The sequence below is a fragment of the Nyctibius grandis genome, chromosome 23 (assembly GCF_013368605.1).
Source record: "Nyctibius grandis isolate bNycGra1 chromosome 23, bNycGra1.pri, whole genome shotgun sequence".
NCBI lineage: Eukaryota > Metazoa > Chordata > Aves > Nyctibiiformes > Nyctibiidae > Nyctibius > Nyctibius grandis.
This window is the reverse complement of record NC_090680.1, coordinates 4,380,066-4,520,229: the sequence shown is the minus strand read 5'-3', so window position 1 is coordinate 4,520,229 and position 140,164 is coordinate 4,380,066. Positions and strand designations below refer to the sequence as shown.

General features: G+C 45.3%; 5 protein-coding genes across 14 annotated transcripts; 4 read left to right on the top strand and 1 right to left on the bottom strand.

The window, feature by feature from the left end:
• Positions 1-5,218: 5,218 nt before the first annotated feature.
• On the top strand, positions 5,219-18,085 carry LOC137673034 (phospholipase A2-like). The gene is made up of 4 exons (XM_068417518.1): positions 5,219-5,261; positions 8,461-8,626; positions 14,196-14,302; positions 17,922-18,085. Exons 1-4 carry the CDS (start codon positions 5,219-5,221, stop codon positions 18,083-18,085), a joined length of 480 nt encoding a protein of 159 aa, XP_068273619.1.
• Positions 18,086-31,791: 13,706 nt separating this feature from the next.
• Positions 31,792-88,160, top strand: GRAMD1C (GRAM domain containing 1C). 10 transcript variants are annotated; one of them, XR_011049685.1, is made up of 18 exons: positions 31,792-31,886; positions 33,448-33,576; positions 50,945-51,029; positions 53,887-53,990; positions 55,710-55,805; positions 56,514-56,594; positions 62,989-63,107; positions 64,253-64,373; positions 70,099-70,261; positions 77,912-78,058; positions 78,849-78,967; positions 80,145-80,287; positions 82,160-82,263; positions 82,971-83,150; positions 84,687-84,703; positions 85,250-85,360; positions 86,270-86,375; positions 87,949-88,034. XR_011049685.1 is itself a non-coding variant. In XM_068417501.1 (18 exons), the coding sequence occupies exons 1-18, from the start codon at positions 31,812-31,814 to the stop codon at positions 88,024-88,026; spliced, it is 2,016 nt and encodes a 671-aa protein (XP_068273602.1). In that variant the 5' UTR covers positions 31,792-31,811; the 3' UTR covers positions 88,027-88,160. The 10 variants fall into 10 exon arrangements, 9 of the variants coding, with proteins under 9 accessions (XP_068273602.1, XP_068273601.1, XP_068273606.1 ...); XM_068417501.1 differs by having other exon boundaries at positions 77,915-78,058; positions 84,687-84,744; positions 87,949-88,160; XM_068417500.1 differs by having other exon boundaries at positions 84,687-84,744; positions 87,949-88,160.
• Positions 88,161-89,449: 1,289 nt separating this feature from the next.
• On the top strand, positions 89,450-93,857 carry ZDHHC23 (zinc finger DHHC-type palmitoyltransferase 23). The gene is made up of 4 exons (XM_068417473.1): positions 89,450-89,556; positions 89,803-90,504; positions 91,208-91,375; positions 92,208-93,857. Exons 1-4 carry the CDS (start codon positions 89,450-89,452, stop codon positions 92,473-92,475), a joined length of 1,245 nt encoding a protein of 414 aa, XP_068273574.1. The 3' UTR covers positions 92,476-93,857.
• Positions 93,858-101,460: 7,603 nt separating this feature from the next.
• On the bottom strand, positions 101,461-120,442 carry CCDC191 (coiled-coil domain containing 191). The gene is made up of 17 exons (XM_068417444.1): positions 120,302-120,442; positions 119,328-119,366; positions 118,347-118,476; positions 116,978-117,109; positions 115,787-115,965; positions 115,060-115,280; positions 114,109-114,265; positions 113,285-113,475; positions 112,425-112,674; positions 110,748-111,193; positions 110,106-110,200; positions 108,419-108,501; positions 106,900-107,001; positions 105,590-105,733; positions 104,242-104,394; positions 103,717-103,871; positions 101,461-102,210 (listed from the first exon to the last, which is right to left on the bottom strand). Exons 1-17 carry the CDS (start codon positions 120,368-120,370, stop codon positions 101,883-101,885), a joined length of 2,874 nt encoding a protein of 957 aa, XP_068273545.1. The 5' UTR covers positions 120,371-120,442; the 3' UTR covers positions 101,461-101,882.
• A 122-nt stretch (positions 120,443-120,564) lies between these two features.
• Positions 120,565-134,666, top strand: QTRT2 (queuine tRNA-ribosyltransferase accessory subunit 2). The gene is made up of 8 exons (XM_068417450.1): positions 120,565-120,789; positions 121,467-121,522; positions 123,780-123,856; positions 126,607-126,816; positions 127,739-127,938; positions 130,558-130,709; positions 132,283-132,400; positions 133,391-134,666. The coding sequence occupies exons 1-8, from the start codon at positions 120,593-120,595 to the stop codon at positions 133,650-133,652; spliced, it is 1,272 nt and encodes a 423-aa protein (XP_068273551.1). The 5' UTR covers positions 120,565-120,592; the 3' UTR covers positions 133,653-134,666.
• Positions 134,667-140,164: the final 5,498 nt, after the last annotated feature.

Below are 140,164 nucleotides of genomic sequence, written 5' to 3'. Positions count from 1 at the left end.
AAGGTGGAATAAGAATTTTATGTGCTCCTGATCTGTATTACGCCTTCCCCACCCAGGCCGTCTCTTCCTCTGTCTCCCAGGAGGAGCCATGAACACACCTCTGTTTGCATTACTTTTACAACCACAAACCAAAAATGTAGTTTTGCTCTGTTGAGGACTGTCCGTGAATTGAAACAACAGACTTCAAAACACTGGCATGTCATAACAAGTATTTCAATGGGCTTCAGGCTCTGGTATCATCTTGGTATCATTGGTATGAACTGGTATCATGGATCTTCCAGCTTTGTCTCTGACAGAGGTTCCTGTTAAATGGACACAGATATTTATGTTAACTCGGAGGCATTTCAGGAACTAGTCTTGAATTTCAGAGTGTATGTTCATCTCTGTGTGTGTCTGTTCCCTGGGCCTCCTGTCCAATGAAGCCCCCCAGCCTCTTGGTGGATCTCATAAACTAAGCAGCCTGAGGTGGTGTCAATATTGAAATGATGCCTTTATTCAGTCTGTTCCTGGTTTAGATTTATTTTAGTTCTGGTAATATATCCTCTCTTTTAAGTGGGAAGTGTCACCGGGGCTCTAAAACAAGAGCCAACTCTCTAAAGATGCTCAGCTGATAAGGTATGCCTGTTTTCACAGAGAGCAGGAGGACAACGAGGGGACACCTGCACCCCATCTCCATTCCATGGGTTGTGTCTCCTCTGCCTGTGCCTTGGGGAAGGGCTATGTGATGGGATGCACCTCTAGGTTTCGTGTGTTATGAATGGATCTTGACAGGTAACCGCTCCTCACGAGGGCCGGAGGCAGCCGTGAGGAGGGAAAGGAGCCTGCCAGGGTGGTGTAGCTCTTCCCTAGCACGTGGCCCACAATGTTTACCCCACATCCAGCAATGCTAATAAGAAATAAGCTACTGCTCCCTCAGCACCTCACATCACCCCCACGTTGTCAACAATCCATCATTTCCTTTATCCCCAACACAGGACTCATGTCAGCTCTGCCCGCCTGCCTTCCAGCAGCATTATACGTGTAGACCATGAGGTCCACTCATTCATGGGAGGAGGGCGACCAAGTGTGCAGAAGGGGCATGTTTTGTGTGGAAATGGCTTTTGAGGGGAAGGCCCACACAGTCAGCTCAGGAGACAGCACCTTCTGAGACCGTATTGGGAGAAAACTGCCACAGCGAATGCCTGAGAGGTGGCCTTGCTTCTTCATCACCTGAGGGGGGTGTGTGTGTGACTGACGATAGACAAAAGCAGGCCCTGACTTTGAGAAGGTGCTGCAGGCTGGAGCCATCCAGCTTCACTATTCAGAAATGCCACCATCAAGATGAGACCTGGTGCACAGCAGCAGTGAAGCGCAAGGAGTGTATACTGGACACCCTCAAACCAGTAGCCACTTTTAAAACTTTTCTTTTGGGTCTGAGTTAAAAACTGGAAATAATAATAATGTTGTCTTTCCTCATCAAAGTGTGACTAGGCTGTATCATCACTAAAGCACGCACAGACGTTCCATACAAGACGATATTAAATAAGACTGTTTACTTAGCGTGTTGTTATATTAACTCTGTTGCTTCTGTAACTGGTTATGTCACCACAAATCATGTGTCAGTCTTAGGTAGGGTTTTTTTTTCCCCTGAACAGGTAATGTGGAGTTTGTTTCCCTTTAGAACTGATTTTCTCCTCTAGCTCCCATGACCCAAGCTGTCATTCTGTATCCTTGCATCTCTTTAGTCCTCCCATAAACCAGTCTTTGCGGGGGCAGTTCCTTTAGGGAACCTCTAAAGCCTGTAGCATTGCAGGAAAGCTTCCGCTGCCCCTCGTGGGAAAAAACCTTGGCCTGGGCAGCAAATGCATTGTTGAATCTGCTGGTGCTGACCAGAGACCTCTTCTTGGGGTTGGTGGTGACATCCACAGAGATGAGTGGTTATTTCATTTGAGGAAGAACAGCCTTTATGGGATGAAGGATGGCCAGGCTTCTACAAGAACATCTGACATCTTGAACCTCATTGGGTAATTGTCATTAAAAAATGTGGAGTCCTTATAAATTCTTCTCCCCTTCAGCTGAAAACTTTTCACTAATAGTGTCTTTCAACAATAAGGAGCTGTCCTGGTTTCATGGGGATAAAATTTATAGAATCACTTTTCTGTTACATTTTTCAGTTTGTGGCCAGCCATGGTGATCAGGGCCATTAGCAGTGAAAGCCAGGGCAGCTGCCCCAGGCTGGCCCACAGGTGTGTTCTGTAACATAAACTTCAGGTTGACTATAAAAGGGAAAGCTGCTGGGGAAGGAGGGGTTTTTTGTTTTGTCCTCCTTCTCATTCTTGATTGCTGTCCCTGGAGCAACTTGCCACCACTCTGTGGGCTAAGTATAATTTCTGTTTTGTATTACCATTGATATTGGCTTCCTTACTTTATTAAATCTGTTTAAATTTTAACCCACGAGTCTTCCTCCTTTTCCCAATTCCCTTTCTCGGTTGGGGAAGGGACATTGGGTGATAGAACAACTGCTTATTGTCTAGCCCCGGGTGTGGGCTAAATGAAGACAGGAGCCCAAGAGCACGAGGTGGTATCATCCCTGAGGGCCAGCTGCTTTGGTGGTGCAAATCAAGGGAATTCTGTTTTCAACAGAGCTAGTTTACATGAAGAAATAGCCCTCCAACAGTAAGGACTGATTGCTCCATGCAAGTGACCCAAGTCTCAAGGTAAGTTTATTCCCCATGTAGTTTTGGACAGCCAGTGTCTGTGTAGCTGAGTTTGCTGAGATGATACCCAACACCCTCGTGTTGCCACCTCTTGCTACTAGTGAGTAGAGCTCAAGCAGGTAACATGCAAAATGCATCTGAAGGGGTGGGATCAGGGAATTCATTTTGTGGTGCACTTGCCATAATATAGACCACGATTAGCACTTAATACAATTTAGTAAATATGGTGATTAACTTCGGCAACAGTAATCAGTAATTGCACAGATAAGTAACAAACTTGGCCGGTCAGCAGTGTGAAACAATTATAAAGAAACAATACATTAATTTGGCTTTCCATTTTAAGGTTGGATTTGGGCATCCCTTCCTAATATTTTGCAGAAGTCTTCTTCCAATGTTACAGATACCTTTGGCTATCAAAGGGGTCTGTATTTCTTTATTTTGTATTTGTTGCTGAACTGAGGACAGAAACCTCATCTATTATTTGGGGGACAGGGGGCTGTGAGAAAGGGAAGAACAGAGTTAAACTGTGGCCTGAAAATTTATTATGCCTTTTTTATCAGGTTTGTAATTCAGGAAGGCTTTGAAAGAACAAGATTAAACGTAGGTTTTCAAACCAAAATGAGTTTGATAAATCCAAGTCATAGAGTAGGCACTTTGGGCACTCAAAGGTGTTTCCCTGGGCTTGGGGACCCCGGGAATCCCTGAAAGCATCTACAGAGGCTCCTCACACCTCCCCCTTGGTCCCCACTTAAGAACAGTACCCGCCAGGTATCTGTCAGGGATGGAGCTTGCTGTAATGGGGTGTCTGGGTCAGCCAGGCCCCACGCGGTGCTTTAAAGCCTGACGTCTTTCCGCTTCCCATTTGAGGACCTGCATCCACAGAGCCCTCGCAGCGCACCCACCCCCAGCATCCTCCTTCGGCAAACTTCTAATGGTTAAATATTAGCCAGCAACAGCTCACATACATAGGATTTGGCGTTATTATTTGAGTAAATATATAATTACTGAAGGGAGTTTCCGAGGGAGGAGGTGTAAGCTGCACCGCTCCTCCTGGGCCCCTCTGATGCTGCAGAGGAGCAGGGGCAGGGAGCAGCTGGGTGAGGGATGTGCTCACCTCGCCCTCACAGGGGCAGTGATGGGCAGGGGATTTGGGGCTCACAGTTGTCATGAGATTTACCCAATTCTGCTGTCTTGTTTGCCCTGTATCAAAGGCACCCGATATACACTGTGTCTTGCAAACTTGCTCGGCAAAGAGTGCCAGATGCTGCAGTGGGGCTGGTCTCAGCAGAAGGCAGCCCCGTAAATTACTTGCTGATGACCTTTGATTTGAGTGCCAGTATGTAGGAAGCAAATATTTAAAACCACGCCATTAAGAAGGGAGGCTTTACCACGGGGAACTTGGGCAAGGGGTGTTGCTGAGAGAGTCCTGGGCTGTGCAGGGGCAAGCAGCCTTCATCCCTTCCTCTCCCAGCAGAGCAGCCAGCCCTACCCACCCTGCCAAGGGAGAGGCAGATGCTTAGACCCCAACAAGGCGGATGGCTGCTGTACCAAGCAAGGCAGGAATTTTAAAGCCCTGGGTGAAGCTGTTTCAACCCCAAAGGCAAAATAACCGTGGCCATCCCTCCTGCTCACATGCCTGCTGCCCCGCACAAGCGGAGGCTGTGTGATGGGGAGGCTGTGTGATGGGGAGGCCACCTTGCCAATCCAGCTGCCCGGTGAGACCAGAGCACGGCTGGCCCCGGAGGACTGTCCCCAACCACTGGTCTGTTGCTGTGGCTGGGACTCACATACTGACAAAAAGAAATCAATTGGTCCTGGTCAGGTGCAGCAACAGGCCAAGAGGGCATTTTTCCCTCGGGAGTGGCACAGAATTAGCTCTGTTGGTCAGTTTATAATTAGGTACTTGTGCCTAACAGTATTCTTTCTGTTGGATTTTTATAGTTTTGTCTCTTCTTTTTTAAATATGAAAAATAATCAGTCTTAAAATAAAATAATTTTTAAAAAATACCCTGGAAAGAGTGATCTATAAAAAGAGAAAATCCTTGCCAGGGGGATGCCACAGCAGCGAGCCGAAGCCGCAGAGAGCCCTGTTGCAGGCTTCCCTTTTCCGCAGCTACTCAGAGGTTAACCAGGGTCTGTAAGCAAACAGCTTAAAGAAGGAGCCCGGCTGAGTGCCTGGGTGTGTGGGGCTGTCCCAGGACCGCCAGCCTGATGCCCTTCCAGCAGCCCCTCCCTCCCAAAGGTAATGCTGGGCAAACAGAGCCAGCCTTCGTCCTCTCCCTGGGCAGCAAGGAGCCCGGTGCCGGGACAGACTGGACCCAGGCTGAGGCTCAGGGACATCACAGCAGAGGGTGTTTCACTTCATACGGGCACTGAGCCATGGATATATAAACCCTGGAGCAGCAGCCCAGGAGGATTGTTAAGCACACCCGTACTTGGGCTCGCCTGGCAGCGCGGTGAGGTGCTGCCGGCCGTCCTGGTGCCTGAACCCCGGCGTACAGGAGCAGGGGAGCGACCTGCCCATGGGCTCCCGCCAGCTGCTGATGCTGATGCTGCTTCAGGCAGGTGAGTACCACCTCCCCGGCAGGGTTCTCAGTCCCTCTCCCTCCCCCTGGTCCCAGGACAGCCTCTCCCCTTGCCATCAGCTTTGCCTGCTTCACGGCAGGCACCTCGGTGTGGTTCGGCCAAGTGGAAAAAGAAAGTGCTGCTCGTCTCTTTTGAGCTCATGGTGAGGGGCTGTGTAAGCGGGCTGCCTGCCTGCTTCTCCTCCCTGGCAGTTTGCATGGCTGGGGCTCTAGAAACATGGGTCATTTTCTTTTGGGATAGTTTTCTGCTATAAATTTGTTGGTGTCTGTGTTTCTTCATAGAAATACCCTCTTTTTATACCAGTGACCACAGAGTAAGCAGTTTTCAATCCATCCGAATATAAAATAATTTTTAAAAAGCCTGTTAAAAAAAGCCATAAATGTCTGCTAATATAAAGCCCCTACACACAGAGGCAACATAACACTAAATTGGCAGGTCTGAGGTTATACCTGCAGTATAATTTGAAAATAAAACCCAAAATGTTGCCTTAATCTGCAGCAAAGGCTGCACGTTTAAGCATGAAATGGAAAGTGTAAGTTGTCATATCCACCTCCGCTCACCTCCCCGGAGGTATGTTCTCTGCTAAGGTGCCCCGTTAGTAGTATAGCTAATGACTAGACATGCTCCTAATCGGACATGTGGCTAAATGCAGGCTGCTGTGGAGACTCAAACTTTTTCAAGGCTTTCCCAGCTGCGTTGGCTTGGCTGCCCAGCATAGAAAAAGCAATTTCAGTTCTTGGTCAAGTTATTAGCTGTGCACCTGAATATTAACATGTACTTTGAGGCTGACCTCTCAGCTGCAGCGACCTGCTGTCGGCTCAAAACCCAGCCAGCTTTCAAAGGACGAAACAGGAACATCAGAGGCCGCTTGGATGCCCACATTATTTCAGCTCTCGCAGAGCACACAGCCCTAAGCACCATCTTTTGGACTCAGTTTCCTTTGGGGCTTTCTCTCCGCTTTCAGAGCAGCTCTGCACTGTAATTACAGTTCCTTGATCCTCAGAGATATCCCCAAAAGAAGAATGGCCTTTCTTCTGGGTGAGGTGCAGTTACTTACATCAGCCTCAGCTGTTTTCAGCCAGAGGCCAACAGACCAAGTCCAGAGGTCCTGGCTAAGAGGTCAGCAAAACACAGCTGAAAAAAATACAAGCTGCTCATCAGGAGGCTTGAGTGCCTACAAAGAAGTTTTTGTGTCCATTGGAACATTTTTGGGGTCTGCAAACAGAAGCAGGTTGAAAAAGCGTGATTTTTAACCCGAAATCCAGAGCAGCTCACTGCGTGCCATTTCCCCTGGGGTGCCTGAGAGCTGATCCCACTTCTAACTCCAGAGCCCCGCTGTTTAGACATGGGAAATAGGTTGTGTCTTTAGTCTCAAATAACACCCGTTCAATGTGTTTTAACATGAAACCTGAACACTCAAGTACTGTTTAGGTGAGCAGCGTAGTTACTTTTTCTGGAATGTGCATTTAATCCCCGAGGAATGCCCCGGGAAGCATAAGGAGGCTGTGTGAAACCCCACGGCGGGGTGGCCCGAGGTGCTGATCGTCGGGGCAAAAGTGGTGGAGGGCAGCGCTCGTCCCTGCTGGGGGCTCGGACTGCAGAGAGGGAGCAAAGCCCTGCCTTGTCCTCCATGGGGAGAGACCCTCCTTGTCCTTGCTGGGGGTTTGGATCAGGCTGGGAGGGCAAGGCAGCTGAGGAGATGCAGGGAGAGGCCCAAGCAAGGGGATTAGAGGCTGGGTTTTAAAAGGAAAGCAACTGTTTTAATAATAGAATTGAGTCCTTGGGTGGTTTAGGGGATTAATTGGTCCATGTTTGTACAGTACTTTGAAGAGGTCAAGTGTGCTGCAATAGCTGGGGGCACATGGTAAAGCAATGTGGTGGGTTCCCACCTCCCAGGTGCCACCTCCCCCTCCGTCCAAGCGTGCCACAAAGTCCCCCCGTTTAGGCAGGCTTTTCTTTTTGGAGCGGCTGTGCGCGGGTGGGACGAGTGGATGGGGTAGGCAGTGGGTCTGAGGGGTTTGATGCTACTGGTGAGCAGCTTGGCCACGCACGACGGAGCAGTGCAAAGCGCGCTTGGTCCTTCCCAGTAAACCCAGGCAATAAGTACTCCTATCTGTCACTACACGATAAGCATCAACGTTTGCAGCTGAGCATCGCAGTGGTTTGAGTATTAGGGGTAGGGTACTCTTGGTTTCCGCAACAGTTACTGCGAGGTAGTCTGTGGTTTCTAAAAAAGTTGCAAATTAACATGTGCAATCACAACGCTGTTCTGAAAGGCTTGTAACACAAAAAACTCCAGACCGGTTTGGGTGGCCGTCCGCACACTTCAGCTGATGCAGAGCTCCTTTTTTTTAATTTTCTAAATTAATGCAGCTAACCTGGTGTTGTGACTTAAACGGGACGTAATAATGGGAGTGGAGGTAAATGTTGCCAGCACTTCCAAATGCTCAAAAGAAAGCCGATATACGTCCATCTCGGCCAACGTAGGCACTCTGTCCTTGACCAAGTGTACCTGAAGGGCTCTGGGACTTGTAGCTATCCTGGTGAGCAAATTAATAGTACTGCCAGCTCTTTGCCATTTGGAGAATGGGTTAAAATATCCTGAATAGTAGGGGAAACCTGGATAATATAAGACATCTTGGGCACCATAGAAACCTCTCTTTTTTTTCCTGTAGAGCCCAGGTTAGGTCTGGTTGTGTGCTCGTCCTCTGCTGCTTTTTGTCCCACTTGGGACCACAGCACAGCTAGTAAGCTTTCCCAGGTTTGGGAGTTCTGGGGTGCAGTGAAGCCCAGCTGGCTCTGCGTCATGCTGGCACAGGCCCTGCAGAGTTTAACAGCTGGGCCTCTGTGATGTGCAAAACCGGGCACGGGGCTCTCAGATATAATAGAGCTGCAATCACACACTCGAGCACCAGAGCTAGTAAGTCTTGCTTGAACTGAGCTCCCTCTGCAGAAGTACCCTGCTTGGGTATTTCTGCATCCATCTCCTGGATAGCCCAGCCCTCAGGTAATGCCTCTTCAGCGTCCCCTTTGCAGGGTGAAAGTCATGGCTAATCAGATTGTCAAGGCTGCAGCCAACCAACTAGTCAAGACCAAAAAAATCTCCCTTTAAGGATTTTAAGAAAATCAGCGTCAGGCATGTTTAATCCTTGTGTGAAGCCACATCCTCTCTTTGCAGTTTGGAAAGGTGCTCTGGGAAAATCCCATTCACTGCACACCCGAGGAATCATCGAATTGGCAGGAGCTATATCATGTGGCACAGGACGGTCTCCCATGGCATATATTGGCTACGGATGCTACTGTGGACTGGGAGGACAAGGCTGGCCTAAAGATAAAACAGACTGGTAAGAAGAACCTCAGCTATGGTCCAGAAGCAGTGCAGATCTCCCCACTCTTCTCTGTTTGTACTACTGTGACTCCATGGACTCATTGCTGCCTTGTGGAGAGGGAACTTAGTGTAAAAGAGCACTGGGCAATTGTGAGTGAGGACCCACGTGTCACTTGGGGTTTGAATGAGGGTTTCACCACCTTCTGGATGAGAGCAGAGCTCTTGGGACCTGGTATTCTGTGGGGTGGAGGACAAAGGAGGAACCAGGGTCTGGTTTCCTGAAATAGCTGCATGTTTATTCATAGAGAGCAAGCCCTACCTGAAAAAAGGGGAGTGAGCAAGGTATTTGGAGAGTTATTTCACCCAGGTCTTGAAAATGGCAGTGATGGGAATATCACTGTTTGTCCTCTGGAAGAAATCCAGATCACTGCAAGGAGCAATCAAACTGGTTGCCTTCATTGCCTGTCAGTTCAGACTGAATCAAGGAAAAACAACAACAGGGTAGAGCATGGTGTCATTTCCCCTGTTTGTGAGTGGGGAAGATGCTGTGCTTGTTATTCCCGAGGCTAAAAGCAATGAGTCTAGGAGGTGTTGCAATCAAAGGTTTCTTTCTTGTACTTTGCGATTAGCATACATGTAAATCTTGAGCGTGGTGGACTCTTGTGTGCTCTGAGCCTGTTAATTGCAATCTTGTCTGGTTTTAAACCTCAAAGAGCACACCAGTCTGTTTATCTACAGCCAACAGACCAGGTGTTACCAACAAGCAAGTGCTGCTTTGAGCAAGGATGAAAGCAGCGTGCAGCTCACTGGGAAGGAAACTGAGTTTTCCAGAGACCCAGCTGGTGGAGACATTTCACGTTGCTACAAACCCAAACTTTACTGAATTGGCAGGACAGAAAAAGGAAAAAAAGGAAGAAAAGATGACAGGGTTAAAGGCCAACTCCTCTGTGGGCATAAAAGAGCAAGTGTCCCCTAAAACTAGTGGAGATATCTTCACTAACGCAGCGAGAATTTCACTCCTAAAGCCCTCTCTTCATATCCCTGATTTGTACCTAGGAAACATTTCACCTATGAAACAGTTCATATGGGACTTACAAATAATGAGTAACTGCCTACAAGGCGTCATAGCTTCCAGGTGTAGATATTCCTTTTAATTTCCAGTAAAATCTCTTGACCTGCTTATCACCACGTACAGCAGTGTCTATAAACATGTTTATTATTTTTGTTAGCTCTTTACCAACTCCCATAATCAAGCCTTTAAAGTAAAACATTACTTCAGTAATTTGGAGTACTACTTTTACCGAAGAGCTGAGTGGAGTCATGTAAAAGCTGTTTTCCATAGGTGCTGGGTGACCCCCAAGTTTAGGTGACTCTGGGAGATGTGAGTGGTCAGCACTCCTGAAAAACAGGCAGAGAGAGTAAAATATGACCACATGCTCATCAGCTGGTGTTTCTGCTGCCATTTGATTTCCATGGCATGTGGATTTTATCCTAATGGCAGAAAATGAGACTCTGCAACTGGAAATGCCTCAAAATACCAGATAATTTGTAAAAAGGAAGCTTGATCCTTTAAGTGCATTCATTATTATTCCTTAGCTACAAATGCTTGGCTGCAAAAAAAACCAAAAAAAAAACCAAACAGAAATGTTTTTAGTTAGGTTCTTAGCTAGGAAGAATCAGCAATGCCTCACTAGATTTAGCCCTAAAAATTCCCATTTTATGTTTGCTAGAGGAATATTCTGATATCTGTTACTGAGAACTACTGCAAAAATCAGTGTGGCTGAGTACCCCGTGCCTGTCAAAGTGACCACACTATTTTCCAAATTTGCCATTCTAAAAAAGAAGTGGAGTGGCAAAACTACTGGCCGTGAGTGACAAACACTGTTTGAAATTACTCACGCCCTTGACACTTCTAGGTTTGTTACTGAGACCCTTACAAAAGGAGTAATTTTCTTGTGAGTAATTCAATCTGTCTAGACAGAGCTAGAGTGCTTCTAAGCACCTCTCTTTCTTGGGAAAAGAAAAAAAACCTCGAGTGGGTAATCCTTTTGTGAGGTTTATTTCACACACTGACTTTGATGTGGCGTTGTCAGTAATTACCTTTTCCCTTTGGTTCCACTCTCACAGTCCCATCACTTCAAGACATAATGGCATCTCTTCTGCATCAAGTCAATAGATTTGTTTCTCCATCCCGTTTCTGTTCCCCTGGATTGCTGCAGCACCCACGTTGTAAAGCAGGACCTAAAGGTGCTCAGCATCTCCCTGAAAACACCCAACGCCATGAAAGGCAGGATGGCATCTATGGCTCATCCAAGTCCTGGCAGACTCATAGGGAAGAGTAAGATTTTCCCTCCGTTGCTGAGTTAAAGCAAAACAAAAGGACACACAGCAGTGACGGTGCTGTTAACGTGACAAACACAACGTGATAAATTCTTACCTTAATGGCATTTGCTCAATGGCAGGGGTCTGGCCACCTGATCCCTGTGGGCCAGCCAGAGCTGTCTGTAGCCATTAGGGCTGTTTAGTAGCCCAGACATGACGAATAGGTTGCTTACTGAGTAGATGACATGGTTGTATTTGGTTTTTGTACCTCTTGACCAGTGCTCTGCCCTACTGTTGGCTGACTGTTTGCATTGGTCTAACCGACCGTTAGCAGGTGATTAAAAGCTTAACACCATGCTCTCACCAGGGGCAGGAAAGAGCATTCCCAGACAGAATGAGCCCATGGAAGGTGGCAAAGGACAATGATAGGTTTCCTCACTCTTCATTCCCTGGCAGTTCTTTCAGAGCATCTGAAAGAGATGTTTGTAAAATATGACCCAAAGTCTTCTTGCTTTGTGCTGGTGTAAGCCACATGTTACCCCTCTGCAGTTACGGGTATCATCAGGAGGAGACGGTGTAAGTGGAAGCAGAACTGTGCCCCAAATCTTGTGGTCCTGCAGAATTTAAGCAATCCTCCTGATTTTGCCAAGCCAGCTAAGGAGCAGCGAGTTCTCACAGCTAGCTAGCACACCTCTCTAGTGTGTTTTGGTTGTCCTTGCCTGATTCGCAGACCATCTTTCACCCCCCCCAAGATCTTTTCTCACTTTTCTCCTACCTTTTTTTCTGTTTGTTCCCTCTGGCTCTGCATGAAGAGCAATTTCATTCCTTTGGCCCACAGGTTCCTAACTCCTCCCTTTGTCCATCTACCTCTGCGTTGTTCCTCCTCCCCACAGCCTTCCATCACTGACATCAACTTTACTGATTTGACTACTGATTCACTCTTCAGACCTCACAAACCCTACGATTTCCACAGCTGGCACTCCACCTCAGCTCAGCCTGATTCCTGGCTCTCCACTGTGGCCTCTTGTGCTCTGTGTCCCATATACGAGACACCCATGATGGGACTGCTCTGCCATATACCTCCCTGAGGATGGATGAGGCTGTGCTACAGCTTCAGGTATGTTAGCCAGGGTGCCCTGGGCTACACCAGCTCCTCCAGATCACACGTGCCCCAGTTGTAGCTCCGTGCTGTAGTCCATCCCTGTCATATCATACGGCACATTACATAGGGACTCCTATGTTGGAGAAAGCTGATATTTTCACACTTTTCACAAGGCTGCAAATTCTTTGCCCTTTCACTTCTAACCTCTTCAGGACAAGCCCAGGAGTGAGGTGTTACCAGACCAACAAAGATCTGACCCACAGCCTGTTACTGCCGTCATGTCCAACAGAATTGGTCCCATGGTCTGAATAAGCTCTTGCTGTAACTCCTCATGGAAAAACTTCGAGATACATATATCCCATAGGGCTTAGTCCCATTCTGAAGTCCTTTGAGGAACTGGCACAGAGGGCAATACTAGTCTGCTACTACTACCTTACATTTCTATGTTTCACAATGCAACGAGTAGTCTGGTTGTAATCATCACACAGGTTTCATCTCGCAAACCAAGAAAAGAACAGCATTTAGTTTACAGGCTCATGTGTGGGATGAAATTGCTACTTTAACTACTCAATCGGGAGCTCAGTCAGTAGGGAAAGCACACTGGACTAAATCCAGCCTGCTTGTAATCACAGGGATTGTGTGAAGGCTGAATTTGATCTGGCTGGTCTGATTCTGTTGTCTCTTTCACATAATTCACCTGATCTAGTTCCAGTGATTAGAATTGGCATCAGTGGTGAATCTTCTTCTTTGCACTTCAAAAGTTGTTTTTTTTTTTCCTGGGCTTTATCACCTCACAGAGCCCACCATCCCTCATATCCCTAAACCAAGTTCTAAAAGGGCAAAATCCTCCCGCAGTAGAGGGTGATGAAGTTCATGATGTTCCTGAGCTCTTGTGTAAGGTACTGGCAGCTCCTGATGGATCCCCAAAGAAGCCCCGCTTCCTGCACAAGGGACCTTTATCCTTCTTGCAGGGTTGTACCACTTTCCCAGAGGGACATAATGATGGATCCCAGACTTTTATTGGCTTGTCAGGTACACTGGCCTCAGATCTTGAAGATAACAGTCAAGATCTTCGACTGGATTTGGTAATCCATGGGCAGCCAGCACAGCCATGCTCCCTTTTGGCCAGCTCATCAACCTCCTGAACAGGTTCACATCTAGGACTCAAAAGCTTATCTGAAAGCTCTCTGCTCTTCATTTACCCCTAAGATCAGCCTGTCTTGATGCTTCCCAGTTAGTAGAGTTGTTTCTCTGTAGAGTCCCAGTGATCTTGCAGGGACAGCTTCTGGAAATGCAGGGGACCGCTCCTCTCTGCCTCTAGCCTCTGACATCACATCCTTGCTGAAAAAGCCTTTGTTATTTGGCAGAGGACCTCCCTAAGTGTTAAATCTTTTCTCACTGTATTTTGAGTCTCTAAACTACCAGAATAAAATTCAAGTGGGGTCAAGTTCTCTATAAATTCTGAAGTAATTGACAGTGGGAATTATCTCATTGAGTAGTTTGTAGGACAGATGTCATCAGCTGAGCTAGTCACCCTCCGCTCCCTCTATGGTCAATGAAAGCACTTGCACTTTCAAGTGCAATGTTTTTCACCTATGTTAGATCTCTGTAGTATGATAATATGAACTGTGCCCCAGGCATGCACGAAGGGAGCATAGATCAATGCCTTAGATGTAGATGTCTGTTAACCGATACGAATTCCACCATTGAGGCTGATGAGTTTGTAGCCTCAGAAACTGGATGGGCCAAAGAGCACAGGACAGGTCCACTGCTTGGTGATGCTGAGGAAGGCAAAAAACATCCCAACTGCAAATTCTGGGATGGGTCTAAGCCTAAGCTGGTGAGCCACGACCACACACCTCGTCATAGGAATGCTTCAGCTTCCTTCCAGTGAGATGACCATGTATTGACCTCACCTGCCTTTCTGAGGGCAAAAGCTGGGAGGAAGGAGCACAGTGGCCACGGGAGCAAATATGGGATTAATGATCTCCTGAGCCATGTGAACTTTCACAGGGATGCCAGTATGCTTGGTTCATCATTACTGACAGGTTGAGGCAAACATTGTTGTCGTGAGCAGTGTGTGACTGGAGCACTCCTGGGGTACGTGCAAACATGCAGGATGCAGAAGGATGCCCAAACTCCACCTTATATTCTCTCCCAGGTGCTGCCACAGACACGACTGCTGCTACGACAAGGCAGAGAAGGAAGGCTGCAGCCCCAAAGCACAGAGCTACCAGTGGGTGTGTGAGCAGAACGCGGTGCGGTGCGGTAAGGAAATGCTCGCTTGCGTTGGGTTTGTGTCGCTCCCTTCTCTGTAGGCACTAGGCTGACTGAAAAGCTTTGTGGGCCTCAGAGGTAAGTCTGTGTGTGCTGAGTTGGTTTCAAAGCTGCTTTAGGCAACGTCCATTCTCTTCCAAGCTCTCTGCCCATCCCTTGCCTGAATCGCTAGGCTTGCCAAGAGTCTCCAGGGGGGGCGGAGGAAGGCTGGAGCCCCAGCGCCACCCGTCCCAGGTCACCTGGGTCTTCCCCAGGCTGAAGAGCAGGAGTGGGGGCCATGGAGTCGACAAACCATCTCAGTTTGGCAAGGTTGCAGATGCCTCTCTGGAGGCTCTCTGTCCACCCGCATTAAGCATGCCTGCTCCTCACCGACACCTTCCCAAAGCTCTTCAACCACAGAGGTGGTTCTCCCATGGCAGTTTTGGCCCTCCCTCCAGGAGGATTATTCACTGTTTTACTTACCACTATGTACTGCTAGAGAAGAGACATGCTATTACACATGTCTGTAAGACAGGTTAAATAGGGTGCCAGCCTGCATCTTTGCCTCTTATGGGACTCCAGCCTAAAGCCCTGGGGCTCCAGGGGGGATTTTGAAGCTTGCAGAATTGAATGCCCTCAAGTGCCACAGGCATACAGGGAGTGTAGGCTGTGCTCAGCTCTACAGCTGGTACCCAGTCAGGAAGGTCTTGAATTGCACAGTCACAGCCCATCAGTGTCTTGCACCAGTTTGTTTTGACGTACACCAGATGACTTGACTCTTAGAATTTCTCGCTTCTATTTCTAAGTCTCAAAAAAGTCCCTGATGGTAAATTCCATTGTAGAACACTTCAAAAGTTTGAAAAGAAGCATGTGAGAGTAAAACTTGCCCCCATACCATCAGAACTACTTGCTTGAACGTTAGAAGACTATTTCTACCTTGTCAGAAGACCATATTCTACTGGTTCAATCCTCAGCCTCTCCAGCAGCTGAAAATGAGCAAAGCATCTGCAGTTGCTCTTTTCCAAGTGCCAGAACAACCTATTAAATACAAAGTGCTGGCTACAGAATGCATTGCTTTAAGGAATAACTGCTCCCCTTCCCGCTGACCCGTATTTCCATAGCTGGCTGAGGTTTTCTGCTAGCTATTTTGATAGGAAAAAAAAATCCTCTTTCTTTTTGCTGTGAAGGAACAATCCTAGTTGTGGATATGACACGTATCATCGAGTCCATGAGACATGTGCAATATATGTCCCATAAAAGTGCACTGGGCTGCAGTTCCAACCTGGCTAACAAGCATTCGTTAAACAAATGCCATTAGTTCCTTAACTGATGTCCAGACCAGACCTGAGAAGCATCCATCAAGTGTTCTCCACAAGCCCTCAGCAGGCTTCACTTCCCCTGACATCCCCCCTGGGGAGGAACAATAGAAATGGGTTTTAAAGGCAAATTTCCTACCCCAGGCTACAGCACAGCAGGTTTTACCAAGGTGTGAAGGTATAATGTCTGAGCCCATTCAAACAAAAAGGGGGAAGAATTTAATTTCCAGGCATGCTTGCTGGGCCTGGGGTAATGATGCCCAGAAACATCAGAAGCAGATCTGCTTGCACTGTCCCTTCTATGCAAGAGGAAATAAATGCCTGTTGCCTGGCACTGAATCACAAACACAGATTTTTTCAGGGAAATTAAATAGAAACTCATTTTACCTGGGACTCCTCCTCCTCCCCACCTTTTGCTACTGTTACACAGTTTTCTTTGTGGAATGAAGAAAAATGGGCAAAACCATATTTTTCAGTTCAGATATTCCATCATATGTAGGCAAATTCCATCCAATAAATATCTGGAATATAGAAAAGGCTGTAAGCTGTGGGGGCTGGTCAAAAAAATCATTCTGCTCTAACAAAAATTACTGCCAAGCCAGACTCTTGTACTCACATCAGACGGACAGTGGTTGGCACAGCACAGGAAGAACTCAAGGAGCAGAGGGCAAGGAGAAAATCAGGCAGGACTGGTAGCTGAGAAAAAAAAATGGACTTAGCAGTAGAGTCCTCATCAGTGGGACCCTTGAAACATTTTTCTACTGGTAAACAAGTGATTCTTTTCAGAAAAGCTTAAGAAATATGGGCTCTTCTTATTTATCAAATACAGAGTTGATCCAGCAAAGTCCAGTGAAATCTGGAAGGATTCCTGTACTCACTGCAGTTGGTTTTGGAGCAAAGCCCATGTGCACTGGCATAAAGTTACACTTTAAACTTTGTCTAGTGCAGGATTCGGTGGGTGTTAGATAATCTGTAGTAGCAGCCTCGAATAAACAAGGCACTGTGCTTTGAAATAATGTTAGTCCAATGGCCACATTATAGCCAGATAGATGGGATGAGGTTCATTAACCCCAAATCAGTCATTTGTAATGTAGCTACCTGAGCTCGTTGCTTTGATGTACCTTATGGTCCTTACCTAGTCATGTAGTCACATAATTGCATTATAAATAGTTCCATACATATGATTTTGATCAGCTTTGTTAGCTGCTGACTCAAAAAATCAGGTACCTGGCCCTGCTGTGGAGTTCCTTGGCTCCTCTGCTGTGATCAGAGAGATGTAAAAGCAACTCATGGAGCATGAGTGAAGGATGCCCAGTGGGTGCTCCTATCCCCTCAGGTTTCTGAATGTCCCTCTGGGAGACTCGTCCTTTCAAAGCAGCATTTTTCTTTTTAAATCGGTCTGATTTGCAGAGGGAGGAGTTAAAAGGGAAGTTGACTGACTGAGGAAAGACGGAATATTTTTAGCTCAGGCTAAACTAAAATGATTTTCATTTTTAGCTTCAGCTGCTGAACTAAACCACCATTTTTCAAGAAAGATGTTGAGGTGTTGGAGCGAGTCCAGAGGAGGGCGACCAAGCTGGTGAAGGGTCTGGAGGGTCTGACCTACGAGGAACGGCTGAGGGAGCTGGGGGTGTTTAGCCTGGAGAAGAGGAGGCTCAGAGGTGACCTTAGTGCAGTCTACAACTACCTGAAGGGAGGTTGTAGTGGAGTGGGAGTCGGCCTCTTCTCCCGGGCAACTAGCGATAGGACAAGAGGACACAGCCTCAAGCTTCGCCAGGGGAGGTTCAGGTTGGACATTAGGAAGAATTTCTTTTCAGAAAGGTTTATTAGACATTGGAAGGGGCTGCCCGGGGAGGTGGTGGAGTCACCATCTCTGGAGGTGTTTAAGAAAAGACTGGACATGGCACTTAGTGCCGTGGTCTAGTTGACATTGTGGTGTCAGGGCAATGGTTGGACTCGATGATCCCAGAGGTCTCTTCCAACCTGGTTGATTCTGTGATTCTGTGATTCTCACACAGCTCTAGAAGCAGGGAGTACTCTGTGCTGGGCAATTTTTTATAAGTATTGTCAATTTACATTTAGCTGCTACTTTCTGATGCTCTTTGTCACAGTTAAGGTCAGACCTGTTGACAGAGACAGGACAGGGGAGGGTCAGATCCACACGCAACACAACGTGTTGGTCCTTCTCCCTTCCTGCTCCCACAGCCTCTGTTCCCCAAGAACTGCTTTTTTAGGGAATTGTTCACTCTTAAAGCTGTTCGTCACCTTCATCCGATACAGAATCTCTCATCTTCCGCTCACATTTTCTTTTGCAGATAACCTGACAGACCAGTGTGAAAAAATGGTGTGCCTGTGTGACCAAGAAGCAGCCAAGTGTTGGGGAGAAGCCCCGTTCAACCCACACTTCATCCTTTGGCCAGACTTTTTGTGTGGACAGACTCACCCCACGTGCCATTTCAGATATGGAGGGGCAGAATAGTCTTTTGGGGACCTTTCTTCTAACCCTTTGAATCTGAAGGTGCTGGAATAAAATTTTACCTCTTTTACCAGAGCTAACAATGGTGTGAGAGAATTTCTATCATGCCAGAGTTTATGGGGAGGAGAGACAGGGTAAAATATATGCTGAAGTAAGGGTAATATCCTGCTCTGATCGCTGCCTTTGCAGAAACTGAGGATTCAATCTGCAAGTGCAGGGAGAACACATCACCCATCATCAAATGTCTTTTTTGGCCTTTCACATTGCCTGACCTTCAGCTCCCATACATTTGCACGTGACCTGGAAAATACGTAGGGACTTCTGTTGAGCTGGTTTGTAAAAACAAAAAAATAAATCTGTGAAAAGATACACTGGCCTTTAAAGACCCAAGGTGTGCCAGTCTGGATCCACTTAATTTTCCTGGACCTGCAGGAGGAGTGGGGACATCAAAAGGGCAGATGCTTCCTTATTTGTGCTCAGAGGAGTTCTGCTTCCTACCAAAAAGAAAACCAGAGTCTGGCCCGGGGAAGGGCTCTATCCTTTCTTGGGGGGAGAGTGTGTGTGTTTCTTACCTTATGTAGCCAGCTGTCTTACCCCTCATATTCCTGCCTCACAGCACCGGGGATGCTTCTGAGGCATGTTCAAAGGTAAGCAGAGTTACACCACCGGGCTATTGTCGTTGCAAGGCTGGCAAGGGTTTCTGGCTTTGACTAGTAGGCACAGCCATACTTTGCAAAAGAACATATTCCTCACCTGCCACACACACTTCAGAGCTGATATGCTGCTCTCGTATACAGATATTGGCACGTCCCCCAGACACTGACCACCTGGGAATCAGTTATGGTCATGTCAGGAAACTGTGTCTGTGGATAACATCAGTCATGTCAAGCAAATCTTTCATAGCTCCTTTTTTTTTTTTTATGAGGTTATTCGAAGCTTATATTGAAACACTAAGTTTTCTTCTGGCAAAAGTAAATCAAAATCCCGTTCGTTCAGCCAGGGGTAGCTATGTTCAAGCGGGCCGCCTTTGCCTCTTCATTACAAGCCTGTAGGCTGGAGCATGCCAAGAGGACAAGAGCCTCTACACTGAGAGATGCAAACAGATGGGAGCCACGGTTGCTCCCCAGAAGCAACACACTCGATTTCCTCCGGTAGGTGTTAGCAGCTGGGGAGCTGCAGGGCCTGGGTAGATCAGGCTCTTTCTGTCTCTTCGGAAGCATGGCTGACAAACTTGGAGTACCACCTTTAAAGAAGTAATGGCAGGGAAAGACCTAAGGTACCTCATCAGAGTCTAGAGTCAGAGATACGTGGACAAACTAAGTGGGGTTTTGGCAGGTGATAATACAACTTTCTTTAAAAAAGGCTGTTTTGCTCCTCACTGCAGGAGGATGCTGAATATGCCACCGTGGCTGTCAAAGCTGCAGGAGTCTTATTGCAGTCTACAACTACCTGAAGGGAGGTTGTAGTGAAGTGGGAGTCGGCCTCTTCTCCCAGGCAACTAGCGATAGGACAAGAGGACACAGCCTCAAGCTTCACCAGGGGAGGTTCAGGTTGGACATTAGGAAGAATTTCTTCTCAGAAAGGGTCATTAGACATTGGAAGGGGCTGCCCAGGGAGGTGGTGGAGTCACCATCTCTGGATGTGTTTAAGAAAAGATTGGACATGGCACTTAGTGCCATGGTCTAGTTGACATGGTGGTGTCAGGGCAACGATTGGACTCGATGATCCCAGAAATCTCTTCCAACCTGGCTGATTCTGTGATTCTGTGAAAAAGAAACAGACTAAGAAAAATAAAAATGCCAAAGACAACATGTACCGAGGTGAAAGCTTTTATTCCATCTAGAGCTCCATTTTTGGCTTACAGGGCATCAGAAGTTGTTCCACCTGTAGGCTTTGTGTCTTCCAGTGACTCCTGTGATGCTGCACCTCAAGCTACACCGGGCAGGAAGGAAAGGAGAGAAAGAGCGAGTGAGCGACACAGAGTTAGTACAGCACAATGTAAACACTTCCAAGGCTTTCTGGCAAGTAAAGAGATGGTGAATTCTGTTCATGCAGAGGATTTGCAAAGGGGTGCGGGTGTGCTGCTCAGCAAGAGCTGGCAGACCCCCCCCGGTAAGGGAGGCAGAGCTCCCGGCCGTGTCCCTGTCCCCGGCAGGCTGGCCATCAGGTGGCGGCAGCGCTCCAGTGAAGGGCAGGAGCAGCTCTTCCTTCATCCCTTCCGGGAGGGGATTTTTTTCAGCAGGCCGAGAAGATTTTTGAGTGCCGGGAGAAGAGGTGCAAGTCACACGGCTCCCCTCTGAAAGCAAAAAGTCAGCTAAGCTCGGTCTGAAACGCAGACCACGGCTTGGGTTGCACAAAAGAAAGATGTTGATGTGTTGGAGCGAGTCCAGAGGAGGGTGACCAAGCTGGTGAAGGGTCTGGAGGGTCTGACCTACGAGGAACGGCTGAGGGAGCTGGGGGTGTTTAGCCTGGAGAAGAGGAGGCTCAGAGGTGACCTTAGTGCAGTCTACAACTACCTGAAGGGAGGTTGTAGTGCAGTGGGAGTCGGCCTCTTCTCCCAGGCAACTAGCAATAGGACAAGAGGACACAGCCTCATGCTTCGCCAGGGGAGGTTCAGGTTGGACATTAGGAAGAATTTCTTTTCAGAAAGGGTCATTAGACATTGGAATGGGCTGCCCAGGGAGGTGGTGGAGTCACCATCTCTGGAGGTGTTTAAGAAAAGCCTGGACATGGCACTTAGTGCCATGGTCTAGTTGCCATGGTGGTGTCAGGGCAACGGTTGGACTCGATGATCGCAGAGGTCTCTTCCAGCCTGGTTGATTCTGTGATTCTGTGAAAATGGGAACTAGGCTGGTTTCAAAATCCAGCCTTCAGTGCCAGTCTAATGAGACCAGCTGAGGTGAGCTTTCAGGTATGTGAGCCTCTTCTCAGGTCATTTCTTTGGCTCATGTGTGATGAAAACGTCTAGTTTTACCAACCTACTCAGATTATCTAATAAAATATATCACTGGGCTTTACAAACCATGCCTCAAATATACACTTAGGCCATCACAGGCTTTCTGTACGTGAGTATTACAAGAATATGGATGTAAGCATGTAGTTGGTGGGAGGAAGAACCGTCCTTCAGCACAAACCTAAAAGAACTGAAGGAGACCCAGGACTTCATTAAAAGTAGAAGCAGCATCTCATTGAACAACTCTTTGCTGAAAGTGACAATTAAAGAAGATCCTATTGTTTTGTTCATAGGTAACTTCTGGATGTGTTTAAGAAAAGACTGGACATGGCACTTAGTGCCATGGTCTAGTTGACATGGTGGTGTCAGGGCAACGGTTGGACTCGATGATCCCAGAGGGCTCTTCCAACCTGGTTGATTCTGTGATTCTGTGAACTCATTAGGCCATGCATGAAGCTCTACTCAACATAAACAAAGGACTATTTGAAAAAGAGATGGAATACAGACCCAGCCCTGTTAGAGTTTCATCCACACTGCTCATTTCCTGAACCAGATGCCTTGTCTGACCAGAGGTAAGTAAATGGCTAATTCCTCCTTAAGTTAAAAAAAAAAGGTACCTTTGGAAATAGGTGTTTTGGTTCATCTTGCTACCAAGGGATTCCAGATTTTGGTTTGTGTTCCTTACCTTAGTGAGAGCCTTGTCTCATGCAGAGGATGCACCTCCTCAGCTGTGGGGTTAAAACAATGATCAGAACCACTACGCCGCCGATACCAGCCGCCACAACCCCAACGATGGTTCCAATGGATTCTTCTATACCAAACAAGCCTGGGGGAGAGGGGAAGGTAGAGTAACTAAGATGTCATCCAGGCAAGTATATTCAATGCAGCCAACACAGTTTCTGCAGCGGCTGCAGAGGAAGCTACTTACTATGATATCGATCATGCAGATGTCTTGTCTGACATGAAATCATGGGCTTCTACATGGGAGAGCATGTATTGCACTACGGAGCTATTGATTTTTTTCATTCCTTTGTAGGAAGCTGCTACGATTTCTGGGGTTTAGGGATAGGACAACCCCGTCTCCCTAGCAATCTCCCTTAACAGCTGGATGCTATTGGGATGGCAAAAGATGTTGCTGCCTGCATTAATGGGACTTATGCCTGTATGCTTTATTTTCAAATGGCAAAAAATACTTTGACAATTTTGAGAAAGTCATCAGCCTCCCTGTCTACCTCCAAAGAAGACAACACCAGAGGGCAGGCAGAGCTCCACTGAAGCACTTCCTTTTATTTGTGGCTCTTTGGGACTGTTGCATGGCAGAGATGGGATAATCCCATTTTCTTTGAGATAAGAGCACGTTGGCATTCTAGCTTTTTAATTTGTCAGGACTGAAGGATGATACAGGAAGAGCCTTTGATCAGGTGAGCACAGTAGGATGGACTGTAACAAGGGTTATGGGATGCAGCATGGAGAGCATCTGTCCTGTAGCTGGAGTGTGCCAGAGTAGGAGTGTCTCTTTAGAGAGAGAGAACTGGCTGGGCAATGGCGCAAGACTGATCTGATCAGATTTTAAGTGACTGCCTCATGCTCGTGGTAGTCATTTTGCCATGTGACTCACCCAGGAAGGGTAATAAAGGAATTATTAAAGCGCCTTCCAGTGTTATCTACAATTACAGTACGATCAGGCATTCATTACATATCTCTATATGGTTGTATTTAAGCTTCGCTAAAGAATTTGAACAATTTTGCTACCATATTCACACACAGATTTCCAAGCACCATGTTACCCGTTCGCAGGAGTAGCTGCTACTCTGTGCTGCCCAGCCAAATGGATGGACCTCCAGCAGCTCACCAGTAAACCAGCTGTAGGGCATCAGTAAAAACCCACCTCCCTCCTCCCCCATCCAGGGAGGTATCCTGTAGCTTATATCCATTTGTGGGGCTGCTCATTTCATCAGGGAAGTGAGGGCAGTGAAGGTGCTGTAGAACCATCACTTACCTTACTCCAAAATATACGTCATTTGCTTCCTGTAATGGACAAGTTAACCGAGCCAGCTAATTTCTCCTCTTAATTTTAGATAAGTTGTTGAACAGTCTGTATTTGTGTCATGTAACATTACTTTATGAATTATATTTCTTGTATTCTCTTGTCTCTTTTACTCAGGCATAGTGCAGAAATTATATATTTAATCTCAGGAACACGGAAAGACAATTACAGTGCCCAGGGTGCAGACATTGCAAGAGGAACCTGTGCTACTGAGACTATGAGATCAAGGCGACGGGAGACCTCATCAGACACATGACCAAGCCCTTGCAGGGGGGCATGGTTTTTTTTGCCTTGTTAGTGCTACGGTTTAAATTGAGTAGTTCTCTAAAAATTAGTAAGGTAAGAGCTCAGGCTCAAATGCGCAGAGGGTCAGTGAATCTCGGTGAGTTAGAAGCTTTGGTAATGAATAAGGGGGAAATAGCTCTTGCATAATTTACTCTTGACACAGAAGGTGCTATTTTTTGTTAATTAGATAATAAGATAAAAAACTTACTGATGTGTGGTTGGGACTGGAATGTGTTTAGCTTATATAAAAAGGAAAGTTGCTTTGACACTTCCAGCTGATAAAGGTAAAGCAAGTTATCTCCTTACTTAATATGCCTAATGTCTATTTGTGAGGCTAAGAAAACAGCATGGCACTTTTAATGCTACTTTGGTTTTAATGTGAATGAAGTTAAGCAGAAATGATATAATGTGATCCTCATGTTTATTGTGGGATTACTTATGTCATCCAGAGTTAAGGAATGAATATGCAAGTTAGTGAGTTGGAGAGAAATAATGTCAAAAACAAAGAAGTTTGGAGCTGTCCCTTGAGATGGTATCTTGACACCTGTCACTCATGGGGGTTCTGCCAAACAGAGCTGTGAATACAAGAGAACTTGTCTAACTGTTTCATTCTTGGCACTGACTTTGATTTTAGTGATAAAATTATTCCTTCTTTTTTTGGTTGTAAATGCCCCTCCTTATAATAATCCCTGTGTGATTTTTTATAGAGGCAAGCCAATCAAAATTAGCTGTCTAACAAAACCAATAAGAAATGCTATGGAGCAATTACACTCAGTGACACCAGGCCCTATCTGCTAGAGGCCAAACAGGCCAACTTCCCTCCTTCTGCAAGCATGTAGACCAGCTTTGGAGGAGAAAGAGAAAAGAAGTAAATAACATTAAATATTACCGAGAGCCTTCCTGATCCTGAGCTTTGTGCCATCTCCTGTCACCACCTTCCCATCCGGAAGTGTAACCTCACAGAAATAAATACCGTGGTCACTGATTGTCACGTTGAGGATCATCAGGGAGGCATCCCCTTGCGACAAGTCTCCATTCATGAAGACCCTGGAGTTATTTGGCAAGACGGTCACATTGTTTTCTAGCAGGTCCATCTGCCCCTTTTCATCTTCTTTGTACCACTTCACCATCAGGTCAGTCAGGGAGGGACGTCGTGGACGGTTAAAGTGGCAATTTAAGACCACAGTTTCACCCTCTTTGGCTTTTTCCTTGGCTGGTGTTTGAGTCACCAAAAGGTGCCACGGCTCAGGTGTTGTCAACAATGAAGGCTGTGCTCTTATGTGAGTTACAGTTGCATTCTCCTTGCTTGCACTTCCACCACTAACACCAACATCTGTACCAGGAAAGAGAAGGAAGAGGTGGGTTGAGGATGCTAGGATGATAAACTTTCTGGCTGCTCCTGACCTGTGACCAGTGCAAAGAATGGCCCTGGAATTAAGACTTGAGGATAGTCACTAGTATGATGATAGGGATTTTTTTTCTGATAGATTTTTCTGATAGATTTTCTGATGATTTATCTGTACAGATAGGTCTTTTCCTGATCCTCAGTTCCTTTCTACTGCCATACTAGAGGAAGACTAATGTCATTGTCCATAGGCTTTGGGTGAAATTTAGAGTTCATTCAGCCACATTTCCACCCTTTCTTCCCACCCCAAAAAGTCTCAGGGCCTCATGTTCCTGCCTCAGCTGCTTTTGAGGCAAAGCAAAATATATACGTACACTTACACACAGGCAGCTCTGTTCTGACAAGTACAGCAAATACGTGTGCATCCTAATGCAACTGCCTGCATCTCAAAACACAACGTGAGCTTCTCAGAAGTTTTGGCATGCACTTCCAGTTTCAGGATTAGGAAATCTTGAGATTGTGGGCAGAATCTCCATTGCCAGAGACTGAACACCCAGCAGATGCTACCAGCAACCTCGCGGACGGCACCTTAGCATTCTGCGGGTACTGATACCGAGGGTGACATCTATTCTCTGTGAAGGGACCCACTGTCCTGCTATCTTTTGTTAGAAAAACATGGACAACATGTCTGTAGTAGAGATTTAAACCTGCCTTTTCTCACTCAGCTCGTAATCGTAGTATCAAACAGCCTTGAGCTAAGAGTAGCATGAGTAGATCTCATTTCTGGAAACAAGCCTGGGCTCAGAAGATGGGTGAAATAGTTGCTGTCTCAAAAAGAGGCAAAAACAAAGTCTTAAAAATATGCCAACAGCTGTCACCACGAAAGAGTTCAGACCAGTTTTTGGAAAAGTTTCTTCTGTTTTATTTACTTCAAGTGAAATAGTCTCCCTTCATCCTAGTCGGTGCCCTCTCAAGGACTGCAGACAGTCCTTCACCACAGTGAAGGTCTTGATTTTCCATTGTCTTGAGTCTTTCATTGTCATCCAAAGGGTGTGAAAGGCTATTGTCTGGGTCTGGTAAAGCTGCACAATGACAATAGCCTCTCTGTGCTCAGGGACAAACGTCTCAAGGCAATGGAAAGCCAAAGCCCTTGATGACTGGTATGAGAGTTACTTGAACGGCTCCTCTAGGCATGCTTGTTCACAAAATCAAAGTTGTATTCATAACTATTATTATTTATGACTTGTATGGGAGTAGCATTGACAACTTCTGTCAGAGAGCAGGGCCCTGTTGTTCCAGATGCCTTATAAAAGGATGGCGTATAGAGCTTACAGTTTAAATATCAGACAAGTTATAACTCATGGATGCAAAAATATAGAAAATATAAGCTGGCTATGAAACCACGCAACAACAAAGCATGTGAAAAACCTTCAGAGCTGCTTGGTGCTCCATGCTTTTACCTCAAAGTCAAAATTTTGGCCTTGTAACTGGAACACTGATCCATGGGAATTGGATGCCTGAGAATTAGGGAACCAAATATTACTGTAGTTCTGGATCCAGTTCCCTAAAATGAGTCCTTATTAAAGATACTGGATGAAATATTATCCTCATGTTCATACATAATCTGAGGTTCAGATTTTCCCTTTCTATCTAGATAACAGTGTATCAATGCAGCAGTCATAAAAGTTGACTTATCTTGACAAATTACTTTGACGAAGTACAAAGTATGGTTGAAATACTTGACAAAGCTGATGGTAGCTTGATATATTACAGTCTTTGTGCATCAGATATTCTGATGTGATATATTTGGTTATTTGTTAGAGTGAATTTGAGCAGTTTTGTCATGAGTACTCCTTTAAAATCTCTGTTCATTAACCATTACCTCCAGTGGATACCGCTGCTTTAGCTAGAGCAGTGTGTGCTACTGCTATCTTGTTTTCATGGAATGGCCACAGAATTTCTTCTCCACTATAGCTATTCCGGCCTTACCGTACACCCCCCTGCAACACAATTATAATTTTTATTCCTTTTAGTGATGTAAAAGGTATCATTTTTACACAGTCACGTAGCGCATAGAGAACAAAACCAAGCAGGAACAATGTGCTTTGATATTGCGTCTGTTCAAAATTAGTTTTATTTGCACCTGCTATCATGAAATAATTGGCCTTGCCATCTGTGTTATCCCACATCTTTGATTCAATATATATAATGTAACTTAGAGCTAACTAGAAAATTCAAAACGCAAGAGGAGCAGGCTGTATCGTTTCACCCCAGCTCTGTTTGGAGGTTTCACTAAGAAGGTCACAGCACAGCCTCTATTTTTCGTTCTTCCTTTTTTTTCTTTCTTTTTGTAAGGTTTCAAAACTGGAACATACTAGTTCGCTGGTATTCAAATGCACAATGCCCTTATCATATTGGCATCTGGGAGCATACCATGCCAAATGCCTTGCTGACTCTGCTTCAAAGCTCTTTTTAAGTCAATCGCTTCATTAGCAGAGCGATGTCATGTGGGTTGCAGGGCTCAGTCCTGCTGGAGAGGAATGCAAGGCTTTTCGGTGAAAGCACTTGGGCTAGACAGAGTACAGAGAAATACAGCATGGATGATCTTGTCTTGACCTGGAAAAATGATCAGATGATCTAATAGGTCATTGTCATATGAAGTCAGTAGTTCACGGCCAGTTTTCAGCCATGAGGGGAGAAAGCTCTCTGGGACTCCCTGTAATGTGACAACGCGCTCCACATTTGCCAGTACTAATAGGGCACCTACTAAGCCACCAGCCTCCCCTTTACGTAATCTGCAGGTTGATACTTTCCCATGTAAGGCCATATGGTTGGCTGTGAATGAGAAATACACAAGGCAGGCTAGAGGAGGTGGGGTGACAAAAAGAAAGAATAAAATATACCTGTGCTCTCTTCTAGTCCTGGAGCTGGACTTTGGTGCCTGGAGGAAACCCAAGCAGCCCTGCAAGCTTCTTCTGCCAGCTGCCAACAGCATTGGGGAACCAAAAATGCTGGGTGGAGGTCAGTGCAGAATTTAACCTTTCTAGTTGAGCCTCCTCTCCTTTGTTCACACTCAATAGATGGAGGAGAGGTTGAGGGCAAATAGGGTTCAATTTCCAATCCACACAAAAATCCTCTCATGCTGGAATGACCATCTTTCAGATGGTTTTGTTGACTTTAGAGCTCAACTTCACACTCAGCTAGTGCCATGAGGGTGCTAGACAAGCTGTGTCCAGCTCCCAGTCGTCTATGATTAAGTGATAAATGACTGCACATTGCTCATCTTAATTTATATGACTTTTGCCCTGGGCTGAGGTTGGCTTTCACAAATGGATATGAATAACTACCTTGTGATGATAACCGGTTGCTAATACATCAGAGAACCAAAATAGAAATGAAGCTTCTAGCAATGATGATAGACAGCCTTTCTTCTTGAAAAAGACAGGCAAACATACTCTCTCTGAACACTTCTGTTAACTAAACAGGAATGTATCTACAAAGAAAAGCATGTTTTAATGCAGTGCACACCACCAGATATAGTTTTCCTGCATCGTGAGGAAGCCCTCAGTGGAAAGTTGCTTTTTGAAAAAAAGAAGAGAACCTCTCAAGTCAAACTCTAGGCATAAGCTATATTTCTTCTAATCAAGGAAGTTGGTTTAGTACTCACTTGCCAGCAAGAAGAAGAGGAATGAAGACACTGCAGATCTATGGAGCTTCTCAATGTGCTGGCTCATAGTTGCTGAAGTATACGGTCTCACTGTCTCTCCCTCCGGTAGTATGGACAAAAAAATATGTGTGTGTTATTGCAACAGGACCTCCGCATTCTGCCCAGTGAATGTCACACTTACTAAAGTTACCACAGCTTCAAGCTTACAGTGCGCTGCCTGGATGACAGCCACATTTGAAGTGACAACAATGACTTCCCGGGGGCTGTTCTGATCTCTCCCAGAGAAGATGTTCAAAATGCTTTGAGAGCAGAGCGAAGATGATCCATTATTTTTCACTTAGGCCTTGTACAATCCAGAGCTTTGGGCTGAGTACAGTATATCCAGATATTCAAAAAGGAGACATCTCTTCTGCTGAACCCCTCCCGAGTGGAGGTGAGAAGGGAAAGAGCACTGGCTGCGTATTCTGAGCAGCTGGACTCCTGTCATCCTAATACAATACGAAAGGAAGTTACAGGAATTCAGTATCTCTGTGGTTATATGCACATGGTGTTTATGGGTAAAATGTATTCCTCAAAGTATTTTTTCTCAGTGCAGAACAAATCCTTATTCACCAAAAGTGGATTACTTAAACACCATTTAAGTAAAGCTCATCTGTGCCACCAGGTGGAGAGGAAAACTGCTGAAATGGGTGGCCTGTCAGCAAAACTAGCAGGTGTGCTCCGGAACAGAAAGACTGGGTTTATGGATAGGTACATACACAGCACTGCTTTGGGGGAAGAGCTCAAGCAGCCCCAAACCCTCACCTGTACCATCCAGTCCTGCCAGCTGTGCTACTGCTGTGCAAAGCACGTGCCACTCTCCCTAGCTGGCCGATTCCTTTTCCTGCAGCTATGGGATTATGGCACACCTTTCCAGAAGCCTGTGGGTTTTATCTAATGATTTTGCTTATCTTTAGGACTCTTCAGATAATGGAATTGTACTCGAGTATCCAGTAAAGACTCAATTCCACATCTGTTAAAACACAAAGAACAATTCAGCTGAAACAGGCATGAGTATTTCTGCTTTTCTTCATACTTGAAAGCAAAAAGGACCCCCCAAAAGCCCTCATCACACCATGAGGAAATATGTCATCATGCTACTATCATATGACTTTCTTGAATATGCTCTTGATGAATTCTGTGATCTGCATCTTTGCAGGTGGATGTTCCACAATAACTGTTCCAAGAAATTCCACATCTGACTCGCAAAACTCTGCTGACAAAATAACATCAAGAGGAGCAACCCGTTCCTTGAGTGACCACTTGTTGCTCTAGCTTTGATGTGGTGACACCTGTATCAGCGAAAGCAGGATAGGCTGGAGGGAGTACGGCTAAAGGAGCCTAAAAGGCAAATATTTCTTCTCTGAAATTGGTTGGGAGAGCGGGAAGACCTGGGATTACCAGGCAGGAATCATTCTGAAGCAAACCATATATTAAGAAGGGAACTAGGACCAAGTGCAGAGCAAGACAGCACTTCAGTAGAAAGCTGGAAGGTAGATTGTGAGGGTCTTCTGAAGGAAGTACTGCCAAAGTGTTAGTGAGCAAAACCAAAATATCTATGAAAGGAAAAAGTTAGGAGGAGTCAAAAACAATCAAGAGTTTGAGGGAATAATCAGTAAAGTCAAAGGCACCTGGCAGATCAAGAGGAACTGAGACCGAATTACTGGCTTAGAGCACTGGCTGTGACTGCATGTCGGAGAAGTGAGCGTGGGAAGATGGAGCTGGACCAAAGGCATTCCAAACAGTGTCTGATTTAAACCCAAGTATTTGGTATGTTTCTAAAAAAAACCTTCAAGTGTGTTGTGGTGGACATACTACCGTTGTTCCTGCAAATGCTGTTTATGTTTATTTCATCCTGTAATAGCAATTCTCTTGTGAATCCTCCACAAAAAGGACATGCCTGAGCAAAACTGTCATGTCAGCCAGCTTTTAACTGAGGGAATACAAAGGGGTTTTAGTGTTGCCGGCAGCTATCAGTTGAACGTGAAACTTCTCCCACTTGGATAACCCAATATGATTCAGAGAGAATCTCAACTTTTAGATGACAAAAAAAAAAAAAAAAGTAAACTGCTCCCCTGAGTATTATTGAGGAAAGCTGAAAAATCTGAGTTTCAGAGGTCGAAATCAAGAAAGCAAGCAACAAAAATGAAATAAAACATGCATTTGTTTTTACACTTCCTTGTAAACTTTGGAGTCTCACAGTTGGTGGTGTTACAGCTGTCCTGTCTGGGCTGATGGCTGGGAGGGGACATCAGCCACAGGGATGTCACCTTTGCTAATGCATCAGTGGGTAGGTATCAAAGGGCCCAGAGGTGTCCCTTCAGGGAGAGCCTCAACCCACTTTCTGGGGAAGCAGTGAGAGAAAAGGGATAGTAGGAAGCAACAGAGCTGCCATGCCAGGCTGCTCTACTCCTCCTTCCCTTGGCCATCCATCCATCCATCCATCCATCCATCCCTTTTCGTTGTCTACCAGCCAGCCACCCAGCAAGGCAGCAGTGTCTTTTAATGTCACAGGACCCTTTTTTGCTGCAAGGTGTCCTGAGGGCACAAATCTGCAAGCCATCATTGCTCCGGTTGGGTCCCCTGATTTGAGGGGCACCGCTTGGTGCTCTGTAACTCCGAGCCCAGCTTTTCAAACCCCTGGGTGCTCCCAGCTTGGGCAGAAACCACTTGGAGCAGCTCAGCAGCTTTAAAAACGAGAGCCTGTGTTTCCCGAGATGCGTCCCCCACCATTTACTTCATGTCACCCCATCCCCTGCTCGGCCTGCAGCCAGCCCGCACCGCAGCGGGGCACAGCTGTGCCTCCTGCTCCCCGCAAGCACCCGCGGGGCCGGGCGGCACAGCGGCGGGTGGGGACGCGGGGTCCGGCCCGGCCCCTCACACCGCGGCTTCTCCCGGCAGCGCCGGAGGGCCCGGGGGGCGCGGAGCTGAGGGCGGCCTTTCCTTGCCCTCTCTCCCCCTCGGTGTCCCCGCGGAGCGGCCTCTCGGCGGCATTTGCCGTTGAACCCCAACCCCCCCCGTCAGATTTAGTCAGGAACCGCTGTTGCTGCCCGGGCGCTCTTTAATCGACTGCCCGGGCTGTGCTAAGGGGAGGGCGGCGGGGCGCGGGGGCTTTCCCTCCGGAGGGAGGCAGCTAACACCGCCCCCCCGCCCCGACTCCCCGCAGCCAGGAGTTTTTCCTGCTACAGCCCTCAAACTTTCCACCGGCTCTGAGGCTTCGTGATTAACCCTCCTGGAAGCCGCTGAGGGGGTTCCTGAGCTGGCTGAGGAGCCGATCGGAGGCGCCGCGGCCCTCTCCGCCCCCTCCCGGCTTCCCCTCCTCAGGAGCCGCGGCACCGCTCGCCCTTGGCAACCGCCTCGGGTCCGCGGCCCGGCCGGCGCCTGCCCCTTTAAATGGCGGCCGCGGCCCCGCCGTGCGCCCCGCGGAGGCAGTCAGCGGGCGCCGCGCCGCCCTCGCCCCCCTCTATGGTAAGCGCCGCCGCCGCGGTCTGCGCGCTCCTCGCCGGTGGGCTCCATGCCCCCGGCCGCTGCCCCGCCGTGGCCCGCCGCCGCGCCGCCCCCCGGGCGAGTCGGCCGCCGGTGGCGGCGGGCGGCGGAGGTAGGTGCGGGGGGGGGGGCGGCAGCCCCGCTCCTTCCCCCGGGGGACCGGGCGGGCCGAGGCCGCGGGGCTGCCCCGGAGGCCCGGCTGCTGGGTGGCCCCCGCGGGCAGCGCTGGGAAGGACCGCCCGGGGGTGCGGGGCCGCCGCGGTCCGCTCCGCCGCCACCACCCGCCTCCCCGAAAGTTTTTTGGGGCGAGGCGGGCAGGGCCGGGGGGTGGCGGCGGCCCTCCGGGCCCGCGGAGCGCCGGCGCTGTGGGGCTCCCGGTGAGGAGGGGCGGCCTGCGGCCCCCGGAGGGAGGGTCTGGGCTGTCGGGGTGCCAAGAGCCGCCTGAGGAGAGACCCCGCCGCGGTGCGGGGAGGCGGCTCCGGGGCTGCTGTGGCAGCCGCTTGGCTCCGGCGAGATGGTGGGTCGGGAGCGTCACTGCCGTGGCAGTAACGGGGCTGTGCGGGGAGCCGGGCTGGCGAGCAGCAACTGGTGGGAGTTGCGGCTATTTGCGTGGGAAGCCTCGGGAGAGCAGCCCGTCTCTCACGCCACGGAGCCCGGGGCGCCTCTGCTCTGCGCCTCACCCCGCTGTCTGCTTTGGGGCGTACCCTCAGCCCGGGCCGCGGGCTTGGCTGGAGCCTGGCAGGAGCACGGGCCCGCTGGTGGGGTGTTCGCACCCCTGTCTGTAGCCATGGGCACGCGTGTGTGCCAACACCGGGTGGGTTTTGAGTCGTTCTGGGCTTGAAACCCAGCTTTGTCTCTCCTTGATGGATCATGTAGTACAGTTGGTGTTAGTTACTGGTTCGGGCCCTAGACTGGTTTTGTCCCAGTTTGTTAGGTGGGTTGGGACAAGTGTCTTTGTGTCTCAGCTTCCCTTCATAAAGCAAACCTGACCTCCCAAGTGAAGAATACTGATATTAAGTGCTTATCTTTGTAATAAGTGATATGAGTAGAGCTATTTGCCTCTGAAGTATTTATATATGACAAAATATACAATATATAGTGTAACTAATATTAACTATAAATATTTGATGTATTTGTGTTATAATAAGGTATGTTAGTCCTCTGGTAAATGCTACACCTGCATGACCTTCCTCAAGTTTTAAAAGGTTCCACAGATTCTAGAGACATGCTGCATATTATGCACCAATGTCTCATGTTGATGTTATTCTAGCTCCGTGCAGCTTCAGTGTGCAAGTTGAGGGGTTGCTGCAGAAATAAAATACTCTGATAAAAATGTAAGTAATAATTAAATATAGTATACACTGCAAAAAAATGTGAACTCAATGAAAAGACTGTCGGTGGGAAGTGTTTCTGTGCCACTCACCTTGGTGAAACTAGCATGTCAAGTTTCATTTAGTGTATAGTTGTTAAATGGATTAACCATCTTCTTATTTCACCTTTCTTCTCCGTTGTTGAATTACATACCTTGCTTCTTTGTTCACAGGAAGTTCATGAAGTGGATCATGGTCTTACTAGCCAGCTGCTTGCTGATTCAGAGGAGACTCTCAGTTTGTGCACAGAGAAAATGCAGGGTCCTGCTCAGTATAGCTGGAGTGCTGACTGGAGCTTTTGGGTAACGTGTTTTATCTTTCCTCTAACTTGTGTTTTATTTATATTTATAAATATAATATATGTATATTTTAATTTATATATGTGTGTATATGTACTAGCTTTATATCCACAGTTCTCAAGTTGCTTTGTAGTCGTGAATTAGTAAAGCGTTCTCCACCCGTGTGGTGAGGTAGGTAACTTTACCATTATCAGCTTATTAAAGTGTAAGTTGAGCCTGAGAGGGGTGAAGTTGTTTACCTGATGTCACGTATCAAGTTAGTGACAGCACTTCTGGCTTCTGTGTCCGGTCCTGTCTCCCAGTTCCTTGCGTGGTTCATTAACCCATCCAGTGTCTCTTTATGCCTTTAGAAAGACATTGTTGATGATTGTTAACAGTAAGGGCTGAATTTTGATTCTCGGTGTTCGGTAGTTTTTCTGATGTGCTTTCCTAGCGTCTGGTTTTTGTCAAGTAAACACATTTGTTTTGCACAAGAGTAAATAAGCTTCCTGTGTTTTGTGTAAAGAATGGGATTTGTGAATAAGAAGGGCAGAAAGAAGGCGTTTAATTTTGCTCCTCTCCAGGGAGATGCCCCACTAAAAATGGAGAGTGTAATAATAAATGCTGTCTTTAATATTCTTATGCTTTTGGTGGATTTTTATATATTTTTTTTTTTCAATACCACGAGAGAAGGCAAACTTACAGGTGTAGACTAAAGACTAAGAGCGTATGTTTTGCTGTCAGTTTGGTGGATGTGTTGCTGCTGTTAGATAGGGAAGGGGAACACTTGTGTATGCAGCCACAAGCAGTGTAACACCTGATCTCATGAGAGACTTAGATTCCCTTCCTCACAGCTCTGACAGTCTGACTCAGGTTCTACATCAGGTGGCCTCAGTAAATTGGCGTGCTTCAGCTTGTGCATAGGAACATCATCAGGACTACCGTGCCCTTGTCCTGATGAGGTTATCAAAGTGGTCATTGTGCTCAGCGGGTGGAAGATGAAGGAACTAGCAAAGGCCATGGGCAATCTGTGGCAGAGCTGCAAGCAGAACTGGCGGATCAGATTTTCCAACTCCTTATGTATAAATCTCGCTTGTATGTCTTTTCATCCCTCCCGTTCAAACTAAACAGGTGCCCTAATGGTCAGAACATTGATTTTTGCATCTCAGGCCCTGGCATAACCTTCCCCCAAAATGCAAGTGTACTTTTAAACTGAGCAACAGTAGTCTGGAGCCAATGGAAATGGGACAGGCTGGGTGAATCCCAGCAGGCTGTAGAACTGTGTTGCTAGAGAGCAAGTGCTTGGATTGTTCAGTATTTTCTCCGCTGTTCCTGCAGTGACAAAGACAATACAGGGCCACTCTGCTTGTGCCCAGCTGTATCTCAGTGCTTGAATCGATGGCAAATCACGCTGTGCAGACATTGTAACTGCCAGCTACGCTCTCATCAGATGGTAAATTAAATTGTGTAAACTAACTCTTGATGGTTTGTATGCAACCATTAATGCAGTTGGTAGTTTATGGGAAGAAGCCTGTTTAGGTCTTGGGATCAGTTTGTTGGACTTGTAGTTAGCAACTTAGTCTTTCCCTGATAAGCTTGGCAATCTAAAATAAAGTCTATAAGTATAGTATATGAGGAATATAACTGTGCTACTGGCTTTGCATTTTTACGTTTGAGACACATGCCAAAGGTTGTAAGTTCCTTTGAACAGAGCTTTAGGCATGTGTGGTGCAGGGTATTGTTTGTCCTCACAGTGCCTCTTTCTGCTTCCTGTAGTAACACGTACCTGTGACTTCAGGGGAATGAGATTCTTCAGTGCAGTGGTGGCTGCTAAGAGAGCGTGAGGTGTTCTCCAGTATGATTAAATGTTTGACTTTTGTCTATGATTTATACTTCAAGACCTCAGTATTTGTTTGAAGTTAGCATTTATCTGGTTTTGCAAATATGACCTTGCAGTTAAAACAAAGGAATTGTGTAAATACTCGCCTCTTGTAAGATAATGCTGTGGCTTGTAAAGTTCTAGCTGTACCGTTTGTCACTGATTAGTTTTAAAAACCTCTATCACTCTAGTTATAGGGGTCTGTGGTACTCATTTTCTCAGCCTCAAGGGGACTGAACTTAGAAGTAGCAAGAGGCAGAAGTCACAAATTCAAGGCAAAAATTAAGATGTTCTAATTAAAATGTTATGTCATTGGCATCTTTCCCTGCTCTTCTAGACAGAAAATGTGATTTAATAACTTGCATGGTTGATGATCAGCTGCTGAGTGTATAAACAAATCATTAAAACTCCCTAAATACTGAGTCACAGTAAATGTGTAGGTGATAACACGGAAGGCAGCTTGTTGCAGCGTGCAAAGCGTGTGTCACTGACATTTGGCAAAGGATGATCTTAGTGTCCTGTGATGGGCGTGGATTTGTTATGCTACTTTTAAGTCAGTAGAACTAAGGAACTGCTACAACAGCAAGGTTAACCTACAGTAGTAGCATCCAGGGATCAGCTTTGGTTGCCTGAGTTGTTTGCTTTGAGAGGCAGCCTGTTTCTGACAACTTTGGTTTGCTCCAAGGATTCGTTGCTTCTAAGTATGTAACTCTTGCTTCTCTGATGGAAACCAAATGTGGGTGTTAGAGCCTGACTGGTTTGCCTTCAATTTTTCATGGATTTGAGTGGGAGTAGGCAGTTGTGCCGTGCCTCTGGAAGTCAGGCCAGGTATCAGGAATGCTCAACGGGTGCTGTGAGCACATGTAATTAGCAGCAAGCTTGGGTTGGGAGCCTCTGGGATATAATCTCTTTCCTGACTGTGGGGAGAAGGAAGAGTAGGAGAAAAATTAGCAGGGAAGGAAGACAAGAAGAGAATCCTACAATGCATCATTTTTCCTCATCTTACTTTGGATAGCTTTACTGAAAAATTTTGAGAAAATTATTCTGTACTACTGTAAGCAATTCTTAAACTGTTAGTGCTACTAATTGCTGGTTTTAAGGTGGATGGTTTTTTGGTTTTGTGTTTTTTTTCTTGAAGACCATTCCCTGGAGGTGGACAAAGCTAGACTTTTATAACCTCACTGACGAAAGAAAAAAGCCTGCTTGCGAACTTAATCTCAGGCATTTCCCTCGATACTGGAACCTGTAAAGCTGGCATCTACTTTTGATTAAATAGTTGTAGTTTTGGCAACTGCAAATAGAAATGATGGATGTCAAAGATGCTTGGAAATTAAGTTACATCTGGAAGCCCTGTCTCAAGATTCTGAATTCGCATTTTATCCTTTTTACACTCTTCATACTGAAATATAATTAAATTTAATATCCTTGGAAGAAGAAACCTATGAAAATCTTAAGTGTTCTCCTACTGTAATGAAGAAGGTAAAGGTGAATGAGGAAGCTAATGAAAAGGATCCTTGCATCACAAGTGAAGGTGTTCTGTCTGGGGACTCTAGTTTCTATTAATAAACAGTCAAAGAAAGTTCCTATATGTCTACATTAAGAAGAATGCCTGGGGAAAAAAACAACAAAAAAGTAAGTCCTTCCCTTGCTATGAAAAGGTAGGTGGAAAGAGTTGAAATCAAATTAGCATCTCTCAGAAAATTGCTTTTGTCTGGGATGCTTGTTTAAGAATTTGGCAATGTGAGGTGCCAAGAAGGTACTGGAAAGGAAATAATAAAAGAGGCTTTAGAAAAGCCAATTTGATTGCGATGTAATGTCAGCTTAGGTCAGCGTGAAGGAATACAACAATAGAAGCAGACAAATAATACAGTGAAAAATGAAAGTAAGCCTTTTATTTTTCATAATACAAGAACAAGTGAGGTTGCACAAGACTGGAAAAGGATTTTGAATTTTGACAAACATGGATTTGGTTTCTACGAGAAAAAGCTACTCTGGGAGCGTGTGAGAATGTGTTTGCCAAGAATACAATAAACATATGACTCAAACCTGCACAGGAGGGATGCACTTATATGTTATGATTTGGAAGAAAACTTATTGAAGCACAGATACGAGTTGACATACTTTGGGGCCTAAGAGTAGTAAGGGTTAGATGAAATATCTCTTGCAGCTATGGTTGGTTGAATGCTCCTTCCGCTTTTCTCTGAAGACTCCTGTTCACTCTGGGAATGGTTTACTGGGCTCGTTAAATCGGTAGCTGTGTTTTGGCAGACTGGTATTTAAGGCCCTCTGACAGTTGCTTCATCTCCTGTGTTGTATGCTTGGTGTGTTACTCCTGAAGAAAGCTTTCCTTCTCATCTGTGCCTCCAAATGCTTGGGTTGTGAAGGAAAGACATCATGGCTTGTGACATTAGAGGAGGATTTTTAGCCTCCTTTTTATTTGCTGGTATGAAAGCAGTCTGCTAAGGAGGATGACAGCTGGATAAATGCTGTAGGTCTCCAAAGAGAATAAAAATCTTAAGCATACTTATGCTGTTTTTCTCTGAAATGCCATAACTTTAGAATAGATGGCTTTTGCTGTACTTGTAGCACTGGAATGTTGTTTGTTTACCTCTCTGGAATCTCTAGAATATGTGCCTTTTTTTTTAGCCCTGTGATAGCACTGATTATACAGAGCAAAGTTTATAAAATGGTAAGTTCTGACTAGCCCTTGAACACGGCTGATTAGGCTAAAGTGTTTTTCTCTTCTTTTCACCCTGGTAATCTCTTTATTGCTGTTGATGCAGTTTTGGACTGAGCACTGGGGTAGATCTGACTGCTGTCAAGTTTCAGCCTGTTCTGAACAAAGACTGGCAGTTGGTGTCCTGTCTAAATGAGCTTTCCCCATCTGCAGCAGTGGGAAGTTCTATATAATATGAATTGTTATTACACACACCTAAAGAATTAGTCTAGAATCTGAAGATTAAGTTTACTAGATCAGGAAGAAAGTATTTCTGATTTGTGTGATCTACTTTTTTTTTTAAGTCCCTGGGCACAAAACCATTAGAAATGCAGTATAGTTCAGAAAATCAGCATGGAGTTGGTTGAATGGTGATATCCTTTTAATGAAAGGGCAGTTCATAGCTTGTGGAATTAAAGGTTTAAAAGACTACTCTAAGAGATGGAAGTAAGCTCTTTTTTTGGTATGTGTGGTTTGGTTACAGCTTTGTTGTTCAGTATTTCTGCAGACAAGCAGTGGTGTAGCACTGTCTTTTTCAAGTCTGCTACAGGTGAGCTACTTGCATCCCTTTGGAGGGAAAGAAGACAGGTAAACAAAACTGTACAGGATGTGATTGTTTAGTGGTATGTTTAATTAAGTCATTAGCAGCAACTAGGAGTAGAAGATTCACCAGGAGATGCTTAAGGAAAAAAATAAATAATCAAAATCTGAAATCTTCTGTTGAGGTTTAGATGATATGGGACGGATACTTACCTATCCAAAAATGCAAGAGCATTCTAGACAAGCATATATGGCTTTTCTGCTAATGATTACTCTGGAAGTTACATTTTGTGTCATCTTATGTAGCAGATGGTTATGCACTAATTGAGTTATGACAAGATTCCTTGGTGGTACTGGCAGCACTTTAGAAATTACATGGAGTAAGTGTTTTTTTTTTTTATGTGGTGCTTTTTTAATTGAAGTTGCTTGCAGAGTCAGTAAAGCCTACACTTGGGATATTTGTGTATTTGTTACTGCAGCCCACTCCCTAAAGCCCCTAGGGAAATGACAGATAAAGTCATTCAGGACTTCAGCCTGCTTATACGACTTCTCAGCTTCTCCATCTGTTTTCTGCTGTGCCTACCCACCAGGACTGCAGATATCACCCCTTGTTCAGAATGAGTGAGGGTATGTGATCATGTACCATGGTGTGTGTGTAGCTTGTACTGATACACCTGTCTCCCAATAGCTGACCCTTTGCATTCCATTTTTATATAAAGTTGAAGAAAAATTATGTATGATCCGTCTTTGCTGAGAACGGTTTAGTCAAATCTGGTAGCAGCTTTTAATATAGAAGTGACTAAGAGTAAAATCTGAATTTGGTTTCTGAGGTAGAAAAGGAAGAGATCAAATTAGGTATTTCATAGGAAAAATAGTTTTGGGGCAATTGCTTGGTGAGTGCTATTTGCCATGTAATTTCAAGTGCAGTAGGGCTACTGACAGGCTTAATGAGATGACCAGTGTAATTTATACCAAAACAGTTCATGTAATTGGCTACAGTCACTACTGTGTTAATTTTGTAGTTACTGTTATAGTTTGTTTAATATGCTCCTTCAAGCTTTCACCGTAGTCCTGTTCCAAAGCATTTAGGTATCCTTCTATGAGTTGCTGAAAAGTAAATGACACAAATCAGTTATTACATCTGAAGTGCTAAGTGAAAGTGAAGTAAATCTTTTGAGAAGTAATATTTTTTCAAAATATATCTTGCTATCACTCTTACTACCAAGAGGATTGTTTCCTTCATGACCTTTTATTCTGACCAATATTTGGGAACTGTTACTAAACTTAAATACAGATCAGAGATGCCAAGAGTCCAGTTCTGGCAAAGTAAGGAGGGAAAAGTGCAGCTGAGTTATGCCATTCTTTTGCTTCTGTGTTTGGCTGCTTTTGTATGAAGTAATCTTGGTGAGACTTTGTTGTGGTTAAGGAAGACAAGAGTTCAGAAGTAGTGTCTTATAGTTACTTTATTGTATGAGGTGTGTCCCTCCCCAAATCTGGATTACTTATTAAATGGATCAAGTAAGTCTAAAGAGTGGGTTTGGCTTTGCTTTTTTTTTTTTTTTTTTAGTTAGGCAGCCTTCAGTGAAAGATCAGGTGAAGGAACAGTTGTTCTTAACAATAACATTTGCTAATTGTTTCACACACGTGCTGTAGGAAGAAACATGAGTCAGATGAAACTGCTGTTCAGAAAGGAATGTAGTTTTTACCCAAAAGGAAGTCATCTTGATTGAGCTTTTAGTTGTGATTGCATCATATTAGCTAGTACACTTATGGCTGTTGAAACCTGGACAATGGAGTTACAGGAGTCGAAATTAAACAGGGGAGTGGACAAATTGTCTGAGCTAAAGGATAACTTTGTGCTGGGAGGGTGACAAACTCGCTCCAATTACGCAATGTTAAAATAGTAACTACAGAGTTCATACAAACATGCTTGGTTTATTTGTATTGAGTTTGGTTTAGAACTTGATGTATGACAGGGTTGTTTGTTGGGTTTTTTTTGTTAAATCCTTGTGCAGTAGTGTTACAGGAAAATAGTAACCAAGAAAACTCTCCAAACCAAATGATAGTTTAGATAGCCGACATTGGTTTATTGCAGCACTGGGTGCATGGGGGATCTCTCCTCCTAGCATGCCCACCTAAGAACAAAAGCTTGCTCCTTATATACATAATTCAAGAAAAGCCCACCCATTCCAAAAAAACCCCTTACGTTATATAATGCATTAGGTAATGTCTTTACGCATGCGTACTAAATTGGGGAAGGGGTCTTGGGTGGACTCTGGGTGTCGCTGGTGGTCGCAATCCCCCTTTAATCGTGCTTCTGCGCAGGCGTGGTCGAGGCCTTCTTGTTTACAAGTACATGTGTTCTCAAGAAGAAGATATCGTTTTGAACTTATCTCTCCTCTGACACAAGAGTTTATGAATCAAGTTAATTTAGACATCACAAAGTTGTTCTCTACAGTTTTGTTTTGTCTTTTGGCCCTTTTATAATTAGCAGAGACCTTTGTTTTTCTAAGACTAAGCGTAAACAGCATGAATCATTGTTTACTAGAACCTTGTTATCAATCCCATAAACAAACTCTATCTACAAAACATGTAGTTTGCTTCAGAACCTATTGTTATTCTCTATTATTCTAGCTAAAAGGAAAATTATTGACAGGAAAGCTTGTTCTGTGTAAAGGTGACACAGAGCAGGCCTTTTAGAGCCTACTCTGAGGCCTACTCTTGCTAAACTGTTGCTAAATCTGAGGCCTACTCTTGCTAAACCATTGCTGAACTGAACCATCTGGTATCAGTAGAAGTAAATTATTAAAACAAACAAACAAAAGATTGCTTGAATGCTGAATCTTTTGAAGTCAGGAAAGTAGGTACAGATCCACAAATTCTCCCTGAAATGAAAAGGAGCTAAGCACTGAAGACTCTTGTGATCTTGGCTTGTACTAGTGTCTTGGGAGGCAGTATGAAACATGGTCTCTGGCAGAGCATTATAGGCATAATTTTACTACCAGATCCAAAGAAGTTATTGCCAGCTATAGATAGTATTGATGAGGATGCTGAGTAAATCTGAGGTTGGAGCATCTTGCCTCCTGGAAGAGCTAAAAGCACCTTAGTTTCTGGTTCAGAGTTGGGGAAGATGTTTTTCTATGGAAGTGTCCAAATCTCTCCAGCTTCTTGGTTAACCTTCTTATTTAAAATTTAAATGTTTGTTTCAAACAACCTCAGAGGTACTTGGTAGCAGTGACATAAATCATTGTATTTGAAATGGAAATTTTCAGCCTTATTGCTAATTGCAAACTTCCAGACTCAGGTGTTTAATGAGCTGAAGGGGGTGTTAGCTTATAGACAGCAAATGCATTTAAATCACTTTATGCTCATGCTACTTCTAAGGCCTGAGTCACACTGGCACCCAGGCTTTGGCAGGGCCTTTCTGAGATCACTTTGAGCCCTCTTACTGTCTTTCTGGTGGAAAGAAATCGCCAATGAATATTTTTCTATATAGATTTGCCTCCCCATATCTTGTTGCTCTTTCAGCACACAGAGATTCCCTGTGATGTATCCTAGCTTTGCTTTGGGAAGGCAGAAGAGTTGCCTTGTTTTTCTGGTGAAACCAGTTCCTGCTGTTTACACGTGTAGCTGGTCTTGACAACAGAACTGCGGGCCATCTGAAGTGCCACCACCCAGCTAGGTGCACAAAGACAGCTGCTTAATCCAGCTGTGGATGGCAAAATGACTGTAAATGTGGCCCCATAGTGTTCAATTATCTTCTTCTTTCAGGCATTCAGATTTAAATCTGATTATCCAAGTGATTAAAATGCCTTGAAATGCATTTTTCTGTTTCTTCTCTCAGCTTCCTCAGGAGGGCTGTGCTAGGAGAGGGATCTCTCCCCTGCTGTTGAGTGAGTCATTAGCTGTATCTTCAGCCAGCTGCCCAAGGGGATCTGATGTGTAGGAGGCTGAGCCTTCAGTGAGTGAGATGGATGCAGCATAGAGACACCTGCTTCTTCTGTAGCTCTGAAACCGTATGTGTGTTATGGTAGCTCCTAGGGACCCAGTCTTGCAGCTGGGGATGGGTGGGTGGTGCCATGCAGCAAAGAGGGGCTTCACAGCCCCTTGCTGTGGTGGTGGCTCATGGTCTGCGAGGTATGAAACTTGTATGCAGCCCACTGTCTTCTGTATAGTCCTCCTGGCTTCCAGAACTTCTCCCCACACAGACAGCAGTCGGAGCCTGACTTCACATAGCTCCTTTCAGAAATGGAGCAGACAGGTCCTAGATAAGACAGATGAAAAGGTACAGACAGCACAAAGAAAGCAGAATAGATGTGCTGTTCCCCTTCCAGAGCAGGCAGAGGGGTCTGAGCTGTATGCAAAGCCTTATATCCCTTGCCTCAAAGTATCTGCTCTGTGCCTACGAAGAACTGAGCTCTGGGCAGCTGGTGGAGGGGTGAGCGGTAGCGTACTCATATTGGGAGCTTGGATGTGCATGAAGTGTGCTCTGATCTCCTCCTCTCCTGCTGTGGAGCTCAGACTGAGGAGGTCTCTTAGCAAGAGTTTGAGTTATAAAGTGGAAAATGGCCAAGTCTTGTGTGAGAGTAGATTTGGATGTATGCCGAGTTACCGGGTGTAGATGTACTCTAACACCGGTGCATGGGCTGTAGAGAGGAGGAGCGCTGGGCATTGAGTGCTCCTTCCCAAGCTGGTGTTTCCCTGGTGATGATACTTTGCTGTCCCCTTTGGGACTTTTGTGAACTTGAAATGACCTATGCTATTGCAGTCTGCCTCCCAAAATCCGTTTAGATGATAGTGATTTTAGATCGGAGCTGGGCAGCTCTATGCTCCCCCCACCTCTGAAGTTTTATTTGACCACTCACTGCAGCATTTGTGTGCGTGTTCTGCAAGGCTGGTGTGTTTCAGCCTGTTTCCTAAGTTGGCATGCAAGCAGAGGCTGGCAGAACACTAGCTAGCTCTGGATGGTGTCCAGCACCGCCTCTGAGCAAGTGGGTGAGAGAAGGGGGAGCTGTAGAAGCTGCCTGAGTGTTGGCCAGGGATTTGCATGGGTTGGAACAGGCAGCAGGCAGCTAGAGGAGGAGTTATGTGTAGGGGGTGTGTGGCTTCTGACTTTATATTAGCTTAATGCCTCAGTCAGTTTTATTTCTGAAATGGAGCATATGCTTTGCTCCTCACTGTACGTGTCAAACTTGAGATTTTTGTATCCAAATCAGAGTTGTTACGAAAGTACATTGGCTTCACCATTTAAAAATGCTTTAGAACGCTTATTTGAAGGAAGAAAGTACTGAATACTATAAAGCAATTGCTTCAGAATAAGCAGGGGATATCCTCAGTCCCAACTGTTGTGTTGTTTTTTTTCCCAGGGAAAAGTCTGTAATACTACTGATCAATGGTAAGAAAGCCTCGTGTCATAAGCAGGTTGTCAGCTTGTTTCCCAAACACCTTGTTGGAGTAGCATCAGCTGAACCCTCTTTCAATGAAGTGTAATGGCTTGTGAAATTGAGACAGTTCTGGTGGGATCTTGAAGGAGAAACTTGGGAGAGGTCCACAGATGTTCTAAACTGAATGACTTTGTAACGAAGTTAAAAAAATTCTTCCTGATCTCGTCTACTGTTTTTTTTGCCCCCTCCCTGGCAGTGTTCAAGGCCAGGTTGGATGAGGCTTTGAGCAACCTGGTCTATGGGAAAGGTGTCCCTGCCCCTGGCAGTGGGGTTGGAACTAGATGATCTTTAAGGTCCCTTCCATCCCAAACCATTCTGTGATTCTAAAGAACATTAAAAAAAAAAAAACCTTTAACTGATTGTGCAACTTAAAGTTCTCCAAAGAAATACCTTTACATCTTTCAAGTTTTTAAACATTAAGTCTTTGTGTTTTCTTTCTGCTTGGGAAGGAAGCCAAATTTAAAAAATTCTTCACCAAAAAAATGATATTTTTGTTCTATTTCTAATTACATAACCTGATGTTAGCAGCATAGTTCCCAGTATTTCACATGTTGCTAAATTTTCTTGTCTGTCAAAATTGTAATTGTGACAACTTTGGTTGGGGATTTTTGAGGCTGTTTTCCAAGCCGTGCTCCAACATGATTCCATATTTGTACTTACATAGGCAAAGCTCAAGTATGAGACCTTCTTTCCAGCTCTCGGAAGGACAAGGTGGCTGGTGAGGTGCAGGAGATGACCAGGCCTTTTGTCAGCAGGATTCCAGTTCAGCCGAGCTCATGTCACACCATGGGATAACCAGTTGTGCTACAGGCCTCCCTGGTCAGTAGTTGACCAGAACTTTCAGAAAAGCAGGGTCTTACCACGTGTCAGGTCAACGATGACTTGATGAGGCTGATAACCGCAGTGGAGCTGGTGAGGAGGGCTGGGCTGTTGAGGTGCTGTCTGTGGGACACCAGTGGAGGAACAGATAAGGCAGGGGAGTGTGTGATGCAGCGCTTTTGATGTAGTAGACCCAGCTTTTAATATAAATAAGAAGAGTCTCCCTTTGGGAAGTACCTAATGCAGTCAGTTTCATGAGACTGGGTGACAAATACTTTTAAGTGGGCACCCGATATTTCAGAAGCTCTCCATAATGAAATAGTTCTGAAGAGTTTCTTCCCATATGGATTTTTGGAAGCTACTGGTGTTAGTGGTAAATAATAGTCTTAACATTTTTAGTGTGCCTGCCTGTGCATCTGTGAGAACTAGTTAATAGTAATGGTCATTTTGGGGGGGCTAGGAACTGTCTTTAGCCTTATTTATGGGATCTCATAGGATTTAAAAAAAAAAACACAAATCCCCCAAACAAACAAACAAAACCCTAGAAAACAGAGCAGCTTGAGTATTTGCTCATGGCCTGTATTTTAATGTCCCTTCCTTGAAATTTTACGTGCTGCATTTCCAACAGAATAAAGACATAGTTGTGCCAAAATTCTCACTGGCTGCCATTCTGTCTGTACACAGATGCCACTGGAGGAGAACTGCCATTGGTTTGTTTTCTGCTCAGTCACTAAGAAATGTTAAAATCTGTCTATTCTTCAGCCTCTGCAAGTACGAGGGGGAGGCTAGGCCACAGAAGGGGACATAATGATCCCAGTGCACAGCTCTGTGCCTGTCAGTGGCCCACTGGAAGAGTGCCCTGTGCTTATGAGACTCCCCTCTACAGAGAAGTTAAGGGTGAATGAAGAAGAGCATATAATGAATGTAAGTAAAATAGTCCTGGCTTCTTAAACTCTTCCCCCTCCCACTGGGGCTATGAGCTTCTTCCCATTTCCTTGAGAGCATGGGAACTTTTGGAAAAAGCAGGCTCCTAGGGAGTACAATGGCTGAGCCAACCCAAGGAACAGTTGCTTGTTTTTCTTTCTTTTTTTATTAGTTGACGTGCTTCATATGACCTATGAATTAAATAGAACTGTGTGGATCATTGGGTGTGATCAAATAGCTCCTTATTTTAAAAAAAAAAAAACAACCCAAAAGTAGACACTCTGTACACATCCAGTCCCAAAGTGCAGGGTGTACTGTATGCAGCACAGTAAGTCACCCTAAGTAAGGTGGTGTTGCTCTTCAGGTCCTGTGAGTGGTTCTTCCCCTGTGCAAGCTTAACGTTTTTGTGCTTCAAGAGAAGGCAAAGAACAGTAAGTTACTGCTAGTAAAGTTTATGAGTACTCAATAATTGAAAGTTATTTCTAACCCAAAGTTTTTCTGTGATTCTGTCAAGGAGTGGTTAGTGAAATAGATCCCTGTAACAGAGTGGACCCGGTCTGTTTGCTTGAATTGGGGTAAACAGAGAACAAGTCTGACACTTTCAAAATACATCCTTGTGCTTGTTTCCAGAAGACACAGAAAACTGTGCCCTAGAACTGTGAACAGTTAGGGGAGATTGGCAGTCTTGTGGATGTGAGCTTCCACTGTGATTCTGTGCCTAAAAGCAAATGTGAGTTGGATTTATGTGTGTTTCCAGTAACTCCTGCAATGCTACATCTAACTCTGAAGAAGCACATTGGAAATAGGAGGGGATTCAGAAGAGCCATGCGAATAAGTCTGAAAAAAATCTTTTTGCTAGTAGACTTGAGAAGCTTCATCCCTACCCCAAAAGAAGATGTGGGGTAACTTGCTCACAATCTGAAAATAATTCACAGAGTAAAGATAAGACTAACCAACAGACCACTAGAAGAGCTATCCGTAGCTAGGATGGATTTTTCCATCAGGGGTGACTTTTAATTTAAGAAGGTAAAATGTGTTTTTTCTTCCCCAAAGCGAAATTTGGTCATTACAGAATCACAGAGTCACCCAGGTTGGAAGAGACCTCTGGGATCATCGAGTCCAACCGTTGCCCTGACACCACCGTGTCAACTAGACCGTGGCACTAAGTGCCATGTCCAGGCTTTTCTTAAACACATCCAGAGATGGTGACTCCACCACCTCCCTGGGCAGCCCCTTCCAATGTCTAATAACCCTTTCTGAGAAGAAATTCTTCCTAATGTCCAACCTGAACCTCCCCTGGCGAAGCTTGAGGCTGTGTCCTCTTATCCTAGCGCTAGTTGCCCGGGAGAAGAGACCGACTCCCACTTTGCTACAACCTCCCTTCAGGTAGTTGTAGACTGCACTAAGGTCACCTCTGAGCCTCCTCTTCTCCAGGCTAAACACCCCCAGCTCCCTCAGCCGTTCCTCGTAGCTCAGACTCTCCAGACCCTTCCCCAGCTTGGTCGCCCTCCTCTGGACTCGCTCCAACACCTCAACATCTTTCTTGAAGTGCGGGGCCCAGAACTGGACACAGGATTCAAGATGGGGCCTCACCAGTGCCGAGTGTAGGATTAAAAAGTGCTTTGATCCTAACCTTACTAGTATCTCCAAATTTGTTTTCGACCATGTGTAGAAACTTCATAGGAAAGTACAGGTCAAGGTCTTCTGTCTTTAGGAAATAGCATACCAGGTGGTCTTTAAGTGGGGTGTGGATATAGTGGCATGGATTTACTTGCTTGTAGACAGAGGAGCAAAGCCATGTGTCTCATTGGCCATATTTTGATGGTTAAGTGAGGCTTCTGAGCATAAAAGGGGAGTAGGTCAGGCAGCTTGCTTATAGGCTTGTTAGGTTCTGGGACCCAAAGCACTTGAGAGTAACTGATACCAAGGCTGAAGCTCAGTGGGAGGCACATGCGCATCTCTTAAAATGAAGTGCCATCAGAGTTGTGTTACTCCAGTGGTGAGGTTCACTTACTGTGTTCTCAGCTGTTTGTATTCATAGCTGCGTGTCAAAACTATAGAATGCAGATTGTTGGGTAACAGTGGTTTTTGTGATGTCTCAAAACAAGGGGAAAACACTAACAAAACAAATGCAAAATTATTACTGTAATTAGCGAACGTTAAAAAATACGCACGCTGTGCTGCTGAGGTTGATTGACTATTTGCATGCTTAGTGATAGGTGCAATCAAATAATTTCCTAACGATTAGCATTTTTGCTGTACTCCTGGGAGAAAGTATACCTTAATTTTCCTCTGCAGCGTGCTAAATGGCTCAAATTATTTGCAGTGTCCACACTTTGAAGATGTAAATGTGAAGGGAAGCTTTTTTTTTAACAGGCTTCTATCACATAAATAACTCAGCTTAGTTCTATTTAAGTTAACATATTTTTCTTCTGGAACATGACTTTATATAGTTGGACTCTGGTCCATTTCTAAACAAGGTATGAGAATCACGTTGTTATGTGTCTTCAAGTATTATGTGGTTCTTACATAACTGTCTTCTGTAAAACTCTCTGGATGACACTGAGGAGGTTTTCTTGCTTAAGCTATTTTACAGGTTTCTGGTATATTTTGTGGCTTCAGATAAAGAATGCTAATACGTTGTTGGCTGGACTTAATAATTTTCTTAGTGATTAAGTATAGCATACCAATAAATGCCTAAGATTATCCTCAGGCAAAGTGTTTGCCTGATGATTTATAATTAAACTTAGAAATGTGCGTGTGTTAAAAACGAGTTGCTGTTTTCATCTCTTAAATGCCATACTACAGTCTAATTTATGCCTTTCTTCTTTTAATATTTGATGGTAAGCTTTGTAACCCAGAGGTGACAACCTACCTCAAGTGCTGCCACATCTTGGGTATTATAATAGTGATTATGAGAGATGCCGTGTTCACAGAAATGGAAATTTTCTTCACTTTAAGGAAATTGATAGTGGCAGTAGTGTTAAAATTGTCCCTGTTGTTTCCCAAGTTGATGGAGAGATCTCTTAATCACCAAGCCAGATACTGAGTATGTAATAATTACAGCTCTAAGTGAGCTAGTTGTCATAGAAAGTAAGGAAAAGATAAGGTTAAAAAGTTTCAATGTGCTCACTTTTTTCTACTGATTAGATAAGAATTCAGAGCAGGCTCTTCATAAATGTCCTAAGAGCTCTGTAGAAATCTACAATTAATAAGGATTTCTTATAGCCTGTTTGTCACTCGTGACAAAGAACACTTCAAATGCCAGCGAGTGTTTCTCAGACAAGCTTATAGCAGGTTTCATGCTCTAGAAAAATTCAATTTCTAAGAAAACCTCAAGATATCTTGAGTTTGGATTCTTGGAGCTGTTGAACTGGCTGATTCAGGCACCAATATAAATGTGTCTGTGCTACTGTAATGTTCTTCTCCTCTTCTTGATTCCTTTTTGTCTTATAACCACAAAAATGTTTAACTTCACTGTAGCTCTTGTCTCTTGTATACAGTGTGTTTGGGAAACTACTTCTCTCCTTAAAAGCACGGCTTCTTAAATTATCGTTTCATAAATAAGGCTTGAAGATTGTGAAATTGCTTTCACTCTCATGGCAGACCAGGTTTTTTTTTTCCCTTGTACGTTAGCATTGTCATCACAAGCTCAGACTTCAGTCAATTGAGGTATGACTGTGTAAACGGTAGGGTCTCTGGAACTACAGGTGGAAACTTTATATATCTAAGTTAACTTTTCATTTTTCCCCCATGTCTCTTTCCAGAGCAATTGCTAAGAACTCCATTTCTTCACAGTGGTGCAGTCATTGGATGCCTGTTCCAGATGATCAGTTAAAAGCGTGCATTTCACAGCACAATGTGGCAAGGCCAAGAAACTGCAGCCTATCTACCTTAGTAGATGACATGGTCTCCAATAATGTTATTTTCATAATCTCAGAAATAGCTGAAATACAACTGGAAGCACACAGTTTAGAGGACACATCTAATGTGTTGCCCTATTAGTTGCACCTAAAGCTTTCATGCTTACTTTTCTCAGAAGGGGAGGGGCCCACGTGTTTTCTGTCTCCCTCCCTCACTGCCTTGTTGCGTTGCAATGCTCAGAATATTAGTGGACAGCAAATATGTACTCACCAGTGGTCAGACATAAAGACTTTCTTTTATTGATGGTATTAGAAGGTAGCATTAACATTTTTTTTTTTTTTAAAGCTGAACTGAGTCAGGGTGACCTTGCCCTCTCTTGTGTTATATGCACTTAAACACCTGTCCTTGAACTAGCACTTATGTGTTTTTGTGGCCAAAGAGCTTGATTCTCAGGTACAGGTGGATGACAGACCATCATAGGATGTGTGTGTAGGGTGGTGGTCAGAGAACTTTTGAGCTGCAAGAAGCAGGATCTGTTCTGTGGAAAATAGCACCTTGATGAGGTGGGAGCACTATTGGCACTAGTTTATTAAAAGACCCTCAAGCTGAAGATAAGTGTGTCTTTGTTCTGGAATTGTTTTGACAACAAGCATAGACATAATGAAAGGGTGGTGACCAACTAACCTGCTGCAGGAGTGTGCTAAAACGGTGTGTTTTTTAGTAAACGTGCTGCAAGGTCATACAGTCAAAAGTGGTTCTTTGCCTCCTTTCTTCTTTCTTCTCCCACCCTAAACATAAATAGCCACTGCTCTTGTGGTAGAGATGGGTTTAATGGTAAATGTCTGTCACCTCCTGTGTTGGGGCCTTGCTGCCTCTTCATTTAGTCTGTGCTAGAAGACTTAACCCTGGAAGGGGCTCTCATCCTTATGAGTGGAGCAGGTTGCCATCATACAACTGTAGTGCCTTGCAATTGGTATCTGGCCTGACACAGGGAACAGTTTGGCCCACGCTATCCTGAATATTAGCAGCACACTCTTACATAAGCAAGCATAAAGTTACAGCGATGATCACATTTAGATACTACTTATTCTTTATTGCTCTTTTGATGTTCATTTGTTCTTCAAGATAGAATTACACATCCAGTATGAAGACAGTTGATGGCTGAAAATAAATGTTTGCTTAACCTTTTACCATTCTTTGTTGCAGCTCTCAAGTTCCACTTACAAATATAGGAGTGAGGAATTCAAGAGACAGTTTTCTCATCTGCCAGACTCTGAGAGACTTATAGTAGGTAAGACATAATCACACCGAAAGTACTTGTCTTCTGGCAGATAACTTCAGGTTGCAATAGTGCCAAGGTGGTTTTTTATGGCAAATTCTAACTACAGCTGATGACTTCCTATTCTCCTGTCTCTGAACAAGCACCAAATACATTGTGGGAAAGTCGGGTCCATACTTGTCTCCCGTACTGCCTGCTTTGTGAAAAAAGACATTAAGCCTCTTAATGTCTTTTCCTCTTGCTGCTTTTTACTGGGTTTTTAGACAAAACCTTTCCTGACAGCAGTGGGGAAGTGACTGTCTGACAACTGTTAGCTGGCAAGCTGAAAAGAAAGATCACTGTGCAGGGTCAAGGTCAGCACTGAGAACATAAACTCAACGTATGTGCATTGATGGGCTTGTGCGATGCATGTGTGAGAAGAACAGAGGCAGTTAAATCCTGAGAGCATTGAATTTGTTTTATGTTCTTTCCAGCATGGACAACCAACTTGGTGTACTTCTTGCAGTGTCATAACCATTTATTTTGTATCCTGGGAGTGTCTGAGTCCTCTGTTTTACTCTTATTAACAAATACACTATCCAAGAATTGGGTGTTTTCATACAAAAGTGGCATCGTGACTGTTTAAAGTTCATCTCTCATCTTATGCAACCTTTAAGGAAGTGAATATTGAGAGGCTGTCAGTATATGCTTGCAGCATGCTGAGTTCCTTCCCGTTTAATGGAAGAGAAATTAGAGCTTTCACTTGCACAGAAACAGTTAAATCCCTGCGTCCTTTTCCAGCCTGAGAAAGAAGCAGTTATCCTCTGAGGTGCCTTCTGCATTTTTAAAATACTTGAGTTCAGTACAGAAGTAAAACAGCAGAAAAGAATATTACTTCAAAGCATTGTTTTGATGTTTCTACTGATATAGAAAGCCATGGAGCAAGCTCTGAAGCACAGTTTCACTGAACAGACTGCATAGAACTTGGAGAAAGATTTAATAATGGGTTAATCTCAACAATGTAGCACCTGCTCCATCAGAAGCAAAGTCATTACTTTACGGGGTAGAAAAAAAGTATATAAAAAGCAGTGCTCCTTTGGAAGGACTTTTTGCATCCTCCAAGCAAAGAGCTCTTCCTTTGCTTGATGCAGAGAGACTTAGCACAGGCTTTACAGTGCTCAAAGAAGCAATTACTGCTGCTGTTCATTAAAAGAACTGTAGCTACTCGTGTTCTTAACTTAGCTGTTAAAAAAAAAGAAGCGACTATTCCACTGTAATGAGCGCTGTATGTAAAGATTATATGAAATATAATTATTTTCTTATAATAAAAGAGAAATGACTTAGACTTTTGAAATGGGAGTTTAAAGGAATGCCACTAACTTGTGGCACTAGTTTGTCTGAAAATGTTGTTTACAAGCAGCATCTTAAGTTACTGGATCTGAAAACTTAGAAGGAGAAATGCTAATCTCTCCCTTTTGTTTTTATATTCTCTTTTGTGTAGGTAGGTCGTGGTAATATTGCTCATCACTTGCCCAGTGCTCCAATATTTATAGGTCTGAATCTCTCTGCCTCCCCCAAACATAGAAGTCACGTGTAAACTTCTTGGTAGTGCTTTCCTCGAGTCCTTAACCTCCAGCTCCTGCTGCCTTCCCTCTCCTTGCTCTCCCACCATTTTTGTATCTGACTTCTCTTTAGACATGCATTCACAACTTACTGTTTGGATTTCTTTAAGTTTATGTAGTTCTGTTTGCAGTTATGTCTCCAAGGGTTTGTATACATGCCTCATGCTTGTTGTAAGAAACTTCATTTCCACTTGATTATTTGAGGGGAAAACCCAAGAGAATTTAAAAAATCATAATAAAAGCTTCTGTAGATGCAGACTTACCTTGAAGTTAGGATGGTGGGGGACTCCTGAACCTCTTGGTACTTGAACAAGAACTGTGTTCATCTTCATGTTGGACACAAAATCAAAATTCTGGCTCAGACAATACCAGATACAATGCTATTTAAAATAACAAAACTCTTTGATACCTCTAAAGTTAAAATCATTAACATCCTGCATGAATAGGTACATTCTGGGTATTTTCTATATATAAGGTAAACTTCTTTAGGTTGGAGCTTGCAAAAGGGATCTGTCTTAACTTTCTAGCAGTAGTACTTCTGAAAATTCCTTTTGTTTGAATCTCCAGGCTCTGAAATTATAAAAGCTCTCTCAGAGGTTTTCAAAAAGTGCAACCAAATCCTCTGCTCTTGTTCTTAATTAGCAGGTATTTGATGATGGGTAATTGCATTCTAGATGAAATCTGTTTCTCAATAGGGATGTTTCAGCCAGAGGCAGTATCATAATAAAAATGACAGCTTCTGAAAATATCCCCTGCCAGAAGAAATGGATAGCTGCAAGCTGCCTTTTAGTCTCTTACTCTGCAGGTAGTTTTAGCTAGTGATAGGATCTGTTTAATGGAAAACTATTATCTTACTACAACACATGGACTACTGTTATGTAGGAGTTGACAGTAGAATCAGTTATACTATAAAATGTTTGTGTATTCTATTGTTTAGGTGCTTTGAAGTTTGACTTGTGAATACTTCTCCCATGTACTCCTGATCTTGCCTGATACCTCTTCTCTGAAAATATAGGATTACGCATAGGGTGTCAATACATGGAGTGCTGTCCTCACACAGATAATTCCATCGACTCTGGCTTTGGGATGTTCCCAGAGCAGTGGTGTGGATGCAACCCAGTACAAGTCTGCCTTCACAGACTTCTGAAGAGTGAAAGAAATGGCTTTTTATTTGTATTTTCATACTCTTATCTCATTTTACGTTAACAGCTTTGGGTCAACTGAGCTGCAATAAGTGAGTAAACATGCTCTTGCTCTCTTATACATAGATTATGCCTGTGCACTCCAGAAGGATATCCTGCTGCAAGGACGCTTGTATCTCTCTGAAAACTGGCTCTGTTTCCACAGCAACATTTTCCGATGGGAGACCACAGTAAGATCTTTTAGCTCACTTGAATCCTGCATCTTCTTTGTCCTGTACTATCAAGATATGAGAGTCCCTCAAACAAGTCTTATCCTGTCAATCTCATGCTAGTAACTTGGTGCTGAAAAGAAAGAGCCTGCATCCCTGAGTGGAAATGTAGATCTGTTGCTCCATAAAATGAGAACAGTGTTGGAGACGTCTTGAATGCTGAAGTAATGCTCAGTCAGTTGTTCGGTATAGGAAGGAGTTCAGGAGTTGTGCTAAAGCTGATCTTTTACATTTCTGGATGACCGTTTGCCTCTCCTTACCAAGGAGAGTTGCTCTATAAAGGGATGTAACGCGTAATGTTACCCCATAAGACCAGGAGCATGATACAGTACGTGGTGTTGCCTTGTTCAAGAACTCTCCAGCATTGAACCTTACTTGGTTTAGTCTCACATGTAAATATCAGCATCTAAGAATAGCTGAAGAGAATGTATAAACCATCTCTGCAAGTTCTCATATTTGTGACGTATTGGCCCTCCATTTCTGTCAAATTAGAGTAATGATTTAAAATTTTTCATTCAAGCAGTTGTTGCATCTTCTGTAGAAATAGCATGAGGCAGTGAATGAGAACTGGAAGGTAACCTAGTTAATAGGTGATGGAGATGTGTCTGCACCTGTGAGACTGCTCATACCTTGAGTTAATCTCTTCACTTCTACTGTGTGCTCTGAAGTACATAGACAACAAATAGCTCATGTACGTAAGATAACGGGAGGGGTAGAAAGGCTTAACTGAAAACCAAGCTTAGTTTCTTCAGATGGGTTTGATGACTGAATGTTTCTTGTTGTAGACTTGAGATTTAAAAAAAAAATTCCCTTTGAAATGACACCCTTAAATATATAAACTATTCAAAGGCTTTTTCAGCCAAAACAGCATATATCCTGGTAACCTGTTCCTGTGTGCCTAGCAGAGCGATATCGTAAGCGAATCTGAGCTCATCAGCTACAATGGTAGAGCCAAGGTCTGGGACCTCCTTAGCAGGCTGTGTTGATGCAGAGAGAGAAAGTGGAGGACCTTCTGCCCACACAGGAAAAAGCAAGAGCCAGTGGTGTGTTCTTCCTTGCTCTAAGCTGAATGGCAGCACCGTTCCCTTCAAGGGAACGGGGTAGGCTGAATGGAAATGGGTTGTTGCAGCCAGTCAGACCATGCTCTTCTGAACAGAAACATTTCAAGTACTAATATGCGAGGTAAACACACCCAAGCAGGAAGATGTCCTTGCAGTGTCTGGACTGCAAGTAAACCTCTGTGAAAATGGACTAGATTGCAAACCTCCGTGGGATGATATAGGCAAGATCGTCTATTATCTGCTCTATGTCCTGCCTTCTGTATAGCGAACTGATCGGGACTGGCTTTCAGATCTGTGGTTTGTATGTGGTTGGGATCATGCCCTTAATCCTCAGGAGTTGCTGGAGGAGTGGAAGGAAAGAAGAAAGAACTACTTGCTTCCCTAGTGCTGGTATGAAAGCAGAGGAGATTACTCTTAAGCCATCTTAACTTGCTTCTGCTTTAGAATGCTTTCTGTTAAGGTTAACAAGTGGAGACAGTAATTGCCTTTGTGATCTCAAATGAATTGCATCCAAGAGTTTGGGGTTACTTTGAGTTCCTTGTGCGTGTTCTGTGACTTTGTAAATTTTTAGACCTAACAGTTATTTTTATTATGTCTTATTAAATCTGTTTCTGCTTAGATTTCTATTGCCTTGAAGGATATCACTTTCATGACAAAGGAGAAGACTGCTCGGCTCATTCCAAATGCCATACAAATAGCAACAAAAGGAGAGAAGGTGAAAACCTGTATTTGAATACATTTTTAAAATAACAATAAGTATAATATAACTTCATTATACTTCTGTAAATGCCTTGAAAATAATAATTCTTGGCTGGATACAGAGAATAGCTTTCCAGGGTGAAGGGAGCTGTTCCTTGAAGGAACTGTGATTCCTCATTTTGGCTGTTCCCTCTCAATTTATTAAATGTTAACTTACATCATCAAGGAAGATAAACCTCTCTCTCTGCTAAACAAACTTTCAAATGGCAAAGATTCTAATACTGCAAATGATGCATCTGATTTGATCTCCTATTTTAATTTCACATCTTCTCAAGTGAAAAGATTAGTAAAAGGAGCATGTGGCAGAAGGATGGAGAGGGCTGTGGCCTGTAAGAAACAGGCGTATGCATCTCTGATTTGTTCCACCTCCTATTTGGAAGTGGGAGAAAGGTTTAGCTGTGTAGTTAGTTGAGGGTGAGCTCTTCCAATTGCAATTGGATGCCCAGAAGAGCAAGTGTCTTTATACATTATGTGGATATTGGGGAGCTAACTCTTACTTATTAAAAGTGATATGAAGTGTGGAGTGTGAGGAATATGAGCCCAGGTTTGCTGAATGTGGGAGGAGCATTGCTGAAAACCTTAGGATATTCAAAATACAAGGAAGCATTCTGGGTTTCTTGAAAATCCCTACAAGTGAGCTTTTTGCACCTTGTTTTTCCTGCAGTTTTTTTTCACGTCGTTCAGTGCAAGAGACAGAAGCTACCTCAGTATCTTCCGCTTATGGCAGAATGTGTTGCTGGATAAGGTAAGTTTGTAAGTGTTGGTACCTGTGGTTAAGTAATAAAATAATCTTTTTCTAATGTAAGCAGCTGTGTCCTTGGAGGATAAGAGACTTTCCTTAGTTAGCTTTTCCTTTCTGACACAGAATTCTAATCTGATATTCTCCTTCAGCTCCTTGTACTTTAGATCCCAGATAAACTTCTCATCCTCTCCTTCTCATACTGCCACCTACAACTTTGCTGTTGATGGAGCATTTTGTTGTTGAAGATAGGTTGCATGCTTCTCTTCACTACCAACTCAAGCAGATGTTACTTAATTGGCAGGCATTTGCTTCACATTTTCTATGGCTAATTTGGGGTCAAAGGCAAGAGGCTTTTGCAGTGAAAGCTTTTTTTTCTTTTTAAGGAAGAAGCCAGAAGTTGCTTTCTCAGATAAGTTAGCTGAACCTTTGCCAGCCAACTCATTACAACTCCCTTGACCTTGAATAAATGCAACAAAGGCAGGCTGTACGATATGGAAGTGTATTTTGGCAACTTCTGCTAGTTAGCTTGATTTATATTGCAATTTGTGGACACTTAAGCTAATCTTCTTTCTAAAAATGTACTGACACTTTTGCAGAACATCACTGCAAGTAATGCAATTTTTGTAAACCAGTTCCTTCCTATTTATGGCTCTTGTTTAAATATTTCAACACAGTTGCAACTGAACACGGAAATATCCATATAGAACTCAGCGCTACAGTGGTCCCCAAAGGCTTAAAGCTGTCACACTACTTATATGTAGTCCCCACACAAATTTTTTTGTTAGATGAATTTTTAGGGCAGACTTGAGGCACTTGCCAAACAAATCCGAAAATAAAGGAAAGTGCCAGTTAAGGCAAAACTAATGTTTCCTGCAAGTCTCTTATCCCTCATATCAAGTGCTATTTAACTGTAACATTATGACCATCTTGTCTTTAATCCAGCAGCAGCACTGCAAAACCCACAATGTACTATGTCATCTTTTGACTGAAATGTGCAACTGGAAATGATTTTGTTTTCTTTCTTTAGGCAAAGTTTGTCAGGAATGGTAATTATCTTATTCGGTTGGTTGGTGTGTGATGCTGGAGGGTGAATGTGTGGGCATTCAGGTATACAAACCTATCCAAGGGGCTGGAGCAGAGGCAACAAGCTTTGTGCTGTTCAGTATTAGTTTTTCCCGTGTGTTTCTACTCTTTGACACTGAAATGAGTGTCACATTAGGAACAATTTTTCACTTCAGAGCAGTAACTAAAGGATACATATGAAAGTAGAAGGCACGGACTGCATGTAAGATGAGATGAATTAAACCAGCAGGTTTTAGGGTGCATCTGAGTAGCTTGGGAACTCTTCTTATTCTTTCTATTATTCTCCTATTCTTTCTGTCTAACCTTGCTGTTAGCTTTCTTGCATCCTCGCTGAAGTATGCTGAAAGATAAGTCTGTTGTGAATATCTGCTTGGTTGTAAAACAGAGCATTGCCATGAGGTGTATGTAGGGCTTTTTAATGCATATTTGGAGCTGCTTATTGAAACAAGATTTCTGTTAGGTTGAGCTCCTACTTCTGCAGTGTAGTAGTGACTTCTGATTCTCTGTTAGAACGTGTTGGAGTCACCTGTCAGCCTGCCTTATGATTCTTTACTGCTTAACCAAACTAGATCAAGCTATAGAAGGGCACTGAGGAGTTGAAAGTAGAAACTGAAGTTGCTAGAGCTGGATCCACTGATTCTGCTACAGTGACAGCTGTCCTCTGACCTGTTGCTAAAAGAAAGCCCTTGGTGCATCCAAGCGGTTTTGCTGCTTTCTCCCCACCACCCCATGGTAAGGACAGCATACATTTGAAGTATCTCATATGTCTGAGGCTCTGGCGTGGTATGCAATGCCCTGAGTATGTGAAGCCTGGTGTTTCTGGACTCCAGTGGTCAAAGGGATCCCCATAAGAATTTGTAAGGCTTGTGACAAAAATCCAAATCTCACTCTGGAGCCAATTCCAAAAGGAGCTGGTTGTGGTGTTTCCTCTGCAGATAGCTAAGTATTTTAAAGCCTGTGGATAACTTAGTTATTAGCTGGAGTGTGTCTGCTAGGCCTGGAGATGACATCCAACTGTTAGATTATGAAATAAAGTTGTTCTGGTGTCACCAGGAGTATAACTGAATGTATCTGTCACAGTGCTGGTTTGTGCCGCCTGATGGTGAATAATCCCCAATTTGCAGGATTTGGATCCAGGAGGTTGGGATTGCATTCGCTTCAAATTATGTTTGTGCAGAAGGGGTTTTCAGTTACTGCCTCTGGCCTCTTCAGCTCTTCCTGGGCATAGATTTTGTGTTGTGAGGTCTAACCTCTGAGGAGTGACCTGTCTGATTTACCTGATACACATTAAGCTTTCACCACCTGCAGAACTTCTCTGTAGGGTCAGCATGCCCTTTCCCAGATCTCCATCTTGTGGCCATTCTGCCTTGTACTTCTCAAGTATCGCATGTCCCTGACAGTTGAACAAGTCTTCTGTAAAGTCCCTTTCTATTAGAAATGACTTGTGTTGTGTAAGAAAAACAGTAAATGGTTACATGCTACTCGATGCCTAAGCTTACTTCGGCCATCAGATGCTCTCCCCCAACTTTGTGTCACTGTTCTGATACGACTTCTAGTCCTCTTAGGTGAGTTATAATTCTCTAGCTCATAGCTTCTCCTTCAGATCTTGCTCACAGTACTACACTGTGCATTTGGTGCCCTTCAACTTTGGTCCCATGAGAGTCAGTGGGTACCTTCCTCTTAAGATGGTCCTTTCTTAGGCTATTTTTTTTTTTAAATGTCTGTGTAAAGACTTTTTTTCTTTCAAGAAAAATTCCACTTTTTTTTTTCCATTCCTATTGCAAAATGTGCTCAGAATGAGCCTCATAGACTTTTACTTTGCCATTGTCTTTTAAATGCTCCTGGTCGAAGGGGAAGCATCATGGAAAATAAGGAATCATTAATGTAGGTCTGGAAGAGACATGACACCAGTCTTGATAAAACAGATAGCGGCTTCCACATCTACCGAGGCTTTCAATAATACAACAGTTTATAAAATCAGCCAAAATACCTGTTTTGCAACAGGCTTTCCAGATTGGTAAAATAAGTTTACTAATGGCTGCTATTGACAGTAAGAGCATTGCCATTTACAATTCTGCTTTATTATTCTAAAGCTTATGGGTGTCAAATATCCTTCCAGTTTAAGGGAGAAGGAACAAATTAAAATCTAATTAGGCAGGTCATTCAAATCCCAAACAAACACAGCACTCCTTATTTCTAATGGAACAAGATCTTAACTTAATCGGTCTCAGCTCCCATAAGTCCTCTTCCTCAGAGTTGGATTTATTTTCCTATTGTTCTTCTTACGCTTTGCTGGGTAGAGATTTGCACCTATCTCCAGAGACATTGTATCAGGTAAGCCTAGAGGTGTGAGAAGGGACCAGAATTTCTGATGAGCTGAGCTGCTTGTGGCAAACTGCTACCAGGACAGCAGCTTCTCTGGGAAGGTGGTGGAAAAGAGATGTTTGTTTGCACCTTTTTGTGCAAGGAGAGTTGTTTTAGGAGATCAGAGAGGGCTTGGGTTGATTCTGACCTCCGTGTTTGGGCAGTTAGAGGCAGAGTTTGCTGTTTGCCAGAATTCCACATCAGAGTTGGGTGGAGCGTGGTGTGTGGTGGGGGGTTTTCTCCGGAGTAAGCCTGTGTGGAGTGTCTTGTTCTTGCTTCTGCATCTTTCCATAGGGGGTAAAAATCAGTGGCTTTGTTTATGTCGGTGGTATTCTGTAGTATTGCTTGTGCTCTGCCACCACTTTGTCTAGCATGAAACGAAGTATTGATGTTTTATGCTCCTGATTGAAAAGGCAGAAACACATCCCAGCTGCTTCTTGTAGCCTTTGTTTTTGTATACAAAGAGTAACGAGGAAAAGCCCAGCACAGACCATCACCTTGAGCTGGCAAAGTAATTCATGTTTAGATTCCGCCTTTCAAGCTTCAGAGCGTCTCAAACCATCCTCTCAGAAGCAGAAGCCTGACCCAGAAAATTTGTGCCCTTTGCCTTCAGAACTAATCCTTTCTGATACAATAAAGCAAGTCTGGTTTGATCTTGGGCTGTGACCATTAACAACTTATTATATCTAGCTGAGCTAGGAATAATTGAGCAGAGTGCAAGAATCCTGTTTTAGAAGCTGAAGTTGGTAACGTTGACTCCACAGAACAGGAGGAAACAGCTTTATAGATTCCTAAAATGCATAGCTTACTTTCTCTGCTTCCCTCAAGCCATTGAGCTCTCTGTACAAGGGCAGCCTGATCTGCCCACAGACCTGGAGCAGAACGTGCTAGTGAATTTAATTAGCAACATTAGCTATTTCCAGTTATTTTCTTATGAATCAATGGAAATAAATTATGGAAATAAAGGCACTGGCAATATTGGGCAACAGAAGTGAGAGTGGCTTTGTTTCTGTCCTTTAATTTCTAGTTGAAAGGTGTATCTTATTTTGAAACCATGTAATGCTGACTCTTGTTTCGAGCCGTTTAATGGGAACAGCTGTAGGTAGTTGTTTGTGGTTATGAGTTTACTGCTCATGCCTGGGGAAAGCACGGCAGCTGTGTGTTGCTGCGTGTGTTTGTAGCACTACACTGCTTTGTAGAACAAACCCCCGTGGCAGAGGGAGGCTGGCGTGAGCTGTTAGGACCCTTGCTTTAGATGTGTTTTGTGTTTTCGTGTTTACTTTGTCCTCGGTAGGATTAAATACCTTGAAACTGATCTCTACCAATAGGATGCTGTGCCAGCCGCTTTCTGCAAAGCCTGAAACCTCCTTGTGTTGGAAACATACCCGAGGGAAAAACCCCTCCTGGAGAGTCCCGGGCCGGGCCGGGTTTGCCCTGGCCCCCGCACGCTTTCCCCCCGTTGGGGGGCAGCGGCTGCGATGTAGTGCGGGGGTCCCGCCTCGATGGCGGGGGGGCAGCGGGACGCCCGTGGGTGTCCTGGCGGCGGGCGCTGTGGCGATGCCCGCGAGTGCCCCGCTGCCCACCTCCGGGCCGGGCGGAGCGCGGCGGCTGCCGGGCAAGGCGCTGCCCCGGCCCCGCTGCCGGGAGCCGCCGCGGGCGGGCGGGGGGGCGGCCCCGGCCGGGCCCTGCCGCCCAGCAGGAAGTGGGAGCGCGGCGGCGGCCGGCGAGGCCGGGGGTGGCCCGGGAGCGGCGGTGGGCGGCGGGGAGAAGCGGCAGGTTTGTGGCGGTGCGGGGCGAGAGGCGGCCTGCGGGCGGGGAGCGGCGGGAGGGCGCCGGGGGCGTAGGCGGGCGGCACTGACAGTCCTGCCCGTGGGTCAGCGCTGTGCGTCCGTTCAGAATTGCGGGCAGTGTAACGCGGAGGAGGTGGGGAGGATCATCTAAAAGCCCGTTCAATAATGCATGGGTGTTTAACGCGATCATTTCATGCAAATAGTGAGCAGTGCTTGTGTTACTGCCTCGTTAGCGCAGTTCTGTTCCCTTGATCAATATGGATTGTGGCCGAGGCACATTTTCCAGTGTGTGTCTCTTGTTAAAATCGCTGGTATTGCCTCTGAGCTCTGCTAAATCCCAGAACCTTCATTCCTCTTTTTTTTGTTGTTTTCTCCCCCTTTACAGCTGAAGTGGACTTTGAAACTAGTTGCTTACATTGCCGATAGGAGTTTGTCATACTGCTTTCACTTCCTGACTTTCCTGATGATCTGAGAGAATTTAAATCTATCCCAGTAGCTGTGAGTTAATGGAGCGGGGCAGAGAGATTATAGTGAAAGAGAAGAGTAGCTAGTGGTGAGTCAAGGTAACACTGTTACCGAGCAAAAGCAACTATTTGATGTATAGAGGGTTCTGGTGGTGTTCCAAAGCGAGGATGTCCTGTCCCACCTTGGCGAAGTGGACCTAGACACCACTGTCTAGTGACTGAAACGCCGGCCTCTCACCGTTTGTAAAGTGCTCTGAGCATCCTGAGGAAACAGGCATGGATCTATTAAGCAGCTTGTCCAAGATCAAAGAGGGAGTCCGTGGCTGTCTGCTAGTTACTGGTCTTGTGCCATATCGAGTGAAATTCAAGAGGGAGCTACCCTGAAGATATCTGTAAAAACATTGGTGACGCGTGAAGAAGTAAGCAGTGGCTACAAGTGTGTGTTTTCTTGAAATAACAGTTTTTTCCTCATGTCTGGTGTTATTGGTTGAAGAGTGATGGGTTGGGAACGTGGAGTAGATGGGAGTACAGTTCCCCAAAATGCTGAAATCCAATCTTGAAATGTGATACCTCAATGCTTTCAGCCCTTGTCAGAATTGAAGTTAAGGGCTGTGGCGTAATTCAGACTTCTTACTGCTCAACTCCTGTGCCTTACTGTCCCATACCATAGCTCTTGACTAGCTTGCTTTCTTTCAGAGGCTGAGCAAGCAGGAATTCTGGCAGCTGGTGCACCAGAGCTATGGCTCCGAGCTGGGCCTGAACAGCGAGGAGATGGAAAGCTTCCACTCATCATCTGAGGACAACGGGCAGTCTCGGTAAGGAGAGGCTATAAAGCTTGTTCTCTCGGGGAGAAGCAGTGTCCTCTTTCTTAGAAATTCTTTTTCCAAAGTGCTGCTGTAGCCTTACCAGAAGGGTTAAGCCTATAGTAACAGAATGCAAAGAACTGACCTGCATAAACTGAGCATGCATAAAAACTTAATTGTGTTCGCTGTCTGAAATAGTAGGAGCACAGCTGAGGCCCCTTGGAGGAGGGAGATGGGAAGACCTTGTTCTCCCTGGGTCTGCTTGCAGATATCAACAGGATAGCTTAAATAGCACCCTTTTGTTATGGTGGTATCTAGTCAGGATCTGTGTGCCCTTCAATAGCATGGGAGGGCTGAAGGGAATGGAGCTATATATGATGTTCAGACACTTTTCCTCTCCTCTGTGGAGACTGAAACACTTGCTTTGCTTTGTTCTGATGGCTGAGGTCTTACCTTATTTTTGTCTTGTGCTCACCTTGAATTAGGAAGCTGGAATAATCAACTGTATGTGGATTTTTTTTTTTCTGTAAATAGTTGCCTTGATTTCTTGGAACAAATGTGAACTAACTTATGAACTGCCAGTGTCAATCTAATAATGGGGCTTTAATTTTTATATCTGTATATCAATAAGTATGGCTCTGCAAAACTGAACAATGTGATTTATGTCTCTTTTCAATGCTGTGTTATCTGAGTATGTTTGTTAGAAAAAAAAAGACATCTTAAGTTCCCTGCAAGCTTCAAAAGATGTCCCATTAAATATTTCCTGGGTTTTTTTCCTTTAAAAAATGTACTGCTTTGCAACTCTGGAATAAAGGATGCAGGAAAAAAATTATTGTCTCAAGCTTGCTTAAAACATTTTCTTCCCAAATTTGTTCTAATCTACCTGTTTCCTCCTTTTTCCACACCACTCACTTTCTCTGATTCACCAGTGCTTGGTTTTACTAACCTTGTGGTCAGAAGCTGAATCTTCTGAAAGGTGGCTGGGGTGAAGAAAATGACTTGAGAGGTTAATGAGCTGGATGTGGGAAGAATGAGTTGGTAGTTTTTAATATTAGCTGAACAGCCATGGTTTGAATGCAAAAATCCCACGTGAGAAACTTTCTCAGGTTTTTCAGCACTTATATCTCCAAAGATGTCTTCCTTTTTGCTTTGGACAGATCCAGCATTTGTGATGATTCTGGAGAAAGGGACGAAAAACTACCTAAAATGATTGGTTTAGTTCGGGAACCCACGCCTCAGACAGAAGGAGAGTCGCTCAACAGACACGTGTTGCCTGGAGTAAGTGCTGACACAGCCTTTCTTGCTGTTTGTAACTGATGAGCATATATGCTTAACTTGTATAGCTGTAAGTGTAGGATGCATGGGGATTGTAACTTCTAAAGAAGCCTGTGAGGATTCATAATAGTCTAGGAGGTTTTCACGTCAGAAATTTAGTACTAATATCTTCAGGTTTCAAAAATATTTCTTGAATTTGGAAATTAACAAACTTCTGTATAAGAGAATATTGTTAGTGTGAGTTTCAGCAATGTCCTATCACTAATTCATGCATGACCTGACTAGAATGCTGGTGTGTTTGCGCTGGTCTTTTTTCTGTTTGTTTTTTAAACAAAATTAACTCTGTTTTTTGGTGGTTTTTATGCCAGTGCTTTGAAAGCAATACCTTGGTTCACTTCCAATGCTTTCTTGCTTGTGCTATTTGTTGTTTAAAAGATATCTCCTCTTATACTTCTGTCTCTCCTATACATGAGGTTCATTACAGGGCAGTTAGGCTGTGTTATCCTTGCCTTCAAAGGTCAGTTAATCTGCTGTTGTGAATATATGAAACCTTTTATTTAAGTTTGTGGAAATGTTTCAGAAGGAAGGGAAAAAAAAAGCCCACCCTTGATATAATAAAGATGGATTTCCCCTTCATACCTTGGGTTAATACAACTGAACATACAACTTGAATCCTGTGTCCAATTCTGGGCCCCGCACTTCAAGAAAGATGTTGAGGTGTTGGAGCGAGTCCAGAGGAGGGCGACCAAGCTGGTGAAGGGTCTGGAGGGTCTGACCTACGAGGAACGGCTGAGGGAGCTGGGGGTGTTTAGCCTGGAGAAGAGGAGGCTCAGAGGTGACCTTAGTGCAGTCTACAACTACCTGAAGGGAGGTTGTAGTAAAGTGGGAGTCGGCCTCTTCTCCCGGGCAACTAGCGATAGGACAAGAGGACACAGCCTCAAGTTTCGCCAGGGGAGGTTCAGGTTGGACATTAGGAAGAATTTCTTTTCAGAAAGGGTTATTAGACATTGGAATGGGCTGCCCAGGGAGGTGGTGGAGTCACCATCTCTGGATGTGTTTAAGAAAAGACTGGACATGGCACTTAGTGCCATGGTCTAGTTGACAGGGTGGTGTCAGGGCAACGGTTGGACTTGATGATCCCAGAGGTCTCTTCCAGCCTGGTTGATTCTGTGATTCTGTAACAAGCGTGGGTGCTTCACTCGTGATGTATGAATTTGTGGATGTATTTGGCTGGTTGGGAGGGCAGATGCATTAGTAGCAGTATCTGAGGTGTACACAGTGCCTCGCACAGTGGCTGGGACTCCTGTGTGTAGTTGTAGTCCTAAAAGGTTACGGACATTTTCTCTTGGTTAATAGATACCCCAAGGGGGAAAGATCTTGGAAGAGCAAATAAAGCACTAACGCATTTCTTGTAAACTTCACTAGGGTTGGGTATCTAATTGCTGTTTCTGCTTTAGAAAATTTGAGGAGGGAAGAAAGTAGATGCTTGTAATACTCTTTACCACCGTATAAATCTTCTGGCTTTTGTCACTTGCTAAAACTGATCTGGAGGTTAAGCAGGCTTTAAATTGTTTTGCTGAAATACAAGTTAATGGCTAGAGACTCATACCCAGCAAATGATACTGGTATTTGTCAGATGTTAAAAGCTTACCTGATCAGATGATGGGTATCCCTTACGGAAATCCTACCAGTATAAACCAAGATTTTTGGAGAGCTGTAAGGGAGGCCTGTGAATGCTGCTGGAATTTGAGCTCTTCAGCATAACTAAAAATCTACCCAGTTAGCCTTGGCTTGGACTTGTAAGTCTTATTTGCACAAGAACAAGCCATTTAAAAATAATTGCTATGCCTGGAAAAGAAGTGTTTTGTTTACCTATTGGATGCCACACCCAGAGATGTCTCTTGCAGGTGCTAAATCTAATTGGGCATGTTGGTAAGCAGTAGTGCCTGGGGATTTGGTCTGTACTCAAGGAAAAACGCTAGGATTCTCCCTTGAATAAACTGCTTTTTAAAAAGTCCTTTAATTATGGCGTAAAAGTGCAGTCTTGATAAATGTGTAACTGAACTGTTCAGCTTACTGTTTCAGTGTAACTAAAATACGTGATTGTGTTCAGCTATATGTGTCACTTGGCACTTCTCAAGAACATTGACGTGCTCTTCACAACCCCAGGATTGCAGCCTATGTTGTAGAAGCACAGGGGCAATAGGAGGAGGCAGTAGTGCTTAGAATGTATTTATCAAAAGCCATGGCACTGATGACATGAAAAGCATTTAATCACCTTCCAAAGATGGGAGAGAAACAGACTTAACCCCTTCTTTCCTGCTCTGGTAGGCAAAGTAAGTCCCAAAGCTCTCTTCAGAGGGAGATCTGGAATGATGGAGGTGTTGGCTATAGTACTTGACCTGTCTTGGAAAAAATATTGTTGATAGCTTTCAATAGTAGATTAAGGAAAGTCTGCGAGTAACACGAGGCATGGCATGTGCGTTCACAGTTTGGGAACCACCTTATTGCCTGTCTGATTCAACCATCTTCTTCCCTCCACCCCTTGTAGGGAGGCCTTCCAGTCCTGGAGCTTGCTGTTCACAGGTTAAAAAAACTGAGAAGCCTTGACGCAGAGCCTTAGCAGTAATGGACTAGCTTAGGAGATAAATGTACATCAGGAAGAAATCATCCCTCTTTAATTCCAGCTGACATATCTTAAAATCGTTACTCTTTAGGGAAAAAAAAAAAAATAGAAACAAGAAGACTCTGTTTGAGTTGATCAATTATTCCAAAAGCCTCAACATGAATTTCATTTTCCCTAACATCATGAAAGGCTTTTTTGTAGGAGCTGTTGCTCTAGGCTTCTGACTTGAGCCTGACTTTCCTGCTCTGTGCATGGCATTGTGGGGCTGCTCGTATGCTGCTGTTGGGAGCTCCACCTGTTCACTAGAGCCCTAATCTTCATCAAAATGTTATGAGAGTTCCTTGGATTTGTGCTGAATCTGTGTCAATTTTTAGGTTCTTTAACCACAACTAGCTGCTTTCTGTCTTCCGTCTGTATTGGTAGAATATTTTTGACATGGAAACGTTGGTTCTGTCCTAGTTCCTGTTGTGTGATTGAGTATAACTTCAGGCATGGTAGCTCCTTTCAAGAGGAGCATTTGGTAATTGATCTGCTTTTCTGATGCAGTCATCCTTTTTTTTTGATCTTGAGGAAGTATTTTTGCCTGCTTGTGCTGCAGTCAAATTCATGTCTGTCTCTGTTTTCCAGTCACTCACCTTCTACTAACAGCCCTCAGTTGCACAAAAAAGTAGATGGTCTTTATTTTGAAAAAAGCCAATAAGTACAGGAAGTACATGATGACTATTCAAGTAGCGGATGCTCTTGCTTTTTTGAGTCAGTGCTGAATAATCTGGTATTACAGAATCACAGAATGTCGGGGATTGGAAGGGACCTCGAAAGATCATCTAGCCCAATCCCCCTGCTGAAGCAGGATTACCTAGATCATATCACACAGGAATGCATCCAGACGGGTTTTGAATGTCTCCAGAGAAGGAGACTCCACAACCTCTCTGGGCAGCCTGTGCCAGTGTTCGGTCACGCTCACTGAATCCATCTCATCTATCCACCGGGTTACGTCCTCATAAAAGGCTATCAAGTTGGTTAAGCATGACTTCCCCTTGGTGAAGCCATGTTGACTGCCCCTAATGATCCTCTTATCCTTGATGTGCCTAGAGACAGCACCAAGGACAAGTTGTTCCATCACCTTTCCAGGGATGGAGGTGAGGCTGACCGGTCTATAGTTCCCCGGGTCCTCCTTCTTGCACTTGTTGAAGACTGGAGTGACATTCGCTTTCCTCCAGTCCTCAGGCACCTCTCCCGTTCCCCACGACTTAGCAAAGATGATGGAGAGTGGCCTAGCAATGACTTCCACCAGCTCCCTCAGCACCCGCGGGTGCATCCCATCAAGGCCCATGGATTTATGGATGTCCAAATTGCTTAATTGGTCCCTGACCCAGCCCTCATGAATCAAGACAGATTCCTCCTCTACCCTGACTTCCTCTGGGGCCTCAGGGGTCCGGGGCTCCTCAGGACAGCCTCCAGCAGTATAGACAGAGGCAAAGAAGGCATTCAGTAACTCCCCTTCTTTTTATCCTCTGTCTCCAGGGCCCCCACCTCATTCATCAGTGGGCCTACATTGCCTCTAGTGTTGACTTTACCTGCAATGTATTTGAAGAAGCCCTTTCTGTTGTCCTTGACCTCTCTTGCAAGGTTTAATTCCAAGGAGGCCTTAGCTTTCCTAGTTGCTTCCCTACATCCTCTGACAACAGACTTATATTCCTCCCAAGTGGCCAGCCCCTCCTTCCATGATCTGTACACTCCCTTCTTCCACTTGAGTTTGCCCAGCAGTTCCCTGTTTAACCATGCAGGTCTCCTGGTACCCTTTCTTGACTTCCTACCTGTTGGGATGCTCTGATCTAGAGCGCGGAAGAAGCAGTCCTTGAATGCTAACCAACTATCTTGGGCCCCCTTACCTTCTAGTACCCTGTCCCATGGGATTTCCCCCAGCAATTGCTTGAAAAGGCCAAAGTTGGCCCTACTGAAGTCCAGGGTTGTGATTCTGCTAGATGAGTATTTATCTAGACAGCATTGCTGATGAATTGGAACTCCTCAGTTGAGGCCTGATCTTATTTATTATGGTCCATGTACTACTGCATATGGGGGGGCTGTACTACCATTCATCCCAGCTGTTCCACTGGAGGCAATGGGAACTTTGAGGAGAGGTTTGGAATGAAAACTGTGATTCGTAGCTAGCAGCCAAGCTTTTTGGGTGTCATTTTGAGATATACAAACCTTGGGCATACAGTTTGGCTAGACGTTACTTCTGGAAGCGTGCAATGGCAGGTGAGCTTAGCCACCAGTTATTGTGGTTTAGGGTTAAGAGCTGCATCATTGATTCAGTGTCTGATGTTTTGGGGGATGTCCTGCTTAGGTATTGGAGATGGCAAATGACAGTCCGTTGCTTTGTTCCTGAGAAGTAACATTTTATAGGCAGGATGGCTCTGGACAGTGTTTTAAAACTTTTTTTTTTGTCAAAGGGTAATGGAGCCCTACAAAATAAGAACACCTTTAAATATATAATTGGGATGATCTAATCTTTCTGAAAAAGGGAGGCACTGCCTATTTCATTGTGCTTCCCCTCAGGGTTGTTGGTAAACTGGCAGGAAAAAGCTAATCTGATCAATAAAAAGTAAATAATCTGTGTTAGGTTGATGAATTTATAAATCACAGAATCAACCAGGTTGGAAGAGCCCTCTGGGATCATCGAGTCCAACCGTTGCCCTGACACCACCCTGTCAACTAGACCATGGCACTAAGTGCCATGTCCAGTCTTTTCTTATGTTAGTGTTGATGCAGGGAAGGAGACCAAACTGTGCAGGTGGGTGCAAGGGGCCTGGGTAGGCAATAAACTGTCCCTTTTAAGGCAGCCGTAGGTATGACAGCACAGATGAGTGAGTCTGTCCCTTCTTACAAGGGTAAAGTGAAAGTTTGAAATAAAGAGGAAGGGAGGTTGGCTGGGGTAAGGGAACAAGGGAGAAATTAGTGCTTGACTGTGTAGTAATTGAGCAGATAAAACTTGTGGCTTCCTTTTTATGGCTTTCTCCTTTGAAGGTAGCTTTCTGGGGTTTTTTTTAAATGGTCTGTGATTACTGATACTTTTTTTTTTTCTCTTGGTTGTTTCAGGTGGAGGAGGCCCCAAGTGAGAAGCAAATAAAGAAGAGCCCTCTTCCATCTCCAGAAAGAAAACCTGTTAAGCTGGTCAGGAGCAGGTCTTTAGAAAAGTCCTTGGACCTGAATGAGAATGAAAATCTTCCAGAGAAGAGCAGTGCCTCAGACAGTGAAGAAGGTAAATCTCTTAACAGCTGGGATCTGTAAGACAAACTGACTGGTGTTCCATCTCACTTGTGGAGTAAGTTAGAGAACTTTCTGGTCTTATGAAACTTGTTTGCTCATTTGTTTCACGGACTTGTAGCAAAAACATCTTTGTATCTTAGTTTCTGGGGAGAAGAAAAAAGTTGTTGTTGGGGGTGTTTAGAATGAAAATCAGTTGTGGTTTTGCTTTTTCTCCTTTGGTGGGTAAAGAGTTGCTAACAGCTTAAACAACAACAAAAAAAAGAGTTTCTTGACAATATGATGGTGTTTGTTCAGTTCCCGTGCTCTCATGGGTATTTCAAATATTTTACTTTCCTTTGTTTTCACTTCTTGGGAACTGAGGGGAAACATTTCAGATTGTTCTCCAGTTTCTGAAGGATTCCCCAACCTTCCCCACTGCCCCCTGCTTCTTTACACTTCTACTTTCTTAAGACATAATATATAGGCTTCAATGTTATCGATGGAGTAAACTGAGGAGCTCGCTGAGAAGTCCAGGCGAGCTTTCCAGCTTTCAGGAGTGTGTTGTGCATATTCTGAATCTGGTCTGAAGATGAAAAACCTGAACATGTATCTTGGAGCAGCTTATACTTTGTGTACCAATAGAGTTAGTATCTTAATGGATCCTAATATACCATCGTCATAACTTGTACCTTATTACCCAGTACAAGATGAGAAGAAACTTGGATACCACAGTAGTGTAGAGGTTGTAACTTCACTGTTATGGGCTTCCTTTCCTCTCCTCACTGTAGGAGAGAAAAGCGTAGCTGTGTGTCTCATAGTGGTTTTGGTGTGAGCGTTTTTGCTATGGCTGGGGAGAGAGTAAGGCCAGAGCATGCTTTCTACCCAGGCTGGATGACAGTGAGACTTGTGTTGAGGTCTGTGGGTGCTTGTTCCGTGGTCCCACAATAGCCCCTGACAAGTTCTTGCTCTCTAAGGTTATCTTTTCACTTGCTGTGGGGAACTTTTCTGTGCCAAAGGGCAGTAGTTGTTCAAACAGCTCACTGAAGTTGTGGTGGACGTTCTGTTAAATATCCCAGTCTTGGACTCTGTAAATGCTTTTAAAATGAGGTGTGCACAAGCTGGATTGGTTCCAGAGTTGTATGGGGGTGTGCAGATGAAGAACAGAAAAGCTCAGCAGCAGCAGTGTGCTTAGCAGCAGATGAATCTTTCTTTCATAAGCAAAGAGAGAACTTACTTTCATTACCTGTTGAGGGGAATAGAACAGTTCAGGTAATTGAGGCCAGTTCTTAATCTGGCTGAGAAATGTTGCATCTCCTTTCAGAGCTGGTAACTGAAGTTGCTTGCAGGTGTCATGATGTTGGGATCACTGAGGTGTCCAGGAAAGCTTTCAAAGTCATGGACTGAACTGGCTGTCTGCAAGTTGTGATTGTTGCCTGAGGATATACTTTATATTCAACTAACTTTCCTTTTGCTCACCCACACTGCTTCTGTGTTTGCTTGAGTTCAGATTCAAGTCGATGCGTGTCAGGATGTGTAATTTTTGTGAATATACCTACTTGAACAAGCTGCTGTTTATACCATACTCCTACACACTTAACAAGCTTCACAAAATAATTGTTTACATGCAGTTAGTTAGAGGAGACTTAGCTGAAAGTAAAAATCACTGAAAGGAAAATCGGCCTGGTTTAGGCCAAACCAGGACAACTCCATCACAGGTGTATCTTGTAGAGGAGCAGAAAGTTCTGGTCTTCAGATGTTTTAGATATCTTGCAGTTTTCCTATCCTCTTCATACCACATCTCTCTTCTCTCTGGATTTTATTTTTTGTGGCAAAGGTCTTCAGTGAAACTGATTGAAAATAGTCCTGTTGTCTTTCATGCTGCTGCTTGCCTAAACAATAGCAGTAAATACTCCCTGTCATCCCTGCATTGATGATGTTGAGTAAATAGACTATATTAAACTGGAGATGTCTCTTTAAGAGAACTGACTTCATGCTGCTTTTCTTATTTCTCCTCCCTCCCCCAAGACTAGTCTTTTTTTTATTCAGAGCAGGATTTTCTAGTCCCACAACGTTAATCTCTTCTCTCAGATTCCCTTCTTCATGCTTAGAATTTTTTTTTCTTCTTTCTCTGTCTGTTTTCTGTTGCAGTTGCCCCATACTCTTACAAGGTGAATTCCTTCATGCAAATGAAACTAGCTTTCCCACATGGCAAAGGTTTACCCATGCGATTAATCTCTCTTGTGTCCTCTGGCTCATACTCGGGCAGCCCATGGAGGTGTCCTGGCAAATAAGGTGAGGGGCAAGCTCAAAACTGTTGTTCTCCAACTCCGGGTCCACCTGACACCCAAAGCTGGAATGCCAGAGCCTTGGCAACAGTAGTTCCTTGCCCTAAGCAATTCTCACATTGCTTACTGGGGGATGGGGGGGTGTTCGTCTCACTGTTCACCACTGGCCTGTCGACCTCTATCTTGGTGCTTTTTGTTTGGTTTCACAAATTGGAGGATAAATCTTGAGCCATGACAAACTTTTGGCTAAGCTAAAAATTAATACCTGTGGTCTTGATTTGAAATTTTGGAAAGCAAGTTTTAGTTCAAGCACAGAATATATATTTCTGAAATAGAGCCAGGAGACACTGAATTTCCTCAAATGACTCCTTTGTATGTAGGGTTTCTATATGCAATGACAATGTTCAGCAGCATGAAATACTTCAAAGAAAGAAGGGGGAAGCAGGAAATTGGAAAACAGTATTTTCTGTTAGAAGGCTTTACTGTATATGGGGACATCATAAATTCCTGATATCCTTGCACAACTTGACAGTCTGACTGTATTCTTTCTATTTGTACTAATAACCACCTTAAATGTGTGGTCTGTAGGAGAGCAAAACTGCTTGCACTGTAGTGCTGTGAGATGGGTACAGTAGTAGCTTGACTTTTCTTGCAGATAGGGATGTGTGGGGCAGAAAATGTTTGAAGTACAGGGTGGCTGAAATTAGTTCAGCTCTGTTTTGGTGTCCCTTCCGCTGCCCCCAAGATATAAAATTGTGGATATACAATGATTATAAGGAAGAGCAGCCCTGTTATCTTGTTGGCATTTTAATCAAAATACCAGAAGCACATAGTTTGTTGAATATGTAACTACCAGTTATTCGTTGTTTTGGGATTTGGAGGGTATATGTTTGAGTTATCTAAAGGCAAAAGGTGTAAGGTTGGTTTTATCTTCTGAACTAGAAAAATCTAGTATTGTCACAGTGCTTACTTGGTACCTCCCCAAGTTGATTTTGTACTTAGTCTTTTAAAGTATAGGAGAGCTCTTTGATAGTGGTTAATATTGCTGATGCAGTCTTTAAATAGATGGTATCTGGAACATGTTCACTCTAGGAATTGTTTTTTTTGACTTGATTTCAGGTGTACCTGGTTAAAGGCTCCTACCTGCATATTCATCATGCAGTGTGCAATTTTCCTCCATCCCCAGTGGCATAGAAATCTTCAACAGTGCCAAGATTTGCATATATACATTTTTTTTTCCTCTCGATCCTCCCCCAACTCCATAGAGTGGAAAAATCAGCTGTCTTATTAATTTATTTGATAGCCTCTGCTCTTATCAGTTCAGCTTTCTTAATTTGCTTGTGGTGTGTGTTTAGCTTCGAGCTGTTGGTTGTTAAGAGGAATTTTAAGGAATGATTTTTTTCCTGCCCCCTTTCCCCCCCTCCAGTTTTCTCTCTTTCTTTTCTTACACTGAAGCTGTTTTCAAACCTCTGCAGTCACTGCTGCATAATGGTATTATATTCAAACATTATTTCACAGCTTGCCTTGCAGTGATGAAAATGACCTTATGAAGTGCAAGGCAATAGTGGGGGAGGGAACAGACTTGCTGGCTTCATGCTGAACCAGGATGCTCTGGGTAATACATTTGCTTATGCATTTTTGGGTCCCTGGGGATCCTAACCTAAAGTCGGAATAATCTCATGTTCTCTTATCAGAGAGTAGCTCAAATTCATCTATAAATGCATTCAGGCTAAGAGAGTCAGTGGTTGATAGTTGCATGCTGCTCGGGGGTTAGAACAGCATTCAGAGTTAAGGAGTTTGATATCTAGATACCTGCACAAACCATTTTGTTCATAAACTGTGTTTCTAAGCCAGTCCTAGGTAAAATGCTTGATGTTACTCTAGTATTGAAATAAAGAAAAGGTAGATAGGTTTACCTGTGAGAGCTAAAACGAAACAAAACAGTAGACAAACATGCATATTCATTTTTTAGCAGAGACAAGTGGTTAAAGCTTTCTATTCTGTCCAAATTGCAAGCGTGTACACTGTACACTTATTCTTTGCTACTGTTTCTGCTCACTGCTTCATCTAGGACTTCTACAGATGAACTCTGAGAAGCCCAGATGGAAGTGACCTGAAGCTTGTCATGCTCTTGGTGTGTGCAGCAACTTGCTTCCACAGATGTGGAACGCGCAGCAGCGTTCATACGTGGCACCTTCCAGACCTATCGTCTGAAAGATTTCCAGGCTTTCTGGAAAGCAGCTCTTTGACTCCTGGCATCTGAAGTGGCTGATGGGCCTGATGTATCCACCCAGTTTTGACTTGGGTTTTCTGAAAATACTGCTTTATGTGATAACACCATTTTTAAGGTGTTTTTTTTGTTTGTTTGTTCCAAGAGCTGAGAGGGATTGTAAGTAAAAACATATTTCTTAATAGATACTCTTATGCACTTGGCACTTCACAGAATCACCGAGGTTGGAAGAGACCTCTGGGATCACCGAGTCCAACCGTTGCCCTGACACCACCATGTCAACTAGACCATGGCACTAAAAGTATCATGTCCAGTCTTTTCTTAAACACATCCAGAGATGGTGACTCCACCACCTCCCTGGGCAGCCCCTTCCAATGTCTAATAACCCTTTCTGAAAAGAAATTCTTCCTAATGTCCAGCCTGAACCTCCCCTGGCGAAACTTGAGGCTGTGTCCTCTTGTCCTGTCACTAGTTGCCTGGGAGAAGAGGCCGACTCCCACTTCACTACAACCTCCCTTCAGGTAGTTGTAGACTGCACTAAGGTCACCTCTGAGCCTCCTCTTCTCTAGGCTAAACAACCCCAGCTCCCTCAGCCGTTCCTCGTTGGTCAGACCCTCCAGACCCTTCACCAGCTTGGTCACCCTCCTCTGAACTCGTTCCAATAGTGTAGGTAAATCAACTAACAGGAAATTTTGTATAGTGCCATAGATGCTCTTGCTTAAGACTCAGTACAAAGAGGACAGACTTCATGCTTGAAGAGTAAAATATCTCAGTAGCACGGTCTGCACCTGAAGGTAATAATGCATGGGCTGTGTGCATATCGCAGGTCGCTGTGGCTTACCAAATTACCTCACATCAGCAGAAACATAGTAGTTGTCCTCAAGCGTTTCAGGTGAACATGAAGTTTTGTCGTTTAGCTAAGCCTCACTGGGGCAAAGGTAATTTGTATTATCTTGTATTTGCTAAGACATATGAATAGCTGTCAAAGCTTATCTGATGCATCGTGATGTGATCGTGTGTCTGGGCCTTTGTATTTTTTTACGTGGTGGCAGATTCCTTGGGCATGTCAAGGTCCAGCTGAGGAAGACTCAACCAGAGTAACCAGGTTTGAATTACCTGGTGTCTGACTCCCTGCGTGTTAGCTGGTGCGCAGTAGGCAAAGGGAATGCCAGCGTCAATACCTGGAGCTTCCTGTCTCTGAGCAAAAGAGAGGACGTGGGGAGTGCACTCTGAAAGGAGAGCTCTGTAATGTTGAGGTCTTGTTAGCTACATGGATTAAAACCATTTTCTGCCTCTAGTGCTGGGCCAGTTAAGTGTCTTTAAGGAGACCATAAGGTCAACCAGAGGGTAGATTTAGATTGGACATAAAGACAACATTTTTTTTTATGGTGAGAGTGGTGAGGCACTGGACCAGGTTGCCCAGAGAAGCTGTGGGTGCCCCATCACTGGAAGTGTTCAAGTGTTGGGCAGGGCTTCGAGCAACCTTGTCTGCTGAAAGATGAGAGGGAGGTTGGACTAGATGATCTCTGAAGGTCCTTCCAACCCAAGCCACTCTGTGAGTCTGTGAGTCAAACTTACGGTTCACTCGGACTGCATTTTGATGGAATTAGGTTCAGCTCTGAGAGGAAACACAGTGAACATAAGCTGAAAAGCCAGGCTCAATTTCTGGCTTCCTGCAGAATGTTTCAGCACAGCAGCATCTGTGTTCTAGCAAGTAATGACTGCACATGGGCTGGTCAAATAGGCCTCTGAAAATGCGTGCTTGCTTTCTATCCCACCTCACAACTGTACAGGCTTAAAATTGCATAAGCAGAACGTGACGTGGGAAGGAAGTCCATCTCTTGTGCAAGCGCAAAAATTTGCCACTTGTGCTTCACTTTTGGAGTCCTACATTGAAGCCTGATTAGGTCGAGGAGATGTTTTTTGGAGGCAGATGTATAACAGGGACTTCAAGCAGGCTAGAAGCAGCGCTAGAGCAGAAGTCTGCTCAGAGTCAGAATTGGATTTCGTTGGGGACTGGTGTGGTGTTTAGTTGCTGCATTTGCATTTATCAATACTGACTGCTACCAAGCAGTAATGTTTTAAGTGCTGTAACCTTAGCCTATAGGCAGCATGTGAACTACAGCTTGATATTCAAGCTACCTTTGCATTGGTGGCTGGCACTGACCTTTGCTAGCTGGGGTTTGTGTCAGTTGAAAGATTAGGTGCCCCGGCTGCTGTCTGGCTTCTGCGAGATTTGCTTTCAGGCTTTTTGTTTCGGTTTAGCGGTGTGTGGGGGTGGGGTTTTTTGTTTGTTTTTTTTTTGGTAATTATAGTTTAGGATGGACTTGTTTCTAAAACACAAGCAGATTACGTTGGGGTTGGCGTAGGAAACTGCTTGCCCTCCAGGATTATAATTCTGTCCCTTATCTATTGCAAGAGTGGCTGAGACAACCACAAAGCTGAGTCACGCCAGCAACCAACAAGAAGCAGAAATAGCAAAGATCGGTGCTGCAGCCACAGAACACCAGTGGGGGCTTGTTGGTGGTTTTGAAATAGGGAACGGCGATTAAGCATCTTGGTGTGCTTTTCAGGACTGCAAAATGGAGCAGGCTACCTCTTGCATTCCTCTTGTAAATAGGTGTGGAGGCAGGAACAACTTGAGGAACGGTTTGGGAGTCCATATCTAGTCTCTCAGACTGTGGACACTACCAGCATTACAGATGTTGAAAGCAGAATTCTCAAACTAGCCACAAGTAAGAAGAAAGCTAGTATGGTTTCACTGTCCTGCTTGCTATGCACGTGTCCTTTGTGTGATAGACACACCTATTAGTGAAGATGATGCTAACTTTTTGTCTTCCCCCATGTTTCCTGTAGGATTAGTAGAATACCGAAGGCAAGGGGTGGGACCTTGTAATGTTGATTTATGAATTTATGTTTGCAGAGGGAAATTGGGGGTGAGGGGCTAGAAGATCAACTCTGGACTTTGCTCCTGATGCCAACCTACCTACCACATCATGTGCTGCTATCATTACTGGGTTTCTGAGAGTGAGAAACAAATGCCGATGGCAAACTTGGGAAGGGTTTGAGCTGTAATAAAGCTTAGAATATTATAAAGTTTCTTGATAATACTGCTCTTTCTTAACCTGATCTCTCTGCCTTTCCTCAGCAGTGAAGGAGACTGTCTCTGAGAATGATCTCTATGGGAGACTTTTTATAAACAGAGTTTTCCACATCACTGCAGACAAGATGTTTGAAATCCTTTTCACCAATTCTCACTTCATGCAGAGGTTTCTCAATTCCAGGAGTATAGTAGGTAATATACTCTTCTCCCTTCTGTCCATGTTGCAAACTATCCTGAAAATTTCAACCTTTGAGAAATGTTAAATAGGGCTAAGTGGAATTTTAAGTTTCTCATTGATTTAAAAGAATCTTGAAGCTTTAAAGTTCCAGTATGAGAGAGGATATGTAAAGCTAGCCTGTTGTTTCTGTAGATCAGTCACATCTCAGAGTAAAAACCTCATTTCAGTGTACCACAAAACTACACCTATATGCCTGAATTTTGTGTAGGCTATTAAGTTGATGCATTCTGGGGGCTATTTCTGATTATGTTGTGTCCCAGAAATAGTGAAATGTGTGTGGTTGGCACACAGTCAAAATCGTTGCATCCTCCTAAATGATACTCTTTTTAATTTTCTGGATGAGTAAATTTTGTTCACTGAGATCATAAGAACAGAGAATTAAGTCAAAAAAGGTAATATTTATTCAGTGTCAGCTTGGAAGGCAAAGTGGCAAAAGCTTTTGATAATGCTAAGTGAATCTATTCAACTTCAAGCAGATGGGAAATGGCATATTTTCGTATAATTGCCTACTCTTCTCCCCACCCTCAAGTCTCTTTCAGTAGACTCAGGTTCAGCTCCTTAGTGCCTCACCTTTGCTCATCAGTGAACTACAATTTTCACTTTTTCTGCAAAAAACACAACCATTTGGAATCAGTTTTCTGTCGGTCTCCCCACCGCTGTTCTTAAACTGTTAAGATGTGAAAGGGCAGAGGTAATGTCTTTTAGGTAATCTGCATGTGAGATTTTGCATAATTTCTCATCTAGATGCTGTATCAACCCCTTGGAATAGAGATTCCAGTGGCAATCAGTTGAGGACTTTGACGTACACTGTAACAATTAACAATCCCCTTTGTGGAAAGTTCACAACTGCAACTGAAAAGCAGGTACTGTGTGCACGTGCGTGTCTGGTGCCCTTGAAAGCAAGGGAGAGGTCAACTCTGCAGTCTGTCAGAGATCTGACCGTGGATTAGAGCTGAGCAATCTGCAGTTCAAATGTAGCATCTCTAAGGGTAGTGTGCTGCCCCTCTCGCCATCAGTGAGCAAATGCTCATGAAATCAGAGAGGCTTTCCACCTGTACACATGGCTGTAAACTTCTCCCACAAAGTCTGTGTGGAAAAGTATTAACATCTTTTCGGAATTTAGAGAGTGAAAAGATGCAATGAAATACTTTCAGTGTCCACTTCTGGGCTCCCCAGTATGAGAGAGAGATGGGAAGAGTCCAGTGAGGGGCCACTAAGATGATTAAGGGACTGGAGCATCTCTATGGTTGGACTTGATCTTAAAGGTCTTTTCCAACCTAAATCATTCCTATGATTCTATGATATGAGAAATGGCTGAGAGCTGCGACTGTTCAGCCTGGAAAAGAGAAGGCTCAGGGGGATCTTACAGTGTATGTAAGTATCTGAAGGGAGGGTACAAAGAAGACAGAGCTAGGCATTCTCCACCTTCACCACCAAAGGCCACATCTTTCAGTGGTGCTTAGTGACAAGACCAGAGGTGATGGGGACAAACTGAAACACAGGTGGTTCCCTCTGAACATCAGGAAATGTTTTTTTCCTGTGGGGGTGACAGAGCACTGGAACATGTTGTCCATAGAGGTTGTGGCATCTCCTTCCTTGGAGATACTGGAAAGCCATCTGGACATGGTCCTGGGCAACCAGCTCTAGATGGCCCTGCTTGAGCAGGGTTCTTAGAGAAGATGACTGCCAGAGGTGCCTCCCAGTCTCAACCAGTCTGTAATTCTGCTTTGGGAAAGGTCTCATAGGTGAGTCTCAAAGAAGAGCTGTTGTCATGAGTCAGTGGCCAGCCTTGCATCTGGTACTTGAAATGGCAGTGGGGAAGTACTGCTGCTGCCTACCTTGGCTCTAGCAGGAGGCATCTTCTCTTTTCATCCTGTCTATACTTACTATTCTTAACTGAGTTTTGTTGTGGTTATTCAGACTTTCTCCCTACTCCAGTTCACTTGCAGTTGGTTGATCTAGCATAAGGAACTCAGATTGAAAGAAAAAAAATCGGGCACCATGAATATACCTTCTTATTTTAATTTTCTTTTATGGTAGATCCTGCATAAGCAGAGCCAGAAAGGTCAGTCTTATCAGGTGGATGCTGAGGTACTGACCCATGATGTTCCCTACCATGATTATTTCTACACTGTGAACAGATACTGCATCAGCCGCACATCCAGTCACAAGTGTCGATTACGGTGAGCCTGAGGGGTGCACAGTGGGAGGGGAGAAACCAAGGCACGTATGTTATGGGTTGATGAAGTGTGCTTATCAAAAGATCCGCCAACAGCGTAGAGACGGTCTTGAAGCTGGGCATCTCTTCTGAGAAATGGTTTATCTCCTGTCACATGTTTGCTGTACTTACTTCTCACTGAACTAATGAGATCTGAACTCTTGTGTTGACTCTGTGAGGTACAGCACTCCTCTCCAAGACTGAACTGGCTTCTGACCAGCATGGTGTTTTCGAGTGCAAGTGTGTGAGTGGGATAAATTGAAACTACCTGAGATGTTTTATTCCAAAGTTTCCCAGATATGCTTGCTCAGGGCCTGCAGAGGAGTGTGGTTTCACAGGAAGGTGCAGGGAAGATGGAACATACCTACCTTTGCAGGGAGGGTGCTCAAGTGAATCGGGCTTCGTTATTAAACTCTACCTAGATAGAGGAGTCTTAAAAGGCACTTCCCTTTCCTCTCCCATTTGTTGAAAATGCATGAAGTGATCAAGTTCCATATTCACTGCATTTGTGTGGCTTTCTGACTGTGTAATCCTTGGTAGTGTTTGTGCTGTCTTTAGTAAGACCTTTTATCTCAGACTTCATCAATCCTCAGGAAGGGTAAGCAAGCCTGGATTTCATTCTGGCTTATCTTAGGCTATAAAAGTGCTGAAGACTCCCTCTGTACTGGGAGGAGAAGGGAAGAAAGGTCTTGAACAACTATTCTGGATTTTTTTTTTTTTGAGTGAGTCATTCTTCCTCTTTGAGGGCTATATTTCTTTTATGAGACACATGGCAACCCTAGGGTAAGAGGAAAATCCTAGGTTTCAGTATGATGCACAGAGCATGCACGTATAGAACAGAAGGTGCATGGTGATGTTACAGCTGGCTTTGTTATACTGCGCTTAAAATGGCACAAAAAACTTAATTTGAAAGATGCTTTTTTGTTAGATGAGAAACGCAGCGGGCTTATGTTGATTTGGATGATTATTTGAAGATGTTGAAAAAAGTGTATTCTAAGGCAGTCGGTGTTCTTGACGTAAACAAATCAAAATCACAGGCTATCCTTTTGTGCTTCATGAAGAGCTTTGGGATTCATTCAGTTGTTAGTAGCAGCCCTCTGAAGTATTCTTCTCCAATTCATTTCTATTCTGGAAGCATTATTGATTAGCTTGAGTTAGGGAATGCAGGACAGGAATGTCATTTCCCCTCTGTCATGCTCAGACAGACAGATTTTAATTTCTGCCTACTCCGGGTAGGATCTGAGCACTTGGTGCATGAGTAGTGATAATGAATTTCATTACCTGCTGCAGTTGCGGTGCCCGTGTAATACATCATGTGTACACATACAGAGTAAAAAGCAGGCCTTTATAACCTGAAAGCCTGAAGCCTATTTTAAATGTATGTTAAAATGTGAACACTTCAGAGGAGAGGAATTCTCTGCTGGTCTGAGTCTGAAGGAAAGCACTTCAAAATGTTTCCCATAACTTGGGTATTGGAGTCTCCTGAAGCTTTAGTTAGGTATGTTGTCTTTGCTACTGTCTGTCTCTTGCCTTACTTCAGTGTAAGTGCTGCCCAGGTGGAAAGCCAAGGCAGTTCCAGTTGGTATTTCGGATTATCACAGAATCAACCAGGTTGGAAGAGACCTCTGGGATCATCGAGTCCAACCGTTGCCCTGACACCACCCTGTCAACTAGACCATGGCACTAAGTGCCGTGTCCAGTCTTTTCTTAAACACCTCCAGAGATGGTGACTCCACCATTATGACCATAAGCTAGAGGTCTGCTTCTGATACGAGATTTCTGCTATCACTGTGTTACCTAGAAGAGCACTCTTCCACTATTGCTTTCTGTTTATTAGGGTTTCTGCAGAAGTGAAGTACAAAAAACAGCCTTGGGGCCTTGTCAAGTCTGTAATTGAGAAGAATACCTGGGGAGGAATCCAGGAAAACTTCAAACAACTTGGTGAGGCATTTTCTTCTTTGGTAGAGTAAGGAGGCTGCCTTTCCTGTGTGTGATTTCATGTCGGTCACACTTGATTGCTTAAAGAATGGTTTGAAAAGAAGGCAGCACCAGAGGAATCTCCAAGTCAGAAGTTCCTCTCATCAATATATCTGCCAATTCCAGAGCGTAGAAGAAACCTTGTAGCTTAATGCTAACAAGGGGCTCTTGTATACCTTGTCATAATTGCTTTCTGAAGGAAACATGAGGAGCAGCAGGAAAGCTGTTACTCTCAACTGCATGTGCTTATCTTTAAGTGTTTCCTTGATGGTGGGTATGAGAAGAGAAGCAGTGGCACTTGGCAGGCTCCCTGGCTATGTCTGTTAACAGCCCGGCCAGTCACGGCTGCAGGATCACACTCTAACACAATTCTTAGTCTCAGTCTAACAGTGTCTTGAAGTGCTCCTCCAACTGCTGTTCAACATATCATTAAACAACCCTGCACAGGCTGAATGTACATCGTATTTGAAAGGTGTACTAAGTGCCATCTAGCAAATAGGACAGGTAGTACAGGTCAAGGTGCAGTTTATGTCAATTACTTAAGTTCATTTACTAGAAGGTGCACTTATTCCTCTCACTGCCACCCTCTATATCTCACAATTTAAGTTTTCAGTGCTGGGCTTTTCAGCTTTCCTTTTGAAAGTTCAGTAACCTTATTTTTTCCACTGCAGAATCAGATCTTCTAATGGAGGAATATGCAATTAATCAGTCCATAGAAGACTCTGGAAAATTAGTTGCCCTGAGACGAAGACGACGCACTTTACACCGGAGTCTGGCAGAATCACTTCCCAAACGCTCTTCCCAACACTCCTCTGGTGACATGGGAGTGGAGTCCCAGGGCAGCATAATAGGTAAGAATTCTTATATAAAGTGTTTTCCACAAGGTGTGTTCAAGAAAGCTCAACTCTTAAAATAGTGTGAGAGTAACGCTTGCGTGTATGTTACTTTCATTGTCTTTATCTAATTGGTGTGATAGCAAACACTTTAGTGTGTTCAAGCCTGCATAAAATAGATTTGGAGCATGTGTGGTCACTTTCATGATGAGTATCTCATGAAATCAAACCTAATCTCACCTTCTGTTTTTAAAACAAACAAACAAAAACCAACCAAAACCTAAAATGCTGCACTGTACCTGCATATGACAGAAAATGAGATGGGATCAGAAAGAAATTTAACCTGCCTTTTGTAAAGTTGCTGAAAAATTGCTTTATTTCTTCAAATAACTGCACACCCAAGTCATGAGTTGATTGAACTTTGCCACTCGCCTCTTGACCCTGTCAACTTGGGTTTGGTTTTCTTTTTTTTTTTTTTATGTTAAGGAGTCTGTTTCCCATCTACTTCTGTAATTTTTGGGTCACTGAAGCATTTCTTGCAGTTCCACTGCCCCCAGGTGTGACAGACTTGGCGACTAACATATACAATATTAGCTACACCTACAGAGCTGAGTGTACCAGAGAACAGTGAATTTCATGACACAAGTTGAATTGTAAATGCTGAAGTAGGAGCAAGTGCCCTTTCCTAAAGGGGGAGACAACACTGAGTATAGCACTGAGAGAATATTTGGATCAGCAGCATGTGTAATGGACTCTTTACCTAACTGAGATTGCTTCCTGATTACTTAATTTTGCTACTGCTGCTCCACCTTTTCAGGTGAGTGTGTCTGTCTCGGTATACGCTACAGCTTTTGCGTATGCCCTTTGTCCAGGGCAGGGAATGTGAATGTCAGGAACTGTTTTAGGAGAACAGGTAATTATATTTAAAGATCAGCCTGCCCACAGTGGTAGGTGATTCCTGCTCAGTCTGGAGAGGACGTGCATGCTTCCTCTCCCTCACTAGCCTCCCTGTTGCCTGATGACTAGCAGATGTTCTTTCGAAAGGCTGTCTTCAGGCCAATACAGAAACGAAGCCAGTAAGGATGGGACAAGTTACAGGAGAACTTGATTTGACACTGGTTGTCAGAAAGACTAATGTGGGCAGGAGAACAAGCAGAAGACAGAGAGCCACTTGGCAGCCCGTCTCTGCTTGTGTGTGACTAGCAGCGTGTATGCTGAATGAGTTAGTAATGGATGGATGGTAGCCTTCTCAGGCTATCTAGGTTTGATGTGAACATGCCCCAGTGCTGTGTTCTCCCCAGCATACTGGGGTAGGGGGAATCCTGCTCCTGATGGAAGAGCCTGACTGTCCAGCTGTCTTGTCTGAGATGACTGCAAAAATGCCTTGGTGAATGTTGGAGATGATTTTGTGCACCCACACAATCTGTTATTTTTTTCCATCAGAAGCTGTTGAGCTGTTCTGTGTGAAATGCTGGGCACTGACATGTATCTGCAGGCATCCTTTAGGAATGTTCTTCAGTACTTTTTAACCTCCTTCTCTTCCATGCCCTATAGGAAGGAAAAGAGATGCTGTAAGTAGGACCACCACCATCATTGTAGTAATGAGTGTCTTGTAAGTACTCACTTGCATTAAAATGTGGCTTGACTCAAGCTCATCTTGGTCTTTATCTGTATTTGTCTGTACCTCACTTGCATGTTAACATTGCATGTAGCTTGATAGATCCTAACCTAATTTGAATGGAGCACTCGGGTATAGGAGGGGAATGGATTGACATAAGAAGTGACACACGGAATGAGAATGCTGACTTGCCAAACTAGTCTACCTTGCAGGTTTACTTAGGGCTGATCCTATTGGAGTCTAGAATTCACTCATGCCTAGTTTTAAAAGTTCCAAGCGTAGACACTGCTGTCATTCCTATAGGTTGCTCTTACAGAGCTTAATGCTAACTGTTAGGAACTGTTTGAACAGATCTTTATTTTCAGGATAGCACTGCCCCACACCTTTTTTCTCCCAGAAGGATTCTCTTTTCCTAGCTGTTTTTAGCCCAGGTCTTGTTTCTGTAGCATTGCAACTGAAATTGTTACAGGACTTGATTTTTGCTCTCTTCTCACTACAGTTTGCTGCTCTTGGTCTTGCTGAATATAACACTGTTTCTCAAACTGTCAAAGATAGAGCATGCAGCTCAGTCCCTCTATCATGTCCAGCTTCAGGAAGAAAGCTCTTTGAAGTAAGTTGAATTCACAGTCTCTGCTTGCTTTCTTCCTCAGCTTATGTCAGAATCTGATCTAATGAAATAAATTTTGAACAATGAAACTTGGTGGTAAGTTTTCAAAAGCTGCTGGGGCTTGCTGCTCTTGGCAGTGTTAGGTTAATGGTTGGACTCGATCTTAAAGGTCCTTTCCAACCAAAATGATTCCATGATTCTTCTGTGGTCTGTGCTGATATCCAGTGACATGTCTGACTGCATCTTGCAGTAATAAATTTCTCCTTTGACAAGCTGTTTTTTGGGGGAGTGTTAACCTTAGTTTGCATTTATCACCCTGCTGTGACTCATCTTCTGTGAATATCATAGTGTTGATCACAGAACCAAAGTGTTCACTTCATCCTGTGTGAACCAGCGTGATCTCAAATGTAATGTTAAAGATTCATTTAGCTTTTTAGCCTGTTTCTGTGAGTCTCCTTCTAGATGCCCTCTCCCCCTCAAACTTTCACGTTAGATGCCTTTTGTATTCGGACACATGGAAGAGGCTCAGTTGTTGCTTCCTCTCTTGGATGTGTATCAGCAAACAAGTTAAAAACCATAACCTGCTCTTGAGTATGGAAGCCATGTGGTGAACTCCCATAGTGATCATCTCGGAACTGGAGAGTAACTTTCTTCATAAGAAAGATCTTGCTCTCTGAAGTGCGAGAACTTACATTGTAGACAAACATGAGCACATTTGCTCTTGGTGGCTGTTGTCTACAAAGGTCTGAGGCAGTATCTTCAAGGCAACAGGGACTGAAATTCAACCGCAGGCAGCTTTTTATGTGGCTTTTGGAAAAGGATACCTTTAGCAATGCAGCAGGGCACAGTTGCTTTTAGAAAGGCATGGAGGTGCTTGTTTCATGTTTCTGATGTAATTTCAATCTCTTTCAGCATATCTCCAGAAATGGTATCAAAAGAGGAGATCCCTCAATATGATAAGGAACAGGTTAAACATGTGAAGGGAGTTTTAAGAGACTCAATTGAAATGCTTGAGCAGGTAGGTCTGCCAGTCTTTCCTGGTGATACTCTCTCAACTCAAGTTTTTTTCCCTTCTGCCATCACAGCTTTTGTTTGATCTGGTGCTAACTGAAGTTTTCATGACTCCTTAACTTGTTTTGTCCTAGGCTTGAATTTGGTACAAAGGCAATGCTCGTGTTTCTGATGTTTTGGTTTTTGGTTTTGGTGTTTTTTTTTTTTCTTTGGACTAAGATTAAACATTGTCAATTATCTTAAACCTGTTAATTACCTTTATTGATGAGATGCGTTGATGCAGTTCTGAATCATGACAAAGCAAACACTGGAGTAATTCAAAACAGATCCTCTTGTCTAAGAAGACTCAAAACATAAAGTTAAGTATAACTCCATATATATGGAGTTTCTTCATTCAGGTTTATCCTGGCTTTTGCTCCCCACTACTCTTCTGGGTATTGGTGAGAGCTTCACTTAGCCATGGTATCAATGGGCCACCTAATCTCCAGTGAAAAAATCATTTCTACAGACCATATGTTTCTGAGAGGCTCCATAGCTACGGAGTTAATCCTCCTTCTTCCCGGTAATTTACACTTCCAGGCTCTTACATACTATGAACACTATATAAAAAATGAAGTTGTTGAATGCCGTTGTGTCTCTCTGATCTTGAAGTCCAGGACTGGTAAACCACTAGGCTGAAATTTCAACTCAGTAAGTGAAGGACAGAAAATTCATACTTTGTTTTTTACTTATAACCTATGAATGTTCTGATTTTAAGTACTTTTATTAAATCTTAAAATGTGACAGAAGAAATTATTAGATTAGGAAAGCTGTGGGGGAGTTCACATGTACCTCTATCCATCACCAGTTTGCTCTGTGTTCTCCCACGCACTAAAGGAGGGTAGAAAAAGAAGCCATTTTTTATACTTCTTGTTCAGAGGTGTCTCTGCACACAAAATTGCTATTAATCTATTAATCATTTTGATCACAGCTTGAAAATGCTTCTGAGTGCTGGAAATTTCACTGTAGCATTGAATTTCCTGGTTTCCATGCGCTTTTCATTTTGTCTGCTTACTACATTCCCAATTCTGAAGTGTTAAACTGCTTTTTGAACAGAGTGTGTGGGGGAAAAAAAAAATTCAGCTACCTTTTTCATCCCAAATAACACTTTTGTCTGGAAGTCATGACACATCTTAGTGCCTGTTACCTTGTGTTTTCTGTTCATCTAATTGCATTTTATGCACCAAAATGCACTGGGAGGGCCAGGTATTAAAAGGAAATTCATACTTTGCTGCCATGTTCCTTAAAGTGTTTGCCATGAACATTAGCTGTGACTAAAAGTCACAGTGGCTCATCTTTTGCTATTGTCTGGCAGGGGGTTAAGACTTCATCATACTGGGCTGTTAGTAATTATAAACTGCACAGAGTATAGCTCTTAGGAGAGCACAGTAAGGCAACTGTTTATAGGAACAGGGAAGAGGAAATTGCTTGAAATCCTTAAAAGAAAAGGAGGAGGGAGACGTTATTATCCTAATATCACTCACCCATGCAGGAGATTAACTTGAGTAACTGGGGGGGGTATGATGGTTGTGTCTTTACAGCTAAAGATTTCCCTCTCCATGCTCCAGAAAAGCTTTGACCACTTGAACAGATCACAGAGCAGCAAGACTGAGAGTTAATACCCACATCAGCGATGTTGGAAGAAAAGGTGTGCGAGTGAGGACTTGTGGGGTAGGGATTGTAACTGTTGCCTTCGGACTCTTTACTGTTTGGCTCAAGAGCTGCACGGAATAAAGGTTTCTGGAAGAAGTAAGTTGGGTTCTGCATTCCCATCGCCTGGTGGCCTGTATCTCCTGCCAGCCCTGTATCCTGGGGAGTCTTGCTTATGAACAGCACAGAGCTCTCAGATCCTGTGGTGAGTGAGTAAGGGCAGTTGTGCTGCCGGTTACCAGATCTGCAAATCTCAGAGGAGGGGAGAACACCCTCAGCAGAGAGCTGGGCTTGTCTTTAATGAAATCGCAGCTTTTTATGTCAACCTAAAAAATGACCTTCAAAACACTCTTCACTGATGAAAAAGAACAGGTAGTGGTTTCACAGCCACACGATCTTTATAGGCTTTTTTTAGCCATGGGGACCTTGTAAAGCAAGTCGTCGTCTTTAAGGATGAATATTTTTAAGATGAATTAACTGAACAGGAAAATGCTTGATACCTCTTTGCTAAATCTCTTGCATACTGTGAGCTTTGGCAGTCTGCCTTCTGCCATATGTTTCTAGCTCTCCCAGAGAAATTTCAGCCCTCGCTGTTTTCCCTCCATCGAGGGCTGCTCTTCAGTTCTTTCCCACTGATGAGGGAAGACCTTTTCTTCTGGTTTCAAGCTTTTTTTTCTAAGCAGGTTGAGAGAAGGAAAGATGAGAATAAAAATTGAAAGTGAGGGAAACCGTGGCATCCCTGCGGGCTGTGGCTGGAGGGTGGTGCTGGGTCTGCCTCGCCGTGCTGCCAACAGCAGCCCAGGGTAGGTGAGGGGGTGCTGGAGCCCCAAAATGGAGGGTCCTGGGCTGAAACCCTCCCCGGGGCAGGTGTAAAGGTGTGTGGTGGCTGTTGGGCTGCCTGGGAAACTTTCCCCACCGTGTGTGTCCCGCAGAGCTGCTCGCAGCCTTGTTTCCCCCGTCTGCGGAGGGGCAGGCGGGGCTGGGCCTGGGCCTCCCCCCGGGTGCGGGGAGCTGGTGGCGGCGGGGCCCCGCGCTGCCCCCCGCCACCTGTTGCGCTGGCCCTTTAAGGCAGGTGCCGCCGCGTCACGGCCGGTCCCGCCCCCCCCCGGGCAGGCATTGGGCCGTTCCCCCGTCAGGTGGATGGCCCCGCGGCGGGGGGAGCCCCTCACCCCCCCCCCCCCGCACACCTCCGCGTTTGTGAGGTGCTGTGGGCGGCCAATGGCGGCCGGGCTCCGCCGGAGGGGGCGGGGCCTCTGTGAAGGAGGCGGTGGCGGGCGCGAGACACCTGCGGCGGGCGGGGCGGGGCGGGGCGGGGCGGCGGCGCTGCCGTGCGAGCCGCCTCCCCGGCCCGGCCCGGCGGCGGCGGGGAAGGGCGCGGCGGGGCGGGCGGCGATGGAGGAGCCCCTCTGCTGCTGCGAGTACGTGGACCGGCGGGGCGAGAGGAGCCACCTGGCGGCGTGCTGCTGCGACTGCGAGGAGCTGGACGAGGGCTGCGAGAGGTAACGGCTCCGCCGCCCCCGGGCCCCCGCCGCCCCGGGGCTCTGGGCGGCCCCTCGCCGCGCGGGCAGCCGGTACCCGCCGCGGGGCTGCTGCCCTGAGCGGGGGGAGCTGCGCGTCGCTTCTCGGGAAACTCGAGGGGAGAGAGGGAAGGGGGCGGCGGGCACCTCGGGGCGGGCTGGGGGAGCGGGACGAGGCGGGGGAAGGGCCTCGGGTGCGCGGCTGCCCGGCTGCTGCCCCCCGGACAGGTGGCTGACGTGCAGATCGCTGCCGCCGGGAGCGCTGGAAAGGATCGCCGACACCGTCGCGGACCGGCTGCGGGTGCCTTGGTTCGCCGGGGCCGTGAAGATCAACGTCAGCCTCGTGCCGCCGCTCGTCCTGCTGCCCGTGCTCCTCCACGTTGCCGCCCTGCACGTCCTCCTGGGGCTCCTCGTCCTGACGTCCCTGCCCGTCGTGGTGCTGTGGTATTACTACCTCACCCACAGGAGGAAGGAGCGGACTCTCTTCTTCTTGAGCCTGGGGCTCTTCTCCTTGGGCTACATGTACTATGTGTTTCTCCAGGAGGTGGTTCCCCGAGGCCACGTGGGGTATTCCCAAGTGGTTGCTCTCACGTGTGGGTTAATCCTCATGCTCGCAGCCCTGTCTCGAGCCAAGAAAGACCCTGGCTACCTTCCCATCGCAGCAAGCCACGAGAAGTCATCGCAGCAGGGGCTGCCCACCAAGAATGTCAGAGGGAGCTCCAATGGGCTCCACGGCATCGCCTCGTCGGGAGCTGCCAGCAGCCGTGCCGTGAATGGGGAGGCCCAAGGTTATCCCAGGGTGTCAGCTGAGGAGCCAGAAGGTGTGAGAAAGGACTGGTGTGCTAAATGCCAGCTGGTCAGACCGGCCCGAGCTGGGCACTGCCGGCTTTGTGGCAGGTGTGTGAGGAGGCTGGACCATCACTGTGTCTGGTAGGTTTTGCACTGCTGAGGCTACAAATGTTCTCTCCTCACCCCCACCCCCCGTTGTTAACTTAGCTTCTTCTTTCACAGTCGCTGTTGAATGGGGTTGCTTTTGTATGTGCAAGACCTGGTGACGTTCTTCAAAACTGTAAATTTTTAAATACAAATTTACTGTTTTAAAGAACAATTAAATACAAATTTGTTGTTTTAAAGAACAATTTAAGCAACTTTATTATTGTGAGATGACCTGATAGCTGATAACTTCTGCAGCATACTTCAGAATTGTCTTTGGTTCTCTACTGGTTTTCATCTGGGATTTTTCTGTAGGCTTGGTCTGTGGAGCACTAGCCATCCTGCAGTTAGCTTGTGTTAGCGCTCTCCTGGGGCAAGGGAACCCAAAGCTGCCTGTGTCCATGCAGTGCTGGAACCAAGGAGCAGCTGTTACAGGGTATAGAAGTGTCTCAGCAAAAGATAGTTGCTAAAAGTTTGAGGCAAATGGTCCACCACCATTACCCTACTGGTCTGTTGACTTTTGCCTAAAACCGTCTATAACAAGCTCTAAAGCTTCTTTGAACATGTTTCAAAGTTTTTAGCCTGTGTTGTATAGAATCACCTTGGAAATTAGGTTCTCTGACAGCTGAGGGAGGGAGAAGGGAAGAGAAACCAGTGTCTTTTCTTTTTAAGCAAAGTAATCTCTTCTTTCCTTTTGGAGGATTAACAGCTGTGTAGGGGAGCAGAACCACCAAGCCTTCATCCTTGCACTCTCCTCCTTCATACTCACGTCTGTGTATGGGATTACGCTGACCCTGCACACCGTCTGTAGGGGCCGAACTCCGTTTGTGGCGTTGTTCTACTGCCCCGGGGCCTATTCTGACTACAGGTGAGACATCTGTTTGGGGTGGGAACGGGCTTGGTCAGGCAGCTTAGCTCCTGTTCCTCGTTCTGTGCTCTGGGCCAGTGCTGTTGGCTGTCAAACCTGACCAAAAAGTGCTCGCTAAAAACCTCTGGAAAGCAGGGATGTGTCGCTGCTTTTGCCAAGGTGGGGAGCCTGAGACTCGGAGAGAGCTCACCATTTATTTGGAAAAAGTTGTTGAAGGAGCTGGGAGTTGAAGTCTTTATTGTGTCCAATATAGATACACCCTTAAATATGTTTGCCCCCAGATGCAGGTAATGGTCTGACAGTCTAGAATCTGTGTGCTGTCTCTCCCTCTCATCCCTCACTGTTTATCTAGTGACTGTCCCACTGAGTTATCCGCTCAGGACAGCGTTAATGTGCCTTGTCTGGCAGGGAGGGTGATGAGAAGTGTTGGACGCGAGTTCTGAGACTGGCGCTACCACTGATGGGCCGAGTACACTGGCACAAGTGACTCTACCTTCTTCAGCACTTCATTTCTTGATCTATCAAGTGTGAGCATCGTTGTGTCCTTAAATAAGGACCGAGTACCTTTACAAGAGTGAGAGCAAAGAGCTAGGTAGTGCCATAGCAGTGTGTAAGGGTGGCTCTGGTAGCGCTAAAAGCTCTCATTAAGCAAGCCCTGAAGCTTTAATTTTGAGAAAGCCTTTAAGGATTATCTGATGAAAGCAGCAGAGCAAGATCACTGTGGCAGATGTAGACAGGGATTTGAAAGGATAGTGATTACCAGGGAAAGTCACTCTAAAACAGTTGCTCCAAAACTAAATGGCTTCCTTCCCATCTTTTTCCCTCCTGCCAGCTCTGCTCTGTCATTCACCTGTGTGTGGTACTGTGCCATTGTAACAGCTGGCATGGGATACATCCTCCTTATCCAGCTCTTGAACATCAGCTACAACGTGACGGAGAGGGAGGCTCGGCTGGCTCTGCGGGACAACGCTGGGCGCAGGCTCCTGGGTGGGTTAGTGATAGACACTGGCCAGTATAACAGGGGTTTCCTATGCAACTGGGGCCATTTCTTGAGCCTGGGGTCTTCTCCTACACAGCGCTCTGCTGAAGACATCGTGTGACACCCCTCTTTGTGCAGGGGACATTGACTGGTTTTCTTTAGCAGGGGAACAGCCCCTTCCACTAGGACTCCTTCCTCCCACGCCCTTCCTTCACGGTCGGTGTACGGGCTGCCTGTCCCGTCACTGGCAACACCAGAGGCTTTCCCAGGCAGAATGGTTCTCCACGTGCTGTCAGCCAGCAATAGGATGCAGAAAGCAGTAAGCCATATGAACAAACCCGGAGAGAAGGAGCCTGCTGCCTTTTTCCACCGTGGGAAACTTTGTGCAGCTCAGCTCAGCAGGAAGAAGAGCACAAGGTTTTGAGAACTTGAGTTTTCGTTAGCTGTGAACCCTGGCAGCAACCTGTGGCTGGACTTCAGAGTGTGCACTGGCTCCTGCAGAGGTTAAGGAATCCCTGACTCATGCCTACATACACTTCAGGATGTCAAGAGGGTGAACTTTTGATACAGATAACGGATGGACCACTGCAGAAGCCAGGCTCTTTGACTAAAAGAGACTGTCTAGGCAGTCACTGAGCAGCTCCCTCCTCTCTGCTTCATATTTTTTTTCTATCTTCTGTTCCATCTAGCTGTATACATGCTTGTATTAAGTGCCTTTGCGAGCAACATTCCTGTAGGGCTTTGTAAGATCCCTTTACCTCTTGACCCCTAAAGCTGTTATTCCATCCCCCTCTGTCTGACTGGGTGAGGAGACGCTGTTATTTTCGATCTCGTCGCTCTTTCTGTAAGCTGGGTCTGTGTTGGGTTGAAGGCTTGGCTCATCTCCCTCAAAGTGTTTCTGCTCTGATTATGGATTGTGACATGAGACAGCAGGTAAATACACCAAGAAGGACATGTTTTGAAGCAACATGTAACAGTGGACTCTGGGGGGCAAACAAGAGTGCTGCCTGATGTTACTGGTGTTTTATGGAAACGACCTTTCTCCCTCCCTCTATGGGAGAAGGGAGTGAGTGGGAGAGTAGATAATTCTGCTAACAGCGTTTTTGGTAAGTAGCATCTTGAGTGGTTGTGTTGCTAATAACAGAGTGATCTGGTCTCCTCTCAACCCAGTCACTGCTGAGCTGCCTGACTGCTGATGTGTTTTCTCGAGGCAGGAAGCCAAGGAACAATTCAGTCTCTGCATATATAGGGAGATGGAGAGGATGTGTTGGAGCTGGCTGCTTTTGGGGTAGTCGACCTGCACTGGCAGGTGAATGAATGTGTGAAACTTGGGTTCTGGAAGAATGCCATGTGTTCCTCAGCAGCCTGCAGCTGTGTTATTGCCCAGACTTGAGCTTCAGCTGAAATCACAAGGGTTTGGTGGCAATGGTCTCTGTTTTTTTTTGTGGGTGGGGTTTGGTTTTTTTTTGTTGCTTTTTGTTTTAAACCCTTTGTGTATGTTGTCGGCCCTGCAATAATAATATGAAAGGTCTGGCTGGAAAAGCCTGGGACCACAGAATCACAGAATCAACCAGGTTGGAAGAGACCTCTGGGATCATCGAGTCCAACCATTGCCCTGACACCACCATGTCAACTACATCATGGCACTAAGTGCCATGTCCAGTCTCTTCTTAAACACAGGCAGAGATGGTGACTCCACCACCTCCCTGGGCAGCCCCTTCCAATGTCTAATAACCCTTTCTGAGAAGAAATGCTTCCTAATGTTCAACCTGAACCTCCCCTGGCGAAGCTTGAGGCTGTGTCCTCTTGTCCTAGCGCTGGTTGCCTGGGAGAAGAGGCCGACTCCCACTTCACTCCAACCTCCCTTCAGGTAGTTGTAGACTGCACTAAGGTCACCTCTGACCATGGCACAAGAGTTACGGGTTGGGCCTGAGATGCAGAAGCAGAGGGAAGAGCCTTGTCCTAGCTATTGATGTTTTGAGATGCATGTGCAGCACGCACATATCATACCTGCCCCTGACTCCAGTTGGGTGGCAGGCAGCTGGGGGCTGTTGGCTGAGTGATGCAAATTCACTGTGCATTATCTCTGATGGCAGCAGGGTTGAGGGTGTCCCTTGAGATCCCTGCCATAGTTGGCATGTGCACTCCTGATTACATGTCCCAGTTTAAGGTGAAGACTATGTCCCTCTTTGCACTGCTCGGTTTCCTCAAGTGGCTCTTTCTATAACCAGCAGATAATTGAGGAGCAGCTGCACTTGGAATGTGGCTGTGCAGAAAGAGGTACTGACTTACTGCGTGTCCCTTTTTCCCTGTTACCCCCTTTCAGCCAGTGAGCAATCCTTTATAAGGAGGTCAAGGGGACACCTCTCTTGCGCCCTGTCTCTAACCGAACACACTAAGAGGTTTCTGACCACTTCCTTGGCCAGAATATGAAGACAAAGGCACACAGCTGGACTGTGCTGTTTCTCTGGCAGCCAGCTATGACCTTCTGACTGTTTGGAGCTGGAGCCTGACCCTGGGAGTTCACACAAAGACCTCGTCTCCACATGAGTTGTCTGTAAGCGTTCCCATGGCACATAGGCACTGCGTGGTGCCTGCTGAGATGAACTGGAGCTTGGCAAGCCCAGAGACAGGGGTGCTGTGGGTTAGCTGGTTTGTGATCTCAGACCTCATCCTGCCAGCACTTGGGAAGATTAAGGCAGAGTGACCTCCTGGGCTAAAAACCCACGCAGTGGAGGCAGCCAACCTCTCTGTCCCTGTGAGTTACAAGTGCAGGAATCGATCATGCACCCATGAGCTGAATGAACTCTGGGAGCATCTAGAGGTTTGAGATCAGCGGTTTCTCAGAGTCCTGCTACTCCTGGCTGGGAGAAAAACAGATGGCAGATCATTTCCCTGGCAGTGCCTGACCCCATTGTGCTCACTTTCTCCCACAGGCAGAGACTGGTTACTCCTTTGCAGCCTGTGCCTTAGTGTAGCCCTGTCCCCTGTCTCTTGGTGAGCTCTGGCGTGGGAGATTTCATCTGAACTGCTTACACCAAGACTCTCTCAGTGGTGTTCTTCCAGGCAGTGTGAACATCGGAGTGCAGATTAGGAACAAAGGACCTTGGACTGATGTAACCATTCCATACCTGGGTCAAGCCCACTCCAATATAGTGAGGGTAAGGCACTAAAGTACATTTTATTTTTGCACTCCCTCCAGAGGGAACTGGAACCATTCAGCACACTAAAACGTTTGCCAGGCTGGTTTCATGTAAGGAGGAGAGTGCAGTGCTGATTCCCCAGTGAATCCTCTTCCTGAGAGGATTTAGCTTGTGAATGCTTTGGGAAATGGCAAGCGTAAAGTAACAGGATACGTTCCTGTCTGAAAGGGCAGAAGTGTGTCAAGCTTCAGATCATACTTTGGAGCTCTCCTTTTAATACCCTGAGCATTGGCAAGAAGCCCTTGAAGGGTGATGCTCCCTTTTACAGCGAGGGCAGACTGTTGTGAACTCTCGTACACTACAGGACAATTTCTTTTCTGAGTATTTTCTTGCTGAGCTTGTTATTGGCCACACTGGTAGAAAAATGTTAAAACCTCGATATAAAGAGTCAGTCCTCGGGCTCACTGTGTTAGCAGCTGCCTAGATCTGTGCTGCCTGGGTGTTGGAGCAGTGGCAGCAGGCTGCATTTGACAGGTGACTTTTGGGTCATGTGTGTGTGGCCTTGAGGCGAGGACCAGTGTCTCACCTGTAAAACTATACGTGCGTACCCGGCCATGCAGAAAACGGGACCCTGCTGGCCCTTGGAAAGTTGTCCCAGTGTAAGAAGAGAGGACCCAGAGCTGGTCAGAAGCAGGGGAGAACTTTGGTAATATCCGCCCTTGATGTTTCTTCACCCAGACTTGGAAATTAGTTTCTCCTGCTTTAACTATGACCTTTTAAGAGGCATTTGTTGTTTCACAAATAGTGTGGACTCCTGCAGACCAGGGTGACTCCTAAGGGGCCGGGGTTCTGATGGTCCTGCTGTTGTAGTGTTAAACCCCCCGTGTCCAAATGCCAGCACCCTACTGTTTGGTGGCTATGCTAAGAACTGAATTGTTCTGGGCTCCGCACTTCAAGAGAGATGTCGAGGTGTTGGAGCGAGTTCAGAGGAGGGCGACCAAGCTGGTGAAGGGTCTGGAGGGTCTGACCTACGAGGAACGGCTGAGGGAGCTGGGGGTGTTTAGCCTGGAGAAGAGGAGGCTCCGAGGTGACCTTATTGCAGTCTACAACTACCTGAAGGGAGGTTGTAGTGAAGTGGGAGTTGGCCTCTTCTCCCAGGCAACTAGTGACAGGACAAGAGGACACAGCCTCAAGTTTCGCCACGGGAGGTTCAGGTTGGACATTAGGAAGAATTTCTTCTCAGCAAGGGTCATTAGACATCGGAAGGGGCTGCCCAGGGAGGTGGTGGAGTCACCATCTCTGGAGGTGTTTAAGAAAAGACTGGACATGGCACTTAGACCATGGCACTAGTTGACAGGGTGGTGTCAGGGCAACGGTTGGACTCGATGATCCCAGAGGGCTCTTCCAACCTGGTTGATTCTGTGATTCTGTGAACTGTGCACCATTAGATACATCCTGTAAATGGTGGCATGGCACTCTTTAACTGTGTCTTCTTAAACCGTGCTTTTTCTGTAGGCGAGTCACAGGTCCCCACATTGACTGTTTCTCCATTTAAATTGTCCTCAAATGACAAAAGTCACCCGTCAGCCTGAGTTGGTGCTGCTTGTGACTCCTAATCACGTTTCAGCCTTCATGCTATGATGGTGCTTTTTTTTTCTTCAAAGTAGGTTGCTTTCAAGTGTCTTAATGAAACCATTTGCTGTAAAATTTCTTCTGAAAATAAAATGGGTCCTGCCTCACTGCCTGGTGTCTTAATAACGTGTTTGGGTTTTTCCTTCTATATGAATGTATATTGCCTTATTAGGGCAGGAAGCGTGTGTGGTTATGGATGTGTTTTCCTGTATTGCTTTCAGTGAAGAGCTCCACAGTTTTTCCTAGGATTTTCTTCCACTGTCAGGATGTTTGTAAGTGAAAATGTTTTTGCAGACAGGTGAGGTGCTTTCTGAAATGCAGGAATTCAGCCCCCCAAGATCAAGTCTGTATGAAAATCCTCTAATGATAATGTGAAGAGTGATGGGCTCTGGAAGAGCTGCCTACCTTGGAGAGTGGGGTGCTTTGGGTTTTTTTAATTGTGTTTTTTTTTCCACCCTAAGCTTTAGGAAGAAACTTTATGAAACACATTTATGAGCCTTGTTGAAAGGACTGGGGTGTGTGTGTTTGTGTCCATTTTGCGTCATATTCAGTGTTTCCAAATGGATGCAATTATGAATCAAAATAAATTATTAGAAATGATCTGTGGAGTGGCCTGTTGATTTATGCCAACACACTCAGCCAGGTCAAATGACCAAAAGCTGCCATCATCTCATGGCTATTTAGCTGTGAGCTGGACTTGGGAATAAGGGAGCAACAGGCTGAGGAGAAGCTGGGAAACAAGTGTTCTGCCAGGTCTGCAAAAGTTGACCTTTGAGTTTGTTGGTGTTGGGATGAAAGAGAGACCTGCTTGGCAGTTCTCAGCGCCCTGGAAACCAGGGATATTCCCCCACAGTGGGGATTTGAACCAGGATCTTGCATCCCGAGAGCAATCCGTTATCAGACACTGTTTGTATCTGAGCAGGTTCCCAGCCTTTTTGTCCAGTGTCTTGCCTTCCCTCCTACACCTGCCCACACAAGACATCCAGAACCCCCAAAAGGAACAATCTCTTCCTTTAAACCCTCTTCTAAGCCATGTTTGGAAAAGACATGGATATTCTCTGTGCAGGTAGTGGGAAGAGATGTAGCCTTTGATCCTGTTGGTATCTTGGGACATGTGCTCAAAGGCAAGAGATGACTTTTAATGAGTAGAATCACAGCTGCCTTTGTTGCCAGAGCTCTGCTTTGATTTGCCTGGGCGGCACTTCTGTCTGCTGGTCAGCTAGTTCTCTTTGAAGATACTTTGCACTTGCTGAGAACAAGGACCTTGCACTAGCAGTGAGCCAGGTTTGTAGTTAGGCGAGAGTGGGGTGTGCAGAAGGGTGTCGGACTTCCGACACCCCAGCAGCCACGAGTTTCACTAACTCCAGCGCTGATGATGGGGACACATGAGACTACTGTCTCCTCAGCTTCTGTTTTTTTCCCCTTGTGACTTGCCATATTGTCCCCGCACAGCAGGAGCATGCCATGGAGTGGCAGCTCCTGCTGTCCAGTTCTGGGCCCCGCACTTCAAGAAAGATGTTGAGGTGTTGGAGCGAGTCCAGAGGAGGGCGACCAAGCTGGTGAAGGGTCTGGAGGGTCTGACCTACGAGGAACGGCTGAGGGAGCTGGGGGTGTTTAGCCTGGAGAAGAGGAGGCTCAGAGGTGACCTTAGTGCAGTCTACAACTGCCTGAAGGGAGGTTGGAGTGAAGTGGGAGTCGGCCTCTTCTCCCAGGCAACTAGCGATAGGACAAGAGGACACAGCCTCAAGCTTCACCAGGGGAGGTTCAGGTTGGACATTAGGAAGCATTTCTTTTCAGAAAGGGTCATTAGACATTGGAATGGGCTGCCCAGGGAGGTGGTGGAGTCACCATCTCTGGACGTGTTTAAGAAAAGACTGGACATGGCACTAAGGGCCATGGTCTAGTTGCCATGGTGGTGTCAGGGCAGTGGTTGGACTCGATGATCCCAGAGGGCTCTTCCAGCCTGGTTGATTCTGTGATTCTGTGGGGAAGGCCAAGGTGCGCTACTGGGGCTGGTGTCCGTAATGCCTGACAGGTCTGCAAAGATGGGAGCTGTGGATCAGGCTGCAGTGGTTCATAGACCCTTCCCAGGCTAATTGCTGTCCCCAGCTGCAGTGTTGTTTGCCTGGAGGAAGCAGAGGAAATTGTTGAATGCTTCAGGCACTCTTTCAAATCCAGTTTGAGCTGTGCCTGGGAGATTTTGAAGAGGCTGGTGTACAGATTGACTGACAAGAAGGTATTTCTGTGGTCAAGGTTTTTGGGAAAGCATGTAAGAACTCTGGAGGGCAGGTGTCAGCAGGGGGTGGTAGTGGAAAGAAGAGGAGTTTGCGATAATTTGGGGGTTCTGTGTTGGCTGTTGTACCCAAATGAGAATCCTGCCCCCCTCCCCATGCAGGAGAAGGAAAATCTGGCTGTGCAGCCACCTCCCTCTCTTGCTAAGAAAAGCAAGGAGCTGTCAGGCAGGACTGTGCCTGAGCTGTGAGTGGGGGCTGATGACCAGCATTAAGGCACCGACATCTGCATCTAACCAAGTGCCGGAGCAGGAGGGATGCTCTGGCGCAGCTGCAGGCTGAAGCTGTTTCCTTGGTCTGACAAGCTCTTGCGTGTCACCCTCCTGCTAGAAACTGTTTGCTGGAGCTTTAATTTGCAAAACACTTAATATCATGCCAGGGGTTTTAGGGGTGTCCTGTGCAGTCTCTCGACAGCATCATCAGGCACAGCCTTGCTTTGGCCAAGGAGGTACGAGTTGTTTCAGCCAGGTGTGGATTGAATGGGGAAGTGGAGGGGCTTCTCGTTGCCCCTTTGATCCAGACCACGTTCAGTATGAATGCGCTTGATCCATGAACATCATTGCTATTCCTCAGCTGGATCCAGCTGAGGCTTCAGCTCTGTGCTAGCATTGAATTAGCAGTAGGCAAGGGCAAAGGGGCATCAAAGCACAGCTCCTCCTGGATCTTCTTTTGGCTTCTTGCTGCTGGGACTGTCCAGCCAAAGAGCATCTTACCAGGAGAATCTTTTTCAAAGCTACTAAGAATAGAAGAAAAGCCTAGAAGGTGAGAGTGTTGGAGACAAGGGCCAGTTTCAAAAGCAAGTGTTGACTGTACTTCAGGTTCTTTGTGGGGGGGAAGTTATGCTCCACATAAGCAGCATTATTTTCATGGCTGGTGAGTGGGAGCTGTGAACCTCGAGGACAAAACGTGCAAGTGTGGCATTGCCGGGGAAAGAATCTGCAGTTCAGTAAACTGGATGCACCCCTGAGTAGCCAGTGGTTTGGGGCACCCTTTTAGCTGTGAGAGATGTAGATTCAATGCCTGCTCAGCCTGTTGCTAGAGTCAAGACCAGGCTGCGTGTGGGCTCATCCACCCTATTGCTCCATCCTCCTGCTACTGTCCTTCCAGCTGTGGTGTTGTCCTGTCTCCGTCTGGCTGTGATGCTACCTTCTCTCTAGCTGAGAAAGCCCTTGTGTCCTCACCTTTCATCCTCTGGCTCACTATCCTCCTCGTGCTATGAATCCAGATGGAGGGGGGGCTGGAGACTTGCCCTGCTGCGTTCGTTCATTGCCAAGCCCCACTAAGGAGGAAGTCAGCTTAGGAAAAGGTCACCAGGAACATGGGAGCATAAGGGCTGGTTTTGGAGGTGTTCTAGGAGCTCATTAGGCACTACAGGGGAGAGGCTTCCAGAGGGAGAGTGCGTACTAAGAGAAAGCAGATTAACACCAAGCGTGGCTGCTGGCTGCACTGGGGCATTCGTTTGGTAGCTCGGTCCTCAGCTCTGCTCTTCCCTGCCTCTTTGGCTCAGTCCTCTGTGAAAGACACTACCCTTCTGCAGTGCCCGTTCTTCCCCACAAGACGAGTTACTCAGCCCTCTCTCAGCTTGTTGCTTCCTCTCACAATCTGCCTGTAATGCAGCCAGATGGTCTGTACTCGCCCACACTCCGCGCAAGCACCTTCAGCTCCTTGCACTTGGATAAAGCGCTCGCCTGACCTGCTGGTGGTCGGGTCTGTAATCAGCCTTTGGGAGATGGTAAATGTTGGTGTGTTGTAGAGGATGGCTGTGGGAGGTGACCTGGGAGTGACAGTCATCTTCAGACCTGCACCAAGAGTCAGCTTGGGTGGGCAGGGAGGCTCTCTGACCCCATCCCTGGGAGCTCTCTGTGTGGACAAACTCCTGGTGCTAAAGCTCTGGAGCCTGCCCAGTGGCACCTGACCTGTCCTCTACCACTTCATCTGCAGTGCTCAGCGCTGGTCTAGGTCCCTGACCCTGGACTTCAGTCAGCTTCTAACACATTCACACCGACAACTCACTTGTGTTCATTTCAGATTTGGGTTTATTGGAAACTTTCAACGCATACACAATATTTAAAAATTACACAACACAACGGATAACAGTAAACCATCTTCCTGGCATCACCTAAGTGCTCCCTGTACTGCCAAATGCTTTTGGAGAGAACTCTGCCTATCCTGGTGTGAGGAGGAAGTCATTCCAGATTCCTGCCTTATGCTGTTGCTAAGACAAGGCATACTGTACCTTAACCTGCAGCATAGTGCAGATAGGGTAATGCCATGGAAGTTAAACAGTGATAAGAAACTTTCATTTTAATCATGTCAGCTTTAGCTTATGTAAAAATACAGTCTGCCTTTTTCTTGGATTTTTGTTTTTTTGGTTTTTTTTTTGAAGTGCTGGATCAAGTGAGAAGGCCCAGCCTTGCACAACACATCCTTAAATACTACAGTTAACCAGCTTAGAAAATGTTTCAATGACAATTGAAATTCATAAACTTGAAATCACCACTTGCCACCAAAGTCAAAGCACTGTGCTTGTGAGCTGGCCAGTGCTGCGAACCAGGCAGTCCCAGGGGACAGGACTTCCCCTTGGATTCGGTAGGAAGATAGCACCGAACAGAATCAGTCTTCTTGTCCCCTTTGCCAGTCGTCTTTGACTCTTTTCTGTCAATTTGGAAGTCGGGGAGAATTTCAGCTACTCTCCTGCGTAGCTGATTTCTCCTTTCCTCTCTCTCTCTTTCTTTTTTCACCAGTGCTGGATACTGCCTCCAGGCCTTTAATGCGTTCAGCATGAGTCTCCTGAAAGAAATTGGGGACAAAAAGAACAAAGTGATGACATGCAGGTGTGTGCATAACATAAGTAATCAAAAGATGACTTCTATTTGAGGGGCAAACTCCCCTAAAATACCTGTGGGATTGGTCCTGCTGCTAGTCAGGGCTGTGATATGTTAAACACCTGCAGGCAGACTGCTCCATTGATTTGTCACTCATCCCAGGGAAAAAATAACACCTTGCCCCTCTCTATTCCTCTCCCCTCAAGAATTTTGCTCCTCCCTCTGACAGGATTCATTAGCTGGTGTTTGCTTAGCACTCTGAAGGTGAACGATGTTTCTTGAAGAATAAACAGGGTCTCTGAAAGCAGTTTCTTCAGGAAAAATGTAGGCTCATTTGGTCCAGACCAACCACTTGGGAGTGCAGGTTGGTGGGCTCCAAGTCTTACCTGATTTTAATCACACCACCAAGGTGCTTTGCCCTGGGTTCCCATATGGGCAACAGAGAGCAACAGTCCTGTCTATAAAGAATAGTTTGCTGTGTCAGGGTCTGAACTGCCTTTTGACAGTCAGTGGGGGAAGAGGTAACATGGAACAACAGGTGATTACGCTCCTAATATAAGGTGATACGTAGAATGAATCCAGTCTCTTCCTGGGTCTGAATTTTCCCTGGTTCCTCCAGTTTGCTGGCTTTTTGCATTAAATCATGCACTGTTCTGATCTTACCGACACAGCAAGCTACAACAGGTTCACTCTGCCACACAAGAGGTGAATTTAATTCCTCCTGCAAGGTGCTGCGGATCCTGTTTGGGCTATGCACAGGCGCAACCTATTCATGGCTGCATGCAGCTGACATACTTTGATGGAGAGGTGGGTGAATATGCTTCTGTTTTCTGTTGAACTTTGACAACATTTTTTTTTTCCTCCTGTTAAAATGCACAGCTAACGCAGGTATGGGACAACGAGTGAACTGGGTGCATCCAGCTCCAGCCATGAGTGGTAGAACTGTCTGCTGTAGTTCTTTCTCTCTGCCAGGTCAGGCTGACGATGGCATAAACTGAAAGATTCCTTAAGTAGGGTTTCTAGTTGATCAACTTTGGATTTGTGAACTAAATCATCTGCTGCGGACAAAACAATACAGTGTAATTCCTGCACAATCATTTGGCTTGCTGTAATTGTACTTAAAGATTTTCCTAAGGCAGCTTTTAGCAGAAGCTGCATGGCCAGATCTGCTAATCAGCTTAGAAAGTTTCAGCTACTTATCTGCTTCCACTGCCCTCTCTTTCAGCAGATTTAAAAGTCCTGTGAAGGGTAGCACTGAATTTCCTTTTCCAGGCTGCATGGAAAATTCTTACCATAAATCTCTGCTGATGTTGTCTGTGTATATCACAGAAGCAAAATACCACCAGTAAAGAACCTGTTTCACATGTTCTTGGGGAGCAGATAATTGACCTGCCAAAAGTAGTCTCTAAAATAATCTATAGGGTATATTAAACCTAAGTAAAAATAACTGCTGGCAAGGGAGTGCACTTACTTGTTACTGTGCTCAGTAGCAATCTTCAGCTTCTCCCGTAAGGTCCTTCTTTCCTCCATGATCAGATCAAACCATGCCCTGAAGTACTTCCTCATGAGGCAGGCTGCATGGAAGGTACTCGCTCTTTCCTTCATAGTAGCGAGATAATCCTTGTACTAGGGAAGGAGGACAGATAAAGAGGTGAGAATGGTTTCTTTCTCCCAACCAAGCAGAAACAGAGCAGTGCTAAGACTGTGGCAGTGAAGGGTAATGGGGACTGGAGTGGAGAAAAATGAGCATGGAGCAGGGTGAGAGAGTGCAAAGGTGGAGGAGCAGTACGTAGGAGTGTGTCCTGGGTGGAGGAGAATGATGGAGAGTGAAGAGCTGAAAGAAAGTCTCTGAGAAGGGAAAGATGTTTCTGGAATGGGGACAGTGTAACTCAGCAAAGGCTGGGCTGCAGGTGTGTGAAGTGGCACTGTGGTGAGAGCAAAGCACGGCAGCAGCTAGCTGGCTTGGCATCATTTCTCCACTGTGGTGCAGACAAACCTTTAGCCAGTCCCTGAAGCCCCGTCTCAGCAACACATAGGAATAGAAGCCCTCAGCCCAAGCCATCTTCCCTGCGAGGCTCCTCTGGGTGTGCTGGAGCCAAGCCATCAGGTGTTTCCTCTGCAGGCCCAAGCAGTGGTGCCTTTGTGCCACCTGAGTAAAGACAGCAGACACGACAGCTAGTTACTTGGGCTAGTGACAACATAAACATAAAGCTACAGAAAACTGGGGACACTAGAAAAATCACCTCAGCTTTTTGGAGCCCCCAAAATGCAGATGTCTGACAACTGGAGTAACTTACAGGATAGGTTCCCACAAAGAGGGGTCAGCATAAGGAATAGGACTGGTCTCTATTGGGCTACTGCCGCCTCACTCCTAGAGAATATCCGTTTGAATTAGATTCTGAGTTTAACCTATTGTGAGCGGAGCAGAGGCATGGCCTGTAACAGTGTAGTCCAACCCCATCCATAACACTGACCATCAGGGTGGACTTAGGGAGCAGCTGCTATCCCTCTGCTTCTTCCCAGCTGGAGGCCTATGTGTATTTGATCGAGTCCTGTAAGTAGCTACAGTTCCAGTGACGTAAATGGAAGCTTTCCCAACTTAGCCCTGGGCTCTGGCTAAATCTTCAGGATATGGTTGAGTGTTACTAGTCCACCCCTGATGAGACATGCCAATTCAGTCATGTACAGAACTGTTTCATTAGCAATATTTATGTGTCAAGGTCTCAGAAGCTGCCGCTTGCTATTCTGCGCTGAGGCATGGCCAGGTTAGAACAGATCCCTGGATGATCACCTGTGGTGTCCTACCTCCAGCAGTGGCCAACACTGCACCAGCAGAGAGAGGGAAAGCCCTAGGGATGGGCTGGGGTTAACTGTACTAGAACTAGTGCCTGGGCAGTGTCTTACTGATTAGCTTTGCTGTGGAGCAAGAGAACTGACAGGCTCATGTCACAGAACTTCAATTTATTTTTTTGGCTGTATCGTACTAACTCCCACTGTGTTATTGGCATCAAATCATGTGGCAGTTCGTACTGCAGACAAGTGGAGGCTAACAAAAGATGACTTCTCATTAAATATTGAAATTAATTCCTTTCTCTGTCCTTTTGGTTTCTGTTTAATCAGCTAGAAATGAGGATGCCACCCTTGTGGGTTTTTGATGACCTTTCAGGATTAGTCAGATGGTCTGATTTAAAGAACTAATATAGGGCAGGGCGTGCAGGGAGAATTTTTGCTTTCTCCATCTCTACCTGGCTTAAGAGCCTATTAAGGTTTCTGCTAAGTGCTGCATCCGTTCTTTTTCCCTTCCTCCCATGGCGCTGGTGCTTTCCTTTATCCACAGCACTTACCACCAGGTTTTCCTTGGCTTGCTCCCTCAGCCTTTTCCATGGCACCATTCCCAACTTTCTCAGCAGGACCTTCTCATAGTGATCTTTGGCCTTTTTCTGGAGCTGCTGCTCTTTCTCCAGCCTCCTCTGCTTCTCCAGGGCTTCCTACAATACAAAGAGCAGTAGTTTTAACTCACTCTGGATGAAGAGGATGTTAAGCAATGACAATAGATGATTGTCATATTGGAGCCGGAGGTCCTGACCTGACAGGAAACAGGGATCTGCACCATCTTTAGCAGTGCAGACCAGACATGACCCCATGTACTAGAACCTGTGGTAGAAAGCAGTGCAAACTGTCTTGAAAATCCTCACGGAAGATGATGGCATTTCTGGACACTTCCTTGGGCCATGTATCAGGACGTGGCCTTCTCTCAGCACTGCAGTTTGGTGTTACTGTAAGAGACATATAATCTGTGGCTACCAGCAGTGTTGATGTAGCAGGAACCTCCTTTTGATGGGCCTTCATCAATGTGGGGAGAGATGCTTTGGTGAGCTCGACGAGGGCAGCTTTCTATGTTTATAAAACTAGACTGAAAACATGTCCAAAAATGATTCTGAGTTTATGTATGGACCCTACCACTTAATCTAGCCTAAATAGTAGGGGAGGGATGTGGGTATTATATAGCTGTCCAATATTGCTTTTGACTGAGACTCAGGGATGAAGGTCAAACATCCTAAAACACTCAATCCAAGTAGAACAGTTGTAGGTCAAATTCCTATAGGATTTCAAATGTGCTATTTGGATTATTAGGACAGCTCATTTCCAAGGAACAGCAATGAAGTAGGGCTATTCCTAGGCTAGCTCCAAGGAGAGGATGCTTCTGTTCGTCAGGTGGTAAGCTGCCCTCGATATATCTGTCAGGCTTGTTTACTTTTAAATCGTGGTTGTGACTGGTATCATTGTGTATGCTGGAGGGGGACACAAGTGGAAGGAGCAGTCGGAAAGTAGGCTGAACATGCTGCCACTGTAGGGGCTTGGGTAGCTATACCTCAGCAGTAAACGTCCACCAGCTGGGACCTCTAGCCCTGCTGATGAGGCAGGGACAGTCTATACTTTATAGTGTGTTCAGTCCACAGCCCTTCCCCTAATGGTGCCAAACAGGGGGGAGGTGGTGAGCCTGTATAGCGGGTGCTGTGCTGGGGAACTCTGCTCTGCTAACAAAGACCTTCAGTTCACATTACTCTGGCTGCTGACTGAGTGCTAGTGGGTAATGGCTCTTCTTCCCTATCCCTGCTAACGGCGGGGGGAAACAGGTGAGGTGTTTGCTCACCAGCTCCTGCTGCCTTCTCTCCTCTCGTCGTCTTTCCTGCTGAGCTTTCTTTTCCTCAGCCTTCTTCCTCTGTCGTGCCTCCTCTTCAGCCTTCGTCTGGGCCTTGAAATGGAGAAAATGGAGGAAGGTAAAACTTAATTTGGCACATATGACCTGTTCAGAGATCACAGACCTCTAAGCTTTCCCCGTATTCCTCTAGCATTGACCAGCACCTGAAACTTCAGAAGGAAGCAGACTTTGTCACATACTAGACATGATCTGTGCTGGACAATGAACTGTGGAAGGGGGAGGAAGGAGGGACTGTTCTTTCTACTACCTATGAATATATCTTTCTACTACCTATAACTTAGGACAAAGAACGATAGATATCTATATATAGCATTTACCTGTTCTTCCCCTAAAAAATTTAAACCATACACCAAGTTATTTATTGATAACTTGACTGCTGAAGTCAGTCCTGAATCCCTGGGCTCTGCTCTGAAGTTTTACTTCTACGTGCAAAGCAGCATTACAGGTACCCAAACATTTATTTCCCCAAACACTGAAGATCAAATAAGTTGTTTTACTTCAGTGCTGGTCATACTTGGCACAATATCCTTCTCTGAATGTTTATCTGCTCCCCTTGCAAACCCCACTCTGCTTTCACTTCACAAAGCTTTTGCTCTTGATGTATGCATCAAAGGCCTAAAACCCACAGCAACCATAATGCATGGTTACTATGACTGTGCTTCCTGATCTCTACCATCATGGCAACTGCAGCTGAGGAAACCCAACCTGATGCTTGTCTGTCCACTCCACGGTTAAAGTGTTCTCTAAGGCTCGTTTCAGACTTCTGCACATGTGAGTGCATCTCTTGCTTGGAGAAGGAAGAAACGCTGTTGTTTTAGGACCTCAGTTCTGAGCTTTCTGATCCTAATGCAATTTATTATCAATGTTTTCAGTAACAGCTTAATGCCCTGAAGGTAAGAAGGCTCCTCTGTTGGATGTGTATCACAGAATTTGGGTATTAACTATGCAAACGTTGTCAGTATCTTCTCTCTTCAGCAGAGGTTTGCTAGAAAGATGCAGGATTTTTACTAGGTGAGACTGCATGTCCTCAAGCTGCACGTGACCAGACAGGAAAGGCCGAGGAGGGGAAACCCACCATTGCCAGGTCCAATCAAGTGAATCTCTGCATGCAGTTCCACCCTTCCCACCCTTGGCAAGGACAAGTTACAGTCATGGGGTAGGTGTGAAAGAAGTGTTGGGGGGGTGGCAAGGGAGGCTGCTTCTAGGATTGCAACTGCATCAACACGAAGCATCTGCCTGTGATATGGCAGGGCTAGTGCCGTCACCGTACACAAACGCAGCAATAACTACTTCTTTTGAGGTGTGCTGGACATCTGCTTTCTCACAAGCTATAAAACTCCTGCTTTGGATAAAGGGCCTTTTCTTAGTCCCTGACTCTGGTGTTAAAACAGCATTTCTTGTAACTGGAATGGTGTGAAAGAGACTATATTTCATTTTCCACTTCCCTTACCAATTTTTCCTTTTCTCTTTGTTGTTTGGCTTCTTCTAGTTTCCTCCTCCGTTCTGCCCGCTGAGTTGCTCTCTCCTCCATAGCTACAGAAACAGAGGACATAAAACTTAGTGGAAATGAGCTACAGGAAAATGGCAGAAGTTTGGTGAACAAGGATGACCATGTCACTCTACTGCCAGGCCCCTGTTGACCTGGCAATGCCAGCACAAACGGACTTGCTTTCTGCTGCCTCTTGTGGCTGGCAGTGTTGTGAGTAAGGAACCCATAAACGTTTAGGAGCTGACTCAGGACCACCCCAATTAGATTCACACCACCCTCCTTTGTTGACAGTCACAGCCATGAGGCTCAGGTTATGAAAGGCGCTGTGTTCAGAGGCTTTATCCCTGTCTTCCCTGATTGAGTGCTGAGGCTCAGGGCACCTGATTTAGCAGCAATTGCTATGAGGTCTCCAGTAAGCTCCAGTTGCTTATTTAAAGAGCGGCTTCATGATGGAAAGCATCCCTGCCACAGTGACACACGGGTACTTGGTCCCACTAGTAAGAAACTACTGCTTAATGCTTCTTTGGGGAGATAAATTGCAATGGGGTTATCTTGCTGGCTGTCAGTGAAGGTGTTACAGTGCTGACGTGACCACACAGAACATGCAGTGGAGTTGAGAACCCGTGCTTGCTTCTTCTGAAGTCACAAATGAAGCCCAGGGTGGAGCAATCAATAACTGGGGGGCATTTAAGTATTTTGACCACAATAGGTTTCCTCAGATTCTTTTCTCCTCTCCGCTGTCCCAGAACTCTCCACCACAGGAAAATCATCCAGTGATAAGCTATTCACTGATTTTTTGGGGGGGATCTTCAAACAAAAGCACTGGAGTGCTCTGAAAATACGCTTGCTGTGTCTAAGGTGTACACAGTTTAGGCAAATCAGAGTGAGTGATGGCTTGGACTAGGTAGCATTAGAGCTGAACACAGTCAGTTAATGAAAGGCAACTATCAATGCCCAACTATCATGGACAAAAAGCTCTGGTGATTCCAAAACTGTTAAAACATCATAATGCTCCCATTCCAGGCAACCTTTCACGCAGACTGGGACCATCCCCCAGTTGATATGGAAGAACATGACCTAGGGGTATAACAGAACCTGATCTGCATGTTTAACCTGTATGCTGTTCTAGTGTGGCCAGAGAAGGGGAGATATCTCACAGAAGGCAGGGATACGGAGCTCCCTCCCCAGCCGAGCTACTATTGTCTCACAGAACCTTGGGTGTAGGCACTTAATTCCCTTTGAAATCTCACGACCTCTGTCAAAGTTGGATGAAAAGGACTGGACAGTTTAAGCGTTACTTGGATGTGCAACGAAGGGAATAAGAGTGACAGCAAAAAACCCTGTAGAGCTTCTCTCTCTGAGTCTTTTTTTGCACCAGAAAGAATCACAAGTCTTAGGAGTAACCACCACCACAGTGTACTAAGCATGGACTTGAGGGGCTTCCAGTGGCCCACGTTTTACAGATGCGTGACTTGGGCATGAAAACAGCTCACCCTCTCACAGCGCTGGTCAGGCTGGGAAAGAGAGTGCTGAGTTTTACTTGCATACTGTCATCAACCAGCAAGGCTGAGGGGAAGAAAGAGAGAAATTTCCAGACAAGCTGTTGAGAAAAGTGGTCTGGAATGGTCTTTGCTATCTAGAACAATACCTTTCAGTATGGGATGAGGTGAGGTCAGCTGGATGGAAGGCCTTCTGCCTTGCATCACCGCCCTTGTGTTTTCTGGCCCATGAGAAACAGGTGGACTAGAAAAGGAAAGAGTAAAGAAATTAGTCAATGAACGTGGTCAAATGATGTCTCACACCTACCACCTGTGGTTGAGAAACAGGCCTTGTAGTGTCTATTCTCCATTGTGCTGCATTTTCATCCTGAATCCCTGATACACCTTTTTTCTGCTTGAAATGGGATTAATGATGCATTCCTGGGAAGGAGCAGAGTACCCAGGGCTGCTGCATGTTCTGCAATACTGAGGATGACACTTTTTTTTTTTTTCTTAACTAAATAAATCCCTGCTGCTACTATGTGTGACACTCTAGTGTTGCTGTTTCTAAGTGGATCCTGTACGGATCACATGGTGTTGAGCCATTGAAAAAGGGAGAAGGATGGAGAACTGTGGCCAGCCTGATACTACTCTTGAGCCTAAGTCACAGGTGAGAGGAAGAGCAGATAGAGCTAGCACGACTGAAGTGTCCCTGGCAAATTCTGGCTCAACTTGAGTAGCAATGAGACATGCTGACTAATTGAGCCTCCTTTATCGAGGGTGTATACCTCAAATGGGTTGTATTCTCGCACCTGGATTGTTTTTCCCTCTCTGGTTTTTCCTCGCTGGTTTGTGAAGCAGAGTTGTTAAGCAGCTGGGTTACAGTTGTGGCTTGTGCTGCCTCTTCTTTAGCTCTGCTCAGCCTCTGATTTTCCTGCAGTTCAAGGATCAGCTTTTGCTGTTTCTGAAGCTGCTGCCTTTGCTCCTCAATCAGACGTTGCTGGAAGGCATGACGGTGCTCAAAACGGCTACCATAAGCAGGAGCTTTCTTTGGACCAGGTGCCTGAAACTGCTGGGGGAGAGTGGCTATTTGATTCCTGTACACAGCCTGGTCCTGGGCACTCGGGGCTGCATGTTTTAGGGTAATCCTCAAGGCAAATTTGGATTTTCTGTAGGAATGAAATGTGTGAGCAGCATCCCAACAAGAGTGGTCTCCGGTCTGGTCAGGTCCTTTCTGTATGAGGCAAATTTCAGTTGGCTAGGGGGAAAAAAAAAAAAAAGAAATAAGGAAAATTTGGCATTGATTAAGACCAAGCACACTTCTACCCCTCCTACATAGTAAGGGTTTCTTTAATGCAAATCTAGTGAGATGCCTGAGAAGTAGGGTAATCTCAGCTATGCAATCTTTATCCCATTCCTAGCCAGGGCAGAGGGGCCCTGTTATGTACAAAATGGCTGTGGGAAAGAACTGTTAAGGAACTGTGTGCCACTTCACTGGGAGGAAGAAGTCCTGATCAGGCAAGAGCGCTGGCAAGAATATATCCTAACTATTTTGTTAAGCTCAGGACAGCTCATTTCTCAGGGGTTAGCTCATCTCTCAGGGATTAGCACAGTCCCTTTTCAGATGGAAGAGAAGTCTACACGGTGCTGCTTCCTCATGCCTCTTCTCCAGCGTTGATAAATATTACCATGAAACTGGTGCACAGTGGGGAATGAGGCTGCACCTTTTCTGACACATGGTCTTTCTCTGAAGAGGCAGCAGATTTAAGGTCTGCTTTCTGATTCTTAGGTCAAAACCAAATGCAGTCCCATCCTTCCAGCACAAATTTTACCAGTGCATCAGAAGAAAAATATGGGCCTACTAAGATGATACAAGCACCATAGGAAATCAGCTTTTGCTGAGACTTAAACAAATTAAAAGCTTGACCTATAATATGGGTATGTGAGCTCTCATGCTGGGATCGGGATACTGCTGTGGTACAGGTTTTATAGACAGAAGGGAAGGGCAGGCAATTTAAGGAAGCAACCTCTGATTCCCCTCTCCTACCTCCTTGTGATATGCACTATCCTGAAACAGCCAGAGACAACTTTTTTCCTCCAGACTTAAAATCCAGGGAGCTGCACTGGCATGACAAAATCTCTTGTCATGCACTCAAGCATTATTCTTTTTAAGTCTAAGCAGGCATCAAAGATGTAACTAATCTCTCAGCAAAAGTGATCTGGGGGTGGGACACTCATTGCGACTCAGTACATGCAGGGTTGTTCTCTAGCAGCATTAGAGATTATTTTTAAAACTCATTCAGTGTCCTTCATGTTTGCCTCTGATTTTTAAAGACTTCTCTCCTGAACAGTTGCAGGCAGGTATTTGGGGGACTCCCTGAGAAAGAAGCCTTCCTCTGGGACAATGTAATCTTTATTTCAGATTGCACAAAAGTACTTTGTAAGAGTACTGAGATGCCAATACACAAAACTACACGGGAAGGATTTACCTTGTCTTGCTGCAAATCTTGATGATGGTTTACTTCCGCTGTCCGAGGCACGTAAACCTTCAGTGCCCTGGCCGGACCACCCTTCCCCAGTGACACCACCTTCAGTCGCTGTGCCATCTTCCTCTTCATCTCCCCGCCCTTGATCTGCAGCTCTTGCTTTTCTGTCTCTGCTTGGCTCCAGCGCTGCCATGCCAAAAAGCAGCGGCGCAAAAGCCGTCGCTTGTTATGCTCCACAGACAGTTGTGTTTTCCTGAATGAGAAAGAGGGGGGCAAAAAGGATGCCCATTATCTTGAAGTAAGTTTCCCTAGTTCACATTTTGCAATCTCCTGTGTAATCCTTGGGCTGTAGTATAGGGGCAAAGACATATCCATTCCCTTGCCAGCTGCATAGGAAGCGGCAGTGCCTCACCACACAGCCTGCCAGACACCTGCAAGAGTAAAATTTTTCTCTGGCTGATAGGGAATTCATCCAACAGCCTCCTTAATGAAAGGCACCGACCAAAATGATCTCTGCTATACTACTACTGAAATAGGAAATAACTATATTCATCAGAATATGAGGTGCCATATTTATTTCTCTGGGGTCCAGAGCAAGCCAGGGTGAGATTTCCAGGGAAGATACCTACAGAGAGTGTGAGACACAGGCTTGTTGGAAAGTGCTAAAGCTCCTGTTTATCTCTGTCCTCCTTTTCATCTGTGCCACAATGCCTCTGGCAGACTGCACTCAATGTATCAGTTTTCTCAAAAAGCTACTGTTTTCCTCCTGCTGGCTAACTGGCAAGGCCCTTTTAGATGCCCTGATCACTGCACTGCCCAAGTACTGCTGCAATAGGAGGAATTCTACAGTGTTGGGTCACTACCTGTTTTGATCTCGGAGATGAACTTCCAATTGCTGTGCCTCCCGCTCTGCTTTCTGGGCCCAAGTATAGTTTCTCCAGGCTCGCAGGGTCTTCAGTTGGCATCTCCAGTTGGCAAGGGCTCTGGCTTTTCTGATTTTAATTCTGTGCTCCAGAATGACTTTCAGCCAAGCAGAGAAATGTCGTTGCATGCGCTGCATGGGAGAGTTTCAGAAAACCAATGAGCAAGATACAGCTCGTCACACAAATACTGATCCTCTCCACCCTTCCCCTTATCTGGTTTTCCTTTTTGAGATTTTTTTTTAGAATCATCACTTTCAACAATTACCTTGAGGGTAAAAAAATAATGCAGAGCATGTGCAGGTCTTCTACAAAAAGCAGAAAGGAACTAGAGAGAGAACATCACGGGGCTCTGTGCTTTTGAGTGAAATGCACTTAGTTCAAGTGTAAAGGAATAAAATGGGTGAGGAACATAGAATCTCTAGAGACAGGAAAGGCATTTCAAAATCTAGAAAATGTCTAAGATGCTACAGGTAAGAACACTTCTACGGACAACAGTCCTGAGCACCACATCTTTTCCACAATTCTAAGTGAAATCTCCCACTGACTACACTTGAGGCACAGACAGGCTGGGGATGGAGGCTCAGGATTTCTTGCTCCTAGTCTTACAAGATACTTTTTGCACTGCTCTTCTACTTTCCTGGTATTAGGAGGAGGTCTTGGAAGAAGTAAAAAATTCTGATAACCAGGACTTTTTACTTCAGTTTTGCAAATGGTAGTTGAAGGCAGGTAGCTCAGAGTCAAAGATAAAGAAGGGTGATGCTCACTCTCTGCTTATTGGCCTGAATCCAGCGCAGCAGCTCCTGAGCCTTTCTCTGTTTCTCCTCTCCTTGCTCTTCTTTCTTCAGGACCAGGGGTGGTGATGCAGTAATACGCACCTTCTGAATTGTCAGCTTTTCACTTTTTTCTTGTCTCTTCCCCTTCCTGGAAAGCAAACAAACATACAGATGTAATACAACAAGGAAAGTACTGTAGCACAGATTTCACTCCCTTGTTGGCCAATCCTAAGAAGAGAATCACCTCTACAGCTTAGAAAGTTGCTGATTATTTAACTCATGCTTCTTAGAAAACAGCCTCTGTCATAGTTTGGGGTTCCAGAGATTAAACAGTCTGGAGCATTTCCAAAATATAGCAGGCAGAAGAAAATAGTAAGATTTTAGTAAAGCACTTGCACAAGAAGATTTAGGATCTCAGGGCTGTCTAAGTAAATAAATGGCCTCCCTAGAAGTCACATCTCTGTGACAATCCAAGTTTAGCAGAAGCAAAAATTATGTCTCTGCAGAATTCTCAGCCAAGAATGCTCTTTATTCTCTCATAGCAGAGGGAGTATTTTAAGTTCTAGACTTTCAACACAGACTGTTCTTTTTTGTGTGTGTGTGTACACTGTCTTTCACGCTGCATTAGATGCTAACAAGGCTGGATGTGGCCAGAGTTGATGGAAAGAATGCACGGTGGTGCAAACACACTCCTACTTTGTGATTCAATGTACATATTGGTAATGGCTGAGGGGAGACTAACAGTATCTTTAGCCCATCTTCCCACTAATGATAAACCCTGCCATAGACGTTGGTAACAAAGGAATAAAAGGTTTTGGGAGAGTTTGGAGACAAAGGAATAGCAGATGTTTCCACTGGGACCACCACTCCTCTTACATTTAGCAAAAGGAGCTGATAAGTGTTCTTCATATGGTTCTTTCCATGCCCCCCTCTCCCTCTTACGTTCTCCGTGCTTCTGCCATGGTGTGCCTCTTCTCAGTCCTTTCCTTTTGCAGCTTCACGATTTCCCTCTGGATCTCCTCCTTCTCCCTCTTAGCCTCCAGGGCCTTCCTTCTCTCCTCCTGTATTTGGCGCCTGGCCTCAGACAGAGCTAATTTCTTCAGGGACTCTTCTTGTCTCTGAAGCTCTAATGCCTTCTGACGCTTCATTCGGTTTTCTTTCACCTGGGAAGGAGGAAATCGGCAAAAGTCAAAGCAGATGCCAAAGGCTGAAGAATTTGAGGTTCATTGTAGACTGACAGGGTGGGTCACAATCCCCCATTCACATGAAGCAAGCAACCCTGTCCATAGCTGGCACTGACTGGGCTGGTTCTGCTCTCGGACCACCAAAAACTCCAGTCAAGAGAGTGAGGTTAAACCAGTATTACTTGATGGGAGCAAACTCAGAACCAACTGCCATGGTGGCTTTTCCTGTCAGTCTTCAGAAAGGGGGAAAATCTGAACAGATGTAGTGAAAGCTGACTGTGCAAGCTACTGTGAATGGCTAATGTGCCCCTGAAAATGCAGGAACGTTTCAGCTAAACTGTGGAAGAGTATCCTCAGGTATGTGCCTCCGAGTCAGAGATTATTGCAGGTTGGGAGAGAATACTGGGGAAGTATCACTGAGCATTTACTCTAATCCTATAATCCTCCATCTTATTCCTTTTAACTGTGCTGCCTTGCCTGCTCACCTGCTTGTGTCTGAGGTCCATGATTATTCGTGGATCTACAAGTTTTTGGTTTTCCTTGATGTCTTCAAGTCTAAGCTGTTCCGCTATCCAATTGTTCACACCTTGACTCTGCAAAAGATGCTGTAGGTACTCTTGGACAGAAGAACTTTCCAATTCATGTTCCAGATAGCTGCACAAGTCTGAAATGAGGAATTCAGATTATCTCAGGCTAGTTTGAAATGAATAAACCCCTCTGTGTCAGATCACAAAGCCTCATGTAATTAAAGGGATCACTTTCCCAGACTGTCAATGCATTTCTGATGAAAGCAGACACACCTACTGCACTCCATTTAGCCCCAAAGAGTCTTAATCGGCCTCCCATTGAACACGCTACAGCAGTAACAACATTTCATCCATTTTTCACTGCCTTGCCTCTGAGCATCTCAAACAGCTGTATAAATTTGACAGGCCTCTCAAATACCCATACACAAAATAAATAAAATTTCTATTTTACAAATGAAGACATTGAATGTTTACGAGGTGCATTTGTGCAGCCCTACAGCAAGCTGCTGTAAGAGCTGGGGGAGAAAAATCACCACCTCTAATCTTGTTTCTACTGAGCCCACTATCCTGGCCTCGAAGCAACTTTTACTTCTCCGTCTGACAAGCCATGAGGCCTGGCCCCCTTCCCCAGCACATCCTCAGAAAGGAAGCCAGGAAGGAACTGCTAGAGAGAGTCCAGTGCAGAGCCACGAAGATGATTAAGGGGGTGGAACATCTCCCTTCTGAGGAGAGGCTGAGGGAGCTGGGTCTCTTTAGCTTAGAGAAGAGGAGACTGAGGGGTGACCTCATTAATGTTTATAAATATGTAAAGGGCAAGTGTCATGAGGATGGAGCCAGGCTCTTCTCAGTGACATCCCTTGACAGGACAAGGGGCAATGGGTGCAAGCTGGAACACAGGAGGTTCCACATAAATATGAGGAAAAACTTTATGGTGAGGGTGACCGAACACTGGCACAGGCTGCCCAGAGAGGCTGTGGAGTCTCCTTCTCTGGAGACATTCAAAACCCGCCTGGACGCGTTCCTGTGTGATATGGTCTAGGCAATCCTGCTCTGGCAGGGGGATTGGACTAGATGATCTTTCGAGGTCCCTTCCAATCCCGAACATTCTGTGATTCTGTGATTCTGTGAAGTGCTTTGTTGTGCTCTCACCATCAAACCGCTCACACGTCAGAGGGGCTACAGAAGGCTTTTCCAGGATGACAGAGTCAACTTCCTCTTCTCCATCGCTCCTCAGCTCCAGCTGCAGTTTGGACTCCATCCAGTTACTGAGCAGCTCTTGGGCTATCGTGAGGAAAGAGATTGATGACTTCACTTGCTCAAAAAATACATGGGTAAGTGTAAACTAGCAAGACTCTGTCTCTGGGATAGTTATATCACATGCTGGGAAGGCTGTCTAAAATGACTGAAAGCTGATCTGCAACAGAAAATGGAATAAGGCTAATAGTTCTGTTCTCATCTTCTTGATCTATAAAAGAACAGGAAGAGAAGGTGGCAAACTTTTTCCCTGTCACATATGTCACAAATTAATTCTTCTCCACCTCATTTTTCCTACAAGATTCTGTGGACACTTAGATCACTCGTGTGATTATTATAGCATTTATCAAGGAGATGGAATTCACATGAGGTAATTCATAACTCGGATGACAGCTTTCACATGTTTTACCACTGCACTTGCAGACACTTAGATATTTTCCACACATACAGACAAAGTTGTCCTATGGTATATACAAAAAGAACCACTGTTTGGACAAATGTTTGCTTCATGTGTACAGGTTAACCTTTGCAAGCACCACAGCTCAAAGAACAACTGGTGAGTCTAGATTACAAATCTCTCAGGTTACAACTCTTATTGATACCTTTCTTTGCAAAGCGGACTATGTGTCGTTAATACCATTAAGTATTCTAACAACAGATTCCAGACAAAAGGCTTTCACTTGAGCTAGAACAATCCTGAGGGATTGGTAGCGATAAAAAGGAAAACCCAAGCAGAGAAGGGCAAACAAAAACAATAAAGAAACGTGAGGAAAGCAAGCAATTTTTCCACCAATTGCAAAGACAGCTCCCTTTGAGGCTGTATAATGCATTTGGACAGTGGACTGTAAGCAGATGCAAAACCACACAATTATTCGTAGATGTGAAAGTTACACAGAGCAATTCCATTTTCACATCTGGCCTGCTATCAAAAACATGTCAGGTAATTTTATCTGGCTTCCTATAGCCCACTAACTTGTGTTTGACCATACAGTGTGTCTTCAAGGGCAATACCCTTCCTCATCTTGACCTGAAATCTCCAGGAGACAGAGAGTTTATCCTTCTCTTAGGTATGCTAATTAAGATTTACCTTGAACTCCAGCAATTGATTCTTCTTATGCCTTTCTCCATTAGATGAAAGACATCTTACTATGAATTGTTTCTTATGGTCTTAAGCTTTGCAAGAGCCTGTTCAGACCAGAACCACAATGCTGCATCAAGAACAGTTCATTTTAGGCAGCTTGTGGCAAGCAGTATTTCAGCTCACCTTCCTCACACGCCGCATCATGATCTTGCAGCCGTTCCACGGTCACAGGACCACAAGGCCCCTGTGAATACCTTGACTTTTGAAGGGAAAAAGCTTCAGACACAGCATGCTCAGCGGCTTGTTCCACTCTCTTTAAAGTAAAGAAAGAAAAACATTTCTAAGGATTGCTGGGTATTAATTTTTAAACTTCCTATATCCACGTTTCTCGTCCAGAGAGGGCAAACTTCAGTGGGAATGTAACACAAGACAGCATGGCTGTCACAAGAAATAGACTTCTTTTGAAACACATTTCTCCGACTGCTTGATTGACTGGAGAAATTGGACTTAGAAATCATTAAGTAATAAGCATTCATTTGGCAATTAGTGCCAGTCATAATGATTGGAGAACATGTAGGGAGAATACAAACATCCTGCCCCTGGGGGCTAGATGGAGTCTTGCTGAGCTAGTCCCCAGCAACCACCAACTATGAAATTTGGTATCAGTATTTTGTCACAACCAGGCTGGCCACTGTGTAAATAGTCTAAGTGTTTTCTGTCCCATATTCGTCTCCCCGAGGTGTAAATGGTCCTGACGTGTGACTGTGTTTTCACATGTAACACCTGTACCCCAGACAGCCTGCATTTCTGCAGAACTTCTTCCCTTTGTGCTAGGGCAAGCAGAGCAAGCTGCTGTCAGAGGCCTAGGAGGCTGCGTGAGGAGGCAGATGCACGCTCCTACCGTCATAAGATGGCAGCTGAGGGTGGGAGCACGAGGGTGCCCAAGGAAGCAGAACAAAGGGAAGTTCGCCCTAGAATTCAATTTCCTCGATCTCAGGTGGTTGTAGATGCAGGACATGGTGCTTTGGGGTAAATCTCTTGTCTTACCTGCCCATACACACAACCTGCGGTACTTGCTCAACAGCAAGCTTTGTGCGTGACCCACGCACTTTACACGCAGCAGCAGGGTACCTTACTCTGGAGTTACCGTGCAAGTTACTTCACCTTGATCCAGTGCTCCCAGTTATCAGCGTCAAACCTTGGCTGGCGATAAGATAAAAAAACACAGTAACAGCGTTGCAACCGCGTGTCTCTTTTTGAGCCAGAGTTTAACGCTGCCAAGCTCCGCGCCATTCACTCGAGCGCGGCGCGGGCTTCCCATCCGCTGCCAAACCACACGGCCGCGGCCGCTGCCCTCCCACAGTCCCTCTGTACTCGGCACTGGTGAGGCCGCACCTGGAATACTGTGTCCAGTTCTGGGCCCCGCGCTTCAAGAGAGATGTTGAGGTGTTGGAGCGAGTCCAGAGGAGGGTGACCAAGCTGGGGAAGGGTCTGGAGGGTCTGACCTACGAGGAACGGCTGAGGGAGCTGGGGGTGTTTAGCCTGGAGAAGAGGAGGCTCAGAGGTGACCTTAGTGCAGTCTACAACTACCTGAAGGGAGGTTGTAGTGAAGTGGGAGTCGGCCTCTTCTCCCAGGCAACTAGTGATAGGACAAGAGGACACAGCCTCAAGCTTTGCCAGGGGAGGTTCAGGTTGGACATTAGGAAGGATTTCTTTTCAGCAAGGGTCATTAGACATTGCAAGGGGCTGCCCAGGGAGGTGGTGGAGTCACCATCTCTGGAGGGGTTTAAGAAAAGCCTGGACATGGCACTTAGTGCCCTGGTCTAGTTGACAGGGTGGTGTCAGGGCAATGGTTGGACTCGATGATCCCAGAGGGCTCTTCCAACCTGGTTGATTCTGTGATTCTGTGACACAGACCCGGGAAACCTCTTTGCTGAGCCTGACCCTGCCCGTACAAGCGGTCGGGACCCCACGGGGCCGCCCCCCGTGTGCGCAGCCCCGGCCGGGCCCAGCTCCCCCCCCCCGCCGCCGCCGCCGTTTAAACCGCTCACCCGAGCGCGCGCGCCCTGATTGGACAGCGCCCTGCAGGGCGCCCCCTAGCGCCCCCCCCCCCGCCGCGGCCCGTCAGGCCCCGTTACCTTCGGCCCGGCCCCGTCGGTGAGGCGCCGCCAGCGGTACAGCTGCGGCCTGTGCAGCGGCAGGGCCATGGCCACGCCGGGCACCCCCGAAGGCCGCCAGCCCCTCTCCGCCTGCCGCACGGCTCACCCCGCCGGTGGCCGTTTCGCTATAGCAACTGCCAACGCCGCGGGGCGGAAGGGCGGCGCCTCGCGGGCGGCGCGCGGTGATGATGGCGCGGGGGGTGACGGGGGCGGGCACGGGAAGCGGGGAGGCGTGCGGCCGCCTTCGCCAGACCCGCGCCGGGGCCGACGATGAAGCTGAAGCTGTGCGGAGCGGGCGGCGGGCGGCTGGGGACGCTGGTGGGCCTGGGCAGGAGCGGGGCCGCCGCCCTGGCGCTGCCGGGCTGCCTGCTCTACACGCGGACCGGCTCGGCGCCCCACCTCACCCACGACACCCTGCAGGCGGTCGGCGGCGTCCCCGCTGTGGCCCAGCTCACCCTGCCCGCCCTGTGAGTACCGGGGCCGGGGGCCTGGGTTCTGCGGGGCGCTGCAGGGGTTAGCCGGGCCTCTCGCTTCCCCGGGTGTAAGGCAAAATGTGGAAGCCGGTTGCCCCTTTGTTGCTTCCCCGTCGAAGGGAGGTGCGGTGGCTGAGCAGGAAGCAGGTGAAGGTGAGGGACCTAGAGGGCTGCGTAATTTGTGAGCGCGTTTTGGCCAAACCCCTCTTAGCAGCTTCACAGTCATCTTCCCAGAAGAATAGCCAGCGTTAGAAGCAGCCAGCGCTCCAAACTAGTTAGGTAGGTGGTAACTGAAAGAAAAGATAAACATTATGAAGCTGGTTTAGAAGCTTGCCCCTCCCTGGCTTGTGTAGTTGTTGAGTGAGGCACGTTAGTAAAGCTACCCAGCCAGTCAGTGGTCACTGGTCAGTGTGGGTAAAATCTTTGCCTCTTTGCCACACAATTATGAGTGTACCAATTTGTAAGCTGTGATTCCTGAGCTCTGTGTTTCTGCCGTTTAGTTCCATACGTCCCTGCCGTGCTGCCTGATAGCTAGATGGCAACTATCAGTGCCTAAACCAATACAAGTTCACACAACGCATAAGTATGGAAGCAGAAGCCTTAGTTATGAAACCACTGAGCTTTCTTGACAGTTGTTTGCTTAGTTAATGTGTTTCTGTATCTGGATGCAGGGCAGAACTTCATGAAGTCCTGGAAGAATATAAAGAAGGAGCTGCAAAATTCATAGGTAAAGTGCATGTGTTTGCTTGTATGTCTGGAGGGATAACGTGGATGGATCCCACTGGTGCATTTTTAGGCAGTACAGTAGGCAGAAAGATGTAGGCATAGGCTTTCCACATTTTAGGTATTTTCTCACTCAAAGTGGCACTAAGACTTGAAATAGTATGTTGTCAGTAATATGGCCAGAAGTCCTTCAAACGGGCTATGTAAATATGTGAGTTTGCTTTATTTCTCTTTTTCTGCACCCAGCCTTTTTGGGGGCCTCAGCACTGACTGGGATGGACTTAACCCAAAAGTTGAGACTGGAACTGAGAGAGGTTTTACTGTAGCCCCCAGTCACTGGTGCAAATGGATCTTGCCAAATGCAGTTTCTGACTTCTTTTGAGAAGAATTAGAAATTGTCATGAAAATGGCCTTCCCCTTACAGCTGTCCAAATACATTTCCTGACAGTATCTTTCTGCTCAGGCTGGCTTTTTTGATTCTCATAAAGCAGTTGGTTTCATCTGAAGATTTCCAATGGGAAATCTTCGTCCAATATGAAGAATAAACAGGTAAAGCACCTCACATCAAATCAGTCTCAGCTGGTGGACATTCCTGCCTCCAAGCTATTCCTGTTCTGAGAGGACATTAGGGGAAGGACCCATCTTGGATTTGCAGGGGCTTTGAAGAGCTAAAGCAGCAGGTGGAGGAGCTCATTTTTACCCTGTTCTTATTGCTGACAGTTTAGTGGTCAGACTGTACTTGGTCCCTTGTATTCTCCTTCCATTTGTCCACGTTAAATAGTCAGTTTTAGGAATATACTCAACTTACAGATAGCCAAATGCAGAACTGTTGATGTTGCCATAGCCCTCAGCTACTGCACCAAGCCTTTGTCATCTTCATCAGTCCCTGTGCTCCATTCTTGGCACAGTTGGTGAATGAAATCTTTATCTCTTAACACCTTGGTGATAGGAACGAGTAAAGCATCAGATCCTGTGTTTGTGACTGTCCTCAGGTTTTCCTCTGGTTGTCACAACAGGTCAGTAAAGGCCTGACCACATGCAGTATGCAACCAAGATCACTGTTGTCGGGCTCGTGGTGAGGGAACCTGTGTGTGCAGTGAATGCAGAGTTAGAATCTCGTGTGAATATCTGTGTCATAGTCTGTATTTATATCGGGGAGGTAGCTCAGAGAACTGGAGGACAATCAGCCAAGTCAACAAGCTGCTTCTCTGGGACTCTTTGCCTGCGTATCTCAGGCTACACTGGGTACAGGGTAAATCCTGTTACAGTGATGGCGTGTCCGTTCAATTTCTGTAATGTACAGACAGTTCTTTATATATGAAATCTAGCGAACTTTGCAAGAAAAAAACTTGAGCTGCTAATACTTTTAGCAAAACAGGTATTTTTATGAATGATTTGTATGTGCCAGTTGTACATATATTATTAATGTATACAATAATGTAAATTATTACAATTCAAAAAAAAAGTTTTAGTATTTTTGTCCTATATACTGAGACTGAGCTCTTTTTTAAAAAGCACATCAAGATTTTAGACATGCATTTCATTACATAAGCAAAGTTCTGGCTTGGATTTCCAAAGGAAGTTTGCAACCAATTTTCAATAAACTTTGACTGCCTTGGGACAACTTATTCCTTCAAGAAAAAATGAAAATCCATTTTATCTGAAACTTGTTGGAGCTTTCAGCAATTTCACTATCTGTGAAGAGAAAACTGTCTGTCATTGAGACATACTATCTATCTTTCTGTATGACATTGGAAACCTCCGATCTGGCAGGGATGATAAATTTCTCATTTCTGTAGCTGATCTGTTCTCTTACTATATGTTGTCCTTCCTTAAAAGTTCTAGGCTTGAGGCTGTTGCTCAGTTTACATGTGTCAAATGTCAGATGTCTCCAGTGCATCAGTTGAGTGGTCAAGTGAGTCAGCCGTTGGGTCTGGCAAACTTCAGCAGCAGGACTATTAATCAAGAAGAAACATAAATAAATCTCAAAGGAGCTGTGTAGGTTGCAGAACCAAAGGGTATTACCTGATGGTTTGTCCTGATGCTGCGTTCTCCTCCCTGCAGCTAGTAAAGCTGGGAAAAAAGTCTGCCTGCTTTGGTCCTGAGAGATCAAATGAACAATTTGGGGTTTTTTTCAGAACATATGTACTTGTGTGTGGGAGAATACCCTGTTCCCTTTTGCGAATTTACAAACCACGTATTTGCATTGGCTTTGTTTGGGTTCACGAAACTCTACTCTGTGTTTGTCGCACTGTTCCCAGGTATGCCAGACACGGTGCTGTACTGCTCCCTTCATGACCCGGTCACTCCCTGTCCATCTGGCTACAACACTAACAAGGTACAGTAACTGTAAAGACTTGCAAGAATCCACTTAAAGTTCCCCAAAGAAAGCTGCCTCATCTGTGTGGGTGTGCTTAGACAGACACAAGATTTTTTTATGCTTTATAGAAAAATAAATCTTTGCACGAAGATGAATGTCATTTACATGCTCATACCTCCACCTAAATAAAGCTGGGCATTTTCTTGGCAGTGCGTTCCCCGAACAGTTCCTGATCAGCTAAGTGGCAATTCAGATAGAAAGGAGAGCTCTGGACTCCCATGCTGTTGTGGTTAATGTGGTAGTAAAAGCAAATACATGTGTTTTAGCCTATATGCTGTACAAGCTTATAGTGATGCCACTGATAAGTGATAAACCTGAACCCCTGTGTGTGTACTTACAGTCTGCTACAGGCCCACAAAGGGGAAGAGCTTCGTATTTCTGCAGTAAGATGGGTCAGCGATCCAGGAGTACGTAGTCTTGTGGATGTTGGTCCGTTCCATCCCACAGGCATGCGTGTTGCCCGTGCAATCCATGCACTACCTGCTGCCTGCCACAGCTTTGAGCCTGGAGGGGCCACTCCTGGCACCTGCTCAGATGTGGTCAGTCCCAAGGCCTGTTTGGGTATGGTCACATTTGGTGAAAGGTCACGGGATGACAGAGGGTAACTGCTGCCATCCAGCTATCAGTGTATATTCTTTGCTGCTGGGAGCCAGGCTGAGTCCTGTTTCTGCAGACAAGGAGTTACCTGAAGGTTGTCTCACCATTGTGCAGCTATGAGGTGATAGCAGGGATCGAAGCCTGGGTGTTGTGCGTTTTTTTGGTTTTGGTTTTTTTTTTTTTGAAGCTGGTGAAGACTTTTGTTACCTTGTTACGAGGCCTTCTGCAGCTGGATCTGGGCTGACAAATACTTACGGAAGCTTTTTGAAAGCAATGGGACAGAAAGCTCTGGATTCTGTGCCAGAAAGCCTGGCACAGGCTGGATTTAAATAATCGTGGGTTAACGCTCAGTTCTCTAAGCTGCATGGCTATTTTATTTATTAAAGCTGCTTTTTTTCCTCTGGAGAGCAAGATGAAGGTAACTAGACTTGATTACACTCTGTGCCCTTTGGCTCAGACAGTTCTGTCTTGCCTCTGCCTGCCTTCACCAGCTGTTCCTTGATGCTCTCACATAAGAAGCAGTAGGTACTAACTGGACAACATGCTGCTGCAGAGCAACATAGAGCTGCTGCATTCCAGTTGCTCTGCCAGTACTAATTTGGGATCTCCTTCCTTTGGAGTTGCTTTTTTTTTTTGTTTTAATGGGAAATTTACAAAATTGTTATTACTTTGGAGACTTCTGTCTGTTTCTTTGTTACTCAGATTTAGTGAAATTGGCTGATGAGGCCAAAAGTAAGCAGGATAGATGGGTGGATGGACAACAGATGTGTGGTGTATTTGCACAATCCTTTTGTTTTTTGTGGACACCAGACAAAAAACAATTGTTCTGCTCATATTTTTTTGCCTCAGCTGATCAAATTCAATTTGTGAATTAGTCTGCATGAGAACTGCACTGCTTAATCTATTTGGCATAGGCTAGGAGAATGTGTTTAAACCCTCAAGCCCCAAAAAGTCCCCATAACACTTCAAGTGTTATCAGCTGTTTCTGATAGTTGTAAACCATTCCTCATTTAAAAAAGTACTAATGGAGTTGCAGATGAAAAGAACTCATTTCTAAAGGGCTCGAGCCCAATACTTAACCTCCTTGAATACCCCTTTAAAATTTTGGAGCAGCAGTGTCACAAGTCTAACAATAATACAAGAAAAGCAACTGCCAAGCTGCACTCACAGGTTAATTACAGAATGTGCAGAATAGAGTGAAACATGGTAGTGTAGTTGCAGTGGCTGCAGTAACATTTTGTGAATCTGAATGTTTAGTGAATGGAATGGTGACATCTGCTAGCCCAAAGGTGTTCAGGTAACATAACCTCTCTGTGCAGGTGCTTTTGTTTGCTTTAAAATCTTTTAAGGGTAGCATGGAGTAACAATGGAAGATGGGGGCCCATGTGCGCACGCAGAATGGAAAGTGTGTGAAGAGACCGAGAAGATGGAGTGTGAAATCCTGATGAGTACCTGCCATTTCTTACGTTGGCTCGGTTTGGAAGCTGTGTGTTTCTTTTGCGCTTGTATTTCAATCCCTTCTTAAGTGGCTGGATTTGGGACCTAAAATAGCATTGCATTCTAAGATTAAATTGCCTCACAACCTTTTGTATTCTTCCTAGTGTGTCTGTGTGGTTTATATATACACATATATTCACATGGATGGTATGAATTCACTGCTCGGAAGAGGAAAGAGTTTCTTGGTTTTGCGTTGTGCACAGAAATCTAGTGAGCTGTATTTCCCATTGCTGCTTTTCATGAAATAACAACATAAGTTTGATGGGAATTAAATCTTTTATTCTTTCTATTTTTTTTTTCCAATTCTGCCACTAATTTTGTGTGATGATAGGCCAGCTGCTCTATCTCAAAGACTTCCAAACATGTGGAGAAGACACTGTGTTGAGTGTGATGGTTTCACCAAAGAGTATCCAAGAAATCCCAATTCAGTCACTTATCTCCTTTCATTCATTGTGCCAAGTGCAGCTGATTATCTGAGCCATGCTCCTGGAGAACTTATCTATAAAGTGTCATTCCAGTATCTGGTGTTTCATCAGACCAATTCCTTCTCTCCTTTGACCCTTAAGATCTGTTAACCTTTGCAACTAACGTTCATCCCTATTCTTCCTTGACAGACAGTGTCCCTGTGGGGAAACTCAGGGCGCATGGAAGTGACGGCTCCCAAGTTCATGGACATACAGCGGGCCATCCAGCCAGACTGGTTCCAGTGCATCTCTGATGGAGACACCATTTCTGGGGAAGTTGGTAGAAAAAGGGCCAAGAAGTCTGTGGATAGGTCGCTTTCCTTCCTGGATGTATGCCTTCAGCTGCTAGAAAAATCACCGGTAAGGTCCCCAAAATATCGGGGCAATAACACTGCAGCTGCTTTTTGGTCTGTGCTGCATCCTGGGTCAGTCCCAGGGTGTGATTTAGTAGGAAATCGTGTCACACGTTGTATCAGAGAGTGCCCAGGTGACAGTCCTGGACAAGGTGTAACCAGTAGCGCTGTGGGTTTTCCTTCTGCTGCTCTCTTTTCTTAATAACTTGCCTCCTGCACCAGGATACCCATCTCTACTAGTTGAGGAGAACTACTTTTTTTTGAACTGTAGTGCATTTCTTTCACTTACCTTCATGCTACATACATGGGCAACGTAGGATCTTCTCATTCAGATTGAGAAAAAACATCTTTTTGCTCTGAAGTCCCCTCAGTTCCAAGTGAGAGAGGACTTGCTAGAATTTGCTGGTGCTATTCTTTATTTCTTCCAGCAGCTTTGAAACTTCCCTCCCTTTTGGTGAAAGGGGACATAGTATCTGAGTCTGTACTATGAAGGAAAACGGGTGACAGGAGCTGATACTGGTATCCCCTGAAAGGCAATTCATTGTGACAGCTGGTGTCTGATGGCCGGGATGATGGCACCTGCTTTGACACACGTAGTGCTGAAGGGCCATCTATCAAAAGCCATGTACAAAGATGATCTGTGGCTATTGCCTTCTATAGGGAGGTGGGAAGAATGGCACCAAAATTCTCAGTGAGTTAGTGTCAAGGTAAGGAGCAGAATCTTGTCTCTCCTAATCCCGTTTCTACCCTACACTTGGAATTCACAGTGTTGTGTGGGGAATAGTCTTACATGGGAGAAAACACTGTGGCTCTGGCAAGTTCCTGGGAGTGCGGGGCTCAAGTAGCAGCATTTGGAGTCTGGGCTGTGAGATGTCTTGCATGTCTTTGGCAGAGCACGCTCTAACACTTGTAGCTTTCTCCTGGGCCAGGAACTACAAGGAAGTGTAATGTTTGGGGCAATTGAAGGTGGAGATATCTTGGAAGAGAGACTCAGATCAGCCAGGGAGACTGCCAAGCGACCTGTGGGTGGCTTTTTGCTAGATGGCTTCCAGGGATGTGCGATGGCCAAGGAGACCAAGTTGAAACTGATAGCTTCTGTCACAGCAGAGCTGCCAGAGGATAAACCAAGGTAAGTTGTGTGGGCAACATCCCAAGAAGTCCATCTGTCCTATTATGAGGAGCGTCTACAGGCTGCTGTGCAATATCACTGTAGGAAATAATCACTGTATTGCACAGCTCTGCCTGCGTGTGTGCCAGGCTGCCTAAATTCTACCCCTGTCAGGCTGCAGTCTTCAACCCTTGTTTCAGTTTTTAGCTGCAACTGGCACCAAGCTGTGCTCACGCTGTGGGTTTGAGTGTTCCCCACGTTTGGAGAATAATCACGATTTTAGTTCAAGTCATCTTTACTTTTTTTAGGAAGAATTATGGGTAGGATATGCCTGGGCTCTTGCATTTGGCCTCTGAGGCCATCGTTTACTTGAAGTTCAGCTTGAACAAGAACATTATTATCAACCTATTTTACAGGAACTTCTCAGAAAAACTGTCATGTTTCCCGTTCTCTCTGGTCTGAACTGGAGGAGAGCAGAGAGGGGTGCTGACAGAACTAGCCAGTGCTTACACGATCTTATGGCAGTCAGCTCTGACCTAGTACCTGAGGCACTGAGCCTGTGAAGTACCAGAAGTGGTACAGCCTGGCCCAAAACAATTGTATTCTCTCCTTGAACTGGCATAGTGGGATCATTGGGTATTCTGAGTTGTTAGTTATGCCCATCAGATCCATGCCAGAGACTGGACAGGAGTGGCAGCATTCTTGACTCTTAGAAATGGCTAACAGTAACTAAAGACTTTCAGAAAATGTGTGCTAGTATTTGCTAGTGGTTCAGAAGTGGAGGGGTTTCTTAGCATTGGGTTGAGTTGGCTTGCTTTTGCAGGGGTTGCTCTTACAAGAGCAACTGCAACAGAAGGTAGTATGGGTGATTTTTTCATCGTTTCCTGAAGAGAGTGACTCAGGCCACGTTGTCTTTCTGTAGCACTGAGCCTTGCTCTGACCAATGGTGTCCAAAAGGACATTAAATGTGAAAGCATGTGTCTGGTGTTGCAGCTTGTTCATGCTTAGCAGTGCCTGGGGTTTGAATTTTCCTGACAATTAGAAGCCTTGCTGTGTTGTTGCTGTACTGTCTACTTGAGCTACTTAAAAAGATCCCCTGGGAGCATTAGAGTCCAATCTGCTCAGCTAACCTTAGTGGCTACCAGTGCATCTGCCTCATCTGTCAAATAGTTTGCTTGTCTGGTTAAGACAAGTGTTTCTGACCTCTTTGTAGGAAGAAAGCTGGTTAGCCCTAGGGGGTCTTGTAAGTACCTCAAGTGAATTTCAGACAATCCTGCTTTCCTGAATCACCCTTGCCATTCTGGCTGGAGAAGTTGTTTTGCAGCTGTGTTCTACCCCAATATGAAATTCTCTAAAAGACAAACACTTTCTGTGCGTCACCCAAGAAGCGACTGCTTTTTGTGTGACGGTGAAATGATCTTATGAATGTACTCTTTAAAGTCCTTTCATGTACCTAATGATGCTGAAGTCTCCTGGTAAAATTTATTTTCCTTTTCAGTAGCATCAGAACCCTTGCAAGAACAAATGTTTGTCCTTACCTGTGCAAAGATAAGTTTTAGCAAGGGTTTTGATCACATATGCAGAGCTACTGTTTTGAGTATCATTTTCGCCCTGTCATGAGAGCCTGAAACGTAAGACACTCATGCTGTAAACTTCTCCCGTCCTTTTTCTGTGCTCGTCAATTTAATTGGCATACTTAGAAAAGTGACTAAAAATGGCACCTTGTGACTTCATTTACCAGCCCCTGTGTGTTTTCCTAATTATCTGCTTAGATCATTGCCCTACATCAGCTTCTACTACTGTCAGCCCAGCCATGCATCTGCAGGAGAGCAGGCGCTGCTCTGTTCTCTCCAGCTTCACTCACCCTCAGGGAAGCTGCCAGATAAATTTGGCTAACAGCAGGATCTCTGTTACCATTGATGGCAATCCAGCTGGGCTCTTCCTGGCTCTTAATGCCATGTCCCAGGAGATGTTACAGCCCAGGTTTTTGGGTAAATCATTTGAGCAGGTAGAGTGTAAAGAGGAGGGAAAAATAAAGCAAGGAACTTTTCTCTTTCCAATGACATTTCTCATTAGTGCATTCTCCTCCAGGCAGTTCTCCACGTGCACACATCTCCAAGTGATGTGTCTGTCACCTGAAGGACTTGTATCTTTGACCAGCCATCTAGTGCTGTCTCTGCTGCTCTTGATCAAGTCTTTTTAGACTGTCTCCTAGAGAGTTACCAGGCAAAGGGGTCCATGTGTCTGGAAACGAGTACTCCCCTGGGGCACAGACATGACTAAGGAAAATACCTGTTCTATGGCGTAGATGTTAGGTGAATTTTGAGTCTAAGTGTATTTATGTGTCTGTGAAAGAAACCAAATCAATTCAAACAGAATGAGGCTTTTCTGCAGTAAATGAGAGATTATTGCTGGCTTCCAAATGGCAGATAAAGAAAAGCCTGCCATGGACTGGATAGGTTGGAGGTGAGGAGATGGAAGCAGACAGGATTCTGAGTGATGACTCTTGTACCCACTTTCCTTCTGGTTAGCAGTTGCAGGGATAAGCTACACGTGCTGTACATGTGTCTTTTCCTTCAGGTACCTGCTTGCTTCTACTCAGAATATTCTAGATTTTTTCTTCTTGTGTGTCTCTTACAGAATCATCCATGGTGTAGGCAAACCAGATGAGGTGCTTGAGTGCATTGAAAGAGGAGTGGACATTTTTGAGAGCTTCTTTCCCTTCCAAGTGACAGAGCGAGGCTGTGCCTTGGTTTTCAGTTACGACTGCCATCCAGGTCCTGAAGCAGCAGGTAGGCTTCTTGATGGTCATTATAATTTTTACTGTATCAGCCAATATTGTGGCAAGCATAATTTGTGCTTTGGAGGAATCTATATTTGAGTTTTTTGTTCCTGAAATAAGTGCAGTAACCACTGGAAAAACTGGAATTCCGCTGTCAGGTGTTGCTTTTGAAGGTGGGGTATGTTGATGTGAAGCTTGTTGAGGCGAACTCGAGGCCTCAGCCTAGGATCTGAATGTCTGATTAGCCAAAATATGCTCGAGTATTTCTTAAACGTTTACTGAATAGAGGGGTTTTTGTTTGACACCATTGTCAAATTTCCTGTTACCGTTAGCTGTGAAGGCTGGACCTGTTAAGTGGAGCTCTAAGGTACTTGATCTCTAGAATTAACTGAATATGTGTCTGATTTAATAATACATTATTGAAGTCCCTTCTTCTTTGTAGCTGACAAAAGTTAGGGATCCCTCTTCTTTGGGCAGCTTTCTTCTCTGTCCTTGCATCCATCAGTTCATATCAAAACAAAAAAGATGTTCATAACTCATTACCTCATTATGCTGTGAGGTGGGAGCATGTGTATGACCCATTCAAGCATCTATCAAATGTGTTCCAAGCAGCCTTTTTGTTTTGGCTGATTAAATGTTTTTAATATAGAAAAACATTTTACATTTTTCCTCCTGGATAGAACCTAGTGGCTTTTCATGCCTGGATAATTCAAAACCAGCTGAATAAAACAGGACATCTTGTTTCTTTGTGCTTGCTGCTATTTTTTTTTTAACCCTTCTCTTTGTTCATTGTTCTTTACCTTGTCTCACCTTATTCTTAAATCATAACATTCTGGGAAAGGACAATGTCTTTGTTCTCTGTCTGTTTAACACTCAGTAGACATGGATTGTGCAAACAGTAATATTGATGTTTCCAGATACATCCCCTGCTTAAGAACAAACTTAACAATGCAAACCTACAAAATTATGGGGTGATTTTTTTATTTTTAAGGTAGACTGCTGAAAAGGCAGATGTGGAATCTACATATTCTGCATTAGTGCTACCAGCATCTTTTGATTCCAATTGTTTACAAAAAAAAAAAATATCATATAAATCTCTGAGCCTGATGACAGCATGAAAAGTAGGATGATTGAATGCAGATGAGTTGCCTGTCTACACTAACAAAATCTCAATAAAATCAATTTGTTCAGGTGATTGCATTCTGTTCAGCATGCAGTTCAGACTGGAAATATTTTTGACATTTTATTAAGATTTCAGCTCAGTAGAGCAGCAAAAAGTTATACTGTTGTTTCAGCTCTAACTCTTCATTAGTTTAGTAGATTCGTTTTCACTTGTCTCTTACTGTTTTAATCATCTGAAATTGTATTTGTGTTAACTAACCTGTGACAATTAAAGAAAAATAGTTGCCTACTATAGGACAATTAAAGAAAAATAGTTGCTTACTATAGGAAAGAGGTGGAAACTTGTGGCAGGAGTTTTGATCTTGCAAGAGAGTAGCAGAAATACCTACTGTAAGGTTGCTACACTTCCTCTGCCCTTGCTGTCCATTCATAAAAGGCTGTTGTCTTTTTATTTAAAACAGTTTTAAACCAAAATGGGGCCCAGGAGCTGGAGAAAAATGGTGCTGAAGAAGACCAGGATGAAATCTTCAAAGCTGACCCAGAAATGACACCATTTGAGATATTTCTGAAGGACAAAAGGTACGTGAGTTTGTGAGGAGGGTACCTGCATCTGTATCACTAAATATGATGCTTTTGTCCTCTATATATGATTAAATGTGGTCAGCAGCTGGATGGGAGACTTCATAAAACATGAAGGTGTTGAAGACAGTACTTCTGGACATTGAATGGAGAGCGTGGGACAAGCGTTCTAGCTTGTTAGCAGGCAGCAGTGTATGGCTGAGAGTGCTCTCTTTTGCCTGACCTAAAGCCGGGGATTTTCTGATCATTTATCCAGCAGACATCCTGTGGCCATAACTATGTTCCAGCTGAAAGACAGTAGGTTCATAGAGGTTGTCTGGGGATCATTTTGGTCTTCTGCATCTAACTTGGGTCATCTTGAGATGCTAGATTTTATTTAGACTATGGAGAGCCTCCACTTTCTGACTCAGTTTGGGCAGCTGCAGAGCGATTCTGCAATTTCTGGATACTTCACAAAAACTTTGGCCAGTGTTACCACCTGTCCTTCCTTCTCTTAGCTACCACTAAGCTGTCTGAGTAGACGACTGTGTTGCTTTGCTCGATCTTCTCTCCACTTTGTGAGAATGGTGCATCTCACAGTAGAGGGGAATACTGTTTTGTGAATAGTGGAATCAGTAAATCCTTGTTTCTGACAGCTTCCTCCTTCGTAGACTGTGTGATAGCTAGTGAGGTGTGTCTTGCACTGCAGCTTTTCTGTCAGGGAAGGCACAGGTAAGGCCTCTCTCTGCTGTTAGCTCTGATGTAGTCAAAGTTATCCTCTGACTTAGATGTGTGGCCTTTTGGCTCTGTAGTGCATTCTGGCGTGATATTTGAAGTCCTTCGTGCCAGTGGTGCTGGTTTTAGATGTCAACATCTTACAGCAGCTGGATTCAGGCCCTTAGCACTTCAAGGCTCAGGTCCCTGCAAAACGCCATGTAGTAACTGGATACTCTTTACTGCTTGAATGGATCTTCTTACCTTTGACGTTATCCAACATTGCTTCCTCCTTAGATACCAAGATGATTTTGGTCCTGTGCTGGAAGGATGCACCTGTTACTGTTGTCAGAGCCATACTCGTGCCTACGTCCATCACCTCCTCGTGACCAATGAGCTGTTGGCTGGTGTCCTACTCATGATGCACAACTTCCAGCACTACTTCAGTTTCTTCAGTGCCATACGGGATGCCTTAAGAGACAATAAACTGGATCAGCTGAAGAAGCTTGTCTTCAGGCAAGCGCTTCAAGGCCCAGCAGATGCAAAGCCAGGCCAGTGAGTTCAGAGAGGATAGAGGAGGTTGCAGGCTACATCCTTATCCAGTGGGACTGTGTAAGGTGGACTGCCAGCAGGGTCACTCGGACCGATTAGTAGTAAAATGCCTTTTCCTGGAGGGAGTTGAAGGAGATATTTGAAGAAGATCTCACTTCCTGGCAGGGAAGTGAGATCTTCTTCAAATGTCCCTTTCAGCTAATTGGCTTGGTGCATTCTTGGGGTATGGAAGAGCCTGAACAGCTCACAAGACCAGTGTGGATAGCTTTGTTTTCAGTTACTCACTGTTGGTTTTCCATGTAGAAGGACAGAATTATTGAACTCGTGACTGAAGAAGAAGCAGGACATATACTTAAAATTAATCCAGCTGCCTGGAGGCTTAGCAGCTGTTTGAGACATTCAATCCACACACAATGGATATTACAGGTAATTATTTTTCTAGAAAATCCTAGTGGTGTGGTTGTCCACATCATGCAGATACTTGATGAGAGATTCCGCCTCAGCCTAACACACTGTTCCTTATGGCCATGGGCAGCATCTGTGTCCCTGAAAAGAACTGACTGGAAGTGCTGCTGTGTTCAGTGGCACAGGGGACTGTATGTGTACTTCTCTCAGGCTGCCTGCAGTGCAGAATGTTCTCTGGGCCAGGAGGAGGCCCTCCACCTCAGCCTGGCCTTGAAAACCCCTGCCTCAGGTCCCAGTCTGTGACGTTAGAGCCAGAAAGAAGAGAAAGTGTTTAATCCATGTCCTGCTGTAGAGAGTTTTTTTGACTCTGTATGGACTTAAGATATCACTCCCACGCTAGCATGTGGATGATAACGAATGTACCATTCTTTCCAGCTGTCCTAGCACTGGTCAAATAGCAGGCTACACAAAGGTCAGTGTGAGATGGAACTGTGGAAGAGATATATCGCAGGAAAAGGTGCTTAGAAAAGGTTCTTGCAGCTCCTTGTTTTAAAATATGCCTTGGTTATGTCACATTCCTCTTATTTAGGGTTTTTTTAATGCCCCTTACTTTGGATCTGGGATTTATTCATTTCATGTTGCAAAGCAACAATAAAAAAATTTTATTATTCATTACACTGGCTTCTCAATGTGTGACAGAGGTGGTGTACCAGAGAGCTTGAGTGCAGTGCTCAAGATGTCTCCTGGAAACTTGACCTAGCAGCCTGATGGAGGACAGTGACTCAGGTAGGAGGAGGATCCTGTCACGGAGCAGGGGTCCAAATAATTTGCTTCAAAAGAATGCCATAATAGACCTGGAAGTGTTAAAGACACCCGCTTGTCCCTTTCCCCATAAGAACTCTACTACCCGAAGTAAGCTTAAAAAAATACTAAAGTTGCTGGCCTTAAAGCAATTAAGGATTGATCTGCAGTTTGCTCTTCTTCACTGTTTCTTTAATGTTTTAAGATTTTAATATCTCCCATCAGAATGACTTTACCGTAGAGTATAAGGAGTTTTTAGCTTCCCTGTCAGCGTTGCCTGTGCATCCTTATCTCCTCGGGCAGCTACACAATGTTGTCAAGAGTCCTTTCTACCATGCCAGCCGTATCCACTGTGTTGCCTTAACTACATTTATGTTCCACAGGATCCTAAATAGTGCCAAGACTGCTTTACTGTTCTCTTTAAACAGAGGTTATGGGGATTCAGACAGAAACGACATAAAATACAGGACTCACGTCCTCACTCCAAGAAGCACCTTATGATTGTTAATGGGAAACTTGGAGATGGTCTCCTGGGTGTCCAGCATGAGGCGGAAGGTCTGCCTGTCTCAAGGGGCAGGGAATTCTAATGCTTTGTGCTTCTTCCAAGAGGAATGCAGGATACGATGGCAGTGTCGGGACCTTGCAATGCTTGTTTCTGCAGTGCCTGTTTCTACAACGTTGCAAGTGTTGGTGAAAAACCTTATGGGAGGGGACAGTGACTGTTTTAAAACTTCTCATTCACTGACACTTTTATATCTGCATAGTCACAACCACCAAAATGCGTGAGTCAGCCCAGCAGTCGGGCACCAAGATGCTTGTGGCCAAGAGGTCTGTCAGGGATGCTCTGTGAAGACATGGAGGATAAGGGATGCTAGCTGTTGTGCCCTCCTCACATTGCCTGCATTCTTCTGAGGTTGGTAGCCTTAGTCCTAGTTTTGGAAGTGCTGTTTTGTACCCTTTGGGAGCTAGCTGTGATCAGTCTCCCAATCCTGCCCCACCTCTGTGAATCATTAGGATTTATTCATTTTTGTCTCCCAGCCTGGGTGTCCTGCAAAGCTGCATGTAGCTGCACGTAGGATCTTAGTGACCTGCTAAGCTAAGTGCCAATGACGTGCCATTCTCAATAACCCTTCTGTTCTTCCTTCTGGCCTTCCAGCCTTCCCATGCTGCTGTGTTCCTGTTCATTCTCCAGTCATACCGACCAGCTTCTCCTGTTACAGTTCTCTGCTTACCTTGTATGTGTGTGCATGTGTGTACCAGAGCTGCACAAAGTGAAGAACAGTTTCCTATTGGGCAAAATTTGACCAGCTACATCTACTCATTAGCTAACAAAGACAATAACGAACTGCACTAATCCTGAAACAACCTTAATGTCTTGTATTTACACAAGTTTTCAATCTGTCAGTCCTCCTAGTTCACATTGTAAAAATTAAGCAACATTTTTCATACTAACTTAGAAAGCTTTTTATTTTATTTCCAAGCAGAGTTCTAATTTCTTTCAAATGCAGAATTCTTGCCCTAATAAGGGGAAGAAAACTACATAAAGAAAACTAAACTTTTCATGGAGAAGTGAAAATTGAAATGAATAAGAAGTGAAAAAATTTCTCTGCTCAATTAATTTTACTTGGCACAGAAGACTGCAAAAACATCCTTGACTGCCACCCATCCCCAAATGGCAGAATACAAAAGAGATGGTGTGTTACAAAAACATTAGACTCTTGAACATCTTTCCCTTAGCAACTTTTAGTGTAACCTTCCCCTTGGTAAAGAAAAATCTTCCATACTCTTCTTTCCGATGAGGATAGCTGGCAGGGCCACGTGTTAAATGCTGAGTCCTGTGCCTTTCTGATCGCTTCATCAGTATTCTGCTCAGTAACTTACTTCTTTCAGAGCTATTTTCATATTGCAGACTCTTTAGCAGTTTCAAAGATATGCTTTAAAATGTGTTAAGGAAAAAAAATCAAATTGATTTATCACAAAAATATTTTCTCTTTTCCTTCAGGTATGTAATTTCTTCCCCATTTCACACCTTCACCACCCAATCCATCCTCTAAATTACTGTGCCATGGTGTCCATGACAGGTTCTATCAAGCCTTGTCTGGCAGTTTCTAGGTCTGCTCTTCTGTGGCTCTACAGGATTGCAGGAGCTGCCCAAGACTGGAAGTGTTCCAGGAGGGTGTTCAGTTTACTTTTACATCTCTTAGGTCCAGAGGGCTTTCAGACCATGGGGTTTTTATGCATAGAAAAATCGGTTCCAGGTGTTTCAGAGGTGCTTTTAAGCATTGGGTAGCTATTTTTTCTTCCTGAACCCTGTTGATCTTTGATTCATAACCTGAGTAGCCAGGCAAAGGGCCCCAATAAAATGTTTAAATCTTCCTCTCAGTAATTTCAGAGAGGTTTCCTCTGTGATATGGAAGGTGTGCACAAACTATATGATGGTGCAGGCCAGTTTAATGGTTTTATTTGTAGTACCCTGGGGTGATTTACATAAGTCACTAGGGACCTCACCTCTTTTCTGGTAATGCAGCACTCACTTCATCAGACTATTAAATATGTTCAAGCACATGTTACCATCCTTCCTTAAGCACATTCTGTAGGCATGATAGGACTTTTCAAACAAAAAGAGAATTAAGTTAAATCCCTTTGAGAAGTTGGATCTAGATTGGCAAAGTTGGTGCTGGCACAAAAGTGGTTAACATCTTCCTGCAGCAAAATGTTCTTGTTTCCCTGTTGACGTTACCAGTGTGGATGGTGTCTGTCATAGTCCACAGTCTCCTCCCCAGGAGCATATTGGCTGGGAAAGGCAATACCTTCCCTGCCTCGCAGTGAGGTGATGATGAACTGCCTGGTTCCTTCTACATCTCTTCTCTGTATGCATTTTCTGGTCAAGGGGATGGCCAGTGTGCTGGGAAAGGCAGTGGCTATGGTTCATGCCTGCAGCTCTCCAGGACAAGGTGTATCTATCTCACATGTCTGCACTTGCAGAGCAGGTTGGTTTGCAGATTGATGCTCAAGAAAAGATCTAAAAGCTACAGCCCTTTGATGTAATGGCCCAGCACAGATTTTCACAGAAGAGTGTTTCAAGGTCCTTGGCCAGAGTTCCCGGACCCATCCCAGTGCTGTGTGTGATACCTTCCGCTCTTGAGTTGACTGCATTTCTGAGGTATTGCACATGTATTGCAAAGCATGACATGGAGGTGGCTTTGTAGCAATGCTTTGTGCTCCTTCCTTCCACAGGAGAATGGCTGGTTTGCCTTTTGATGAGGTAATTAAGGGAGGTATTGAAGTGATGTAGCCAACGTCTTGCAGGAGGTCAGCAGCGGCTGCAAATCTGTCCTGAGCTTTTTATACTGCCCTTCCCAGACCGGAATGGAACCATCTACAATGTAATGTCAAATTTAATGCTGCTATGTGCTGAAAAACAGCTGAGGAAACCAACCCTTAGGAAAGCCAGATGCTTTCTTCAGATGAAGCTGAGTGAACTGGGATGGGAGAGAACACAGAGACTGGCAGGCAGCCGAAGCCTTCACAGAGATGCAGCATCTTCAAGGAAGGGAGCAGGAGATGGAGCATCTGGGAGGAAGGAACTAGGCAAACAGGATGATTAGGATTTGGCAAGGCCAGCAAAGAAAGGAGTGGGAGCTGTGCAGTATGTCCACTTGTAGCATTGCCAACACTGAGCTGCAGAAGATACTGGCACGTGCCTTTGTACATCCCTTGTTTCGTGCATGTTTTGAGGAGGAAGAAGCATTCTGTTGTTGTTCAGGAAGTTTAGCTGGTATACTCCTGCTCACAAGGGCAAAAGGCTACAGAGTAATGCTGGTGGCCTTCAGACCTGAGGCTGAGGGGTCAATGAGTGCTGGACTCACCCCGATACCTGGCTCCCCTGTTACTTGCAGCTGGTGCCATCACAAATATTTGAGGCAGTCTTACAGCATTGACAATCTGCCCATCCCTCACAGACAGAAATGCTGCTGCCTCTCTGCTGAGGCGTAGCACGGTGAGCAGTCCACCTGCATCACAGCCCTCCCACCATGGCATAGGGTAGCAGAAAGAAATGTAAGGTTCCATAGCAAGGGTGTTTCTGCCCAGTGAAAAGTAGCCTGTATTTGAACTGTTCAATTCGCCATGCTCACAGCTGTGGGGTAGAACTTACCAAAACTGACAAGAGACCCCAGGGCAGGGAACCAGAAAGGTCTTCCCTACATCATCAAACATAGAGCAGCCTGGTGCTTGTCTCACTGAGATGCTTAAATTATACTGAAATTAGTTTTTAATTATGTTTGTTTTCTTCTTTGCCTCTAGGGGTTTTCTTTTTCTTTGCCTCGCATTTCCAGAGGCAGCCGGGGACGAGATGAGACCAGTGTCTGGCAGGAAGAGATTCACTGATGTGTGGCCAGAATCATGAAGGAGGCTCAGGAGAATTCCTCGCCTGGGCCTGAGAGAAAGAATATCCCTGTTGCAGAGAGGTGTGGTTGGCATCAGAGCTGATGGGCTCCCATTCTGGCACTTGGTATGAAACCAAGGAAGAGTGGCATGAGAGATGCCAGGAAAGCAGAACAAGAAAGGTCACTGCTCTGTCTTGAGCTGAGATTGACTGGAGGGTAACAGAGCACAGCTGGGTCAGTGGCATTTGAGATTGAAAGGCAGGATTGGTCTGGGTTAGATCTTCTACCTCTTGTTCAATGTCATTCCACAAGATGTATGTAGCAGCTGATGCTGACTTTGAAGAAGTACTGTTTTGAATCCCACACACCTTGAACTGCCTGCAGCCTTGTGAGCCTTCCTTTGCTCCTAAGGCAGCAGGTCAGGTGGTAAGATACCACCAGGCGGTGACTATGTTGATTCATTATTATCATTAGATAAGGAAAAGTTCACTTCAATGGTTCACTCAAAGGCTAATTCAGTTTTGGAGTACTCGCACTGGTCTGAGAAAGAACTGATGTGCCCATTCTCTTTGGGAGATGAGACACCTCACAGCCAGGAGGGTTTGCAGGCTGAAGGCTGCCAGAGCCTGTCAGCACTTTGTAAGCAAACCATCACACACTTGGCTGAAACTAATCAGATTTGTACCAGCGTCCTCTGGGTGTCCACAATTCCTATTTGTAGTTTTCTGAGCATCACCATATCAGCAGCCTGCAGCCTGTTGATCCTTCCTCTAAATGCTGGCATTGATTAGATGTTCTTCCCCTAAGGAGTCTAGGGAAGATTACCTGGGGAAGTGAGGTTTTCTGTAAGATTTTGCTTTGTCCTTGTTGTAGTCTGGCAAATGTGTTTTTTTTTAATGTCTGGCTGCAACTGGGATCGTTAAGA

What these genes read in the sequence shown, in the direction of transcription:
- LOC137673034 (XM_068417518.1), top strand. Translation starts at nt 5,219, where the DNA reads ATGGGCTCCCGCCAGCTGCTGATGCTGATGCTGCTTCAGGCAG. An exon ending in GCTGATGCTGCTTCAGGCAG is followed by an intron (nt 5,262 to 8,460) that starts GTGAGTACCACC and finishes CTCTCTTTGCAG; the next exon opens with TTTGGAAAGGTGCTCTGGGA. An exon ending in CCTAAAGATAAAACAGACTG is followed by an intron (nt 8,627 to 14,195) that starts GTAAGAAGAACC and finishes ATTCTCTCCCAG; the next exon opens with GTGCTGCCACAGACACGACT.
- GRAMD1C (XM_068417499.1), top strand. Translation starts at nt 31,933, where the DNA reads ATGCCCCCGGCCGCTGCCCCGCCGTGGCCCGCCGCCGCGCCGCCCCCC. An exon ending in CTCTGAGAGACTTATAGTAG is followed by an intron (nt 51,030 to 53,886) that starts GTAAGACATAAT and finishes TCTTATACATAG; the next exon opens with ATTATGCCTGTGCACTCCAG. An exon ending in ACAGACACGTGTTGCCTGGA is followed by an intron (nt 64,374 to 70,098) that starts GTAAGTGCTGAC and finishes TGGTTGTTTCAG; the next exon opens with GTGGAGGAGGCCCCAAGTGA.
- ZDHHC23 (XM_068417473.1), top strand. Translation starts at nt 89,450, where the DNA reads ATGGAGGAGCCCCTCTGCTGCTGCGAGTACGTGGACCGGCGGGGCGAG. An exon ending in CTGGACCATCACTGTGTCTG is followed by an intron (nt 90,505 to 91,207) that starts GTAGGTTTTGCA and finishes TTCCTTTTGGAG; the next exon opens with GATTAACAGCTGTGTAGGGG. An exon ending in GGGGCCTATTCTGACTACAG is followed by an intron (nt 91,376 to 92,207) that starts GTGAGACATCTG and finishes CCCTCCTGCCAG; the next exon opens with CTCTGCTCTGTCATTCACCT.
- CCDC191 (XM_068417444.1), bottom strand. Translation starts at nt 120,370, where the DNA reads ATGGCCCTGCCGCTGCACAGGCCGCAGCTGTACCGCTGGCGGCGCCTC. An exon ending in GACGTGTGAGCGGTTTGATG is followed by an intron (nt 115,966 to 116,977) that starts GTGAGAGCACAA and finishes TCCTCATTTCAG; the next exon opens with ACTTGTGCAGCTATCTGGAA. An exon ending in TGGACCTCAGACACAAGCAG is followed by an intron (nt 115,281 to 115,786) that starts GTGAGCAGGCAA and finishes CCTCCTTCCCAG; the next exon opens with GTGAAAGAAAACCGAATGAA.
- QTRT2 (XM_068417450.1), top strand. Translation starts at nt 120,593, where the DNA reads ATGAAGCTGAAGCTGTGCGGAGCGGGCGGCGGGCGGCTGGGGACGCTG. An exon ending in AGGAGCTGCAAAATTCATAG is followed by an intron (nt 121,523 to 123,779) that starts GTAAAGTGCATG and finishes CACTGTTCCCAG; the next exon opens with GTATGCCAGACACGGTGCTG. An exon ending in ATATTTCTGAAGGACAAAAG is followed by an intron (nt 132,401 to 133,390) that starts GTACGTGAGTTT and finishes CTTCCTCCTTAG; the next exon opens with ATACCAAGATGATTTTGGTC.